At 40.8% G+C, this 126,726-nt stretch overlaps 1 protein-coding gene across 3 annotated transcripts; it reads right to left on the bottom strand.

Moving 5' to 3' along the window:
* Window positions 1-6,517: 6,517 nt before the first annotated feature.
* SMAD5 (SMAD family member 5) lies at window positions 6,518-67,826 on the bottom strand. 3 transcript variants are annotated; one of them, XM_003404508.4, is made up of 7 exons: window positions 67,697-67,826; window positions 32,492-33,063; window positions 24,279-24,530; window positions 22,327-22,446; window positions 17,627-17,848; window positions 15,119-15,375; window positions 6,527-13,476 (listed from the first exon to the last, which is right to left on the bottom strand). In XM_003404508.4, the coding sequence occupies exons 2-7, from the start codon at window positions 32,892-32,894 to the stop codon at window positions 13,333-13,335; spliced, it is 1,398 nt and encodes a 465-aa protein (XP_003404556.1). In that variant the 5' UTR covers window positions 32,895-33,063; window positions 67,697-67,826; the 3' UTR covers window positions 6,527-13,332. The 3 variants fall into 3 exon arrangements, with proteins under 3 accessions (XP_064132590.1, XP_064132588.1, XP_003404556.1); XM_064276520.1 differs by lacking the exons at window positions 32,492-33,063; window positions 67,697-67,826 and adding an exon at window positions 28,785-32,449 and having other exon boundaries at window positions 6,518-13,476; XM_064276518.1 differs by lacking the exon at window positions 22,327-22,446 and having other exon boundaries at window positions 6,525-13,476.
* Between the last annotated feature and the right edge of the window lie 58,900 nt (window positions 67,827-126,726).

Raw genomic sequence — 126,726 nt, 5'->3', positions numbered from 1 at the left:
GTAGAAGGCACATGTAAACGGTTGTATTCATCTATCACATCTTCCGATGGCCTGATCTGAAGGCAGGTCGCAGAGCGGTCAGAAGCAGAAGCTCTGAAGTCCTGGCTCCACTCCTCCCAAGTTGTGTGACCCAGCTCAAATTAATCTATCTGAGCCTATTTCCTCATCTGTAAAATGGGAATTAGATCACCTAGTGTACAGGGTTGAATGTTAGACAATATGACCAATGTAACATGCTCATTTCTGAATTACCCGATAGCCTCAGCTTCCTCATGTGTAAAATGGAGACACAACAAGCACACTAATGTTAGCTACTACAAGCAGTCCCTGCATAATGAATGAGTTCCGTTCCTAAAACTGTCTTTAAGTTGAATTTGTACATAAGTTGGAACAGATTGTTTGTATCTAATATCAGTCAAATGTTTGCCTTAGTATACATAGTATATATAGTGTACCTTTTTATGCATAAAACACATTAAAGAAACACTTCCAGATACATTAGTCAAATGTTTTTCTTAGTAGTGTACCTTTTTATGCATAAATTGAAGAAACACTTCTAAAACATCTTTAACATAATACAGTAACAGTCATAATGTTTTGATGTGCATCCCAAAGTAGCCCTTGCTCGCTACTATGAACCACTGTACGCACCTCAAATTTTTAATATAATAGACTTTATGGTGTTGGTTCGTAACTACAGGCTGTACGTAAATCGAATCTTCGTAATCTGGGGACTGCCTGTATACCTGAGCTATAGGCTTGAGGCACCATCTGTGGGTCTCTAATAAGAGCCATGGCTGATAGAAGAAGGTGCTCCACAAATAGGATGTGCTCTCACTAGGGCCCACTGTATTCTGTGACCACAAGCAAATCCAAGGGCTGGTCCCTGCAGAGAAGAACACAAGTGGATGACTAGCAGAGAGGTCACGTGAAGTCTCTGAGCCAGAGCCAGCTACAGCCAAATTGATCCAGGAGGCTCTTCAGGGACCTTTAGTAAAATACTAGGCCAAGGCATCAAGGGGTTAAAGCCAAAAAGTGCTGAGACAGAGACAACTTAGCATCTCTCCGATGTCTCAACAGGGGTGCGGTAGCCTCAGCCACTTAGGCCAAAGGCTTGGCCACTTCAAATGAACACCTATTTCTGAAACAAACTCTGGGCAATTGGGTCTGCAGAGCTGGAATCTAGAAACCAGGTACAGTTAAGAGTAAACACACCAGCATTCAGCTGTCTGTCAGCACTGTGACCCTGAACGATTTTGTTCCCTTTTCGTTTTCTTGTTAGGTGCCATCGAGTTGGTTCCATCTTATAGCGAACCTATGTACAACAGAAAGGAACACTGCCTGCCCTGTATCATCCTCACAATCGTTGCTGTGTTTGAGGCCATTGTTGCAGCCACTGTATCAATCCATCTTGTTGAGGGTCTTCCCCTTTTTCGCTGACCCTTTAATTTACCAAGCATGGTGTCCTTTTCCAGGGACTGGTCCCTCCTAATAACATGTCCAAAGTACATGAGACAGTCTCGCCATCCTCGCTTCTAAGGAGCATTCTGGCTGTGCTCCTTCCAAGGCAGATTTGTCACTTGTTCTTCTGGCAGTCCACGGTATTTTCAATATTCTTAGCTAACACCATAATTCAAAAGCATCAATTCTTTGGTTATCCTTCTTCATTGTCCAGCTTTCGCATGTGTATGAGGCAACTGAAAACACCATGGCTTAGGTCAGGTGTGCCTTAGTCCTAAAAGTGACATCTTTGCTTTTTACCACTTTAAAGAGGTCTTTCGCAGATTTTCGCAGTGCAACACGTCTTTTGATTTCTTGACTGCTACTTCCGTGGGTATTGATTGTGGATCCAAGTAAAATGAAATTCTTGACAACTCCAATCTTTCTCCATGTATCATGATGTTGCTTATTGGTCTACTTGTGAGGATTTTTGTTCTCTTTACACTTAGATGTAATCCACACTGAAGATTGTGGTCTTTGATCAGTAAGTGCTTCAAGTCCTCCTCACTTTCAGCAAGCAAGGTTGTATCATCTGCATATCACAGATTGTTAATGAGTCTTCCTTCAATCCTGAAGCCCCGTTCTTCTTTACATAGTCCAGTTTCTGGGATTATTTGCTCAGCGTGCGGATTGAGTGAGTATGATGAAAGGATACAACCTTGATGCACACCTTTGCTGATTTTAAACAACACAGTATCCCCTTATTCTGTTTGAATGATTGCCTCTTGATCACAAGTATTCCGGAATTCCCATTCTTCGCAATGTTAACCTGAGCAGTGTTGGGTTGCTTCCCCTTTTAGATCCAACCCCAAATTCTCCTCTTAACAGCGGGGATGTGGCTGAGTTCATGTCTACCTTTTAATATCCAAGGTAAATGAATATTGGATGGCCATGAGGGAAGTCGGTCTGTACACACATGCCCTCCTGCCCTTTGCTAATCCATCCATCCCATGATGCCTTGCAACCATCTTTGAAAGGCTGGGCATTGGGTGCTAAAAACATCAAGAGTCCAGTAATAGATGTTTGGGATACTCTGCCATGACCAGCCAGTGGGAGCTAGAAAGAGGATTGAGGAAAAGACATTTTTGATTAGGGTGTTAAGTTGGGCAGGTGGTTGCAGATGCTAGGAACCAGGGAAAAGCAGCATAGTGTAGTGACCAAGAGCCCGAGTCCTGGAGCCAGGAGACTATCCACTGTATGCCTTGATCATGTTTCTGAATTTCTGATAGCCTCAGCTTCCTCATCTGTAAAATGGAAATAATAAGAGTACCTGCCTAATAGGACTTTCAACAGTGAAGATACTGTAGGTAAACATATGCTAAACCCTTTACCTACAGTATCTCTGCAACCACCTGCCCAGGACTGAGAACAGAACTAGCCTTGGCCTACAAGGGCCAGCATGATGTGGTCCCCACCAACCTCTCCAGTTTATCTCCTCACACTCCTCTTCTATTGCATACTCCAGTCACAGTGGTCTTTCACTTCCTAAGGTCCCTCTGACTAAGCTGTTTGCCTCTCCTCTTTTGTCTGGCTGATGCCTTCTCATCCTTCAAGTCTCAATTTAAAGACAGAGCTAGAGATTAAGGCGAATTTGCTTGTGCTTTCTTCATCTGAACACTTCACCTTTGATTTTCCACTTTAAACTTGTATCAGATGGTGTCTTAGTTATCTAGTGCTGCTGTTAACAGTAATACCACAAGTGGATGACTTGAACAATTTGCTCACGGTTTAGAGGCTAGAAGTGTGAATTCAGGGTGTCAGCTCTAGGGGAAGTCTTTCTCTGTCAGCTCTGGAAGAAGGTCCTTGTCTCTTCTGAGCTTCTGCTCCTGGGCAAGCTTCATGTGACTTAGCACCTCTCTTCCCCCATCTCTGCTTGCTACCTTGCGCTTCATCTCTTTTACAGCTCAAGAGATTGATTCAAAATATACCCGACACTAATCCTGTTTCATTAGCAAAGACAACCCATTCCCAAATAGGATAACCACAGGCATAGAGGTTAGGATTTACAACATCTATTTTGGGGGACACAATTCAATCCATAACAGATGGAACACTGAGTGGACCTCTCCTTCTTGATCCTCCAAGTGGCCAGTTTTCTTGGAGTGGTAATCCACTAAACTGTTAGCAACTGGCATTTCCTGTCCTCATCTGTGTAACACCTCGGTTATTATTTTATCTCCTGCAGAGACTGAAGAACATGCAATTTAAGTTTGAGCTTTAGCTATTTTTGCTTGGATTATTCCTTTTCCTGCAGGGAAGCCCAGATCTCATACGCCTTCTGAATCGCCTAAATCACTACCTTCACATCCTTTCTCTCCTCTTGGGGGATTTTGATCAAAGATTACCTTCTCAGTGAGAACTCCCCTGGCTGCTCGATTGAACATTGCACCCCCTCCACTTCCCCTAACATCCCCAGATGTTTCAAATCTTCGTTTCTTGCTGTTTCTCCTGAGCACTTGCCATTAAACACACTATATATTTTACTTACCTTGTTTTATATCTCCATCAACCAGAATGAAGATTCCTGAGGGGAAGACTTGTTTTGTTCACTGTTTACCCTCAGCCTGACATCTAGTAGACTTCAAATATTAGTTGAACAAATGAATTAACAAATTTAACAAAATAGCGCTCAGGGCCTGAAAAAAAATACAGATATTCAGAAAAACAGGAGCAGGCCATTTTTTAAAGTCCCTTTCATTCTTCTTTCCTGCTCCTTCTCTACCCTCCAAAACTGATCAGATAAATCTAACCATGTAGAGACTGAATACACTGAACTATACTTCCACGAGGACAGGAACTATGGCTCCCCTGCTACAGCTCTACTGCCTCGCATAATGCTTGATGAGCAGCAAGCACTGAGTTAAGGGTTTAGGAGAGTGACTCAATGAGGCAGTAAAAGGTAGGTTACAATTTAAGCTGTTACAACAAAGAATATCCTCCAGCCCCAAAAGTTTCCTTTTTCCATAATCCTCCGTAAGTACCATAGCTGTCATCCTCATCCTTTGGCTTCCATGTCCAGGTCAAGGTGAATGCTCTAGATCCTGCCATCATATCTGCATTCTAGCCAACAGGAAGGGGAAAGGAACAAGGAGAGCATTCCTCTTTGGAGCACAACTCGGAAGTGGCACGTATCACATCTGTTTGTACCCTATTGATCATAACTTAGTCACATGACCGTATCTAGCTGAAAAGGAAGCCAGAGAACACGGTATCCAGCTGGGCATAGGTGTTCTACAAGAAGGGAAGAATGGCTATTGGCAAATCTCCAGCCGTTTATTAAACACACAATAAAAGAACATCTTTTCATATGAAGACCAAATCTGCAGCCTTAATATTTACACATTATTAGTTTGGGTTTGCGTTTCTCATCTTCACCATGACTGCCATCATTAACTTGGCCTGAACAATTCTAAGTTAACAAAAACCACATTTCACAGAATTTCATGTTAAAGAAGAGAGAATCAGGGATTGTTTACTATTAATTAAGCTTCTGAACTATGTTGGCCAAACTACGAGGTGGGCAAAATCTGTCTTAGCTCTCCAAACCCCCATGTTTTTTTCTTCCTGAGTTTCTTCTCCTACCTCACTGACACACACTCTTCATCTCATCTTTTATCCTTAAATACAAATGTCGGTTATGTTCTGCTCTCAAAATTATTGTTTTTAGTGCCCCACCTGAGCACAATGAAAGGTCTGTGCCCCCAGCAGTTGAGGCAGGGTCTTTTGGGGTCCAGGCCAGGGCTATAAAATCAAGCTACGGGGTTCTTAACATCCCTACCTCTGAAATAAAAAGCACACCATATCAAGTTATTTTCTCTTGTCAAATAGATCAAGGAAACTGTGCCCCTGGTACTTTCCCTGGGAAAATATTAAATGTCAACAGGCTAAAGCTCCAACTTGACTATTAATTTTGTAGGTTCTCTAAGCAACAATTCCAGGAACATAACTTTGTTGCAAAGGTTGAAAATCTCAAAAAGAAAAAACAGACGTGAGTGTTCTAATTTCTCAGTTGTTTCTCTTCAGAGACATGCAAGAAAGATCTAATAGCTTAAGTGCTGAGCTAGAATCCATCCAACTAAGAATTACATTATTTAAAAGTCTTTTATTAAAAACAAAAATCACACTTAGCTGCAGTATCTCAATTATTCAACAAATATTTGAGTGCTTACAATATATTAAGAACTGCTTTAGGAGTACCTCTACTCATGAAGCTCACATTCCCATAAAAGAGTCAATAAACACAGTAAAGAAGTAAAATATGTAGAATGTTGGATCATGATAAATGCTATGGAGTAAATGTTCTTTTCTTTCTCCTTAATTTCCATGATCTTATTCTCCTTTCTTAAAAGTCTTGCCAGGTTAACCCCAACTGGATTTTTCTAGTCTCTTCAGGAACTTCAAATATCCTTAATAACCTTAAAATATCCAGATAGCTAGGTTTGATGTTACATTTTGTAAAGGTCTGTTTAACAAAATAAGAGTGAAGAAAGGACAATACCCTCTTGGGTATAAAGAATTCAAGAAACACTTTGGAACCAAACCTATTTCACTGAGAACCCGTTCCAAAGAAGAAGCTGTAACTCCATCCATAATCAGCTAATTTTTTCGTTTGTCAAAGAAAGGAAAGGACTGATATAGTGTGACTACCAGGTTAGAAAGGTACACACATAAACATTTACTGGTTAGCTACCGGGTTTTGGTTTTTAGTTTATACTGTTCCATACTGTTAAAATTCTCAGCATTTACCTCAGATAAAACATATTATTCAAAATGAAATATGAGTGACATTTTTATAGGCTGGGGAAGGCGGCAGGAGATTAGGATGAAACATAAAGAACCTTTCAAAATTCACCTCCCCCCCCCAAACATCAAAAGCCTCCTCAGGAAACTTCTTTCGTTAGAAGTACACATATACCCACTTAATACAATATGGATAATAAGTCTTTACCCCCAGGCCTAACCCCCCTTCCCACCTCCCATCCAACATGCTTTAATAAGGTGGAGATGTTTAAGCAATCTGCCAACAAATCCTTAAATTTTCTCCATAGCCCCACTCTCCTTTTTTGGGTCGGGGGAAGTGATTTAAAAGGAAAGAACACAATTTCTTTTTTATAAGTCAGTTTATTAAGGACGGCCTTACAACAAATTCAACAAAAACACACAGTAATATTTAAAATGTTAAATGGGAAAGAAAAAAACATTTTTTAATGCTTCCTTTCAACTATATATATATATGTTACCAGTTGCCTCTGAGTTGGTTCTGACTCAGGGCGACCCCATGTGCTGCAGAATAGAACTGTGCCCCAAAGACTTTTAAAAGCTGTGACCTTTTGGAAGCAGATTGCCAGCACTTTCTTCCAAGGTGGCTCTGGGTGGGCTCAAACCGCCCTCTCAGTTAGTAGTTGAGCGCTTAACCATTTGCACTACTCAGGGACTCCATGTATATACTACAGAGCCCTAAGTACTTTGTTGAAAGTACTGCCTCAGCCTGCCGACAGCCTTCTTATATCTGTAAAATATAAAGTGCAGCAAAGCTGCTATAATATGGAATAGCATTAGCCACTGAGTATTCTGTCTGAAAGTAAACTGAAGCAGATATCACGACTGATCCCCTCACCACCTAAACTATTTCAGCTATAGCAATTTGAAAACTATCGGAAGTCGGAGAAAAGCGAAAAACTCTCACTCCTCACTGAAATCCTTTGCTAGGACACATATGTGTTCTTAAAGATACGCTTCTAAAACAGCCAGTAAAACTGCTACAAAATACCTTACTAAATGCCTGACTTCAAATAAAAAGGCATCTGAAGGAACTTATTTGCAGAATTGGATCCTTTTGAGGAAGTCTTTTCCTAAAGAGAATAAGAGCTTTCATATTTATTCTTTTAGAATATTTCCTTTGAGTTTTTCTACTTATTCTAGCTGGGGCACATGAATTTTCACCACCCCTTCCTAATTAGATAAGACTGTATTTCTTGTATATACAACACAGAGGGTGGTGAAAGTATGCACCATGGTGGGGATGATACAGCCAGTATGTGATTTAAGATTTAAACAAACAAAAAGACACGAGAAAATAAGAAAAACAAGACTAATTCGAAAAATTAAGATAAACGTTGATCTACCAACGTCAAGCAGTATCAGGAATAATTCTGAGTCAAAGAACTAGAAGAAATTTAACAGATAACAACAAAAAATGTATGTTTTCTGTACCGCACACGATTCTTCACACTTTATTTGCATTATTTAATCTTCCCCCAACTCCTATGAAGTAGACTTTTACAGATGACAAAACTGAGGTGCTGAATGGTTAAGCGACTCCGAAGTCTAGCACTCAAGTACAGATAGCCAGCTCTCCTATTCTGCCTCCCAATCATCCAATCAAATCCTCTCAGTTATAGCTACTGAGATTCAGAGAAGGGAAACAGCTGGTTAAAATTAAAAAAAAAAAAAAAAAAAAAAACCCAGCCTCTAGGCCCAAATCACTTTTTAAAACAAAACCACACCAACTTCCTTGCAAGCAGAATGAAAAAAGACTGATCACTCTGAGCAAAACTTATTATGAGTGGAAAGCCATGGCACGTTCTTTTTCTGTCACCCGTGCACAAACAGGTAACACAGCAGGTCGCAGCAACTGACAATAGGGTTAAACTCCACTCAGTGGAACACGTGAAGTAAAAAAAAAAAAAAAAAGACATGTTAAGCAGGTTTTGAGGTTTATTAAAATAAAGTATTAGCAAACAATATGCAAAAACAAAGTGTTTTAAGAGTTATGGCTTTGAAAAGCACAATATGGTAAAACCTAATATATTTTTATAGGTATCGAAAAGGTATCGGAATTGAAGCATGTTGTTAGAATTTCATTTTCTACAACATAAACAGAAGCAGAACAAGTACAAATACGAAGCAGACCCACAGTGCAGCCAGTGGTTTGGTCTTGACCATCTGCATACGAAAAACCTTTTTAGGAGAACTTGGGCACACACATACAAACATTCAGTATTCATGATTACAAATCATATCCAATTTTAGTAAGTGAATCTCAAAATGCAACTTAAACCAACCATGTTAAAAAGAAAATCACTTGCCCAACGATTATCTTCAAGAGTTCCTACAGTTAAAAGTCATTTAATCAGAGACTTTATGAATAAATCAAAGTAGTATCATCTCCAATGGTATTAGAAAGAAAAATCTGACTCTGAAAGACCATTTTCCTTTGCAATGAACTTGGCCTCACTGGAGTTCTGTCAGTTAATACCAGCTAGTGTTAAGATTAAGATGGCACCATGCTCAAACAAATCCTTAAAGAACAATGGTTTATAATTATTTTAAGAATTTTAAATGCTGAATTATTTGAATAAGAACCACACAAACCTTTTTTCACTCTGTCATGAATGATACACGAATTCTCTTCTAGGACTGGATATTTTCAACAAAACAATTCACCACGAGTTTTACATCAATTGTTACCAGTGAATATTAAAAATGTACTCTACTAAAATTAGAGGAAAAAAAAAACTGATGTGTGAAATCCCTTGTACTAGTTTTGGTAAAACATCCAATTTCAGGGTGTCATGTTAATGGTAAGTTATATTTTAGGAGATAACTCTCTGTAATGAACAATCCAGTATGATAAAGGCTTGCTAAATACTATCACTTCCTGTAAGAAGGACCTGCTACACTGCAATCCGGCAAACTCCAAAGAACTGTCCAAAGTTTCTGTCCAGGTGGTAGAATTCTTTGTTTATGCAGAAGAAATGCCTTGATTATAACTTTCCATACATGCATTCTTTTTGAGAAGCAAAACTCCCAAGAATCCCACCTGTACCAGTGAGGAAAATGCTGCTGCTCTGGAGGAAGGAGGCATCAAACCTAAGATTATTCCCCCCAAACTGCCTTAGTTAATATCTGAGATTACCTATAAACCACCACACTCAGGAAAACTCCCTCCCGGAAAAATCACCAAACACTTTTAAAAATCACCAGGCTATCTACTATCATAAGAACAAAATCCTTATTTAGCTGATAAGTATGAAGAGAAACACTCCTATCTGAGAAATTAAGCGAGGCTTTAACAGGGCAAAGAAGGGCTCTGACCCTCGAAAGAGTAGGTCCAGAACAGAAGTCATCACTGGAGGTTGAATACAATAATCAAAAGGTTCTTCCTTCCTAAGGAAGTACAAAAGAGATGTACTATGTATTTCAAATGAAAAAGGGATACTGATTCAAAGTCCTATTAAGCAAAATATTAAAAAAAGTATAAAGAAACAGCCCTAAACGAACATGTTCTCCACTGCAGAAGTACAGCACTTTCATAGGCACTATTGAATTTTAGGGTTCTCTGCTATTGACAGGGTTTATTTATTAATAGGCACTATCGAATTTTAGTATTCTCTGCTATTGACAGGGTTTATTTGCTTATTTATTTCCTGTAAACCTTCTCTTCCAACAGAACACTATTACAAGAGAACAGTTTCCTGGAGGCACCCTCAGGCAATACATAGGGTTTTACAGTAAAACCTGCAAAAGCCAGAACCTGTGTAAGGTGAAACCTGTCAGACAAAGAAAATCCAAATATTTTCCACCAACAGAAAGCAACAGAAAAGTGATCAGACTGTACCTTGTCAAAGGTGGAAAACTTGCGTGACCCAGGAAAACAAGGCAGTCCCATCAAGTCTGGGCTCTCACAGGTTTCACTATAATGTGAGTCCCAGTTCTTATCTTGACAATAGACTTCAGAGTCGAATACTTATTATTTTACATCCTAAAAGGATGTGTTACTCTCAAATGCTAGGAAAAGTATAAAATAGCTACATCCTTTTTCTGTACTATTAAGTGTGGCTTATAGAATGCCTATCCTAGTTATTTACTCTGGATTTCACTTCAAAAACCTGGCCAATTCTATTATAGTTTTCTTATATAACAATGAAATGGAAAAAAATTATTTATGTTCTGATGCATGTATGTGGCATTTCTGATTGATGTCTTTCTTATATCTTCTCTAAGAGAAAAGGTGTTTTTAGCTTCAGTAGATCAGTAACATACCTTCTACTTTATATTCCAGAACTTTGGCCAGACAATACAAACTAGACCATAACAGTATTACTATGTAGAGATTTTAGTCAAATCTACCTTTCAATCTTGCTTTTTTCCAATCAACATCTTTTCTGTTGCTTTAATTCATTACTGAAATACATTATGATTCTATTTCCCTTTTTCTGTTTACCAAATGGGCTACAATTTTATTATTCTCAAATTCTGTCTTTCCAGTTGGTACATATTAATATGTTGGACATGCTATACAATGTGATTATTTTAGCGATGCCAATGTTTTCATAAATTTGACTAACAACCATTCTGGAGATTAAATAAAAACTTAAAACTTTTCTGAAATGGCTTTAGAGGCGCTTTCTTTTCACTGGGCGGCATTTTACTTAGCTTTTTATCCCACTGACACTTTTTATTTCCCATCCATGGATATATGGGGATCCTAAGGGATTACAAAAGCAACTGGATTGAAAGAAGTTTTTATTCAAAATCCAGGGGTGTGGAGTTGACAACTTTTTTGGGAACTGCAACAGGCTTATACTTTTCCACGAAACATTTAATAGTAATAGCTTCAATACTCATTCATGAGACACAATTCCTTAGAGAAAACAAAAGGCCAATCACAGAAAATCCTGCTTACTCTAAAGACAGTGACCTGAATATTGACTCCAAATAGAAACGATTTTTAATTAACTCAATTGGAAACATCAATAAAGGCAATTCAACTGTTTCCACCAGTTGAAGCCCACTGAAGTTGATTACATGTATCTGCCATTCAATTTGGGTGACTTTTTCTAAATACCTGTTCCAAAGAGTTTGCCATGAAGCCTGGTGAGTAAAACAATGAAAACAGCTGTTCTATCACTAAGCAAACAATCTTCTTTCATGTGGCCAACACAACTCTGAAAGGCTGAGAATGCAGCGTCATGTTAACAGTTATGTTTACGGCTCAGTGACTGGGAGAAATTATTCCTTTTCCCCAGCAAAGGACTGTGAACTGAAACACATATGGCACTTTATCAAAAAGAATTAACCATCCATTGGCTGCACTTTGTAAAAGCAATAAATAATATCACAGAAAACAAAAGGCATCGCGTTCTCCTTTCCTCAAAAATGCACTTTTCTTCTCATAAAAAGGCAAAGTATACAGTCAAACCAAACCAAACAGAAGACTGACAGGGCTCCATATACTTTCAAAAGGCACCAAAAAATAAAGCTTCTTCTGATAAGGAAATCAGTTCATTTTCTCGAAATAATGTCTTCGTGCTCATGCCTTAACTACGTACCCATCTGACTGCTCCTCAGAAAAAGTGGTTAAGAGTCCTTTATCCAAAGCCTTTAAGCACAACTGATGAAATCGGCATTTCAGAGCTGTCATGTCTTTCAGGATTGTGTTCTGGGAGACTAGCATCCACGCTGGTACTAAAAAACTGAGGAAGACAGTGTGCATGGTAACTGAGAACTGCCTGCATTCTTTGATACATGAATGTTTTAAAATCAGCTAGGCCAACAACCACCGCTGATTCACTCAAGTATCACACCAGTAGCCTCATCCTTGAGGCCCAAGTGAACAGCCTCTGAGAGCCTCGCATGGCTACAGTGCATGAGTCCTTCCAAGGGAGACTGATGACAGTAAGAGCAATGGGATTAAGCACGTTTCTCAACATTAATAACATCCATAAAATTGTGAGGAATTAAAAAGGCACCTTAAATTGGAGCTAGAGAATAACAGTCTTATAATCTAGATTGAAAATAAAACTAAAGCTAGACTAAAGCTAACTTCCTACAACTGTAATCTATAAATTGCAGTGTTTGTTAATACAAAAGGGGTACCAAGGACGTAAGGACAAGCATCTAAGTCTAAGTCACTTGAGTGTGTTTCACCAAAGGTTATGCTAAAAACTGTAACCCATAAAAGTGCAAAATAAGAGCCTAATGCATATCAAAATTAGAGTTCCTGCAACATTGGCCAAAAGCAGCAAACATAGCTGAACAAGGCCGTGCATGCGCTGTCACTAGCTAGAAAGTAGTATTTATGACAGAATTTGCGTAAATGACATATACTAGCGATCAGTTTTTTGTAATAATTTTTTTAAAAAAAGGAAATGTTTTATAAAAGATATACTGAGTGAAGTCACATTACACTGACAAACATTTAGATGTATTAAATGTTAATTTCATGATGTCATTTAGAAAAGTTTCATTTTGCTTTTTCTGAACACTACTTACTAGAGTAGTGCAGTGTTCCTTCAAATAAAATATTTAATAGTTTCCTTTAAGCCCCTACCATATGCTTTGCAAAACAATGAACTATACTTTTCTAAAGTCGGTGGGACAAAAAACTAATAAAATTACAGTTTCTGGAGGATCAAGAGTAGGAGGGAAGACTTACTTTTCACTGCATACCTTTTTATACTATTATAATTTTTCATCATGTGATGGATTACCTTTTCAAAAACAAAACAAAGCAAAACAAAAAAAAAAACCCTGATGGGACAATAAGGCAAAAAAGCATATTCCAGTTTAAGATCAATGCCAAACGTCTGAACTGGGGCATAATACTTACTCTGCATCTTTTACAACACTTTTGAAAGTTAATCACACGAATATGAATACAAACAAATGTAGATTCATCACAAAATACAAATGTATTGGTCACAATTATGTAGGAAAAAAATATGTTGTAATATCTGTTTTCCATGTAAGGTCACAGTATCTGTACTGAACGTTTCTCTAAAATTAAAGAAGTCCACTAATAATACAATTGAAAAGAATACTTCTGCACTATGAAACAGAAGATATGGGGTTCAGAGGGGAGCCCATCTGAGTGAGGACTTTATCCAGCCACTGAAGAGGCCCATGAAGATGAATTTCAATCCAACACGGGGTGCTGGTAACATCCTGTCGGTGATATTCTGCTCCCCAGCCCTAGGAAAATGAACAAATATCACAGCAAATCCATCTTCAAACTGCCAACCAGTATAAATCAGTTTTACCATAACAACAAAAAACGAGTTTAATAGTAGAGGTACACAGAATGTACTTAAAGGAGACACTATCACGAAACCAATCTCAGCATTCACCTTGGAATTAAAAACACACAACACCTGTGTTATTGAAAGATATGTGTGTGTTTGTTTTTTAATAACATTTAATTCCTTTAATAGAAACTACTGGGGCCAGATAAAATAAAAAATCCAAGCCCACTGCCGTCGAGTCAATTCCAGCTCATAGCAACCCTACAGGACAGAAGAGAAATGCTCTATAGGGTTTCCTGCCAATCTTTTGGTCAGCAGTTGAACACTTAATCACTGTACCACCAGGGCTCCATGTTTCAGTATTCTTTTTGATAAATAAAATCCACAAATAGCCTCATTTAAGTTCAGGCCAAATTTTGTCCCAAAAAAGTTTTTGGTTTTTATGTTTTTCATTTTTTATTTTTGTAGCAGCAGATAAGGCATTATAGATTTGATCAATGCATGCATGTGTAATTTAATGCGGCAATCACATATCAATTACCCTTGAAGATGGAAAATTGCTGGGATGAACTGAACTGAAAAACAATTTAGCCTAAAAATCCAGACAAAGATTAAAACAGAATATTTTCATTTTTATTTGCCTGGACTTATCAAATTCTCTACTACTTATGGTAATCATAGTCCAGGAAAATCGGAAGGTTAAAGGGAAATAGAGATTAATATAAATACCCAACAGTCATGTTTTTATATAAGGGAGGGGGATGCCTTCATGGCTACTGATAACTGATGCACACAACAGACCTAGAGCAAAGGAGCAAGAAAATAATGAACTATAGGACTGAATGTCAAAAAAATAAAGCATTTGACAGTTGTTCTTCTTTGGTTAAGTCCTTAAGGACCACGTGGGAATAGTATTTAAAAAAAAAAACTGTTGCCATTGAGTCAATTCCAACTCATAGCAACCTTACAGGGCAGAATACAACTGTCCCATAGGGTTTCTAAGGAGCGGCTGGTGATTTCGAACTGCTGACCTCTTGGTTAGCAGCTGAGCTTTTAACCACTGTGCCACCAGGGCTCAGGTTGCTTAAACATATCACTAAACTTCTTTCCCAACTTTGTTCATGAATTGTCATCTTTGGAATGCCAATAAAACCAAACCAAGAAAGTAAATGATAAATTTGAAAACGTCTTTGAACTTTGCAAATCCTTAATAACACAGCTTAGATACAAGTAATTTCAGTTCTCAAAATAATTCTGTAAGTTACTCTAATGGAATCTAATAACAATTGAAAATGTTGAGGCTAAGGAACTCAAAAAGCAATTCTAATATTAAATCCTTTCCAGTCTTTAACTGGAAATTCTTCAGCCCCATTCAGTAACAAATCAATATCAATATCACACATTTTATAATACTTGGATTATATCTCAGAACTATCATGTGGTTACTGTAAGAATTTCATTTAAAAATCTATTACATCAGGTCAAAAATAACTATCACACCTTTCATTTAGCAAAGAATCTTTTTTAGTATAACACGCAAAAATACTTATTTACATTGGCTCAAGTTAAGTTAGAGGTCACAATCCACTCACCTTGACAAAACTCATTCGAATGGTGCACATTTTGGTGAGCTCATACACTGCCTCAAACCCATGGTTGACAGACTGAGCCAGAAGCTGAGCAAATTCCTGATTGTTAAAAATTTTGAGGCTGCAGCTGCTGGGAATCTTACAGACAGTAGTAGGATGAAAGCCATGATGAAAGTTGCAGTTCCTACTCTGTACAAATATGCTGCTGTCACTGAGGCACTCCGCATATACCTCCCCGCCAACATAGTACAGATGAACACCTTAAAAAGGCAGGCATAATGAGATTCAGCTTAACAAAGCGTCACAGTGAAATCAAAGAGGTTGTATGAGGAGCAACCAAGAATACCCACTAATGCACAGAAACTCCCAAGTCTTTAGATAGAAGCTACCACTAGATGGCCTTCTGGGCCAGCTATAATCAAAAGATTAATGTCTGCACAAATGTAAAATGGTCCTCAAATAACTAAGAGACTCTTCAAGTTGGCAGCATATTAGGTTATCAGTTCTTAAGAGTTTTTTTTTTTTCCTTTTCTAACAATCATCTGTCATCCCTATGAAAGAAAGCAGCATCAAAAAAAAAAAAAATTAAAAGCATCTTATCATAAGTCCTTTCAGAGGAACGTCTGATGCCATCGACTACCATAAATAAAAAGTTTTACTCTTTTTACTAATGGAGAGGAGAACAGCATTAAAAAAATCCTAAGTAACATATACAGTTTCAGGTCCCAGAAATAGTCTTTAAATGGCAGATTTATTTTACTTTCCTTAAAAAAAATTTTTTTTTGGTATTTAAATGTATATATAATTTTGGTGTATATATCTATACACACATATAATGTGAATATAGTCTCATATTAAAAACTCAAAATACATAGCTAAAGCAGAAGTCATCTAGTATTTTCCCCACCATATGCCCCCACCTCAAATTCCTTTTTCTTCCTTAGAGTTAGCAATTATTATCAGTTTGGTGTATATCCTTTTAAACTTTTTAACATGCATTTAATTATGTATACGTGTTCCTACAGAACATTTTCATATGGTTACATATGTGGGGGAGGCTGTGTGTGTGTGTGTGCATTTAACATAACTGGTATCATACTCTATTAATCAGAAACACCCAACATCCTCTTTTAACTTAACAACACATCCTTGAGATTTTACTATATCCCAATATAGACCTACCACTATGTGTGTGTGTGTGTATGTGTGTGTATATATATATGTGTGTGTGTGTGTTGTATATAATTCTAGAATGAATATACCATAGTTTAACTGTCTCTCAACAGATACTCACTATTACAGACGGTGCTACAAGGAACAGCCTTGTACATACACACCTCTGTACACACTTGAGTCACAGACTTGCATCAGGCTGTGACATTAAAAACTGTTTTATTTCTGAGCAAATAAAAATTACTCATGGAGGAAAAGATTCTAGAACTGGATACTTGAAAAACAGAGAAAACTGATTCTAGAATTTCAGAATTCACCAAACAGCTCTCTCATTCCACTATAGTAGAGAAAAATCAATGCACAAATGTGAGGCATTTCACCTAAAAAAAAAAAAAATCACACCATGCTGGCAATAAAGTAAAAAGAGAATGAAACCTTTGTTTTCAACTGATTTTTGGCCAGAACATTTTCCTGTATCTCTTCTAGAAGAAATCTCATTACAATTACAGCTACTTACCTCCTGTTCCTAATCTAGACTAAGACTCTCGAATCAAAGAAGCGAAATGCAGCGAGTGATAAAAATGAAACTTCCTGAGACAGTCAAGACACTCATTCTAGGATTGCTTTCTTTCCTGATCACTCAATTTGTGAGACTTTTACATTTCATTGCAATGTGAAAAGTTCTTTGGTGGTTGTGGCAACTAACCTGTGGCATGAAGTGTAAATAACATTTTCTTACCTGAATTTAAAAGGGAGGAGGGGTGGCAGTAAAGCCACTGGAGACTTACTATCATTCAAACTAGATTTCCTACCTGTAACTCTGCTCCGCCAACATTATGGAAATTTTCAGGAGCCATTCCAACCCAAAATACTCCATAAATACTATAATTTGAAACTTCTAACCCTTCCTCAGCATTTTTTCATTCCACAAATAATGTCTTTGTTGTTGCTGTATGCTGTTGATTCACTTCTGGCTCATAGCAACCCTATGGATATTTGTTGTGTATTTACTATACGCGAGGCACTGTTTTAGCTGCTGAGGATATAGTTGTAAACAAGGCAAATTCCTGCTTATACTCCAGTCAGGGAGACACTCAAAAAATAAAGAAAGTAATATGATTTCAGATCCTATCCTAAGTATTATGAAGAAAAACAAAGCAGGATAAGGAAAAGGGGAGTGATTACTTGGTTACTACCATCCTTCAACATCCACAACTCGAGGGCAGAAACCATGCCTTAAGAGTCTTTGGAAGCTTCCAGTACCTTACAGATGCATGGTACATAGCAAGCACCACAAATGACTGAATTCAAATCAATGAAGGGAAGTGACAGGATTACCTTTTCCAATATGTCGCCTAGTGTTTTCAATTGTTGAATTACGATTAACATTTGACAACAACCCCAAGCAGAATCTACTTTTGTTATTTGAAGGATCTGTGAATCCATCTACTAACACACTAGTAGAAGATGCATGAAAGGCTTCCCCAACACGGTTGTTTAACTCATAGTACACAATTGAACACCAATGTTTGGGCTCTTCGTAGGCAACAGGCTGAACATCTGTGAACAAACCAAACGGAGAAAAAGTTTAATGAATGATTATCAGACGATCTAGATAAAACAAGAAACGTTTTTTATTACTTCACTAAGTCTCATTGTCCCTCCTGGCTTTGGGTCTGTATCCAAAAAAAAACAAACACGAGAAACAGCCTTGAATATGAAAATTTAAAAATTACAGAAACACTAGGATAGGCAATATCACATTTTAAATTTTCTAGCAGAATCTAATCCAGGTTAAAGTTTGAGATGGCAAACCTTTGTTTTCGCAACCTGCAAGATTTAACTATACTAGTATCAATAAAATTATTCTGAACAGAAATTTGAAGTAAAAAACTAAGTGAGCAAAATCTTTGGATAAAAAGTGGTACACGTTTAAATGTTAAGTGTCAGAACTGCCTATGGAACAAGGTGTAAGCATAATATAAAATATCAGTCAAACTCTTGCTAGTGTAAAAGTCAACAATTCATAATGGACACAAAGGGTAAGAGGGGAACATAGAAGGTCTTCGTCCTGTGCTGGTAAGGTCTTTTCCCAGAGCTGAAATCAGTCAGAAAGAGTCATGGATTCTTAATTTCTTTCAAGAAAGACAAGGATTAAAAATGTCAGACAAAAATTTAAAAGTGATCCCACGGGCTATGTAGGCAGTACAAGAGAGCTAAATAACTTTCAAAACTCAATTCTGACCATTCAACTGCAAAGAATTCAGATGAGGAGGAAAAGAGGAAAATAAACTAATGGGGACTCATAGAGACACAGATACCCTAAGAGTTCAGATTTTAAGAAGCTTATATAAAAGATGGGACAAGGAGGAGTCCATAACCAAAGACAAAATACAAATGAGTAGCAGGGAAGTTTTAAGAATAGTGTCGGGAAGGTTAGAGCCACGAATGAATGACAGCTGCAGATTTTTCACAGACGTCCTTTAACAATAAGAGAGAGTGATTGATTAAAGGCATCCAGATCTGAAAGAAGAAGTAAAACTTTTTATTCATATACTACATGATCCCGTATGTAGAAAACCCAAAGGAATCCACTTAGACACACACACACAAAAAAACTACTACAGAACTGATAAATGAGTTCAGCAATGTCCCAGGTTATAAGATCAACTTATAAGTCAGTTGTATTTCTCTATACTAACAAAGAACCCAAAAAAAAATTAAAAACAATTCCATCAAAACCACAATGAGCTATCACCTCACTCCCATCAGAATAGCAATGATTAAAATAAAAATGAAAAGCGAAAAACTGGAACTCTCATTCATTACTGGTGGGAATGTGTAATGCGGCCATTATGGAAAACAGTTTAGCAGTTTTTCAAAAAGTTGAACATAGATCTACCATATGACACAGCAATCCTAATCCTAGATATATACCCAAAAGTGAAGACAGAAACACAAACAGAAACCCGCACACCAATATTCATTGCAGCACTTTTCACAACAGCCAAGAAAGATGGAAACAACTGAAATGTGTATCAACAGACGAATGAATAAACAGCTGTGAAGATAAATGAAGGTGTGAACCTTGAAAACATTATGCTGAGAAGTAACTCAGTCATAAAAGGACAAATACTGTATGACCTCACTTACATGAAATAAGCAAATATATAGAAACCAAAGATTATTCATGATTACTAGGGGTGGGAAGGAGGGGAAAAGGGGAATTTTTGTTTGGGGAGCACAAAGTTTATGTTAATGGTGGTAGAATATTTTAGAAAGGGATAATGATAATGGTGGCACAACATAAAAAATAAATTTTCATTGAATTGTAAATGTGGTAGTTGTATTGGCAAATGTTTTGGTGTATGTATTTTACTACAAAAAACAAAAACAAACAATTCCATTTACTTAGGAATAAATTTAACAAAAGAAGTCTAAGAGTTGTACGCTGAAAACAGAAGATCTAAATAAATGCAGACATTCCATGTCCGTGCACTGGAAGACTCAACATTGTTAAGACAGAAAATCTCCTCAAAATGATATAGAAATTCAGTGTGATCTCTATCAAAATCCAAGCAGGGCTTTTGTTCTGTTTTTTGCAGACACTGACAAGCTGATGCTAAAATTATACAAAAATGCAAAGGACAAAGACCAGTCAAACAATTTTGAAAAAGAAAACCAAAGGATGACTAACACTTGCTATTTTCAAAACTTCCCATAAAGCTTTGTTAATCAACACTATGAGATAATGGTATAAGAACAGACATACAGATTAATGGAACAAAACGGATGGTCCTAAAATAAACCCTTACATTTACAGTCAACTGTATTCTAACAAAGATGCCAAGGCAATTCAATAAAGAAATTATATTCTTTTCACAAAATGGAGCTGGAAACAACTGGATATACACATGCAAAAATATTAATTTAGACCCTTATCACATACCACATACAAAAACTAACTCAAAATGAACCATAAACCAAAACCTAAGAGCTTAAGCTACAGAACTTCTAGAAAATAACATAGGAGAAAATTTTTACGACCTTTGGATAGACAAAGATTTCTTAGATGCAACACCAGAAGATCCAAAAGAAAAAAAAAGAAAAAGATAAACTGGACTTCATCAAAATTAAAAACTTTTGTGCTTCAAAGGTAACAATAAAGAAAATGAAAAGACAAGCCACAGAATTAAAGATAGGATTTACAAATCATGTATACAACAAAGGACTTGTATCAGGAATATAAAGGTCCCTAGGTGGCGCAAGGAGCACTGGTGGCACAGTGGTTAAGAGCTAGGCTGCTAATCAAAAGGTCAACGTGGGAATTCACCAGGTGCTCCCTGGAAACCCTACGGGGCGGTTCTACCCCGTCCTATAGGGTCTCCGTGAGTTGGAATCGACTCAACAGCATCGGGCTTGGTTTTTCTGGTTTTGGGGTGGCACAAGTGGTTAAGCGCTTGGCTGCTAACTGGAAGGTCAGCAGTTTGAACCAGGACTTTGAGCCAGTTAGAAATGGTTCAGTCATGGCTGATGGAAACAAGAGCAGCAGAGGCGTTGCATAGTCAACATTCTAGCATTCTGCGCACTGTGACTTGAACAGGAAACAGGTAGCAGTGCCCCACTCAAAGATGCCGCTTTAAATGTGCGCGCCGTGGTGCCGCTGGTCGCTATCTTTGAGCAGGGCACGGCTGCTGCTTCCTACTCAGGTCAAAATCCTATGTGCAAGAGATGGTTGCTATGCAATGCATACGCTGCCCTTGTTTCCACTGGCCATGAACCAACCGTTTCAAACCCGTTAGAACTCCTGGTTTGAATCCACCAGCGGCTTCAAGGGAGAAAAAAAAGTGGCAATCTGCTCCTGTAAAGATCATAGCCTATGGCACAGTTCTGCTCCGTCCTATATTGTCGCTATGAGTCGCAATCAACTCAACAGCACACAACAACAATGAATCTAAAGGCTGAAAGTTCAAATCCACCCAGCAGCTCTGTAGAAGAAAGGCCTAGTGATCTGCTTCCATAGAAATTACAGACGAGAAAATTCTACGGAGGAGTTCTACCCTCGTAACACATGGAGTTGCCATGATTGACATCAACTTATTGGCGATGGATTTGGTTTGGGTTTATCCAGAATACATAAAGAACTCTTACTACTACTAAGAAGACAAACAACCCAGTTGTCACTGAATTGCACATGTAAAAATTGTTGAATTGGTGTATATTCTGCTGTGTATATTCTCAAAGAGAAAAATATATATATTTTTTAAAACAGACAAAGATTTAAATAGACATTTCACCAAAGAAGATACATGAACAGCTAATAAGCACATAAAAAGATGCTCGACATCATTATTCATTAGAGAAATGTAAATTAAAACCACAACCGACTAGCACTCTATACCCACTAGAATGGCTATAATCAAAAAGACAGACAACAAGTGTTAAAAGGATGTGGAGAACCTGGAAACGTCATACACTGCTGGTGAGAATGGAAAATGCTGCAGTCACTGGAAAACACTTGGCAGTTTTTCTTAAACATAAATTTACCACATGACTCTGCAATTCTATTCCTATGTCTCTACTAGAGAGAAATAAAACTGTACTTCCACACAAAGACTTGTACACAAGTGCTCATAACAACCAAAAACTGGAAAATTCATATTCCCATCAACTGGTGAAAGGATAAACAAAATGTGGTACATCTCTACAATGGGATACTATTCAGAAACAAAAAGGAACAAACTACTGACACATGCTACAACATCCATGAACCCTGAAAACATTATCTTAAGTGAAAGATGCCGTCTGCCAAAGACTAGACAATGTATGATTCTATTTATATGGAGTGTTCAGAAAAGGCAAATCTACAATGTGGTGATGGTGTAAAGCTTTATACACTTACTAAAAATCACTGAACTGTACACTTAAAATGAGAATTTTATGGTATATAAATTATCAGTAAAGCCATTTTTTCAAAGTGGCCAAGAAGTTTAAGAAAACAAAGACAGCAAAATAAATATGGTCAGTACTTCCCTTACCTCTGCTGGATATACTGGGCATAATCTGAGGGATCATATTACTGCCTGTATCCATAGGCTGAGAATTATCCTGACCCATCTGATCATCGGGTGGCATATAGGCGGGAGGAGGGGTATCAGCTAAGAGGGGAAAATGAGACAAGTGCCAAAGTAATAGTTAAAATTTTCATTTTGCTCAAAGTTATTACTCCAAAAGCATTAGGAAATCTGTAAGATTATGAGTAGAGTTCATTACTGAACATTACAGACACGAAAATGTAGGATGCCATCCTGGTACGAGGGAAAAGAGGAAAGCTAGCACATCTAATATCTACTGAAAAAGTCTACTAACAAGCCAATATTTATTTCCAGATGCCCGGTAACCCAGGGTACTAGAATCAGTGTTGAAAGTAGAATTCAAGATTAAGAATTTTGCCTTTATTTGTTTAGAATCATATGCTTGGAGAAACTGCTGCTACTGCAAATCAATTTGAAGGACACAGAGAAGTCTCATTTGGATACATATCTACAGACACTTTTAAATAATCAAGATCATCACACATTGTATACTGTTATTTAAAACTGGAAAGAAAACCACGCCCCTTCATGCCTGCCATCAACACTGGCTGCACTTGTCTAATTCTTTCACAACCTCCAAAAATGGCTGCTGTGTACTTATTAAGGTAGTTCTCTTAGGGAACAGCATGTCAGCCAGAAAATCTTTTGAGTTCGAACACTCATTGAAAATCTTTGCAAAAGCTACAACTATATTTCTTTGCCTCAGTAACTATAGCATACTGAACATAATTTGTCTTTCACCCCAAGGTTTACAGGATGTATTTTGAGACAGGGTCATAATCTGCACTGAATCTTGCTAGGACAAACTATGGAAATCTGTTTTTGAACAAATTCCCGACAGCAAGTTAAACAGGTGCTAGTTAATCCCCCTTAAAAATAAAAAAATAAAAATTAACATCAATCAATATTCTGCTGCAGTAGAGAAACCACAAAGAATACATTTACATACGGCTGTGCCCAACAGGGAAACCCTGGTGGCACAGTGCTTAAGAGCTATGGCTGACAGTTAGCAGGGATTCAAATATTTCTTGACAGACTGCATAATGTATCTCCACACGACACACCAATATAAAATTTAGAAACTTTATATAATCTACTCATTATTAATATTCTATCCTCTAGAAAAATCAGTTCATTACCTAATTAAAAGATATTTGAGGATCATTTTAAACTTCTGAAGTCTAAAATGACTTGAAAAGCAACATAATAAAGTTGAAAGAGCACAGACTTTAGAGTTAGACAAACGTGGGTCTGAACCCTACTTAGCTGTGTGACTTTAGGCAAGGTACTTTATACTCTCGGGGTTAATACCATCTATTTTTCCATCTGTAAAACAGGAATAATTATCTATCTCACATGGCTGTTCTGTATATTAGATTTAGTTTAATAATAGCTTTCATCACAGTATAGTTATAAAACAGACACTCAATAAACGGCATTTAGTATTATCATTATCGTTGTTAGCTGTCGTTGGGTCAATTCTGACTCATGGCGACCTCAGGTGTGCAGAGCAGAACTGTGCCACATGGTTTGCAAGGCTATGACACTCTGGAAGCAGACTGCCGGGCCTATCTTCCAAGGTGCCTCTGAGTGGATTCAAACCATTGACGATTCTCGGTTAGTAGTTGTGAGCTTAACTATTTGTGACACTTAGTATTTTAAAAATATAAAAATATTTAAATGAAATATGGCTAGTGCCATTTTTTAAATACATACACTAGTCAAATGGTATTTGGCAAAATAAAATCCAAACACTTCTGGAAATCAGACAATTAACTAAAGAATACAGAAGTATCTAGCTCTCGGCATATCACAGCTCACCCAGAGGGCCTGCAATGAGAACAACTGCTAACTCTCAGCAATGATTTTTTTGTACCAATAAAATAAATTCTTACCTGGAAGCTGAAATGGACTTCCTGGTCCAGAACTTGCAGGAGAATTGGGATATGTGCTGCTAGCGGGGGAAGGGGGATAAGGGCTGTTTGGTGACAAGGGAAAAGGAGTGTTGTTGGGCTGGTGGAAAGAATCTGGAAACGTGGCATTTTGTGGCATGTGCGGTTCATTGTGGCTCAGGTTCCTAAACTGAACCAGAAGGCTATGTTGTGGATTGAATTCATTATGACGAGGCACTAATACTGGAGGTAAGACTGAAAGACAAAAATTAAAAAGTCAGCTGTAAGGAATGACTAAAGCAAATATCCTATACACATTAACACGGTGGTGGAGGGGAGGGGGCTAGGAAGGATTCAGGTAAGACTGTTAATCTATTGAACAATTTACTTTTAAAACAGGGGCTGCTTTGTAGAACCTTGAATCTATATTTACATGATAACTAAATCAAGAACTCTCTGAGCTATTCACAATAGCGAAAAGGTAGAACTCCAGAGTTCGTCAAGAGATGAATGAATAAACAAAACGTGGTACATACATACAAAGCAACATCAGTCAGCCACAAAGAGGAACGGAGTTCTGATACATGCTATGACATGGCTGACTCTTAGAAACATTATGCTGAGTGAAATAAGTATGCTGCAAAAAACAAGAGTGCTAGGCATGGGAAAAGGAGTAAGAGGGAGACTGGGGCTACTGAAGAAGAAAGAACAAAGGAGGATAGTCAGTTGCCCTAGGCACTGAACAAGGACGTTAAGACTAGAGAGTGAAGTTGAGCTCAGTTATGTGGATGCCCTGAAAGCCTCCACATTTCCAATTTTGAACACTTTCATCTTTTTTAGTTTGAGACATTTCACATTTTATGTTCTTCCATGAGGTTTTTCCAACCGAAAATATTAGTATCACCTAGGTAGAAGCCTTTCATTCAAAGTAGGTTTTCTAAACATGACCATAATGAAAATATATACAACAAAGCCTATATAAAGAGTTATGTTTTTAAAAGCATAAACTTTAATCTTATTCAGACTTTCACCGTCTCTAAAGACCCAAGTGATCAATCCCACTCAAGTATCTAATTACCCTTCCCTATAAGACTGAAACAACCGATTCTTTAAGCTCTTGCTGTATCAATTCATCTAAGACTTTTCTATATTTGTTGATGTAATCTGACTTCCAAAAATCCCACTTTGACTCTGTTATCATTCAGCAGCAACAAAATCGGTTTGTTTTTAAGTTAACTAGGTCATAGCATGCAAAAGCTGAACAACAAATAAGGAAGATCAAAGAAGAATTGATTCCTTTAAATTATGGTGCTGGTGAAGAATATTGAATATACCATGGGCTGCCACAGGAACAAACAAATCTGTCTTGAAAGAAGTACAGCCAGAATGCTCCTTAGAAGCATGGCGAAACTTTGTCTCACATGACTTGGACATGTTACGGGCGGGGAGGGGAGGCAATCTCTGGAGAAGGATTTCATGCTTGGAAAAGTAAGGTCAGCAAAAGACCCTGAACAAGACGAACTGACAGTGGCTGCAACAATGGGCTCCAACACAGCAACGAGTGTGAGGGTGGCACAGGACCAGGCAACGTTTCCTTTTGTTATACACAGGGTCACTGTGAGTCAGATGGTTGCTACTTAAGTCTCCTACAAATCTGAAGTCCTTGGACTTCCCATTCCTTCTCTCCTGTTGGATCCCGTTTCCTGGGCTTCATCCTCTATTAGCTTCCTAAGAAAGAGAAGGATGATAAATTTTCCATGTCTTTGCATGTGTGAAAATGCCTGGTCTGTCTTCCCTCAGAATTTTGAGGTCACGACTTCATTTTCTTCTAGAAGTCAGGACTGCTGTTGAGAAATTCAGTATTCTGATCCTTAGTTCTTTATATGCATGTTCTTTTGTCTAAGAAAACTTTTACAATCTTCTTCTTATCCCGGATATACTAAAATTTCATATGTGGGTCATTGTCTATCCTTGTCCTGGTTACTCGGTTACTGCCCCTTTCAATCTTCAGTTCTGGGAGTTGTTCAAGTGGTGTTTCTTTGATAATTTTCTCTCTGCCATTTTTTTCCTTATGCTATATTTCCAGAATTTATTATTCTATTAGAATTGAGATTTAATTTGAAACTTAATTCAGGGCCAGTTAATGTTTTTTTACCTAAGCACTTTTCATGCATTAACTCATCTAATCCTGCTAACAACCCTATAATGTAGGTACTATTATACCCACTCTTCACTTATCGACATACTTAGGTTACAAAGACCAGGTCATTATACAAAAATCAGCATTATCAAAAAGTGGAGGGTAACCATATCAGGTCACAAAAGGGAGAATGACTGCATCATTACATAACTGCTAAATCACATCATTATATAACTGCCAAACTACATCATTACATAACTGCCAATTCACATCTTTACCTAACTGTCAAACCACTGAGAATCATGGCTCAGCCAAGCTGACACATAACCTTAACCATCACAGCCAGCGATACTCTCGCCTGGCACCTCAGTGTTCGTTACTACTAGATGTCACTAATATGCAAAATAGTTGGACAGCAGATTTCTTACTATTGTTGTAAATGCAAAATGTTGGATAACGAGATAGTCAATAAGTCAGTGCAGGTGTTTTCTCATTTTACATACAAGGAAACTAAGTCACAGAAAGCTTAAGTAGCTTGCCTGAGGTCAGTGGGGTAGTAAGTTGTAAAACCAGTACTCAAACCCAGAAAGTCTGGCTCCAGATTCCGTAGAGTTAACCACTAAGACGATATTGTCTACCAAACATCAAACCACGTGCATTGGCCCTCTAATTTTCTTATCTTCCTTATCGCTTCCCATCTTTTTATCTTTTTATAATACTTGCTGACTCTACCATACAAGCTGTATGATCTTGGGTGAGTTTACTTCCCTTCTAAGCCTTAGTTTCCTTAACTATAAAATGAAAATACCCTCACAGGATTGTGAAGTGTGACCATCATTTTCTAACCTATGAGGAAATAACTTAATAGGGCTAGAAAAGTGCCTAGTCCATAAGTGCTCAATAAATGATAGGTGCTATTACTGTTACTACTACCACTACCACCACTACTACTACTTCTGTCCCTTCCCTTGGGATATTTGGACTCAGGACCAAACATAATTTCTTTCAAACAGCTCAACTAGTTAGAAGTGAAATCTGGGAGCTCTGGAGATAATAGTAGAAAAAAAAAAAAAACATTCTTAAGAAAACAAACAAAAAGAGAAGCGGGGGGCAGGCAGTGACAGCAGACTAATAAGCAAGACAGAATTCTGATGGTGTCCTTCAAGTCTCTGACCCAGCTATATCCATGCCCTTCCCCTCTCAGTTTGAGTACATAACCCTTCCTTAGATTTTTTGAAGTACCCAATGCCCTTCTAATACATCTCCTTTTTCACTTAAACTAGTTCAAATTGGGATTCTGTCACTTGTAACTCCCAAGGTCTTAATACATACTGCAACGTTTCCAAAATAACCCGACCAACCTTTTCAGCCTCATTTAACACTCCCCCCAGTTGCCAGGCAAAGTATCCTATGCTCTAAACACGTCAGACTCCTGACCATTCACAAACAGATGATATAATTTAGGGCTAGTGTTATACCTTGTTTTTTGTTGTGTCTAGAAGGTCCTCCCACACTGCCACCTCATCCTTTACATATTGAAATCAGTCATTTTTTCAAGGACCTAATTAAATAACACCTCTACCATGTTGTCTTCCATGATCCTCACCATGATTTTGCTCCCTCAAGTACGTACCTCTATTATAGTACAGCTCACCTTACATTTTACTTTCTAATTGTTAAAGAGATCCTTGATAGCAGGAGCCCAATTTTACTTCTCATTTTATCCCCCTTCCCAATAACTTCCCAAATCCTGTAGTTCTTTTACACATCAGGTGCCCAATAAATGTTCCACATAAATAAACTGCCTAATATTTTAATTAGTAAAATATGGCTTGCAAAAACACAGAATTTAGAACAAAAAAACCACAGACCTGGGCTATAATCTAGATTCTGCTATCATAAGCTATGTGATCCTGAGCAAATCTCTTCCCATTTCTGAGTCTCGGATTCCTCATCTGTGATATGACAATTGCTGCCTGCCTATTTATCTCATAGGGCTGGGTAAGGATCAAATGAGATAATAAACATGGAAGTGCTTTCCAAACTTTGAAACACTGAAAATGTCCTACTTGGTCTCATTGTTCTTTCATTCACTCATTGTTCTTTCAGTTACTATTATGTAGCAGAGCCCTTGCATTTGAAGAATTTGAGGGAGGGAATAAGAGCTATCAGTCTGAATAGCTGAAAACAAAATGAGAGAATATAACCACCTGCCCAATGTAAAGGAGTGAGGGAAGTAAAGAAAACAAGAGCTGGGCCGGGGGGCGGGGGAAGGGGTGGGGGGAATACAAGTGCTAGAATGATAAGAAAGAAAGAAGGACCAATAAGGGCCAGCAAAGTCAGAGAAATAGTTATTTTATAGAACTTACCAGATCATGAAGTTGTGTAGAAATTCAGTACTGGATAAGAATAAATTCCAGACCCAAGGAAGAATGTAAATAAATTAAGGAAGGAAAAACTATCATGTGGCAACAGGGGCTCATGCCTGATTAGGTAAGAGGTTTATTCTAGTATTGAACAAAATTAGTGTTTCTCAGTCATTTTCTCATTAACACCCTCTCTAAAGAGCCTATTTAGATATTTTTTCCTCATTTCCGCACCCATGAAATTTTAATACGACAGTTATACCGTATCTGTTTATGTACTATATGTATATCTGTGCTTTATACATAAAATAAGGTTTTTACCCCTCAAGAACCAATTTTCATTCCCCTGGGGACAATATCATCCCCACTGAGAATGCATGAACTAAACAGATTAGAGGATGGTGGCAGATCATACAGATGCTGATCAGCCAAAGGATTACGGACTACCTGTCTTCTCTGCTATCAAGCATACTGTGCACACTTCTATCACAGCACTCACACCTCATTCAGAATCGTCCATTTGCTTGTCTGCCTCTCCACAGCCAACCAGGAGATCTTCAAGGTGACTCTGTATCTCCAAAGCTTGGCCTACTACAGGGTATTTACTGTCTGTTGGATGAATGGGAAACAACTAAGTCTGTAAACATTAATAAAAGCAAGCTTTCAGAAGACTCATGTGGCAGTTTTAGATACTAGGTAAACTACACGCAAAGAATCCAGTTTCTGGTCTGAGACTTCCAGTTTCCAGTCCAACATGTAAAGAGTTTGGAAATCGTCACTCCTATTGTCACAAGAGAAAAACTGAACTGAAAAATCAACAATTATTCTTAGATCCATTGGAGAACTGAGGTCACAGGGCAAACTGCTGCCCCCAAAACTAGACGGCACACAGGCAAATACAGAGAATCACAAAATATTCAAAGCTATGGCACAATTAAGGAGCCCTGGTGGCACAGTGGTTAAAAGCTTGGCTGCTAACCAAAAGGTCAGCAGTTTGAATCCACCAGCCGCTCCTTGGAAACCCTGTGGGGCAGTTCTACTCTGTTCTGTAGGGTCGCTATGAGTCAGAATTGACTCATGGCAATGGGCTTGGTTTTTTTAATTTTTTTGGTTTGGTGGTGTAGTTAAATGCTCAGCTGCTAACCGAAAAGTCAGCAGTTTGAACCCACCAGCCGCTCCGCAGGAAAAAGATGTGGCAGTCTGCTTCAGTAAAGACTGCAGCCTTGGAAACTACGGGGCAGGTCTACACTGTCCTATAGGGTGGCTATGAGTCAGAGTCGACTTGATGGCAACAGGTTTCTTTTTTAGGGGATGGAACAATTACAAAAGGTGTAACATATGCATAACAGGAATATCAGAAGGAGAAGAAAGAGAGAAAGAACAGAAGAAATATTTGAAGTAACAATGGCTGAGAGTTTTCCAAAATTAGTAACAGACACCAACCTACAGGTGCTGGAAAAAATCCAGTTATGAGCTTGTAGCAACACTTTATCTTAAAGCAATAATAATCCATTTAAGGAATAATTTATGATGGTGGTAGTGGAAGTACAACATATAGTCATGTCATTAGTCTCAAAATAAAACTACCAAGGTCCTGATAACCAACTAGATGTAGGAAATAAAGGACAGAAAATCACTAAAAAATACATTTCTTTCAGGAAATTTTGGGTCTGATTTCCAGAGTCATTTAAAAGTATCAGAGCTATTCCCCAGTCTTTTCTGTAGAATGAGTCATAGCTGAGGAAAAGAAATTAGAAAAAATACGACATTTCTACCGAGTGATTACCAGCTATACCTTGGCTCTAGGGAAAATGCTATATTCTTAAGACTTTCTTTCCAGCATGTATCAAGCTTGGCAGTTTTTCAGACTACTTCTCTATTAAATTCTCACATGTTCCTTTCCTCACCAGTGCCTTTAGGATAAAACTCTCCTTGGACTCAATAAGAAACTGACAGTTACCTCAGATACCAACTGGTCATTTTTAAACTCTTAAACTGAACTTTCCCTGAGAGTCCAACCATCATCATTGCTACTGTTTTTGGTAATATTCACATTCAACATTATTTTCACAGTCCCCTAGTGGCAGAGTAGTTAAGAGCTGAGGCTGCTAACCAAAAGGTCAGCAGTTCAAATCTGCCAGCAGCTCCTTGGAAACCCTATGAGGCAGTTCTATTCTGTCCAATAGAGTCTCTATGAGTCAGAATCAACTCAACAGCAACAGGTTTGGTTTGGTTCATTTTTGGCCTTATCTCCAACTGAACCCCAATGTTCCAAATAGACTCTAAGATGGTCTCCATGATGCCACCTCCTGGTGTTCATGCCCTTGAATGATCCCCGCCCCCTTAAGTGTGGACACATAATCCCCTCACCCTTGAGGGTAAGACCGGTAACTTGCTTCTAACCAATACAATAAAGGTGACAAGATGTACATGATTACATTCCATAAGACTATAACATCCTTATTATGAGGAGACTCTCTTACTGGCTTTGAAGAAGCAAACTACTTTGAATGAATGCAAGCTACCTCTGAAGAGGGCCATGTGGCAAACAATTGAAGGCAGCCTCCAACCAACAACCAGCAAAAGATTTCAATGGCCCGCAAGGAACTGAATTCTGCCAACAATGACATGAGCTTGAAACAAGATCCTTCCCCAGTCAAGCCTCAGATGAGAGTCCAGCCCTGACCAGCACTTTGATTACAGCCTTGCAAAAGGCCCAGGTAAGCCTGCCTAGACTCCTGACCCACAGAAACTATGAGATAATAAACGTGTGTTGTATTAAGCTGCTAAGTTTGTGGTAATCTGTTATGCAGCAATACATAACTAATACACCCAGCTAGTATCTCAGCTTATACAATTCGTTCATTACATAAACGTGTATATATATGTATGTATGTGTATACACACATACACACACACTCTCTCTCTGAAATCCCAGGTAATACTATTCCAGGCACTGGGTATGCAGTGGTGAACAAAACAGAGGCAGTCCCTGTTCATGTAAGACAATAAACAAAATATATACATAGTATAAGAGTTAAGTTATGATTAGGGTATTTGAAAAGATCCTGGGGGAGAAAGTACTCTGCGTGGTAGAAACAGCAAAAAGAAAAGCCTGGACGCAGGAGCATGGAAAGTTCAAGAAACAGAGGAAGCCAGAGGACAGATCATGGAGGGGCCTTGTGGGAATCTGTTCTAAGTGTCACAGAAAACCTTTAAAGTGTTTTGAGTAAGGACTGACATGATTTGATATATGTATTTTAAAGATCGTTCTAGTGGCTGTGTACAAACCAAACGGGGGTGGGGTAAGAAGAGAGGCCAGGAGATCAATTAGGAGACTACTTAAGGTGAAAGATGATGCTACAGAGAGTGGTGATAATTGTAGGAACAAAGTTCTTGACAAAAAGGAGTGGGACTGAGTGTATACACAGACCTTAAGCCTTACTTAAAACACATACAGGTCATCCACAGAGACAGCATAGTGTATGTATGGGTACTTAGAATGAACAATGAATTGGAATAAGCCATGTGGGTGTTATATCACTTCCACATAAAAAGCTAAATTCAAAATCTAGTATTCCTTCTAGAATTAAAATCTTTAAGAAGAAAACACAAGGTTAATACGACCTTTAATTACTAAATCCAGTTAAATGCAAGTCAGAAAGAAAGAAGATTTATTTTTTTCCCCTTCTGAGGGGAGCAAAACCTACCTGGACTCTCCACTCTCTTATAGTGGTATGGATTGATACAGACTTCTTTTTGCTTAGATCCAAAAGGAAATTCACAAATATCCAATGGTTTTAGCTCATGATGACTCTGCAAATCAGGCCAGCGCCAAACACGACAATATATAACATGGGGCAGGCCTTTTCTGTGAGAAACCTGCAGGCGTCCATCTAAAGACCTAGGAATAGTGACACATTTGCTTGGCTGTCCTGGACTACTCAAGGCTTTCTCCAGTTCCTCCATGGCACCCTTTTTCTTTTTTAACTTTTTCACCAAAGCGTCGACTGCCTTTTCTGCCCATTTTTCCTCCTCGTCACCTTGTTTCCAGCCCAACAATCGCTTTACTGCTGGACTAGTAAAAGAAAACAAGCTGGCCATTGACGTCATTTGATATAAATCTTCAGAGACCTTCCTGCAACTCAAAGTCAGTGGGTATTGAAAGAAAAGATCATATACAGCTCCTAAGCAGATGTTCCTAAGCAGACATTCCCGTTAAAAAGGAAGGAGTAACATTTATCTTCATAAGTGCCATCCACTTCTTTCACTGGTTCAAGTCCTGAAAGAGAAAGGGGAAAAAAAGGATAAGATCCCCAATTTAAACCAATCCAAGTTACATACCTTTAAATCAATATAATTGAAAAGTGTTATTTTTTAATAAGAACAGCATTACAAAGTAGAACGAAAAAACACAAATACTCAAGAAATTTTTTCTATTATAAGTTTCCAAATGAAAGTTCTGTGACTGCTAACTTCCCTCTTCGTAACTTTAACAAATAATTCACTGTCAATGCCAAATGATAACCAAAAGCAAAAACAGGTTGCTCCACCTCCTATGTATCATCCAAAAAACAGCCTCTAGACTTTATTTCCGTGGTCAGGCCACTAAGCCCTAAAACGGCCTTCTAGACTTGATTCTCAAGTCCTTTTTCTTCACTGAAATTCACATGACCCTTAAAGCCAGTCTTGAATGTGATATGTTCTGATGTGAACAGAAACCTTAAGAAAAAAATCTAGTTCTTCCTTAAGGTCATTACTCTTAAAAATGTTTTGCAAACTTATAAGGTTTGAGCAAAAAACATAACATTCAAGTCACATTATTAGATGCAAATTGTATTAAGGGTTTTTGTACGATAAAATGCTCCAAACCCTCAAACAAATCGTAATACATATAAATCCCAGAAAAATGGGAAGTATCTAATTTAAAAACTAAGAATACCAAATAGATTTAAAAAGAATAAAATCATAGTTTAATCCAAAAAAGGATGACTTATAATTTTATAATCTCTATTGGTTTCTGTGATATTTTAAACATGCTTTTTTATACTAAATGTGTTGGAAATTGAGGTTACTGCCTGCATCGCACATATTAATTTACATTAAATAAATTTACTTCCTTCATATGCAGTGTTACAATTATTTGGAACATAATATTCATTTACTAACGGAAAAACAAACACAGACCAAAGTGCCAAAATGAACCTGCTCTAGGCACTCTGCGCTGTGAAGGAGCTCTGGTGATGGTAAGTGGAAGTGATATGCAGTGGCGCTGCAGTGATAAGCGTGGATACTAGACAGTCAACTATAGACAATGGGCAGCTAGCGAAACGGCAGGAGTAATGTCTGGAAAAAGGGTGTCAGTAGCAAAGATGTTTCTTTTCTCGTGCCTAAAATTGACAAATAATACTGCAGCTCTGCCTCTGACAAATTCTAGCATCAAGACCATTCTAGATTAGGGTGTATCTTCCCAGAAAAGAACAGACATGCTCAGTTAAAACTCAGGTAAACATAAAGTAAAATAAAACTGAGTTAAATTCAACAAATAATTCTGATTGCATGTTATGTGCCATGTACTCTGAATGGTTATGAGGCTTAAAAAAAAAAACTCATTGCCAAATAGGTTTCATCTCAGAGTCAACCGATACATCCATTCAACCATATACTTACTGAGAGTCTACTAAGTGCCAGGCATTGTTCTGGGTGCTGATCAAATAGTCATGGCTATGGAGACTGCTATGTTGGCACCATGGGGCATGGGATGGGGTACAGGGAAGTGAATGTATGTATATTTCTTGTGTGTGAAGAGGCCTTGTGCCTTACCTTCCCCAACCCCATGGAGGATTTTTGCCAAGCAAATAAAACTGGCTGTATTAAACTAGAAAGATATAACTAGAGAATAAAGGCAGATTATTTACTAACAAGTCATAGAAAATTAAGTGTTATGTGACAAACAAAATGGAAGAAGGGCTGATCTCAGTTGTAGCTTCATAAAGGAGGTGGGATAAAATCTATCTGGGGCAGAAAGAAAAGGGGTATTTTGGTTGTCTGATACAAGAAGGGAAATTCCAAAGGCAAAAGGACACATACAGAAAACTATGGGGGTCCTGGCTGACTGAGATCTTATTCAGGAATACTGGAATAAAAGAGAGGCTAAAATGTGTGTGTGTGTGTGTGTGTGTGTGTGTGTGTGTGAAGAATGTGTGCATGCAATGGAGAAATATGTTTGGAGGGAGGGTAGGGGGCGGGGGAGAAACATGAAGGCCAGAATTCAGAATACGGACTTCATTCTAAATGTAGCAATGAGTACAGAAACAATTTAACTGTAACCAACGGGGCTTAAATATAAGAATTCTATGCAGCCATTAAAAAGAGTAAGTGGATGCTGTATCTCTGTGCATGGTGCTTGACCTCTGTTTCCTCATCTGTAAAATGGGAATACTGGGTTGTCATATATAAATGTTTATATATATCAAATATATTACTAGAATACATAGAAAAGTATACAGTAAAGAGTATACTGTTGTTGTTGTTAGGTGCCATCAAGTTGGTTCCGACTCATAGCAACGCAATGTACAGTAGAATGAAACACTGCCTGGTCCTGTACCATTATCATAATCATTGTTAGACTTGAGCCCACTGTTGCAGCCACTGTATCGATCCATGTCATTAAGGGTCTTCCTCTTTTTCACTGACTCTTTACTTTACCAAGCATGATATCCTTCTCCAGGAACTGGTCCCTCCTGGTGAGACAAACTCTTGTCATACTCGCTTCTAAGCAGCATTCTGACTGTACTTCTTTCAAGACAGATTTGTTCATTGTTTCAGCAGTCCATGGTATATTCAGTATTCTTTGCCAAACAGCACAACTCAAATTCTTCTTTGGTTAGGCAGTGGGGCCAAGATGGTGGAGTAGTCAGGCCTTTCCAATGATACCTCTTACAACAAAGGCCCAAAAAACAAACGAAGCTATAATATATAACACAACCTAGGAGCTCTGAACATCAAAGGCAAAGTTAGGAAATCAGACTGAGCGACAGGGGGAAGGAGAGATGGTTCAGAAGCGGCAAGGAGTTTCCGGACCTGACTCAGCGGGAACCAGCACCCTCAGGCACGATCCCCTGGCACGACCCCAGTGAGGCTGCCGGTAGCGTTTGGGATGCAGTTTCCCCGGCGATAGACAGTGAGCCGCACAGTCTAATCACGCCTCCAGAATCAGAGAAGAACAGCTCTCGACCAAAGGTAAGTACTTGCTTCTAATTTACTACACTCCCAGTCCCCAAGCTGGCTTTAGTGGCTGGGTCTGAGATAGGTCCTGCTGCACACCTGAGCCATTCTCCCGGCCTTGGAGAAGGAATAAATTAACAATTGGGGAAAAAGATAATCTGCCAGCTCCTAAAGCTGGGAACTCACGGTAGAAGTGGTTCCGGTCCAGGCACAAACAGTCCATGGACTTTGCCTTTCACCCCTGCGTGTACCTGTGTGGGCCCATACTGCAACAGTGTATGTGCCTGATAGTTGACTTCAACTGTTTCAGCTGTGCGGTGGAGTGATGGGGCGGGGGGGGGGGGGGGGGAGGGGGTTGACATTTGACACCCTCTGCCTATTAAACAGGGTCCTCACCTACTCACATCAGGCGCCTGAGGACTGGTGGCTCCACCCATGCCACCTAGCAACTTGCGACAAGGGTCCAAGGATAAGTGCTGCATCCCAGTCCTTACAACCAAAAGCACTGGGTGCCCACGGTCCGGCTACAGAACCCACCCACCTGTGTGCTCTAGGGAACTGGGATGCGCGTTCCTCATACTCAGGGGTCAGTTGTCAGCCTGTCTTGCTCAGAGCATGACGCCCTGCTGCAATCAGATACCTACGCCTATACCAGTCACCCGCGCCCCTCTAAGACTGTACAACAGAGACTGCACCACACACTTGGTGACCGACTGATTACCTGGACACCTGAGTTGAATCCATACAACAAAAGTGAATTGACTCCTAGGCTCATATACCTGGTAACAGCTCTAGCCATCTGTTGACAGGACGTTAGAGCTTCAGAGGCACAAATAATCAAGCTAGCTCACTCAAGCAGCCTATTTGGGCATATCAAAACAAAACAAAGCAAGAAGCTAGAATACAGTAAGCAAACATAAAATAAATTAATACCATAACATAGATGGCTCGGAGACAACAGTCAGTATCAAATTCTTCTTTGGTCTTCCTTATTCACTATTCACCTTTCATATGTATATGAGGAAACTGAAAATATCATCACTTGGGTCAGGCGCACCTCAGTACTCAAAGTGACATCTTTGCTTTTCAACACCCAAAAGAGGTCTTTTGCAGCAGATCTGCCCAATGCAATGGGACATCTGATTTCCTGACTGCTGCTTCCATGAGCATTGATTGTGGACTGAAGTAAAATGAAAACCTGTAAAACTTCAATCTTCTCTCCGTTTATCATGATGCTGCTTACTGGTCCAGCTGTGAGGATTTTTGTTTTCTTTATGTTGAAGTGTAATCCATACTGAAGGCTGTAGTGTTTGATCTTCATCAGTAAGTGTTTCAAGTCCTCTTTACTTTCAGCAAGCAAGGTTGTGTCATCTACATAATGCAGGTTGTGAATGAATCTCCCTCCAATCCTGATGCCCCATTCTTCTTCATATAGTCTAGCTTCTTGGATTATTTGCTCAGCATACAGAGTACACAGAAAATGCTTAATAAATATTAACATTAATCTATTATTGCTGTCAACATTATTAACTACTAGCCATTTTATGTAGCAACATGAAAAAGGAAAAGGTTATTTCCATATATAAATATAGAGAACAAGGACTAGATGGCTACATAGTAAATTATTAATTGCAGTTACCCTACCTCTGGGGAGCTGGGGCAGTTGAGGAGGGTTCTGCATGCTTTGTTCTATATACTTCTGTATTGTTCCAATCTTTTGATAAAGGGAATGTATTAACACATTTCTCGCATGATGTGAAAATAAAAATAGTAGATAATCTCAAAACAAATAATGCTGAGTAGAATGAAGTTGAGAGCTGACATAAAATGCAGGCAAAACTTATCTATGCTGTTAGAAATCAGGATGGTGGTTATCCTCTGAAGGGAGGGGTGGCGGTAATAACTAGAAGGGAGGTTGAGTACATTTCTGCTGTCCAGGTAATGTTCTGCTTCTCGACAGGAGTGAAGGTTACATAAGAGAGTTCAGTTTATAAAAATTCGCCTGGCCAGATACTTATAGTGTATGTACTTTTCTGTATAGTTTTCAAACTTTTCTTATTGTATAAAAAGTGTATGTGGTCAGTTCTCCTTCTACTCTTCTCCCTAACATCAGCTCCCCTACTTACGGGTAATCCCTGTGATATTTGTCTCTTATCTCCTTCCAGAGAAATTTTACACATATACAAGCAAATACCGAAAAGGTCAACATTTTACCTTTTTTTTTTTAACATAAAAAGAAAAGCAGCAAGGTAGAGAAAACTGTATAAACAATGTATCTTCAAGATCTTTCCATATCAATACAGAAAGATCTACCACATTCTTTTCTACACTATACAGAATTCTATATAGAATTCTATTCTGTAAATCATGTCATTCCACTGCTCAAAATCATCTGGTAGCTTTCCATCACACTCAAAATCCAAACTTCTTTATATCTCACAAAACCTGTTTTACGTGCCCTTTGCATCCCCTCCAAACTCATTTCTTCCCACTATCCCTCTAGCTAACATGGCACTTCATCACATTTAACTTCCTTCCACTTCTCAATGACTCCAAGGTCATCTCTACCTCAAATCCTTTGCCCCTGAAATTCTCCTTCCAGATTTTAACACAGCCCACTCTCTCAAATTAATTCAGTTGCTCAAAATGTCACCTCCTTAATCTCTCTTACTAAAATATCACCTCCTGATCACTTTATCTAAAATAGTATACATCTCATTCCCACGCCATTCCCTACCCCCCGACTCTATTCAATCTTCTTTCACAGCATTTATACTTACCTGACATTATATTATCGTTTTTATTTACTATACGCCTTCTCTACTGAAATGTCAAATTCCGTTAAAGCAAGGAGACTGTCTTCCCTGTCTACCACCAATTATCCCTTGGACTTAGTGTCTATTTATTAAATAAATAAATGAGTGAGTGAATGAATGAACCAGAAAAGCAATTTCCAAATATGCACAAACTTTTATAAGGGCATCTATACAAAATTTACAATAAAAAAAGTTATTGAGGGCTATGAACAGATACAGTAACAGCATTAACATATGTATGGAAATAATACATGCTAATCTCATGATCCAACTGTCTGTCAGTTTGTCTTATTGTGGTGGCTTGTGTGTTGCTGTGATGCTGGAAGCTATGCCACCAGTATTTCAAATACCAGCAAGGTTACCCATGGTGGACAGGTTCAGTGGAGCTTCCAGACTAAGACAGATGAGGCAGAAAGGCCTTGTGATCTAATTCTAAAAGTTAGCCAATAAAAACCTACGGATCACAACAGAAAACTGTCCAACTTGCTTGCTTTGGACATGTCATCAGGAGGGCTCAATTGCTAGAGAACGACATCATGTTTGGTGAGGTACAAGGCCAATGAGGGCATGGGAGATCCTCGGTGAGAGAGACAGATTAGCACAATAACCACAGGACAGACTCGAACTTGCTGGTAATTTTAAGGATGACACAGGGCTGACTGGGCATGTTCTGTTGTACCTAAAGTCACCATGAGTTGGGGCTGACTAAACCGCTGATAACAATCTCAGGATACTGAATACTGGTTACTCTGATGAGGAAAGAAAGAAAGGATGAGAAAAGGAAATCAAGAAAACAATACCATTTATAATAGCCCCCAAAATAGCCCCATACCTAGATATGAACCTAACCAGGAACACAAAAGACTTACACAATGAGAATTATAAAAAATTACTATAGGAGATTAAAAGAGACCTATATAAATGGAAGGACATTCCATGATCATTGACATGAAGACTTAATATAGTAAAAATGTCAGTACTAACCAAAGTGATCTACAGATACAACACAATCCCGACACAAATCCCACCAACTTTTTTCAGCAGTTCAAATCCACCAGCCACTCCTTGGAAACCCCAAAGGGCAGTCTATTCTGTCCTATAGAATCGCTATGAGTTAGAATCGACTTGATGCCAACAGTTTTGGTTTGGTTTGGCAATACAGTAAGGCTGAATGGACCCCATGGTGGTAGGGGCCAAGTGACGGGACTCAATTGACAAAGACGAGGTGGACGTGGTTACCGCAATGGACCCACCCACTGCCGTCGAGTAGATTCCGACTCATAGCGACCCTATAGGACAGAGCAGAACTGCCCGATAAAGTTTCCAAGGAGCACCCAGGGGACTCGAACTGCCGACCTGTTGATTAGCAGCCGCAGCATTTAACCACTACGCCACCACAATGGGCACCAGAGTCAAAATAGTAATCAAAATAGTCTGACTTATATGGACTTAATTGTGTTGGCTATTTAGTCATGGTGTTCCTAGGAAATCTACTAAATACTTACTTGATCTATACTAGCGGAAGAATTCTAGGTCAAGTGAATGGCAGTCTAACTGCAGGATAGAGAATCTCAGCCCGTCAATCAATTCCCATACTAAAGCCAGTTTACAGACCCACAACCCCTCGAATGAAGGGGAGGCTCCGTCCCCTTGAGGAAGGACCCCACTACACTGGCAAAAATTTATACTGTAAATCTTTCTTCCAGCCTCCCCTAAGGGGCTCTACAGCCATTTATGAGTGACTGTTCATTATGAAAAATGAAATAATCAATTATTTGGGGGGATTACTGGATACAGGCTATGAACTGACACTAATTCCAGGAGACCCAAAATGTCACTGTGGCCCATCAATCTGAGTGGGAGCGTGTGGATGCCAGGTTACTAATGGAGTCTTAGCTCATGTTTGGTTTACAGTGGGTCCAATGGGTTCCTGAACCCATCCTGTAGTGATTTCCCAAATTCCAGAATTCATAATTGGAATAGATATGCTCAGCAACTGGAAGAACCCCCACACTGAATCCCTGACAAATGGATTATATAGGAAAAGTCAAGTGGAAGCCATTAATACCGTCCCTACCTAGGAAATAGTAAACCAAAGGCAACATTATATTCCTGGAGGGAATTCCTAAAAGAGATCACTGCCACCATCAAGGACTTGAAGGATGCAGCGGTGGTGATTCCCATTCAAGTCGCCTATCTGGCCTGTGCAAAAAATAGATGGATCCTGGAAAATGACAGTGGATTATCAAAAACTTAGCCAAGTGGTGACTCCAATTGCAGCTGCTGTTTTCAGATGTAGTTTCATTGCTTGAGCAAATTAATAGATCAGCTGGTACCTGGTATAGAGCCCTGGTGGCACAGTGCTTAAGCACTGTAGCTGTTAACCAAAGGGCAGCAGTTCAAATCCACCAGTTGCTCCTTGGAAACCCTATGGAGCAGTTCTACTCTGTGCTATAGGGCTGCTATGCGTTGGAATCAACTTGACGGCAAAGGGTATGTTTTGGTCGGGTACCTGGTATACAGTTATTGATCTAGCTAATGCCTTTTTCCCCATACCTGTTTTGAAGAACCACCAGAAGCAGTTTGCCTTCAGTCAGCGAAGTCAGTAATAACCTTCACTGTCCTGCCTCAGTGGTATACAAACTTCCCAGCCCTATGTCATAATTTAGTCTGCAGGGACCTTAATCACTTTCCCCTTCCACGAGACACCACACTGGTCCATTACATTGATGACATTATTATGCTGACTGGACCTAATAAGGAAAAAGTGTCAATGACTCTGGACTTATTGGTAAAATATTTGCATCCTAGAGGGTGGGAAATTAATTTGACAAAAATTCAGGCACCTTCCACCTCAGTGGAATTTCTAGGGGTCCAGTGGTGTGGGGAATGCCAAGATAGTCCTTCTAAAGTGAAGTATAAGTTATTGCATCTGGCCCCTCCCACAACTAAAAAGAAGGCACAACACCTGGTGGGCCTCTATGGATTTTGGAGGCAACATATCCCTTATCCCTCATTTCAGTGTACTACTCAGACCTATCTATCAAGTGACTTGAAAAGCTGCTAGTTTTCAGTGGGGCCCAGAACAAGAGAAAGCTCTGCAACAAGTTCAGGCTGTTATGCAAGCAGCTCTGCCACTTGGGCCATATAATCGGCTGATACAATGGTGCTTGAAGTGTCCATGGCAGATAGAGATGCTGTCTGGAGTCTTTGGCAGGCCCCTATTGATGAATCATGGCACGAATTCTTAGGATTCTGGAGCAAAGCCCTGCCATTCTCTGCAAATAACTACTCTCCTGTTGAGAAACAGCTTTTGGCTTGTAACTAGGCCTTCGTAAAGACTGAGCGCTTAACCATGGGACATCGAGTCACCACATGGCCTCAGCTGCCTATCATGAACTGGGTGCTGTCTGAACCAAAGAGTCATAAAGTTGGACGTGCACAGCAGCACTCCATCATTAAATGGAAGTGTTGTACAGGAGATCTAGCCAGAGCAGGTCCTGAAGGCACAAGTAAGTTGCATGAGAAGTGGCCCAAAAGTCCATGGTCTTCACTCCTGTCACATTATCTACCCTCTCCCAGTCCACACCCACGGCCTCAAGGGGAAACTCCATACAATCAGTTCACTGAGAAAGAGAAAACTCTTGCCTGGTTTACAGACCGTTCTGCACAGTATGCAGGCACCACTCAAAAGTCGGCAGCGCCGCAGCCCCTTTCTGGGAACTCTCTGAAGGACAGTGGTAAAGGGAGATCTTCCCAACAGGCAAGACTCTGAACAATGCACCTGGATGTTCACTTTGCTTGGAAGGAGAAATGGCAAATGTGTGATTATATACTGATTCATGAGCTGTGGCCAATGGTATGGGTAGATGGTCAGGGACTTGAAGAAACATAATTGGAAAACTGGTGACAAGGAGGTATGGAGAAGAGCTCAACAAAGGGTGACCTCAGCAGACAAGGATTTTAACAATCAAGTGGACAGGATAACATGTTCTGTGGAAACCAGTCAGCCTCTTCCCATAGCCACTCCCATCATTGCCCAAAAGGCTTATGAACAAAGTGGCCATGGTGGCATAGATGGAGGTCATGTATAGGCTCAGCAATATGGACTTCCACTCACCAAGGCCAACTTGGCTACAGTCACTGCTGAGTGCTCAATCTGCCAGTAGCAGAAACCTACACTTAGTCCCTGATACAGCACCATTCCTCGAGGTGATCATCCAGCAACCCAGTGACAGGTTGATTACACTGGACCGCTTCCATCAGGAAAGGGCAGTGTTTTGTCCTTACTGGAACAGACACTTACTCTAAATACGGATTTGCCTTCCCTGCACACAATGCTTCTGCCAAAACTACCAACCATGGATTTACAGAATGCCTTATCCACCATCATGGTATCCCGCACAGTATCGCCTTGCATCAAGGGACACACTTCACAGCAAATTAGGTGTGGCAAAGGGCCCATGCTCATAGAATTCACCGGTCTTATCATGCTCCCCATCATCCGGAAACAGCTGGTCTGACAGTCACAATTTATGTTGTTGAAAAAAAGTTATTTGCAGTGAAGAAGCTGCTGGTGTTGCAAAATTCTGTCAAATAATCTCCAGTGTCACTTCTATCACCAATGCCATATTTTCCAAATACTGATCCTTCTTTGTTTTCAACTTTTGCATCCCAGTCACCAACAGTTATCAATGCAACTCGATTGCATGTTTGATCAATTTCAGACTGCAGAAGTTGGTAAAAATCTCCAATTTCTTCATCTTTGGCACTAGTGGTTGATGCGTAAATTTGATTAATAGTAGTATTAATTGATCTTCCTTGTAGGCATATGGATACTATCCTATCACTGACAGCATCGCTTTTTCAGGATAGATCTTGAAATGTTCTTTTTGATGATGTAGGCAACAGCATCCTCTTCAATCTGTCATTCCTGGCATAGAAGACCATATGACTGTCCAATTTAAAATGGCCAATACCAGTCCACTTCAGCTCACTAATGCCTAGAATATCAATCTTTATGTGTTTCATTTCATTTTTGATGACTTCCAGTTTTCCTAGATTCATACGATTATTAATGAAGGTTTGCAGCTGTTTCTTCTCATTTTGAGTCATGCCACATCAGCAAATGAATGTTCTGAAAGCTCTACTCCATCCACATCATTAAGGTCGACTCTACTTTGAGGGGCAGCTCTTCTTCAGTCGGACTTTGAGTGCCTTCCAACTTGAGGGGCTATTTTGGGGCACTATACCAGACAATGTTCTGCTGCTATTTATAACATTTTCACTGGCCACTTTCTTGAGAAGTAGACGGCCAGTTCCTTCTTTCTAGTCTGTCTTAGACTAGAAGCTCCGCTGAAACCTATCCATCATGGGTAACCCTACTGGTAACTGAAACACCGGTGGCATACTTCTGGTATCACAGCAACACGCAAGCCACCACAGCACAACAAACTGACAGATGAGCAGTAGAAGAGAAGAATAAATATACGGAGACCAATGTTCACTGTTACCAGGGAGGGGTGGGGTGGTGGGGGAAAATCACTCTAGGTCATAGATACTTGCTATTTTTAGTGATGGGAACAGCAGCACCAAATGTGGGTATAGTGAGCACAGCTTTACCAAAGTAAATGTTGTTGCTGAGAAGTGCACAAGAGAAAAGGATGCCTGTACTAAAGAATTTGACATATATCATTTGGCAGTAACTCTAAAAAAGACCAAAAAGAGTGTATGGTCACATATGCATGTATATTGGCAAAAAGGTATACAAGTAGGTACAGGTGTATATACATATGTATGCAAAGACAGAAGTATCTGTATGTGTAAATACAGATATGTGTGTGTAGGCACACATATCCATAGAAGACAACTACAGGTACTCCTCAGACATAACCAAACACCTTGCAAGATTTTTGTAGGTTTGAAGGCTTAGGGCCTTAGTCTCATGGGACAACTTAGTCAACTGGTTAATACAGTTCACAAAATTCATGTTCTGCATCCTAGTGAACTGAGTAGCATCTGGGATATTAAAGGCTTGTAAGCAGTCATCTAAGATACAACTACTGATCTCTATTCATAAGGAGCAAAAAAGTAGGAAGGAAACCAAAGTTTCAGAGAAGAAACAAGTCTACAAGGCTAACAGCTTACATGAGCCACAGCCTCAGCTACCCTGAGATCGGAAGAACTGGATGGTGCCTAGCTACTGCTACTGACCGTTCTGACGGGGGTCACAATAGGTGGTTCCAAACAGAATGGGAGAGAAATGAAGAGCAAAACTCGAATTCTTTAAAAAAAAAAAAAAAAGGCCAAGAATAACTGGACTGGTTGAGACCAGAGAACTCCCTGAGACTGCAGCCCTGAGATACTCTTTAAATGCTGAACTGAAACTATCCCCAGAGATCACCTTTTAGAGAAACAACAGAGTCGCACCCAAAACAAAGGCTACTATCCATAAGTATGACACTCTACTAAAAGACTATCTATATGGGACCAAAAAGTCAACATTTACTCTAAAACACAGATGAAAAGATATGGGGGCAGGGAAACTAGAGTACTGGAAGTGGAACAACCAGAACACAAAGAGAATGCTGACACATTAAGAAAAATATAACCAATGTCACCGAACAATCTGTACAGAAATTATCAAATGGGAGGAACTGAATTTACCATGTAAACTTTCACCACAACCACAATAAAATACTACTAACTAAAAAAAGGATGAAAACGGGATAGAAAAAGCTTTAACTATGTTTCCTTTAAAATTAAATTTCAAGCAAATATTGCAAATCATCTGTGATGGTACATAGATATGTTATTTTCTCTACTTTTTTGTGTGCTTAAATATTTCATAACAAAATATTCACTATTTTTAGTTTTTAAAGAATAGAATAGAATAGAAATAGAAGATCAGATTCTGCCATTTACTAAGTATATGATCTTGACCAGGTATTACTCTTCCTAAGCCTATTAACATTTCTGTAAAATAGGAACCATGGTTCCCAAGTCACTAAAATGTTGAAGTAATAAAACAAAACAATGTATACATATGTTTTACAAACTGCATAGTGCAGTTCAAACATGAGTTCCTATCATTAGTATTTAGACAGAAGAAGAGTCAAGACTTAAGAGGCTGACTGGCCCAATATAACTTTACCCACCACTGTACCTCTATATGCGGCCCTGGTGGCACAGTGGTTAAGAGCTCAGCTGCTAACCAAAAGGTGAGCAGTTTGAATCTACCAGTCGCTCCCTGGAAACCCTATGGGGCAGTTCTACTCTGTCCTATAGGGTCACTGTGAGTCAGAATTAACTCAACTGCAAAGGGTTTGGTGTTCTGGTTTGTACCTCTACACACACCTTCCAGCCCAAATCTCTCCATCTCTGCCCACCTATGGAGACAAAGATTTGGCAGTCTGCTCCCATAAAGATTTAGAGCCTTGGAAACCCTATGGGGCAGTTCTACCCTGTCCTATAGGGTTGCTATGAGCCAGAATTGACAATGGATCGGAATAGCAATGGGTTTGGTTTATACTGTAAACCCAGGTGACTCAGATAATTTCATTAAGAGAATCAAGGATATTCTTGGAAGGTAGCTTTGTCAGTAGAAATGATGGTAAGCTCCATCGGAGAAAGGTTATGACTAGAGATATAGGCTTAGCAAAGTAAAGATGAAAAATATTTATTATCATACATTAGCAAGCAGCCATCTAAGATGCATCAACTGGTCTCAACCCACCTGGAACAAAGGAGAATGAAGAACACCAAAGACACAAGGTAATTATGAGCCCAAGAGGCAGAAAGGGCCACACAGAGCAGAAACTACATTAGCCTGAGACCAGAAGAACTAGATGGTGCCCGGCTACAACCAATGACTGTCCTGACAGGGAATGCAACAGAGAACCCCTGAGGGAGCAGGAGAGCAGTGCAATGTAGACTCCAAATTCTTGTTAAAAAAAAAAAACAGACTTAATGGTCTGACCGAGACTAGAAAGACCACGGAGGTCATGGTCCCCAGGCCTTCTGTTAGCCCAAGACAGGAACCATTCCCAAAGCCAACTCTTCAGACAGGGATTGGACTGGACTATGGGACAGACGATGATACTGGTGAAGAATGAGCTTTTTGGATCAAGTAGACACATGAGACTATGGGGGTCAGAAGCTGGCCAAATGGGCATGAAAAGAGAGAGTGGAGGGAAGGAGTGTGCTGTCTCATTAACAGGAAAGCAATTAGAAGTATACAACAAGGTGTTAATAAATTTTTGTATGAGAGTCTGACTTGATTTGTAAACTTTCACTTAAAGCACAATAAAAATTTAAAACATATATAACAATTAAAAATGGTATCAAGGATTAAAAAAATTTTTTATTATTTTGCACAAAGAGCTGAAACAATAAGAACAGGTTCTTAACAGAGTAAAAGAGCAGCAAGTAAATACTCGAACCTTTACTGTTAAGAAAGAGGCACAAAAGATTAAACATAAGAGACAGTTTAAAGAGAATGAGAACAAAAAAGGCCAGCAACTTTGGTAAATGGAGATGTCATTAAACTTCAAGAGTTGGCTTCAGAAAGAACAATGGGTGTCAGATTCCAAAAACTTTAAGGCTAGGTACTAGTAATCTTAAAACTAGCACTGGGAGAGAAGTAGAGACAAATCCTGCACTCAAGACTTTAAATATAGAATGATTAAAATTTTTAAGCACATTTGATGGAATTCTTTCTAAAAATGTCTTATGTACTTTACAAACTGCATAAATGGCATGTGCAAGTTATCCAAGTATTCATTAGCTAAGTCTCCACTTAAGTTATAAAAGTAAGCAAAATTCTTCATAAAAATTCACTGCTGAATAGGCAAAAGACCTCAACAGGAACTTCACAAAAGAGGGTGTCAAAATGGCCATCAGATGGGAAAACAGGGTCAACATCATTAGTGGCCAATGCAAATCATGCAAAATAACACCACAATGAGATACCACTCCATTACCTAGCAGAATGGCTAAAATTTTTAAGAGGACAAAGTATTAATGAGAATACAGACAACTGGAATTTTCATATATGGCTGATACCAAAAACCAAACCCACTGCCGTAGATCAGATTCCAACTCTTAGCGACCCAACAGGACAGAGCAGAACTGGCCCACAGGGTTTCCATGGAGTGACTGGTGGATTTGGACTCCCAACCTTTTCACTGCGTAGCTCACTGCAGCGCTTAACCACTGAGCCACCAGGCCTCCACATTGCTGATGGGAATATAAATTAGCACAATTACTTTGGAAAATTGCTTGATAATTATCTACTAAGCTAAACACAGATCCCTATGGCACAGCACCCTATTCCTGGTTATATATCCAACAGAAATGAGTGCTGTGTCCAAGAGACATGTGTTCACTGCAACTTCATTAGTAATAACTCCAAATAACCATCAACATTAGAGTGGGTAAACAAATCATGATAAAACACTCATACAATGGAATATTTCATAGTAAATGAAAACGAACAAAATTACTAACATACGCAATTTGGATGACTCTCACAAACATAAAATTGAGAGGAAAACAAGTCAGATACAAAAGATTACACATTATATAACTGCACATACATGGCATTCAAAAACAGGCAAAAATATCTGAAAAGGTCTAATCTCTAAAATCTATAGGAAAATCCAACACCTCTACAATGAAAAGACAAATAATTGAATTAAAAATGGGCAAAGGATATGTACAGACATTTCACCAAAGAAGACATTCAGACAGCTAACAGACACATGAGGAGATGGTCTCGATCACTAGCCATTATAGAAATGTAAATCAAAACCACAGAGAGACACCATCTCATCCCAACATTACTGGCACAAATCAAAAAAACTGAAAACAAATGTTGGAGAGGCTGCGGGGAGCTTGGAACTCTTACACACTGCTGGTGGAAATGCAAAATGGTACAACCATTTTGGAAAACCATACGGCGCTTCCTTAAAAAGCTAGAAACGGAAGTACCATACAATCCAGCAATCCCAATCCTAGGAATATATCCTAGAGAAATAAGAGCTGTCACATAAGTAGACGTATGTACATCCTGTTCAATGCAGCGTTATTTACAATAGCAAAATGACGGAAACAACCAAAGAGCCCCTCACCAGATGAACTGATAAACTATTGTACATACACACAATCGAATACTGCCCAACTATAAAGAACATGATAAATCTGTGAAACATCTTACAACATGGATGAATCTAATCTGGAGGGCATTATGCAGAGTGAAATAAGTCAATCACAAAAGGACAAATACTATATGAGACCACTATTATAAAAACACATGGAAATGTTTCCACACAGGAAGAAACAATCTTTGATGGTTAAAAGGGAAGGGAGAGGTGAGGATGGAAAACCACTAACTAGATAGAACTAGATGGTAGGTAAGTGGTAACTTTGGTGAAGGGAAAAACAGTATACAACAATGGGGAAGACAGCATAACTTGACACACATAAACTTCCTGAGGGACCCAGCTACTGGGCTGAGGGCTGGGAACCCTGGTCTCGGGGGGGGCATCCAGCTCAATTTGCCTAACGGTCTATAAAGAAAATGTTCTACATCCGACTGTGGTTGAGATGCATCTGGAGTCTTAAAAAGCCTGCAAGCAGCCATCTAAGATACATCTACTGGCCCCAACCCTGCTGGAGCAAAGGAGAATGAAGACAACCAAAGACACAGGGAAAGATTAGTCCAAAGAACTAATGGACCACAACTACCACAACCTCCACGAGATTGAGCTCAGAACTAGATGGTGCCTGATCACCATCACCAACTGCTCTGGGAGGGATCACAACAGAGGGTCCCAGACAGAGTGGGAGAAAAATGTAGAACAAAATTCAAATTCACACACACAAACCCACAAAAACAACCAGGTTTGCTGGTCTGACAGAGACTGGAGAAACCCTGAGAGTATGGCCCCCAGACACCCTATTAACTCAGTACTGAAGTTGCTCCTGAGGTTCACCCTTCAGCCAAAGATTAGACAGGTCTATAGGGCCAAAAATAATACATGCGAGGAACGTGCTTCGTAGTTCAATCATGTATACAAGACTAATGGGCACACCAGCCCAAAAACAAAGATGAGACGTCAAGAAGGGACTGGAAAACTGCAGAATTTCATCAAGTTTATAAAAACAATAGCAATGTAGGATCTGGGATTTGATTTTATACTACTCACAAGCTAATAAATTAATCTGTTACTGTCTGGTGGATGCACCTGGCAGAGGGCATTGGGTCAGAAACAATGGACTCTTTATTACTCACAGCACAGCGAAAAACATAAACATCAGCATATCTGTGGTTCCCTTTGCCCCCAAAACCCACAGGGCTGTCACAGTATGGCCCAGATAGATGGTACTCTTACAGTGAGTTTCCATCACTGAGGAACACTTGAGTTTGGGGAATCTACCACTTTAATAGCAATAAGTTAGCAAACTTACTCTGTATGTGGAACAGGGGGAGGGGAAGGGGTGGTAGAGAAGATGTTACCTGATCTCTCAAGGTTATGTATGGGATGCATAAACAACCATTAGAAATGACCTAGGTAAAAGAACAGCCAGGACCTCGGAGTCTTGACACAGTCAGCAAGACATGTAGGAGCACAAGAGCTCCAAAAGGGGCCGTCTTTCCCAACAAACATAATACTGAAAACTGAAGATAGAAACTGAAATAGAATATAACACAATTAGATTATCAAACGAGAATAATCTGATAATCAAAGATTAACAGAGGTCCTTGGGAAAAACTGATACATACTTTTATCAATATTTTTGCAAAAAAAAAAAAAAAGCACCTCTTAATGTTAGTATAACACAATTGTTAAACATGAAGAATGTAATGTGTAGGACAAAGAACTTGGTTTGGCCTTGTCTCTGGTTTCTTAAAAATAACCAGTGGAATTTGCCAAGGGTACCTGAGATGCCTTTATGGGCAACTGTAGTGGGAGCCTCAAAGACCACACTTAGGATTAACTTCAGGAAGGGAGGCAGGGCATGATGCAATTAATCATACATGTTCATTCATTAATTCGAACAATCATACATATGCAATGAGGAGGCCCTGGTCCTTGAGCCAATAAAGGCCTTGAAAGCAGAAATTCTTTGGAGCTTCCAGATTAATGATGCATGTGAGAAGACCATGTGTCTCTAGGGACCTGGCTTCTCTAAGAACTGGAACCTCCAGTGGAGACCCCTCCTGACCTCACCTGAGCATCAATTCAAGCATATATCCTTTTCATGTTTGTACCCTTTCTCTGCTGAATTAGAGATGGCTCTTTTCTAGGAGTTGATGAGTCACTGCAACAAACTATCAGATCTAAGGGAGCACGGGGGCCTGCTGGTCATGAGTGGAAGAGTCACGTGAACTCCCCAACTTGCAGCTGACACCCACTGACCCAGCCCCCAGTGAGGGAAAGGACTATATGGTGCAGTTGGTGTCTGGAATGACCAGGGAAAGAAAGCTGCAATTTCCCCAGACTAGTCTGATACCATAAATTGGTGTCAATAAAAGTGGGATCCAATGCAAAGACTCCCAACTCAGGAAAGCATGAGGTTTTGAAGAAGAAAAGACATACGGGTAAGGGATTCTGGATGGTTACTTTGGTCAATGTTATCTACGAATAAATGTAAGCTGCTTTCTATAAATAATAAATGGTTTTCATTTGCCAATACTTAGTAAGTGTCCCAGGTGTGTGGCTTGATCAGATAAAACCAACATAGTACCCATGGAAGGGTTGATGTCACTGGGTAGAATCTTCACCCCCGGAGTCTACAGCTGCTTGGAATTTTGAGATAACCCCCGTGTGTAATATATTATGCTATTAAACTCTTTGGCAAGAAAAATTAAGCCTTTTCTATTCACACTTCATTCTTTGCTTATTATAAAAATTAAAGCACAGATAAAATTACAGCCTAAACGTTTTCCCAAAATCTCAGTTTTACAACTTTAAGATGAAGTTGTAATCAGACCTTTTTATGACACCATTTAGCATGAAATGTTGGCCTGCATTTTAAGTGAAGGGAGGATGGCAAGACTTTGTCTTACATACTTTGGACATGTTATCAGGAGGGACCAGTCCCTAGAGAAGGACATCATGCTTGGTAAAGTAGGCGGTCAGCAAAAAAAGAAGACCCTCAACAAGATGGACTGACACAGTGGCTGCAATAATGGGCTCAAACATAGCAAAAATTCTGAGGACAGCAAAGGACCCTACAATGTTTCGTTCTGTTGCACACAGGGGTCGCTATGAGTTGGAACCAACTCCAAGGCACCCAATGACAGCATTTTAAATGGGCTTTTTCCTGGACCAATTATCATTAGTTCATGAAAACTTAAATATAGCATGAGCATTTCTTGAGGACTCAGTTATGATGAACCTCTCTGTGTGCTGTGCTGGAAACCTTCTAAAGAAAGCATGGAACATGGCCTGCATTGTTACTTTTGAAGAAAAAAAAACAGCATGAATGGCCTTGGAAAATTACATTAGGTAGATTTTTGGACACTTGACTTTCTGATAAAAATAGAGCTATTTCAAGGATTTCAACAACTTTTCTACAAAATCAATGGCTAACACAATGGAGTAATATGGTTCCTTTGATAATGATAACAACAATAATAAAACCACTAACATTTATTGAACACTATGTCGAGCGCTGTTAAGAACCTCACATTTGTTGTTGTTAGGTGCCATTAAGTAGATTTCAACTCAGAACAACCATATGAAGTAAATTCCTAATTGCCTCAATTTACAGATGATAAAACAGGTGGTGGCAAAGTAAATGTAACTTGCTTAGTTACAGATAAGAAGAAACAGTCAGGAGCCAAACTCTAGCAGCGCAGCTCCAGAACTCACACTTCTAATCACTGTAAGTCACTGCCTCCTAGAGCCAAGAAATTTCCTTCTCTTAAAGAGCTTCTCTATTGTTCCCCGTTTCCCTTTGATTTATCTAAACCATTCTAATTGTTATATATTACATAGCTTAAAAGAACAAGGATAAGCCAGTTCAATGTGCTTAATTTTGAGTTGATCTTTTATACCACTTAACACAACTTTCTTATCAACTTTAACCCACTCTTCTCTCATTCAGCTAAAATCAGTCAGTAGAAATGAAAGGACTATCTATATGTTTACTACTCTTGTATAAAAACTTATGTTTATTATGGCTGCTTAAAACAAAGCCTTTCATTAGGACATTTTTGACACACCACTAGAACATAATTATCTCATAAATTAGGAGAGTTACTGTACTACTCTGTGTAAAAAATTTTTTTCTAATTATAAAATATGCTTACCTACAATCAGTCGCTCCATCCGAATGGGATAAATATTAACATCTGGTATGCTTATTTTTTGTGTGTGTTTTATGTGAGTGTGTGTGTGTAGTCTCCCAACCCTTGCCCATGATTGAGGGTGTATCATGATACTACTTTACTTCGTATTCTGCATTTTTCATTTAACACCATAAGCACTGGACATACACACACAAACGAATTCAATGCTTTAAATGAACCAACTGCGGTGCAATGAATTACTTAATACAGCCCTTCCTGCCTTAAGTCTTTGTGTCTCCCACACAATGACTGGGTGGGACTATGCAAATAAGGTCCCTGTGGCCCACAAAGAGGATTGGACAGCTTGCTAATAATACATATAAGGTGTACGGAACACCATGGGCATGGGACCATGCAAATAATGTATACGGAACAGTAACAAGGGGATTGGTCAGTTTTGCCATCCCGCTAGGCTTAGAAGAGAGCTAATCCTGGAGCAGAGGGGGGCGTCACTACCACCAACAAAGAAAAGCCAGGAGCAGAGTGCATCCTTTGGACCCGGGGTCCCTGTGCTGCACAAGACGGGGCAGAGAACCAGCTATCACCAGAACAAGCAGACTGGCAGGAGATGATGTGGTGGGCTTCTCTGCACACAGAGCAAAAAAGCTGAATACCTGCAGGCAGGAGGCTTACTTGGCAGACTGAGGAGCCTCTGGGTACTTATCAGTGAAGCTAAAGAGCTCTGTAGCGCTTGCCTGAGCAGGGCAGAGGCTGGGCCGGCCCAAGAGGCCTGAGGGCCAACAGACCAAGGGCCAGGGAGAGGCTTGCTTGTGGGCACGGCCAAGAAGCTGACCAAGAACTGTATTCTCAGGCGTTCCTTATCCTGAATTGTAACTGATTACTTCCCTAAAAAAATTTTTTTTTAAAGTCAAGGCCATGGAGTCAATTCCAACTCAAAGAGACCCCATAAGACAGAGGAGAACTGCTCCAGAGGGTTTCCAAGGAGCGGCTGGTGGATTCAAACTGCCAACCTTTTGGTTAGCAGCTGAACTGTTAATCACTACACCACCAGGGCTCAATAAACCCCATAATTGTGTTATCTGTGAGTTTTGTGTGGCTATTGCAATGAATTAACGAACCCGGCAGAGAAGTTAAATGCCATGGAAGGGACAGCTGGTGTCAGGATTGGTTTAAAAAAAAAAAAGGTTGGAGAGAGGAGGTATACCTGACATCTGCTTCACAGGAATCAGCTTTGGGCTCATGCTAATAGTGATTCTCTCTTACCCCTTCTGAAGTTAGAGGAGATGAGCCACCTCCACCATGCCATTTTTGCACCAACCATATTCACTTATCCATTTCTTTACTATTTTAACATTTAGGTTTCTAAACTAATTAAATCTCTAACAAAAATGAAACCTTTATAGTAAGATTAAAGCTTCTCTGTAGGACCCAAACGATGGACCAATTTTCTCCTATAATCTTTTCTGTGGACTACATCATATTCAGAAATAACATCTTAGTCCACAAGTTGAAATAAAAATATTAGAGTGCTTGGGATACAACAATAGATTTGTTTTACTATCCTCACATAAGTCTTTGGTATGGAAAAGTCTTGTTATGTACACAAAAAATAAGATACTTTCTCTGATTTACATGTATCAGGATATGTTGTATGAGCCATCTTCAGTGGTAGGATTCTTGCCTCCACATGGGAGGATCCAGGTTCAAATTCCAGCCAATGTACTCATGTGCAGCCACCACCCATCTGTCAGTGTAAGCTTTCGTGTTGCTATGATACTGGACAGGTCTCAGTAGCGCTTCCAGGCTAAGACAGAATAGGAAAAAAGGTCTGCTGATCTACTCCTGAAAAATAAGTCAATGAATACTCTATGGATCACAACAGTCCAATCTGCAACTGATCATAGGTATGGCACAGAACTAAGCAGCATTTTGTTTCATTGTGCATGGAGTCCTCTTGAGTTCAGAGACTGACTTGACAGCAGCTAATAACAACAATATAAAACATAAGTGAATCTTTAACACTTTTGAAAGTATGATTAGGTTTTCCAGTGGCCAAAATATTTAATTTTATCAGTATCTTACTGAAAAGTTAGTTCATGCCTCTTTTGCCTTCCACTAAGACAAGTTTAGAAACATTAAGAACACCATCTTTAATTCAATCAGTTGTTTACCTAACAGCCTACAGTATTCTTCTATAATATCACTAAATTTTTCCCAGTAACAGTGAAAATTCCTAATCCAACCCAGAACATTCCACCCTTTGAAACCCAAAAATTCTTGTCCTTCCCCCATGCAAAACACATTCGCCTCATCACATTGTACCAAAAGTCTTAAATCAACTCCAAGTCCAAAATCTCATCTTCTGAAGCATCTAAATCAAATATGGGTGAGACTTTAGGCATACTGCACCCGGGGGCAAAACACCTCTACATCTGTGAACCTGTGAAATCTAGAATAGAAGTTATCTGCTTTCAAAGTACGATGGTAGAATAGGCACAAGACAGACATTTCCATTATAAATGGAAGACACTGGAAGGAAAGAAGGGGTAAGCAGCACCAAGCATGTCCAAAATCCAGCAGAACAAATTACATTAGCTCACAAGGCTTGAAAATAATCCTCTGTTCTCCATGAGACCAACTGGGCGATGGCCCCACCATCCAGACTTTGGGTGTTGGCCACACCCTCTAGATTCTAGGTGGAGAACCCTCAGCCCTGAGCTTCAGCTCCACCTTCCAGGCCTACTGGGCTGGCAACTCTGCTCCCTTGGCTTTGGGCAACCTCATTCTCCTAGTCCATCTGAGTGGCAAGCCCAGCCCCCGGGTCCTGGCAGGCCCCATTCTACTGCCCCTTGGGCACAGCAGCCCTACGCCCTCAGCTTTGCACGGCAGCCTCATCCCTCTGGCACACCTGAATGGCAGCCCCATACTCCAGAACCAAGCTAGTGAAGGCCTCTTTGAAACCAAGGAGGCTGTCGCCCCACCCTTTGAAACCGAGAAGACCCTGCTTCCATGCTCCTTCCAATAGTTCTGCTTATCTCCGAGCTACTCCAGGGATGGTCCTTTACTTTTCTTGGAGGACAACATTTGTAGCTCTTCTGTCCTGTTTCCTGCCTTTAGAATTCTAAGAGAAAGACAATGTTCTTTTCCTATCAGTCCAAGCTGATGGGTTTTCTACTGTTTCCCATTCCCAAACGGGATTACAATCACAGGCATAGAGGTTAGGATTTACAACATATATTTTGGGGGAACATAAGTCAATCCTAACAATATTAACATATGTATTGTAAAATAAAAGGACCAGATTTGAAGGCTAATGAACTTGAATTCAAATTCTGGATCTAAATCTCCATTTTTCCTATTTTTGTATAATAAATACTATGGTCCTAAAAGGCTCTGAGAATTAAATAAGATAAAAGCTTAACTCAGCAATCCCACTCCTTGGAATATGTCCTAGAGAAATAAGAGCCTTTACATGAACAGATGTATGCACACCCATGTTCACTGCAGCACTGTTTACAATAGCAAAAAGATGGCAGCAACCAAGGTGCCCATCATTGGATGAATGGGTAAATTATGGTATATTCACACAGTGGAATACTATGCATTGATAAAGAACAATGATGAATCCGTGAAACATTTCATAACATGGAGGAATCTGGAAGGCATTATGCTGAGTGAAATTAGTCAGTTGGAAAAGGACAAATATTGTATGAGACCACTACTGTAAGAACTCCAAAAACAGTTTAAACAGAGTAGAAAATATTCTTTGCTGGTAACAAGAGCAGGGAGCGAGAGGGGTTTTCACTAATTAGACAGCAGATAAGAACTATTTTAGGTGAAGGGAAAGACAACACACAATACAGGAGAGAGATCAGCACAATTAGACTAAACCAACAGCAAAGAAGTTTCCTGAATAAACTGAACGCTTCGAAGGCCAGCATAGCAGGGGCACGGGTTTGGGGACCACGGTTTCAGGAGACATGTAAGTCAATTGGCATAATAAAATCTATTTAGAAAACATTCTGCATCCCACTTTGGAGAGTGGCGTCTGGGGTCTTAAACACTAGCAAGCAGCCATCTAAGATGCATCAATTAGTCTCAACATACCTGGAACAAATGAGAATGAAGAACACCAAGGACAGAAGGTAATTAAGAGCCCAAGAGACAGAAGGGGCCACATAAACCAAAGACTACATCAGCCTGAGACCAGAAGAACTAGATGGTGCCTGGCTATAACCGATGACTGCCCTGACAGAACACAACAGAGAACCCCCGAGGGAGCAAGAGAGCAGTGGGATGCAGACCCCAAATTCTCGTAAAAAGACCATTAAGACTAGAAAGACCCCAGAGGTCATGGACCCCAGACCTTCTGTTAGCCCAAGACAGAAGCCATTCCCAAAGCCAACTCTTCAGACAGGGACTGGACTGGGCTGTGGGATGGAAAATGATACTGGTGAGGAGTGAGCTTCTTGGATCAAGTGGACACATAAGACTATGTGAGCAGCTCCTGTCTGGAGAGGAGATGAGAGGGTGGAGGGGGTCAGGAACTGGCTGAGTTGACACGAAAATAGGGAGTGGAGGGAAGGAGTGTGCTGTCTCACTGGAGGGAGAGCAGCTGGGAGTGTATATGCTTTTGTATGAGAGATGGACTTGGTTTATAAACTTTCACTTAAAGCTCAATTTAAAAAAAAAAAAATTACTAGAAAAAAAAGCCTAAATCAGTGCCTGGCATAGTGAACTGTAGTTATTACCATTGTAATAAGCATGAAAAATTTTCACATCAGGCTGAGAGTTTTGAATATATAGCTGGCCTACTATACTACAGGGTCGGTATGAGAATCAACTCAACAGCACACAACTATATTTCAACAAAATTTACAAAGCCATCAATCGTTACAGGCACCCTTATTTTATGGACCCTGAAAGAGGAAAAGGCTGCAAATTAAACTATGATACAATGCTTTTATCACTTAAAATTTTCTTCACAATATAGTCCTCTCTAACATCAATACAGTTGGTCTGAGGAGTGTTTCAATACTGCTCCAGGATTTTCTTTAAACTCTGACACTCATCCTATAAGACTTGACACTGGGTGCTTGCTTTTGCAAACAAGAACCAAGAAGAGATTTTTAAACAGCAATTATTCAACACTGGAAGTTACAATAAGGCACACATCACATGTCCAAAGTGACAATAATGTAACAACAAAGGCCAAGTTATGTATGTGTAAAGACAGCTATATCAAAACCACCACCTGGCTAAAAGCAATACTAAGACACCATTGATTGTAAGATGTATCCCAATTTTAGAGCTGTCAAGAAGTTTTTTTTTAAATGAACATCTTAAATGGCAGCTTTTTTTTCTCCTCTCCCAAAGTCTTTTCTGATGTTTCCCATCACTTCTCACCAATATCTATTGCTCCCCCTCTTTTGTTCTCATTACTTTGTCTCTTCTTTTTCTATTCCTAATAGCTTTTCCCACATTACTTAGTGTTGATTTGGGGAAAGCCTGGCTACTGCATAATGATATATAAATTAACTATTAAGAATGAACTTTCCTTCTGTCTCCAAAAGGACTCAGTTAGCACAGAATGTGTAATCTGCATCTTTGGTACTTTCAGGTGGTGAGTTCAAGGGCTTGCTTATCTCTGAGTTCCCTTCTGAGCTGAAGGGAAGATGCATTTGACAGCCCAGATAGATGCCTCTGCCATCCCAAAGCTATCCTGAAGCATCACTGGGAAAACACTGAAGAAACAAACACATCCATATATTGCCAATTAAAACAATAAAGAGACCCTAACCTAATGTGGTTACAAGAATAACAATATCAATGTTAGAACTGCTTTGGAAAAGAAGTAATTGGTTTGGCTGGGACACAGTAAGCTTAAGGTGAAATGCTGACAGAAACACCTACCGGGCAAAGATATAGGACTGAAGCTTTGATGAAGCTTGAAACATAAACCTTAAAAGAATCAGCACAGTGATAACACATACTTCAAGGCAACACTGTTTAAAAACTGAAAATTTAGAAATACTCTGAAAGTCCATCAGTAGGGGAATTAGTTAAATAAGCTATGGTATATCCATGCCATAAATAATCTGGGGCAGCTACAAAGGACATAGAAAAATCTATACTAAGTAAAATTTCTTAAAACAAGTAATTAAAAAAAAGTAAGTTACAGAACAACACATAAACCTAATCCTATCAATGCCAAGAGCTGTATCTAAAAATATTCTTCCAAAATATTAACTGTGGGTATCAATAGATAGTAGATGGGAATTTTTATTTTTGTGTTATTAGAATTCTCTTTAAGAAGCAAATACAACTCAAATAACTCTATTCTAAACAAAACTATGTAAGTCTACAAAGCACTTGGTTGCCAACCCAAAGACTGGCAGTTTGAACCCACCAGCTACTCTAAGGGAGAAAGATGTGGCAGTCGGCTTCTGTAATTTGGAAACCCTACCGGGCAGTTTTACTCTGTCTATAGAATTTCTCTAAGTCGGAATCGACTTGACAGCAACAGAATTGGTTTTCATTTTTTTTTTTGAAAGGGCTTATGGGGTCATGAGGTCTTAGAACCAGAAGCTCTCAGTCCCTTACAGATACAACGTAAGAGGAAACAGGACTTTCATCCCACTCCCACCTCCCATAGCTCTGAAGAAAAGGCAAGTCTAGTTTTAAAGGTATTACTGGTCATTTATAGAATTCTTCAGGTTTCTAGTTTATAATTATTTTCTCAAAAGGCATTTATGAAATACAGCACTTGGAGCAATTTGAAAACTTGCAAACATGTTGATTTCAAGGTTACTAGCCTGACAATAACAGCATGTTATTTTTTTTAAAAGGTGATATATTTAGTTCTTAAGAAAACTAAAAAATCCGTAGGATTTGAGGAACTTAAATTGTAAAATTTCCTTTGCAGTAAATCAACGTAAAAAGCTATTTCAAAAGTCATTATTTATAAAGGTTAGAGCCTCATTCCAACAGCATAATCAGGGATAAGAGACAAATTCTGTTTTCTTTTTTACTCTTACTGATGCCATACTAAGCCAACTTTTAGAAAAATAAGTGTCATAACAAGTCTTGTTATAATAATGCTAGTGAGCTAACCGATAACTTGAAGACAAAAAAAAACTAAACTGAACAATGCCCAAGGCATCTTTCTGGCTTAAAAACCATAGATCTAAATTAAAAACCATAGATCTAACTTAAAAACCATAGATCACCCCCAAATCTAAATAATTCCATTAGCAAACACACAGGACAATCTGTTAGGTGAGTCAGTCAATTCTCATCAACATTACAGTATGACTGAATATAATTAAATTTGAGGAATCAAACACTTTCAAACATAAATCTATTTGAGAGGACCATAAACGGAACAAAAAAGAATTATCCCAATATGACTGAAAAATGGGGAAAAGCAAAAACATGATGACTACTTAAGAAGGAATTAATTGTACTAGTGACAGACAAAAAGTGGACGGCTTAGCAAGTATGCAAAAGAAGCTAGCTCAGACATACTTCCCTCCCCACACACAAACACATGCATGCAAAAGCTACATGTAAGTGAATAAAAGCCTTAAGTATAAGGCGTAGGTAACACCATATTACCACAAATTTTGGGAGTACCTACCATAAGATCCAAATAGGAATGTAACGACCTATGATCCACAGTCCAGTTGACATGAAAGCACAAGAACAAGGAAAACCACGTTATCACTAAGTCAAATGAGGCAGGGGAGAGTGGCAGGGGAAAATCAGCTAATTTGAATGTGAAGCAGAGAAAAAGGTACCTCCACACTGTCAAGGCCAAAAGGGAAGGACTGTGAATGTAAAGCTACTAAGGAGTCAGGCTGCTAGTAGCAATCCTATGTGTAGTGTAGAGTCCTGTCTAAGCAGAAAGACATGTTCAAAGAAGCATTTGAAGGAAAAAATAAAAATGGCAGTGGCACGTGACCAAGAAAAAGACTAGGGGAGCACAGCACATGGTAGATGGAAAACAAGGTAGTAATCCAATTATGCAACCACCCGTCTGTCATTCTGTCATACTGTGGGGCTTGCTTGTTGCTATGATGCTGGAAGTCATCCCACCAGTATTTTAAATACCAGCAAGGTCACCATGGTTAAGGCTTCGAACTGGTTTCACCCCAGATATACTAAGTCAGAATCTACAGTTTAACAAGATCCCCAGGTGATTCTTATGCATAATAAATTTTGAGAATCACTGCTCAACTAGTGGAGTCCTGGTGGTGCAGTGGTTAACAGCTCAGCTGCTAACCAAAAGGTCAGCAGTTCGAATCCACCAGCCGCTCCATGGAAACCCTATGCGGCAGCTCTACTCTGTCCTATAGGGTCACTATGAGTTGGAATCGACTTGATAGCAATGGATTTGGTTTTGGTTTGGCTCTTCTGGTGGTTCTCAGAATTGGTCCTTAACCAGCATCATTAGCATAATCGTCATCCAGAACTTGTTAGAAACACAAATTCTCAGTCAGGGTTCAAATCAGATTTCAGTAAAAGGGGGAGAAAGAAGGGTTCAATCAATCATGTTAAGATTAGCCAATGGTTGATCTTCTATTCTTCTCCTTCACCTCCTCTTTATAAGCTTCATAATAACTAGCCTTCTTCAAGCCATTTGCTGTTTTTTTGGAATCAGAATGGTCTCCCCATGTGTATATAGAATAACTGCTCAGAATAAACCTTATGTTTCAATTTCTCCGAGTTTTAATTATCTTTAACAAAGTGTAACTTTTTTGGAGTTGGTGGTGTAAAGCTTTAAAATTCTCTTACCCTTGTGATCTAGAATCAATGGTAGCCACCAACTTTCAGCAGGAATTGACCACCTACCACCACTGTCAAACCAACCATAGATTCAAGTATAAAATTACTACTACAAAACACGTACGGCTCATCCATGATTGCAGGCAAAGAACAGAGATAGAAACCGAAAGCACGATTACCCAACAAGCTCTCCTAGACTCAGAAATCCCATGCTTTTTGGGAACACTTTCAAGGAAGAGGGGTTACAACTACATGGGCATCAAAATCATTTTCCTAGAAATACTCAAACCACCACACTTCCCAACTGTGGCTCACAATTTCCAAAGACAACAAAAGTTCTCAAAGTGGATTTCAAAGCCCTTCAGAAGCTGAACTCATGATCCCTGACACTTCTCACAGCATAATCTTGTCTATTCCCTTTTTGTGCCCACACAAGTCTCTACTTTTTTATCTCCCACATCCAGACTTTTGTTTCCCACTTTTTAATCATGCTTTAAACCTCACCTGCTCCTCTAAGTCCTCTAATTAAGCAGAGCCTCATCTAGATGTACCACTCACCCCCACAGAGCCTGCAAGATTCTCTACATTGCTACCAGATGTGTTTGAAGATGCTTGTACAGGCTTGTAAGCACAGGAATAGACACAGAGCTGATCAACCTTATAGTGCTTTCCTTTATATCAAATCATCACTGTACAACATATCTCTGGGACACAAACAGCTAGCCTGGGTACACAACATATATTTCAATATTGTATGAAGATTTTCTGCAGATACCTCATGTGTACCCCAGAGTCCAAGTCCCCTACTTAGAAGAAAAGGGAGTAAACATGGCTCAGGGTAACTTTTCTGCTTTAGTCACCATTCATCTAATTTGCAGTTTCAACTCCAAAGAGTGGGAAATGGTCAGGAAGATGTAAATAAGGGGCAAGAAAACAAAAGCTGGCTTTGAAATATTTCTGCAGTACCCCCTCTTCCCGGGAACACACAAACCAGAATAACTAGATCTCTCTTATTATACAGCCTACCAGAATGGATACAAGACAGATCCTAACACATCATGAAAACAAAACTGAACAAAACAAAACTTGCCTTGAAAGCACCAGCCACATTCTGAGATCATAGTTAAATTTGAAAAGTGTAAGCCTCCTCCCAAGTCTCCAGTTGCTATGCTCAAAAAAAAAGGTAGGAAGGGTCCACTAGGTTTTTTCCTTATTATTTTCAGTAATAACAAAACAACATATATAAAAACCGTAAGCAATAACCCAATTAATATCTTGCCACCACAAAAGATCAAACCATTTTCAAATTTCGAGTATCGGTTTGTAAATTACATATATGTGTATGTATGTGTGTGTATATATATATATATATAAAAAACAGGCTGAGACTCATGTACTAAAGGATTCAAGAGCAAAACCAGTTTACAAAATGTACTGTAATATACAGCTTCCAAAAATTAATTACAAATAGTATTGGACACACAAAACTACCTAGTAAAAGAACTTTCTTCCAAAACATTACCTCAACCAAGTTAGAATACAGTAAAAGCAAAAAGAAAAGTCACTGAAGCCACCTCTCTCCTAGAATAGTTGCCCAAGACAAAAAATATCAAAATTAAATAAAGAGCCCAGACTGGCTCATTATTTATGAAAAACTTAATAATCTTAAAATTACTTCATCTTTTCAAAGTCGTGAAACAATAAAAACTGTTAGAATACAAAGGTGACCTAGTACACTGGGAAATTAGCTGGTTGTAACAGTAATCTTTAGTTTTTAACAATTCTCCAAAAAAGTTTTAAATCTTTACCTTCCATTTAGTAAATACACCTCTCAGTTCGAAAGTTCTAGTTAGAGCTAAAGGGTGTGCGACAGTAGAAATGAACTGGATAATCCAGCATTGAAAATTCCAATTACTATTATTCTATTTCAGAAACAGAAAAACAAGGTGTGAAGACATGCACCAGTTCCTGGGGTCATTCATCATCTTCTTGCATGGAAAAGCACCCTATCTGCACACACCAGCCTCTCTGGGTCCTATTCTTTCGAATCCACCAAGGTGCTCCTTGGAAACTCTAAGGGACAGTTCTACTCTGTCCTATAGGGTCACTATGAGTCCGCATAGACTCGACGGCACTGGGTTTGGGTTTTTTTGTTTGTTTGTTTTGTTTTTATTCTTCCCTTCTACAGAATATCCAGAGTACTGGAGATAAGAATCACTCCTCAAGCTGCTAATGTCCTTTATAAATGGGATTCTTCCACATGCCTTTGACTTTATGAGTAGACTGGAAACCCCTAGGAGTACATTTGAGAAAAAAAAAAAATTCTGCCGCCTTCTTTGTGCTTAGTACAAAGCACAAAAAGACAAGGGAACACAGACCCTCAAGAAGTAAAGGGACCATGGAAGACTGATAAACAAGGGGAATAAAGACAGCTATGTCCTAAAATGCACCTGAGTCAGCTCTGAAATTTACCCCAAATGTGTGGCTCATTGCCTAAACCAACACATACATCTGTTAATGATAAACACTGATATGTCATAAACAAAAAAATTTTCTTAATTCAAAGAATCTACAAACTACTGGTAACATTAGAATTTACATAAAACATAATCAAAGAATATGTGTGAAATTATTTTTAATGGCAATTCGATTTAAGTTACTACAAAAGGAATAACTGGTATCGTACCGTCTAGTCTTCAAAACACCAAGAAGTTAGCATCTTTGATTTGACCAAGTTACAAATCTGTTCTCGGTAGAGACAGACAACACATTGCCTCTGCTGAATCAAAAGGACAAAAAAGATCATCACTGCAAATCACATTTGCACTCATGATGAAAACAGGAAACACGCCATGCGTGTGCGTGTGTGTATGTCCACTGCCGTCAAGTCAATTCCAACTCATAGCAACCCTATAGGACAGAGTAGAACTGCCCCGTAGGGTTTCCAAGGCCATACTCTTTAAGGAAGCTGACTACCACATCTTTCTCCTGCAGAGTGGCTGGTGGGTTTGAACTGCCAACCTTCTGGTTAGCAGCTGAGCTCTAAATCACTGCACCATCAGGGCTCCTTAATCAAAGAATATGTGTGAAATATTTTTTAATGACATTTCAATTCAAGTCACTATTTATTTCACTGTCTAGTCTTCAAAACACCAAGAAGCTAGTATCTTGATTTTACCAAGTTACAAATCTGTTTTCCGTAGACAGAGAAACACATTGTCTCTGTTTAAAGCAAAGGACAAAAAAGATCATCACTGCAAATCATAATGTTTGGGTTCATGATGAAAACAGGAAACAGACAGGCTGCCCAGGTATAATTATGGTTGTAGTCTAATGTGCATTCAGGTTCAGCCAAGAATTAAAACCCAGGGAAGAGGGTAGGCAGAATTTACTTGCCTCTTACCTTGCTACAGAATTCAACTTTTAATAATACTCCCAGCAACATGTTACATAACCAGCAGTAAACAACAATCTGATTCAAGCCTCATTAGTAACAACATTCTGCCACTGTCTCCCACTGAAATTAATAGCTGACTTTGCCAGAGGGGGAAAAACGCAACACATCTCAATCCACCCATTTCCAGGGCGCCTACCACAGGGAGCCAGACAAGCAGACACCACTACCAGATCTGCACAGAATCTACAAAAATTTTTTTTTTTTCCAGTTTGCTGCTCTCTTCCTCCTTTTAACAAGACCATATCATATGGATGCATTCAGGCCCTAAGAAGAAAGTTGAGAAGGTTCATTTAACTTTTACTGCCTATTTCAGCTATATCCGAAAAGAACGGAAGCATAAAATGAACAGGTATTTGTAATACAGACATACAGGTAAAGCTTACGCAATAAGAACAGCAGCTGGGTGAAAAGGAAAGGCGCGCTGACTGAGGGAGCAGGGAGCAGCGATGTAGAGGAAAGGAAAGGAGACTAAGACAACATCTTGTAAACAATCAAACAAAAATTAATTTTTAATAATCTAAACAAAGTATCTACAATATGCATGAGGGTTAAATTTTGTTAAATTGTCTCTTCTGACTTGTATTTTTATGAGCTCAGGGTTCCCCTTAGGGGGAAAAAAAATACCTGAGATGAAGCTAAAGAATATAAAAGTAATTTGTTACAGCTCCTCAAATAACTCCTTACTTGCTGAATTTGGAACACACTAATTTCACAATGATATTCGGATCAATAAATGTGAAACGGTCATGTTGAGCCTAGGTATTGTTTTCCCCACAACAGACACTGCCACAGTGCCATCTAAGCAGAAATTTTAAACTATTTGGAATGCTACTATTGGGACTAAGGTTTTCAACCTCTCTGATTTCAAATTAAAATTAAAAATTAAATTCACTCTTGGCAATTCAGGTACTCTAGCTTAAAGAAATTCAGGTACTCTAATTAAAAAAAAAACAGTTAACACCCTCTCCTCTCAACTCTGGTGAGGCTAAAGCACAACCTCCACCTACCCAGTCTTTGTTGCTAGATAAGAATACTTTTAGTAGTGCCAGGCAACAGGCATGATGTGACAAATCCAAGCAGACTTCAAAACTTTTTCCAAAGAAAGATAAGGTAAACAAGATATACTTAGCACCACACCCATTTAAACGCACAAGTAGCCAGGAATGCTCCCCGCGCCCCCCCCCCCCCCCCGCCCCCGACCTCCAGCTGGTCAGGAAACAACGTCTCTACAATCAAGATAGAGATCTGGCCCAGGGTGTTCAGGCGTTCCTCACCTCCAGGCTGGCCTACAGCACCATTCTCCAATGCTATCAAAACCAGAATTGGAACATTTTGTTAGGAACCGGGCAAACATCCAAATACCCCGACTATCCTCGCCCCAGCTCTTTTTGCAACCCAAATCTGCTCTAGCTACTGAGCATGCTCTGATTTAAGACAGGCGCCACATGGGAGGTTTCAAAGCTTAGGCTCCAAACTCACTGTAACAACAGCAGCTGAAAGGGAAGAGGGGGAAAAAGTGGGGGGAGGGAGGAGCCGTGGATATGAATCTGAGTACTGATATTGAAGTGAAGGACCCGGGTAAGGGTTGAAAATGGTGAAGGAAAAAACACATTGCTTTAGCATTCTTGCAGCAATGAAGAAGTTTACACCAAGTAGAAGAAATCTTTGCAACAGTGAAAACTGAAATGGCAAGTGGCAGAAACCAGGTCTAACTACCAGCTGAGTGCAGTAGCAGGTCACAACTGCCCAGAGTTTAATTCCCACCGATAAACGTGGATCCTTATCTTTGAAACACAAAGCGACCGCAGCACAGATTCATCAAGCCATTGGACAGCTCTGCTGTGTTGCAGACCAAGCCGCTTGGCCGAGCACGTCAATCCTATCAGGGATGTGTACTGAGGGTGGTGCTTAGATGCGGTAGGAGAACAAACCGCTCTACCGGACAGACGCGGGGCCGAGGGCACCCCCCGAGGGCGCCCCGAGCGCTTCCCTCCACGGTCCGGCGGTAACTGCGGGACTGGGACTAGGGCCAATCTCGGCCCCACCTCAGGACATCCTCGGCCGCAGGCGAGGCCCCCACAGTCGGTCGGGCCGCGCCATCCCCACCCGCCGAGACCCCGGCAGGCCGAGACTCGGCCTACCCCCCTCCCCCGCCCCTCAGGCCCCAGGTCGTTTCCGCTCCGCCCGCGGCCGAACGCCCCCGCCTCCGCCCGAGTCCGGCTGCTAGGGCCTGAAGGCGAGCCGCACCCGGGCAAAGCCTGCAGGTCCTAGTCCCACACGCCCACCATGAGACCCCTCAATCACTCACGGGTCGGCTGCGCGCACTCGCCCGGTGCCGTGGCTGCGCTTCCCCTCAGTGCAACTTTATTAGCAGCTCGGCGGCGGGACACGCGCACGGCGCCCGCTCGCCCAGGACCCGGATGAGGGAGGGAGGTAGGGAGACTGGGAGGACGCCCGCTGGGGTCGGCGCATGCGCGCAAGGCACGGAGTGACCGCTGCCGGACGGAGGGAACGTCCGCCTTCCTAGGCGGCTGAAGGAAGCCTCGGGTCTTGGCTTACTGCCTGCGTCCGGGCTTCCGATCAGCCACAGGCTTCTCGCGGCAGTTGCCTGGCCTTGGAATGAAAGTCGGCTAGCTCCCACCCCTACAATAGCCACCAGTAGCCTCCACTTACCAAATTAACCCAAACTATAACAATTGTCCTTGATACGGACAATTAAAGATGCTCTCCTTTTTTTTTTTTTTTTTCCTCCGTAGTACTTGAAGTGTAAAGACATCTTCGAATATGGCTTTACAATTTTTATAGATTTGTAACATGAGCGAAGTGAGTCCTCTTTCTGGGTAAAAGTACGTTTAAACGAGCTCCGGAATATCTTCCTACCCCTCCCACGTGGAAATCTTGGAGCCGATACTATCCCCACGCCCTTGGCGGGTGTTTGGAAATGAAGGGAGTTCCCGGAGCAAGGCTGTCCCTGCACTGGGGGCCCACTTCCAGTAGTTCAACACAACCCCTCCACCTCCTGGGGGAAGGGCGACCCGGTAGGGCCTGAGCCCCTGGACAGGTGTGGCCTGAGGAGCAGAGAGGCCGTTCGTTGGCTAAATCTGGTCACCCATGGGCTAATAACCTTCCACTGCATCTCCCGGGTCAAGAGCCTGACTTTTTTCTAGAAACTGGAGGTCCTTCTCAGAGCTTTTTCCCTCCAAATTCCCAAAACTGTCCCAGCCAAGTCTGCATTTCCCAGGAGATGACAGTGATACCACCTACCCACTGCCATTGAGTCCATCCCGACTCATAGCAACCCTATAGTTCTATGTTCCATGTTTCTCTGTGAAAGAAAGATGTGCTGTCAGCTTCCGTAAAGATTACAGCCTTGGAACCCTACGGGCCAGTTCTATTCTGTCATACAGGGCGGCTGTGAGTCGAAATCCACTCCATGGCACGCAACAAAATAATTTGTTTTTATTTTAAAAGTTCAGTACTAGTTTTCTGACATTCCACTACAGGTTTCCTTTTTAAATCAATTTAGGTAAACAAAAAAAATTTTTTTCGAAGTCATTTTTGAATATTTTCTTTCTCACTATCCATCGAGAAATTCTATTAGCTCTGCCATCAGAGTATATCGCAAATCTGATTATCTCTCACCACTCCATTTGCAGCCTCTGTACCTTTAGCCGGAATCAACTCTCACCTGACATACAAATGGAGCAGAAGCTATTTTGCTCCAGGATCCTGCCGCTGATTCCATGAGGAAGGGGGCTCAGTGAAAGGCGCAGAAGTCTCTGCATTATGGGGGTGGCCATCTCAAATGCCTGATAAGGGAGTGAAGTGGGCCAGGGTGGGGGACCAGATGATACCTGCTCCAATCAAGGGGGCCAGCTGCTTCTCCACTCCAGCCAGCTGTCACTATGGGAAATGTGGGAATAACGGCACATCTTCTCATTTTTCCAGAAGAGCTGGAAATCTGGATTTTTATGCAAAAATCTGTTTTATATGTTTAACAACTCTTTCTTTCCTTTTTTCTCTCTTTTTTTGGAAGCCAACCCTGTGCAAGCCAAACAAAACAAACCCACAGTCCTTATTTAGCCTGCTGGCCATCAGTTTGCAATCTCAGGTCTACATCTTAAACTTCTTTACTACGTCATAAACCTTATGTAAGTGAAGTCCGTGTTCTTTAACTCTTTGTCACACTCACTGATTATTTGTTGTTAATTCAGATGTTTCCAGCCGTTGGAAGGCACATATTTCTGGAGCCTGCGTGGGTTTACAACTCCCAGAAGTGCCTATAACTCTGCTTTGGAGGATGCCTTTTTTCAGAACTGATGTTTGCAGAATGTTTTGTTGAACATTATAGAATATAACAATTTGGTTTAAATATTTTGTACACTAGAGCCACTCCTCTCTTCAAACAGCCAGTAAAATCCTTCCCCAAATAAACTGTTGACTGTCTTAGTCACTGCAAATACGAGGAATAATTTGCAATTATAGAATTCCTTTTAATAATCATATTTAGAATCTTAAAGCCAATAATTTTTCTTCCTGAACTTTGTGTGTAGATAATGATCAAATCCTGGTGGCGTAGTTGTAAGTGCTACATCTGCTAACCAAAAGGTAAAAGGTAGGCAGTTCAAATCCACCAGGCGCTCCTTGGAAACTCTATGGAGCAGTTCTACTCTGTCCTATAGGGTAGCTATGAGTCGGAATAGACTAGAACTAGACGGCAGTGGGTTGGGTTAATGAATACATCAGCCAGGGACTCCAACCTCTCCTAGTTGCTAGTGGGCTCAGCATAGGCCTTAATGCGGAAGAGATGATAACATTGTGGGGGAAACAAAGACTTTAGCAGCCTTGCAAAGGACTGAGAAATTGCCCAGACTGCAAAGGGTATAGAAAATCAGAGGGATCACTAAATATCTTTATAGTAGAAATGATTATCATACAGCAAACAAATAGGCCTGCCAAAGCCATAGGAATGGAGTAAGGAAGTCCCTATTTTTGGCAATCAAATTGGATCTAAGTACAGAATGACCTGAACAGATAGATACAGTCAGCAGGGCATCAAAACAGTCAAACTGATTTCTCAGGTTAGTGTTCTCATGACCAAAATCAAATAAAAGCAGCTTCATTTTACTTTACTTGTACATAAATCTATTTCTGGATAATTAAGACCAGTGGCTCTTAACCATTGTGCCCCCCAGGGAACAACTGACAATGTCTGAATACGTTCTTGGTTGTCATAACTGGAAAGGCAGTGCTACTGGCATCTAGAGGGTAGAGGACGGGGATGCTGCTAAACATCCTACAATGCACAGGACAGCCCCCACAGCAAAGAATTATCTAGCCCAAAATGTCAATAGTGCTGAGGGTAAAAAACCCTGTTTAAAGCCCAAAATAGTTTTTCTTTAATCTGGTTGATGTTCTCCCCCACCCCCATACTTGTTTAAATTTAATATAGAGAATCAGCCTAAATGTTTAGCCCGTGACCTACTTCCTCCTTGAGTTTTCCAGATCCCAGAAGGAGGCAATTTTCAGGGAAGTTAGGACCATGTATGGAATGTGGAAAATGAGAATAATTAGCTAAGTCTTTTCCCATTTTTTGAGTTCTTGGGTGGTGCAAACAGTAACCATTTGGCTACTAATTGAAAGGTTGGCGATTCGAACTCACCTAGAGATGCCTCAGAAGAAAGGCCTAGCGATTTTCTTCTGAAAAGTCACAACCTTGAAAACCCTATGGAGTGTGGTTCTGCTCTCCACACATGGGGTCGCTGTGAGTTGGAATCAATGACAACTGGTTTGGTTTTGTTTGTTTTCCGTATTTTTTAAGTTTGATTTTTAAATGTAGGATAATTAAGGCAAATTGTTTTTTATTTGAATATCCTTAATAAATATCTCAATTTTACACTTCTCTGTAGCTCTTAACATTCTCCCTAAGTAACTAGTGTGTACCCAGTAGAATTGGAAGAATGTGAGGATGTCTGGAGAAGTCACCCAGCCTATGGTATCAGTAAATGATATCACAGAGACCCATAAAGAGTCCTGGTAACTGCCTCAAAGATTTTTTACCTCCTCAGATGGTCATGGCAATTGGACATCAGAGGAAAAATGCCTAAAGGTATGTGACTCCTCCAGACATTGTCCTCGGAAATAATAACGCCGCCTTTCCAAGTTCTGAGAATTCTGTGTATATTTTTCAATTGGCAGACTGCCCCCCCATACTTAATATTGGAAACAGTACAGCAACAAGAGCTAAACTAGGACGAGTTCCGAGAAGAGTGAGGTTCTGAAGAAATGATGTACAAAGACACAGCCCCCAATCCAGAGAGAAAAAAATCATATTACCATTTCAAAACAACCTTCATGTCAGTCTTTCACAGAGTAAGTCGAGGCTCTGTGCCAATCAGAGAATACACTTAAGTGATTTTACCCAATATCTGAAAGGATTTTTTTTTTCCCAGTAAAACTTGAGTGTTCTGATGGGAAATGCTTCCTTAATAGTACACAGACAGTTTATTTTCACAACTTAGAAATAGAGGATCTTAATGTGTTGAAAAAAGAAAAGAAAAAGAATGACAGCTGCTTCCACTTGAAGCACAGGATTTTGGAGGCCACAGACTCTGTGAGGATTCAGGGATGGATAGCAGAGTATCCGTGAGCCCCCTGGAATTAATATGCTCGTTTTTGTATATGTACTGATGAGGAAACTCTCTGCAGAAAGAGTCCCCAGCTTTCATCAGATTCTCAAAAGGTTCCCTGACCTCCAAATGCTTGCAGATGCTTAAAGCAGTGGTTACTTTATACCTGGTGTAAATTTAATGTGTCCATTTTAAGTTTTCTTTTCTTAGGAGCCCCGGTGGTGCAGTGGTTAAAACACTCGTCTGCTAGCCAAAAGGTCAGCCTTTTGAACCTGCCAGCTGCTCCACAGGAGAAGGATGTGGCAGTCTGCTTCCGTAAAGATTTACATCCTTGGGAACACTTTGGGGCAGTTCTATTCTGTACCATAGGATCACTGTAAGTCGGAATTGACTAGACGGCAATGGGTGTTTTTTGTTTCTTTCTTTCTTTTTGGTTTGGTTTCTTTTCTTCTCCTTTTCAGAGCAATGTAAGTATGAGGCTCGTCCCTAGGGAAGTTGCCTGATGCAGAGTGTAGGAACTTGGCTTCTCGGTCTCCAGCCATCTGCTACATTAAAGAAGGCCTCCTATGGCTGGAATCCAAAACACAAAATTAAAAGGGTTGCTTGCACCCAGAATCATAAAACAAAGAGGCTTTCTAAAGCAGGGCTTGGAGTGAACACTCGTTTCTCCCTGACCTAAACAGCATCTGTTCCTCCTAACGGCAAACACACCCCAAGTTAACTCAACTGACCTCCACAGTTCTACATTCTCAATTTTCATCTTCAGAGACATAGTCTCAGATGAGCCAAACCACATGTGCACCCTACCACAAATCCTGAATAGCAGGTGAAAATTTGAAAGTGTTGCGGAATTGGAGCGAGGGGAATGAGACAAAAATCTGACTCACTCTAGAATGCCCTTTAACTGCGTGAAAACTTAGTTACAAAAACTCTAAACCACACTCAATACAAGGAAGGTCAGCCTAACTGGACTGGACTAAAAGCAAAGAGGTTTCCAGGATAAAATGAAAGCTTCAAAGGTCCGCGGAGCAGGGGCTGGGGTCTGGGGAACATGGTTTGAGGGGACTTCTAAGTCAACGGGCAAAATAATTCTATTATGAAAACATTCTGCATCCCACTTTGAATTGTGGCGCCTAGGGTCCTAAAAGCCAACAAGCGGCCATCTAAGATACATCAATTGGTCTCAACCCACCTGGAGCAAAGGCAAAGGAAGAACACCAAGGTCACACGACAACTAAGAACCCAAGAGACAGAAAGGGCCACATGAACCAGAGACCTACATTATCGGGAGACCAGAAGAACTAGTTGGTGCCCGGCCACAATCGATGTCTGCCCTCACGGGGAGCACAACAGACAACTCCTGAGGGAGCAGGAGACAATGGGATACAGACCCCAAATTCTCATAAAAAGACCATACCTAATGGTATGACTGCGACTAGAGGAATCCCAGAGACAATGCTCCCCAGAACTTCTGATGGCACAGGACAGGAACCATCCCTGAAGACAACTCATCAGGCATGAAAAGGACTGGTCAGCGGCGGGGAGAGAGATGCTGATGAAGAGTGAACTAATTAAATCAGGTGGACACTGGAGAGTGTGTTGGCAACTCTTGACTGGAGGGAGGATGGGAAGATAGAGAGAGAGGGAAGATGGCAAAATTGGCACGAAACGAGAGACTGAAAGGGCTGACTCAATAGGGGGAGAGCAAGTGGGAAAAGGGAGTAAGATGTATGTAAACCTACATGTGACAAACTGATAGGAATGGTAAATGTTCACTTGAAGCTTAATAAAAATTAATTAAAAAAAAAAAAAAACTCTAAACCAGACTTTCTGGGTTTGAACAGACCTGTGTGAACTTGAGCAAATTCTTAGCCAATCTGTGCCTCAGTCTTCTCATCTGTAAAATGGGTATAGCGGTATGTTTTAGTTTCTTAATGCTACTGTAACATTGCTAAAGCCACAGGTGGGTGGCTTTAACAGACATTTATTTTCTCACAGTTTAGGAGGCTAAAAGTCCATATTCAGGGTGCCGGCTCTAAGGGCAGGGTTATCTCTATCTGCTGTTTGGGAAAATCTTTGTCTCACGTTCTCTAGCATTCTTCTCTGTGTTCCTTGGAGATCTCCACGTGGCATCTATTTTTCCCCCATTTGTACTCACTTGCTTCTGTGCCTAATCTGCTGTTTTCGTAGTTAGATTTTAGACACACCCACCCTTGTGGTGTAGTGGCGCAGTGGTTAAGAGTTCGGCTGCTAACCAACAGGTCGGCAGTTCAAATCCACCAGGCTCTCTTTGGAAACCCTATGGGGCAGCTCAACTCTGTCCTATAGGGTCATATGAGTCAGAATCAACTGGACAGTAATGGGTATGGCTTGGTTTTGGTCTACACTGATGTAGCCTCATTAGCATAACAAAGAAAACTCTATTCCCAAACTGATTACATCAACAGGTATCTATAAAAAAAAAACAAAACCTGTTGCTGTTGAGTCAGTTCTGACTCATAGTGACCCTACAGGTATAGGGGTTAGCATTCACAACACATATTTTGGGGTGACACCATTCCATCCATAACACAGTAGTATTGCTATGAGGATTAAATGAATAGAGACTAGCAAGGCACTTAGAACAGTGCCTGGCACATAGTAAGTGCTGTAGGAGTGTTTGTTTTAAAAACATGTGTTTTCTCCTGATACACCAGCAACTTGTAAAATATACTTAGCGAATTCATTTATTTACTCAAAACAGGTTTTCATTTTATGGAACCATGGACCCTCTTCTCTTCTTACACTAACAGGTGATCTCATTCACTCCCAAGCCTCTGGTATGGTCTGCTGCAGACAATTCCCGAATTTGTTTCCAAGTTGGGCTTTGTTAATGAGCAACAATGACGACAACAACAACAACAAAAAGCCAATTACCGCATAACCAATTTCAATTCATGGGAACCCCATGTGTCTCAGAGCAGAACTGTGTTCCATAGGATTTTCGATGGCTGTAATCTTTTGGAAGTAAATTTCCAGGGCTTTCTTCTAAGGCGCCTTTGGGTGGATTCAAACCACCAGTCTGTCCATTAGTAGACAAGTGTCTAACCAGTTGTGCCACCGGGGTATTCCTTGCTAATGCACATCTGACCCTTAAATTGAAATACCCTCTTAACATCTTTACTGGACTGCAGCCATTATTGTTTTTGTTTGCCTCCCATACTTTCCAACCCCCTTTATTCTCCCTTCTTTGTGGTACCATTCCCTTCTGATGTTAACCACAATATTCAGACAGCCCACCCCAGAGATGGGCACATGACCCAGGAGGGTTCATCACAGCCCCAGCCATCTAGGCCACTGTGATTGGTTTATATACAGATGGGTGTATGACCCAAGGAAAATAATATGAATCATCTGTTGGACAGATATATGCATGTTGAGAGAGAAAAGTCCTTCTTGTTGTCATTGCTAAATTGAGGAGGGCAACTTAGACTGCCAGTGGCCATCTTGCCCTCAAGTGGAGGGAGTTTGCTGGAAATGAAGCCAAAAGAGAGAAGCAGAGCCCTGACAAAATCTTTTGAGCTCCTGGATCCAGCTCTGTCTAAAGCTCTAAAGATCCTCCTTACACCTCCCAATTACATTAGCCAGTATATTCTGCTCTTGTTTAAACTACTTAAACTTCTACCACTTTGCAATATCTTTTCTTGGAAGTCTCACTGTCTTTATCAGGTCAAAATTTGAACTCCTGATCTTTGTCACTTCTACTCCAACCTGTTTCTGCTCCAGTCTTCCCCATATCAGTAAATGACAGCTCCATCTACATAGTTGCTCAGACATATTTGGTGGTCAGCTGTGGTAGACTGGATCAGTTTCTAATTCTTTACCCCTTCCCTGCTGTAAAACTATACATCTATAGCCTTTGCCATGGGACTTTGCAGTACCTTCCACTATAGAAGGTGGGACATACTTCCTTTCTCCTTTGAGGTTGAGTTTAGCCATGTCGACTTTGACATTCCACTACAGAAGGTGGGGTATACTTCCCTGTTCCTTTGAGGTTAAGTTTAGCCATGTCAACTTTGGCCAATAGATATGACATGAACATAGTCTTTAAATGCCCTTGATAGCTTAGCTTGGTCTTCTGTGGTTTGCCATCCACCATTAGAAGAATAGACCCCAGGTAGCCATTGGTTTAAGGAGGATAAAGATACACATAGAGCAGAGCCGATCCCAACCCACAGCCTGCAGCCTGAAGTACAGCTACCCAAGCTGATACAAAGACCCATGAGTGAGAAAAATTAATGTTTGTTGATATGCATCACTGAGATTATGATGGTGTTCTTGCACAGTAATAGCAAACATTCTTCATTTACCCCTACCTCTCACCCTCATTTGTTTATTCATTTATTAATTACCTCATTCAACAATCTGACAATGGAAAATCTATGATGTATCAAGCATGCTTGGCACACCAGAGATAAGCTATTAAATAAAACAGACAAAACTTGCAGCTCTAATAAACAGGCAGTTATATATATACATATATGAAATCAAGTAAAATATAGATGTCACACTGTAATAAGTACCTTGTAGAAGTTCTACAGGATTGCTAAGAGCTGGAATTGACCCAAGGGCACACAACAACAACAGAAAAACAAAACCAAGAATGGGGATAGTGGAAATGAGGAGTGATGGATACTGTTTTAACAGACTGCTGTTGTTGCTAATTGCTGTCAAGTTGATTCCAACTCATGGTGACCCCATGTGGACCCCATGAGAGTTACCCTTCTATTTCCAATCCAGCATCAAGTCTTATCAATTCTACCTTCAAACCATATCTCAAAACTATCCACTTCTCTCCATTTCTGCTAACTACAGATATTATCATTTCTCACCTGGACTGTCTTGGGCTTCAGTTTAGCCTCACTCCAAACCTTTTACCACTTGATAGCTATTACATGTTGAAAATGTAAATAAGATTATGGTCACTCTTGCCTTAAAGCTTTTCAAGGTCTTCTCATCACACTTAGGATAAAATTCAAACTTCTCACCATGCCCTCTAAGGCCCTGCCTGAGTGATATGGTCCCTGTCATCACCAACATCATTGCATATGCCTTGCTCACACTGGGTTTCTTGCTGCCCCTTGAATATCGCAAGCTTTTCTCCAACTTAAGGTCTTTGTACATGTGATTCTCTCTGCTTGTTCTCTCTCTAGTTAACTCCTGATATGTTTTGCCTACCACTCTGCTCCTGTCTCACTCCTCATCAGTCTCCAGTCTCAGCTTAAATGTCATTTTCTTTCAAAGATCTCCCTTGACCACTCCCACTCCACCTCTCTCTCTACCCCATCTAGCTTGGGTCCCTTCATTATACTCTTATAAGCATCCAGTTCTTTCCCTGTTGGGACTTTCTTCTCACATGTCACAACTTGACAAAGTCTATAGTCCCCACTGGAATTAAGCTCTTCTTCACAGCTGAATCCTTGACACTTAGAACAGGGCCTAGAGTGTTGTAGACTCTCAAAAAAGAGTCACTGAATTCTCTGCTTTGATTTTGGTTTCATGCTTTTCTACTAGTTAAATTCATTTTAAGGAGCTCTGGTGGTGCAATAGTTAAGTGATCGGCTACTAACCGGTCAACGTTTTGAACACACCCAGCAACTCTGTAGGAGAAAAAGACTTGGCGATCTGTTTCTGTAAAGATTACAACCTAGAAAACCCTATGGGGCAGTTCTATTCTGTCACACTGGGTTGATAGGAGTCAAAATCAGCTTGACGATAAACAACACCAACAACTTCATTTTGTTTTCCTTTTTTTTTTTCAAATCTCTTAATGAGATTTTAGCATGTAATATGGTGTCATTCTCCTCACCTCCCAAGCAGAAACTCAATCCTTAGATTTCAGATTGACTCATTTACTCATTCATTCAACCTACAAATATTTATGAAGTACCTATAGTATGCCAGGTACTGTGTCAGGCACTGGGAACACAAAGGTAACTTTCCCCTGCCCTTGTGAAACTCACAGTCTAGTGGGGGTGTTTGATTTTCTTTCGTCATCGAGATCTTTGAATGCTTAATGGAAGCGGCAGAAATTAGGAAACTAAAATCTGTCATTTAAAAGTTGTAAGCTTAAGTATCCTCAGTGGTAGAAACTCTTCTCACCTATGAGGAGTCCCTTCCTTTGCTTTGTAAAAAGTTTCCAAATGTAATGGAATGTTCAATCACAAAAATGTAGACAAAGACCCTTTTCTTCTCTTTTAATTGTGGTATATATATATTGGACACAACATCTGCTATTTCAACATTTTTATATGTACAATCCAACATCATTAATTGCATTTATCCTGTTGTTCAACCATTGCCACTGTTTCCAGATTTTTTCATCACCCTCAACAGAAGCTCAGTGTCCCCTAAGCAATGAGTCCCCTACACCCATCCCTCCCTTCCTACCCCTGGTAACCACTAAGTAGCTTTGGTCTGTATGCATTTGCCTATTTTAAGTATTTCATAAGAAGCCCTGGTGGTGCAGTGGGTAAGCACTTGGCTGCTAACCAAAAGGTGGGTACTTTGAACCCACCAGCCACTCCGCAGGAGAAAGATGTGGCAGTCTGCTTCCATAAAGATTTATAACTTTGGAATCCCTATGGGGCAGCACTACTCTGCCCTATAGGGTGACTGTGAGTCAGAATCGACTTGATGACAATGGCTTAGTTATTTCGTGCAAGTGGAATCATATGATATTTATCCTTTTGTGACTGACTTATAGTACTCAGCATAATGTTTTCAATATTTTACTACATAATGTTATAGTATGTGCCAACACTGTATTTCTCTTTATGGCTGAGTAATATTCTATTGCGTGTATATACCACACTTTGGTTATCCATTCATCCGTTGAGGGACATTTCCACCTTTTGGCTACTGGGTCATGTGGGAATTCTATGTTTAACTTTTTGATGAACCATCAAATTGTTTTCTACAGTAGTTTTGTCATTTTAGATTCTCACCAGCTATAGATGAGGATTCCAGTTTCTCCACAACCTCACCAACATCTGTTGTTTTCTATTTTTGTTTTTTAGTCATAGTCATCTTGGTGGGTATCAAGTGGTATCTCATTGTGGTTGTGATTTGCATTTCCCTAATGACTAACGCCACCACTCATCTGTCAGTTTGTCTATCGCGTGGTGGCTTGCATGTTGCTGTGATGCTGGAGCTATGCCATCAGTCAAATACCAGCAGGGTCATCCATGGTGGACAGGGTTCAGCAGAGCTTCTAGACTGAGACAGACTAGGAAGAAGGGCCTGACAATCTGCTTCTAAAAAAACTGCTCAGTGAAAATAGCAGTGGAATATTGTCTGATACGATGCTGGAAGATGAGCCCGTCAGGTTGGAAGGCACTCAAAATACATCTAGGGAAAAGATGCTTCCTCAAAGTAGACCCAACCTTAACGACACAGATGGAGTACAGCTTTCGGGACCTTCATTTGCTGACATGGTACGACTTAAAATGAGAAGAAATAGCTACAAACCTCCATTAATAATCAGAATGTGGAATGTACAAAGCATGAATCTAGGAAAATTGGAAGTTGTCCAAAATGAAATGGAACTCTTGGAGACTGATATCCTAGGTATTAGTGAGCTGAAACTGACTGGTATTGACCATTTTGAACAGCACAATCACATGGTCTGGGAATGACAAATCGAAGAGGGACAGTGTCACATTCATTGTCATGAAGAACATTTCAAGATCTATCCTGAAGTACAATGCTGTCAGTGATAGGATAATATCCATATGCCTACAAGGAAGACCAGTTAATATGACTATTATTCAAATTTACACACCAACCACTAATGCCAAAGAAGAAGAAATTGAAGAATTTTATCAACTTCTGCAGTCTGAAATTGATCAAACATGCAATCAAGATGTGTTGATAGTTACGGATGATTAGAAAGTGAAAGTTGGAATCAAAGAAGAAGGACGGGTAGTTGGAAAATACGGCCTTGGTGATAGAAATGACACTGGAGATCACATGATAGAATTTTAAAACACCAAGAGAGCCAATGTATGACCTTGAGTATATCTCACTTGAATTTAGAGAATGGATTTAAGGCATTGAACATTAATAACTGAAGACCAGAGAAGTTGTGGGATGATACCAAGGACATCATACATGAAGAAAGCGTAAGTTCATAAAAAAGATAGGAGAGAGGGAAAAGACCAAAACTGGATGTGAGAAGGCACTTTGAAACTTGCTCTTGAATATAGAACCACTAAAACAAATGTTTTTAAAAAAAAAATAAATGGAAGAAATGATGAAGTATTACAATGAAATTTGCAAAGACCTGAAGTTAGAAAAACAAAAGGGAAGAAAGAACATGCTCGGCATTTCTCAAGCTGAAATAACTGAAGAAAAATTCAAGCGTGGAGTTGCAATGCTGAAGGACTCTAGTGTTGAACAATGCAGGAAGCATGAGAAGAAGATGCGAGGAATATACAGGGTCACTGTACCAAAAAGAATCGGTTTACCTTCAAAATTTCAGTACGTAGGATATGATCAAGAACCAATGGTACTGAAGAAAGAAGCTCAAGCTGAACTGCAGACACTGGCGAAAAACAAGACTCCAGGAATTGGTGGAATATCAACTGAGATGTTTCAACAAACCAATTCAATGCTGAAGCACTCACTCTTCCATGCCAAGGAATTTGGAAAAGAGCTACCTGGCCAACCAACTGGAAGAGATCCATATAATGCTCATTGCAAAGAAAGGTGATCCAGCAGAATGTGAATGTTATTGAACAATATCACTAATATTACATGCAAATAAAATTTTGCTGAAGATAATTGAAAAATGGTTGCAGCAAAACTTTCACTTAAAGCATAATAAAAATTATTAAAAAAAATGGTTGCAGCAAAACTTTCACTTAAAGCATAATAAAAATTATTAAAAAAAAAAAAATGGTTGCAGCAGTACATTAACAGGGAACTGCCAGAAATTCAAGCTGGATTCAGAAGAGGTCATGAGATGAGGGATATCATTGCTGATGTCAGATGGAGCCTGGGTGAAAGCACAGAATACCAGAAAGATGTTTTCCTGTGTTTTATTGACTATGCTAAGGCATTTGACTGTGTGGATCATAACAAACTATGGATAACATTTTGAAGAGTAGGGATTCCAGAACACTTAATGGTGTTCGTGAGGAACCTGTACATAGATCAAGAGGCAGTTGTTCAAACAGAACAAGGGGATACTGCACTGTTTAAAGTCAGGAAGGGTGTGCGTCAGGGTTGTATCCTTTCACCATACTTATTCAATCTGTATGCTTGAACAGTCAGAGAAGCTGGACTGTATGAAGAAGAATGGGACTTCAGGACTGAAGGCTCATTAACAACCTACAATATACAGCTGACACAACCTTGCTTGCTGAAAGTAAAGAGGACTTGAAGCACTTACTAATGAAAATCAAAGACTATAGCCTTCAGTATGGACTGCATCTCAATGTAAAGAAACAAAAATCCTGACAACTGGACCAATAAGCAACATCACGATAAATGGAGAAAAATATTGAAGTTGTTAAGGATTTTACTTTACTTGGATCCACAATCAATGCCCATGGAAGCAGCAGTCAGGAAATCAAAAGATGTGTTGCACTGAGTAAATCTGCTGCAAAAGGCCTCTTTAAAGTGTTGAAAAACAAAGATGTCACTTTGATGACTAAGGTGCACCTGACCCAAGACCTGGTATTTCCGATCTCCTCATATGTGTATGAAAGCTCGACAATGAATAAGAAGACCAAAGAATTGATGCCTTTGAATTATGTTGGCAAAAAATATTGAATATACCACGGACTGCTAGGAGAACGAACATATCTGTCTTGGAAGAAGTGCAGCCAGAACACTCGTTAGCAGTGAGGATAGCGAGACTTCGTTTCACGTACTTTGGACATTTTATGAAGAGGGACCAGTCCCTGGAGGAGGACTTCATGCTTGGTAAAGAAGAGGTCATGGAAAAAGAGACAGACCTTCAGCGAGATGGATTGACACAGTGGCTGCAGCAATGGGCTCAAACACAGCCACAATTGTGAGGACAGTGCAGGACTGGGCCGTGTTCTGTTCTGTTGCATGTAAGGCTGCCATGAGCCAGAATTGACTTGATGGCACCTAACAACAATAGCAACAACAAATCACTAATGCTGCTGAGCATCTTTTTATGTACTTGTTGGCTATTTGTATTTCTTCTTTGGTGGCATATCTAGTCAAGGCTTTTGCCCATTTTTTTATTGGGTTGTTTGTAGTTTTGAAAAACAAAGAACCTTTTCTGAAATTGAGCTTTTAGCACTAAAGAGTTAAACTATATGCCATGATAATTTAAAGGGTTGTTTCAGGCAGAGTTGCATCCCTATGGACAGTATGTCCTGAACTGTCTTACTGCTAAGTATGGGTTTTTGAAAATAGACTTATTGTTTTAATAAAAATGATGCATGTGTATTGGAAAAATTCCAGTTATATAGAAAAGAGCCCAAAAAGAGTAAAAATGACTTGAAATCCATGACTTGAAATCCCATGAATTATAGATAATCATGGTTAATAAGTTGATGTAGCATCTTGTCAGAAATCTCTCTACGTGCGTATGCTTATAATAATAGCCGATGTTGATTACAGCTAATTTATTTTACGGTAAGGATAGAGCATGGTGCTTTATATGTGTTATTAAATGCCACAGTAACCTTACAGTGTACTTACTGTTACTGACATTATCATCCTCCTTTTTATAAATGAAGAAACTAAGGCAGAGTTATTAAGAAACTAGCTGTTGTGAAGGTACATATTTCTATAGTCTGTGTGGGTTTACAACTCCCAGAAGTACCTATAACCCTGCTTTGGAGAATGTCTTTTTTAAGAATTGGTGTTTGCAAAATGGTTTGCTGATTATTGTAGGATATAACAGAATTTGGTTGAAATATTTTATACCTAGACCCATTCCTCACTTCCTGCAGAAAGTAAAACCTGCATTCTCTGCCTTCTACCACCCAGTCCCTTCCAACCTCTCCCACCATCACCCTATACTGCCTGCCTTTCCCCTGACATTAAACTGGACTCTTTGCCATTCCCATTGCATACCTTTGCTTTCCCAGTAACCTCTATAGATCATGTGCCTTCCTGCAGCTGGTCCTCTCTTTCCTTCCCAGGCCGATTTAGAGTCCTCCTCCTCTTTCATGAGGCCTGTCTGGTCCGCAAGGATCTTTTCTTGATGCTTGGCATTCTGGGAGGTGCCTAAGAAGGAAAGGAGATATGCAACATAGAGATAATGAGAGGTGAGGGGTTCCACAGCCATTTTACAGATAAGGAAATGGAGGCTCAGATGGTCAATGGTGGAAGTAGAATTCAAATCCAGGTTAATCTGACTCCCAAACTCCTGTCTTACCCTCTACAGGATGTTGTCTGCTCTCTTGACACACTCTCATTGAGACCTAGAAACAATCTAAACTTTTGCAACTCAACAAAATGGTTCTTGTGAATCCTACAATGAATGCCAGCGAATGGCAATACTCTGTGAATTGAGCTGGGATAACAATAGATTACTAAGTAAAAAGCAAATAAATGTGTCAACGTGCATGGTTGCAATTTCTAGCCAGAATTGGTGTCATTTGGTGATGGTGAAGTCACACAGAGCAAGTAGGCCATAAAACTTCATATTTATTCTAACAGCCAGGTAAGAGCCCTGAGCAAGCTAAAAAGGCCCAGAGTGAATGGCGTTACTGTTCCAACATGTTTATCTTGAAGTGTAGTGAAACCTATTAACTCTATTTGTATAATGACTAATGCCTCTGTGGATGTATCATTTATAGTATGGTGGCTTTACTAATGTGCCACATTAAAGGTGATTTGAACTGATGAATCAAATCAGTTAAGCTCCTCTAAGTCAACTGTGGCTACCCAAGTCGTGCCTTGAAATGTTTCCATTGCAGAGAGGAGCCATACTAAGCAGTCCAGGGGTGTTGATCTCATCTGTGTTGCTTCCATAAACTTGTTTTTGTAAGAGCACTATCACACTGTATACTGAAAACCAGAGTTCAAATATTTTAAAAACAAGGTAAGAAGTCAACAAAGTCTCCTGCCCTGAATGTGTCATGGATGAAATAGTAGGAGCCCCCTGCCAAGTCATTCTGGCAGAAATGAGAATTTGTGTGATGTCTAAGCTCCAATGTGGTCCTGGCTATGATGTCTCTGAGGTCAGAGCAAAAGCCATCTGGGGATTGCTTCTGGTTTCCAGGACCATAGAAAAGGCCTTAATTTCTCATATAAACTAAAATATTTATTTTACTTGCTTATAATTGATTGCTGGATGAGTTCCTATTATATGGCAGTCACTATATTGGTAAGGAAATTATCCCATGTATTCCTTATTTATTCATGAAAAATAAGGATATTCAGAAATAAGGATATCAGTGGAAAAGAACACCCACCTCTCTCCTTGAACTTCCCTCCCTGTCTTTTTCTTTAGTCAGATCTCTATTCTGATCTATGACTTCGTGATGGAAACCTCTTTCCAGATTCATTTATTCACTCAGCAAACATTTATTGGGAGCTTGCTATGCGCCAGGCCCTAGGTTATACATTGGGAATGCACTAGAGAGCAAAAACAGGCAGGGCCCTGTACACATGCAACGCAATCAAGTCAGGGAGATGGATTTGATGGCTCTATCTCATTGCGCTGGCCTCCTAAGAGATCCCATCCAGCCTGCCTAACTTACATGATTTCAAGACATCTCCTTTATTAAAAATTAAATAAAACTTTGTATTAAAAAAAATTTTTTTTTGGTGAAAGTCCACTCAGCCAAAGATCCACCATTTTAACAATTTCTGCATGTACAACTCAACAACACTGATCACACCCCTCAAGCCATGCCCCGCTCTTGCCATCCTCTTCCAAATCATTCCAATGCCACCATCTTAAACTACTGCCCCCCAAGTTTCCCATTCAACCCTCCGAGTTGCTGCTGTCAATCTGATCTCACACAGATAATTCTTTAAAAGAGTAAAATGCTCAAAGCAGATGTACTTTCCTAAATAGGCTAATTTTTACTTCAAAGAAGACTTCAGGGATAGTTTTGGTTTAAGGTTTAAAGTTTAAAGATGATCTCAGGGTAATAGTTTCAGAGATTCATCTAGCCTCAATGGCTCCAGAAAGTCCAGACTCCATTGAGGATTTGAAACCCTGTTCCACATTTCCCCCCTTTTGTTCAGAATTCTTCTATAAGCTTTTGATCAAAATATTCAGTAATGGTAGCAGGACACCATCCAGCTTCCTGGTCTCATGGCAAACTTCCTTTATTCTTTTGAGCGACATTGGTTGAGTTGAACTTTTTTAAATTGCAATTTGTTTTCCTCACTCTACTCATCTCATCACATACTTGGAATTCATTTTTGGGGTCTATAACCTGTCTTGGAAAACCTGGTGGCCTAGTGGTTAAGTGCTACAGCTGCTAACCAAAAGGTCAGCAGTTTGAATCCACCAGGCGCTGCTTGGAAACTCTATGGGGCAGTTCTACTCTGTCCTATAGGGTCATTGTGAGTCGGAATTGACTGGACAGCAATGGGTTTGGTTTTTTGTTTTTTAATAACCCATCATGAAAATAGCTATGCTCATGCCTTGCTCACTTTTGTTGTTTTTGAATCATCAATATAACCACAAGCAAACTGGAATAACTATAGCACCTAGACACCCAAGCACCCACACCTCATTGACTACTGAAGAATTTAGCACCTTGGGTGTTGGTGATTAACACTGACTCACGAATAGGCCATGTCTTAATCTAGCTGTGATATTTCACCTTAAGGACCCCAAAAGTTCTGCGACTACTAGGATATGATGAACAATTTCATCAACAGGCAAATGTCCTACAGCTAAATGAATATATCAGGAAAACAGGTGCTAGACACAGGCTAGTGTGCTGAATGGTTTCTAGCCACTACCTCTAAAGATTCTTAATAGCTCCAAGGAGGAAACAGATACATCTTTTTTTTTTCTCTATGATACACAAAGACGACGAAAACAGAGAGAAACCTGTTCCTCATCCTCACATTTGGATTGTTCTGACTTGTAAAAATTGAAAGGAAGGGTGTGCATGAGTTACCAGTGGAAAAGGAGGCATATTGCAAAGATATTTGGGGATACGCGGTAGCAAGGAATGTGGTTTCTTCAGCCGTAAAGTCACTTTGGACTCAGGGTTGTCAAAGCTGGGTTGCCCAGCAGACTTCCAGAACAATAACTCAGGGGCTGGTTGGGAATGCAGCCAAAGCTAGTGCAACTCTTCTTTTTTTCACTTTTCCAGAGCTCCTGGTAGTTAAACTTCCCAAGAGAAACATCCAAGCATGCCAAGCACGCCACCACCCAAAGTGGAGCACCCTTATTAGGTAGAATTTCATGCCAAGTATTGGCTTCTTTCATGTTGAATCAATTTGCCATTAGGCATGGGCATCAGTCATCATCTAGGCAATAGTGGCCATGGCTACAGGGCTGCTTTCACTCAAACCACATGGCACAAGCTGAAACCACTTATCCAAGAATGAAGTGACTCAGGTCACTTTCCTTACAAGGTGGCTGTGGGATGGTCAGACACGCTTGGCTTCCTGGACTCCACTGCTTCCAGCCTGGCACAGACAGTGAAGGCCAGGGAATCTGCTTGGTATGGGTAACTTTCCCCATGCAAAGGAATCCACTGAGTCATTTACCCATCTGTCATGGACTGAATTATGTCCCCCTCAAAAACATGTGTATCAACTTGGTTAGGCCATGATTCCCAGTATTCTGTGGTTGTCCTCTATTTTGTGATCGTAATTTTATGTTAAAGAAGATTAGGGTGGTATTGTAACATCACCCTTACCCAGGTCTCATCTCTGGGGTATGGCCTGCACCACCTTTTAACTCTCAAGAGATAAAAGGAAAGGGAAGAAAGCAGAGAGTTGGGGACATCATACCACTAAGAAAGCATCGCCAGGAGCAGAGCCAGTCCTTTGGACCCGGGGTCCTGCGCCTGAGAAGCTCCTGACCATGGGATGATTGAGGACAAGGACCTTCTCCCAGGGCTGACAGAGACAGAAAGCCTTCCCTTGGAGCTGATGCCTTAAATTTGGACTTTTAGCCTACTTTACCGTGAGGAAATAAATTTCTTTTTGTTAAAGCCATCCACTTGTGGTACTTCTGTTATGGCAGGACTAGATGACTAAGATACCATCCAAACACTCATCGTGCTTTTACTGATAGCCTACCACATGGCAGGCTTTGTGGCAGATGCCAGATACAATGATCTGCTAAAACAGACCTAGTCCCTTCCACACGAATTGTGTAATTTGGTAGGAGTGATAGGTATTAGTCAAATAACCACACTATAAAAAAAACATGGCCAATGAGAGCATACAGCCAGAGACAGGGTGGGCTGCTCTGACAAAGAGGTGCTTGAGATGGATCTAAAGGGATAAGCAGGAGTTGGTTAAGTGGGGGCAAAGTCTGGGTTGGTATGAGGGTGGGGGAAGCCTTCTAGGCAGAGGGAACAGAGTATGCAAAGACCCCTGTGATGGACAGGACAAGGGGCATGGTGGTGACAATGAAAAACTGAAGGAAAACCAATGTGTTTGGGACAGAGAAAGCAAAGGGAATGGTTCAGGAAAGGTGGGCAGGGGTGGGACAGTCACGGGCTTTGTAGACCAGGCTAGTGTTTTGACGTTATCATGACGTGCACATCACACGTCAGAGCTGTTCACCCCACACTTCTGGGCCTCAAGCAAGGTGCCCCCATGGTGAGAATGAAGGCTGGAGGTGTCAGAGAAGAGATGGCAGTACAGAGAAGACAGAGATAGGAAGATAGGGATTGTAATCTACTAATGTCAGTCCTTGTCTACATCCACAAGGAGGGAGAAGGATCAACATCAGCACAAAGCTAATTCCTACAAGATGAGTGTTAGACATATACCTCCACTTTCCAATGTTTTCACCATTTCTGATACCAGCCATTCCCTCCATGGCACTCTCTACTTCTCTGCTAGGTTTGATAATTCTTTGCAATGGTCACACAGAACTCACAGACCATACTAACAACTACGTGGCTTATTAGGAAAGTAACAGGCTACTACTTGAGATCAGGATCAACTTGGAAGTAACACGATACAACTCAAGAAACAGGATACGGTTCGTCAATCAGTCCAGCTTCCAACCAAGGCAACCCTCAGCTTCTTCTTGGCTGTGCCCACCACCAGGCCTTCTCTAGGCCTCTGCCTTTTTGGGACAAGTGTTACTGCTCTTTAGCTCCACTGAAAGGCACCTGGAGGCATCCTGCTCTGCCAGCAAGCCTCCAGCCCGAAGGTGCTCAGCTCTCTTGCTCAATGGGCTGGCAAGCCAACCGTAGCTGTCTGCTAATCCCATGGTTCTTGTCACACAAACTGTTTGTTGCTGTTTCTCTGCTGCTGGGCTCTGCTGTGTTTGCCACTGCTTCTTGCCATCGTCAGCGTCACAGCTCTCTTTCTTTCTCCTGTATTTAGGAGTTTCTCAGCACAGGGACCCCTGTTCCAAAGGACAAACTCGGCGCCAGGCTCTTCTTGATGATAGTGAGGTCCCTCTCAATCTCTGTACGATTAACCCTTATGTAAGTCTAAAACAAACAAACAAAAAACCCATTGCTGTTGCTATCTAGTTGATTCCATCTCATAGCTATCCTACAGGATTTTTCAATGTCAATTTCAAGGCATGGCCCTTCTACCAGAACCACGAACTGACCAATGCCCTCAGTAGAATAAAGTCACTCCATTTGCATAGTCCCTGGCAACTCACACAAGGTTACTTAGTCTTATTGGGTGGTTTTACACACCCTATTTGCATAGTATACTAATCAGTCCTTTGCAAGATCGTGGCCCAGCCAATCATTTTAACAGAATTATAAACCCAAGCCAGAAAGGCCGTATGTAAGAGAAACCTATTGCACTGCAGGGATACTAAAGGACAAGCTCTTCTTTAGCGCTAAGGAGCACCATCACTATCTTCCCTGGACATCTGTCCAAGGCCAGCCCAGAAACACTCTGCCACCACACGCCCATCTCAGCCAGTACTGCCCGGGGCTTACACAGCTTTCCTGCAGTGTGATGGTACAACAACTGTAGGGACCAGGGTGCCATTGCACTTGAGTACTGTTGGTGGGAAAGTCAAGGGTGAAATGGAATGCCAGAGGGACTGGGAAGGCCCCACAGAAGGACTGAAACCCACACGCTACTTTCACTCTTCCAAGAGATATTAAATGTCAGTCCCTCAGGTGACCCTACCATGATCTCTGGATGACAATACATCCTGCAGCACCTGTGGTAAGATTCATGGCACCTGGAATTATTTATGTAGTTGGGTAGAGATGTGTCTGTCCATTCTCTGCTGTATCCACAGGGCCATGGTGTCTGGCACATAATGGCGTACAGCAGGTCCACTGTAGATGTTTACTAATTGAATTATATTGCAAAAATATATACTGGCAGTTTTGTTTTTTCTTCTTACATTGAGGGAAAAAATCTAGAAGGAACACCCCAAATTAACAGGGAAAAAATCCCATTTCTTATCCTCCAAGTAGGAGTAGGGCCAGTTCATTATAAATATGTAAAATGGATAGAGACATGGAACTAAACCAGGGACCCTGCAGACTTTGCTTTAATTTACTTATAAGACACTGACTTTTGTTTTGTTTTGTTTTGTTTTTATTGCAGAGAATGTGTTTACTTTGTCGGAATCAGTGCCCCAGCAAAGGTTGGAACCCAGACAAATTTTTAGTGTGGAGGCAGATCTCTAGGCCCTTCTGTATGCATGTGTGTGTGTGTGTTCTCTCCTTTCTAGTGACCTAGGAAGGCTCTGGACCTGAATGGCTGGTCAAGAGGCAACAGATTTGGTCCAAGTCCATAGGGTGAATTATGCAGACTCTTTCTGAAAGCACTGGAAATAGCCCTTTGCTCACCTCTGGAGCTGGGGGAAAATTTTTGCTGTGAAGCCCAATCTTAAATGCCAGTAGAGAGAAAGGGCACCTATTTAATGAAGCTGCCCCCTGCCCACCCCCCCCCGCCCCAAAAGAAAGAAGAGAGAGAGAGAGAAATGTGCTCATTCACCTTCCCTTTCCCTGAGCCAGGATCTAGGGACTTAGTTTCCCTTGCTTCTCTGGCGCAGGGAAGGGACATTCAGGCACCCTGCCCTGCCCATTAGCTTCCAGCTTACCTGGGAGCCCAGGGCTCTCCTCCTGGCCCTTTGCAGGGTGGACCCTGCTCCTGTAGCAGAATTTTGTATGTTTTTGCACATGTGCATTTTTCTGGTGATAGGACCCTTCACCCTTTCAAAGGGCCTGTGATACCCAAGTAGCTAAGAACTTCTTTACCTTAAGCAAATTCTCTACATTATATTTTATTGTCCAGAATGCTAGCTGACCATGGCCTCACTTCTGTTGAATCATCTCAGTACCCCACAAGTAACATGGCTTTTTGAGAGCTGGCACACAGTGGCCTGCTAAACCCCTGAATGGAGGTGGCAGACTGGGCAACTTCCTGGGGGGTTTAGAGGCTGGCTCCCCCTGGGAGAATATTTGTTCCCTTTGTAGAATAATTCACAGCTAGGCACTTTCTATCTCTAGGCCAAGCCTCCTGCGTTGTTTGGCTTTTCAAGTCAAACAGCTCTAAGATTCTAGTACCAAGAGAGCATCTTCATATGAACAGGCACTTCACCAAAGAAGATATTCAGGCGACTAACACATATATGAGGAAATGCTCACAATCGTTAGCCATTAGAGAAATGCAAATCAAAACTACAATGTGATACCATCTCACCCCAACAAGGCTAGCATTAATCCAAAAACACAAAATAATAAACGTTGGAGAGGTTGTGGAGAGATTGGAACACTTACACGCTGCTGGAGGGAATGTAAAATGGTATGACCACTTTGGAAATCAATTTGGTGCTTCCTTAAAAAGCTAGAAATAGAACTACCATACAATCCAGCAATCCTACTCCTTGGAATATATCCTAGAGAAATAAGAGTCATCACACGAATAGATATATGCATACCCATGTTCACTGCAGCACTGTTCACAATAGCAAAAAGATGGAAACAACCTAGGTGCCCATCAACAGATGAATGGATAAACATATTAAGGTATATTCACACAATGGAATACTATGAAGTGATAAAGAACAATGACGAGTCCGTGAAACATCTCACAACTTGGATGAATCTGGAAGGCATTATGCTGAGTGAAATTAATCAGTTGCAAAAGGACAAATATTGTATGAGATCCTGTTATAAGAACTCAAAAAAAGGTTTAAACACAGAAGAAAACATTCTTTGATGGTTACAAGGGTGGGGAGGGAGAGAGAGCGGTGTTCACTAACTAGATAAAACCAAAACCAAACCCACTGCCGTCGAGTCAATTCCGACTTGTAGCGACCCTACAGGACAGAGTAGAACTGTCCCATAGAGTTTCCAAGGAGCACCTGGCAGATTTGAACTGCCAAGCTTTTGGTTAGCAGCCATAGCACTTAACCACTATGCCACCAGGGTTTCTACTAACTAGATAGTAGACAAGAATTATCTTAGGTGAAGGGAAGGACAACACATGATATAGGGGAAGTCAGCACAACTGGACTAAACCAAAAGCTAAGAAGTTTCCTGTACAACCAAACACTTCAAGGGACAGAGTAGCGGGGCTGGAGCCTGGAGAACATGGTTTTGGGGAACATCTAGATCAATTGGCATAACAAAGTTTATTAAGAAAATATTCTGCATCCCACTTTGGTGAGTGGTGTCTGGGGTCTTAAAAGCTTGGAACTGGCCATCTAAGATGCATCAATCGGTCCCAATCCACCTGGAGCAAAGGAGAATGAAGAACACCAAAGACACAAGGAAAAATATTAGCCCAAGAGACAAAAGGGCCACATAAACCGGAGACTTCATCAGCCTGAGGCCAGAACTAGATGGTGCCTGGCTACCACCAATGACCACCCTGACAGGGAACACAAAAGAGAGTCCCTGATGAAGCAGGAGAAAAGTGGGGTGCAGAACTCAAATTCACGTAAAAAGACCAGGCTTAACGGTCTGACTGAGACTAGAGGAACCCCACAGCAGAAGACATGGACCCTGAACTCTCTGTTAACCCAGAACTAAAACCCTACCCGAAGCCAACCCTTCAGACAAAGATTAGAGTGGACTATGAAACATAAAATAATACTCGTGAAGAGTACACTTCTTAGTTCAAGTAGATAAAAAATACACTAGACTAAATGGGCAGCCCCTGTCCAGAGCCAGGATGAGAAGGCAGAAAGGGATAGGAGCTGGTTCAATGGACACAGGAAACCTGGGATGGAAAGGAGGAGTGCGCTGTCACATTGTAGGGATTGCAACTAGGGTCACATAACAATATGTGTATAAATTTTTGTGTGAGAAACTAACTTGAGCTGTAAACTTTCACCTAAAACACAATTAAAAAAAAAAAAGAAAGGAAGAAAGCATGTTCAGATACTCACAGAACCTTTCCTTGACCCTGGCGCACTTTAGATCTTGGCCTGACAAGAAGATTGGCTACCAAGGAGGACTTAAGACTCAGAGAGAAAAGGGGGAGGGCCTGGAGTGGGCAATCTGTAGCTCCTCTTCCAGGCCCCAGGGGTCTTCACAAAGTCCTTTCCACTATCATCCCTATTTACTCTTAGCTGCCAACCTTCAGGAGCTGGGTCAGAGGGGACTTTGAGTTTGATCCAGGAGAAAGGGAAAAAAAAGTGCTGAGGTGAAGCATCAGGCCAGGAAGGAGAACTGTGTGAGGTGGCTGAGGACTTGGGATTCCTGAGGTGAGTGTGAGGAAGAATCAGTTTGCACATCTTGCAAAGAGGAAGCTAGAAGTTGGTATTCAGAAAGTGGTGTTCAGAATTAACAAGGGGGAAAAGAGTGGGGATCTGTAAGGGTGAGAGACAGGATTGGGAGGGTGTTATGGATTGAACTATGTGTCCCATAACATGGGTTGTAAATCCTAACCTCTGTGCCTATGGTTATAACCCCATTTCAGAATGGGTTGTTATGTTAATGAGGTAGGATTAATGTAGGATGTATTTTGAGTCAATCTCTTTGGAGATATAAAAGAGATTAAATAAGAAAGCTAGCAAGCAGAGATGGGAGAAAAGAGATGCCAAGCTACATGAAGATCACCCAGGAGCAGAAGCTCAGAAGAGACAAGACCCTTCCTCCAGAGCTGACAGGCAGAGAAAGCCTTCCCCTAGAGCCAGCACCCTGAATTCAGAATTCTAGCCTCTTTAACTGTGAGAGAATAAATTTCTGTTTGTTAAAGCCATCTGCTTGTGGTATTTCTGTTACAGCAGCACTAGATAATTAAAACAGAGGGCTCACAGGCTGGGTTACCTGGCAGAGAGAAATCTCCAGGCTTCCAGTCAGAAGCTCTTTGGGAAGAAGGAAGTCTGAGCCTGTGGCAGTGGCCCGGTTTTCCTGAGGAAGGAAGAAGACCCAGGAGCCTGGACAGGATCAAGTGTGTGGTATTGACCCAGACAGTCTGGCATTTTAGATTCCTGTCTAGTAAAAATGACAAAGATTAACTAGACAATCAAGTGTGTATTTTATCATGCTCGTTTCAGATCTGCTTCATTTTAATTTCCAGTTGGTTCTGAATTATCAGGACTTGGGTCACTTTAGCTATCAGTTTTTTTCCCGGCAAAGTATTGGATAATCAGTAAAGAAAGGGACCCTGCCCTGTGAGGAATCCTTTAGTGTCCAAAAGTTCACCCTCCATCAAGGAAATGGCTCACACGGTTGTAGACGCTAGAAACTCTGAAGTCTGTGGGTCAAGCTGGAGGTTTCTCCTGACTCATGTAGTTGCATGTAGTTGCAGGGACTGGCAAATCCAAGATCAGACTCTGGAGTTTGATGAATCCCAAGACTGGCAGGCAAGCTGCTAGCTCGAGTCCCAAGAACCAGAGGCCAGATGAACAGAAGCCACCTGCAGGATGCAGAGTGAGCAAAAGCCCTAGAGCCTTGCCAAAAAGTCCAACTATATTGTACACAGGCCACGCCCCCAAGGTAACTCCCTTTCAATTGACTGGCTACTCATAGCAGAGTCCATCATGGAGGTAATCACATTACATCAAATCTCATCATGGAAGTCATTACATCATTTTATGATTGCCAAACTACATCATAATTGCCAAACCACGAAGAATCATGGCCGAGCCAAGTTAACACACAACCTGAACAATCACAGCTAGGCTATAATTCTTGCTGGTTTGGCAGACACTGTGTATCACCTTCCATCTTGTGATCTGATATGAGCAGCCAATCAGTTGGAAGAGGAGTTTCCTTGGAGGTGTGGCCTGAATCCATGATATAAATGAACGTTCTGGCAAAGCTTGCTCTCGTTCTGATTCTGCAATCTTCTCGGTGTCTGTCCCCGGTCTCTGAGACATAAGCCAGCAGGGGCCTCCAGCCTGTTGCCTGACCTACACATTTTGGGTTGGTCCTCCCCTACAACCACATGAGCCAGCAGAAGTCTTCAGCCAGCTGTCTGACCCACAGATTTGGGACTTGCCAGCCCCCACAATTGTATTAGCCATTTCCTCACAATTCCATGAGCCATTTGCTTGAAGTAAATCTCTCTGTATGTATCTATATATGTATCACTGGTTTTGCTCCTCTAGAGAACTCAGAATAAGACACTCTGCAACTCCCTCACCTTTGTCAACTTCACTACTCATCTTTCAGATATCAGTATCGCTTCCTTAAGAAAGCCTTTCCTGACCTGTCAGTCTAGAGTGATTCCTTCGTGCTAGGTTCTCACAGAACTTTTTACTTTTTTTAGAGCACATATCTCCTCTTGCTATTATATATTCAGTATGGTGATTGTAAGGAGCCCTGGTGGTACAGCGGTTAAGCACCTGGCTGCTAATCAAAAGTTCTGTGGTTCGTACCCACCAGCTGCCCCGGGGAAGAAAGATATGGCAGTCTGCTTCTGTAAAGATTATGGCTTTGGAAACCCAGTGGGGCAGTTCTACTCTGTCCTGTAAGGTCGCTACGGGTCAGAATCTACTTGATGGCAATGGATTTGGTTTTTTGGTTTACGGTGATTGTTTGATTGAAGGTTGTCTCCCTCACTAGACATGAGGTCAGATATGTTTGTTGATGTTCACCAGTGTATTCCTGGAATCTATCACTGGCCTTAGTCCACAGTAGGTACTCAAGAAATATATATTGAATATATTAATGAATGAGGGCATCTGACAACTATTTATCTATTCATGCATTTACCTGACAAAAATCTTGACTATCTACTATGTGACAGGCACTGGGCTAGGGCCTCTATATTCTGTTATGAACAGAACAGACAAGGTCTGTGTCTTCAAGGAGTTTACAATCTAGTGAGGAAAAGATATAGGCCTTCTTCAAAGAAGTAACATTTAAGATGATACCCAAAGAGTAGGGGTTAGCCAGGCCAAGAAAGAAAGGAAAAACATTCCAGGAAAACCCACTACCTTCGAGTGGATTCTGACTCATAGCAACCCTATAGGACAGAGTAGAACTGCCCCTTAGAGTTTCCAAAGAGCGCCTGGTGGATTCAAACAGCTGACCTCTTGGTTAGCAGCCATGGCACTTAACCACTACCCCACCAGGGTTTCCTTCCAGGAACCCCTATCACCACAGGACTCTAGAGCTTTATAGGTGTGCTTGACTCGATGGCACTGGATGGGTGGTTTTCATTGGAGGGCAGTGAGGAAAGGGAAAAAGAACTTAGATTCTAGTCCTGGTTCTAGTTCATGGTGGCGGAGACTGAGAAGACCTTTAAAAGTCCTCTGGCCTCAATGAGCTATGATTATGGGCAAAATCCCTGGCTGATAGAAGACAGCAAGATCGCAAGGACTATGCTCCCAAGCAGTGCCACCCCAACCCCTGCTAAGCCATACTATGTTGTTGTTGTTAGGTGCCGTGGAGTTGGTTCTTACTCATAGCGACCCTATGTACAACAGAACAAAATGCTGCCCGGGCCTGCACCACCCTCACAATTGTTGTGCTTGAGCCCATTGTTGCAGCCACTGTGTCAATCCATGTCATTGAGGGTCTTCCTCTTTTTCGCTGACCCTCTACCAAGCATGATATCCTTCTCCAGGTACTGGCCTCTCCTGATAGCATGTCTGTTATGGATTAAATTGTTTCTCCCCCAAAATGTGTGTAACTTGGTTAGGCCATGATTCCCAGCATTATGTGATTTTTTACCATTTTGTCATCTGATATGATTTTCCTATGTGTTGTAAATCCTATATCTATGATGTTAATGAGGTAGGATTAAAGGCAGTTACGTTAATGAGGCAGGACTCAATGTACAAGATTAGTCTTTTGAGTCTCCAAAGTCTTTTGAGATAGAAAGGAGATAATCAAGCAGAGACGTGGGGACCTCATACCACCAAGAAAGGAGCACTGGAAGCATAGATCGTCCTTTGGAACCGGGGTCCCTGCTCTAAGAAGCTCCTAGACCAAGGGAAGATTGATGACAAGGACCTTCCCCTAGAGCCAACAGAAAGAGAAATCCTTCCCCTGCAGCTGGCACCCTGGATTCGGACTTCTAGCCTCCTAGGTTGTGAGAGAATAAATTTCTCTTTGTTAAAGCCATCCACTTGTGGTATTTGTTATATCAACACTAGATAACTAAGACAATGTATTGAAAGTATGTAAGATGAAGTCTCGAAGTCCTTGCTTCTAAGGAGCATTCTGGCTGTACTTCTTCCAAGACAGATTTGTTTGTTCTTCTGGCAGTCTATGGTGTATTCAATATTCTTTGCCAGTACCATAATTCAAAGGCATCAATTCTCCTTCCGTCTTCCTTATTCGTTTTCCAGCTTTGGCATGCGTGTGAGGTGACTGAAAACACTACAGATCGGGTCAAGCACACCTTAGTTCTCAAAGTGACATCTTTTCAACACTTAAAAGAGGTCTTTTGCAACAGATTTGCCCAACGCAATGCATCTTTTGATTTCTTGACTGCTGCTTCCATGGCTGTTGATTGTAGATCCAAGTCAACCGAAATCCTTGACAACTTCAATCTTTTCTCCGTTTATCATGATGTTGCTTATTGGTCCAGTTGTGAGGATTTTTGTTTTCTTTATGCTGAGGTATAATCCACACTGAAGGCTATGGTCTTTGATCTTCCTCAGTTAAGTGCTTCAAGTCTTCTTCACTTTCAGCAAGCAAGGTTGTGTCATCTGCATATTATAGATTGTTAATGAATCTTCCTCCCGTCCTGATAAAGCGTTTATCTTCATATAGTCCAACGTCTCAGATCATTTGCTCAGCATACAGACTGAATAGATACGGTGAAAGGATTCAACCCTGATGCATACCTTTCCTGACTTTAAACCACGAAGTATCCCGTTGTTCTATTCGAACTACTGCCTCTTGGTCTATGTACAGGTCCCTCATGAGCACAAGTGTTTTAGAATCTCCATTCTTTGCAGTGTTATCCATACTATACCAGGGGGATTTCCCTACCTGTTTGGTTCACAAAAGCAGCTGCTGCTGGCTCCTGGGCTGTAAGTTAAATATTACAATCTCTTTGGCCCCTGGCCCCTGAAAGAACATTCTCCTTTGGCTGGGGCTCCAGTGAAGCTCTGAGCAGTGCAGCCTTCACTCAAATGGTCTGGTCCACGCAGGAGTTCTGAACACATGAACGCATTTCTTCCCCTCAATCTGCCTCCTATCAGTGGATGACAATCTTATCCACCACCTGGCCAGGCAGCCTTCACTGCTTGACAACTTGCTGATGAGCCCAGACGCTTTCTCCAAACTGTTTTCATAGGGTTATAATTTGAGTTGCCACCTAAGCTCTAAGCCAGGGAAAAACAGCTTGAGGGAAAGCAGCAGCTTAGGATAAATGGGAATCCAGAGACTTCTGTCTTGTGGCTGTGAGATGGGCAGATGAAATACTAATTTTAACAATACAAACTCATGCAAATTTTGAGAGTGCTTACTCTGTGCCAGAGGAACCCTGGTGGCACAATGTTTAAGTGCTTGGCTGCTAAGTGAAAGGTTGGCAGTTTGAACCCACCCAGAAGCTCTGCAGAAGAAAGACCTGGTGATATGCTTCCGTAAAGATTACAGCCAAGAAAATTCTATGGGGAAGCTCTACTCTGTCACGTGCGGTTGCTATGAGTCAGAATCAATTCAATGGCACCCAACAAGAACAACTACTCTGTGTCTAGGTGGTACAAACTGTTAACATGGTTGGCTGCTACCTGAAAGATTGGCAGTTCGAGTCCATCCAGAGGTGCCATAGAAGAAAAGCCTGGCTGGTGATCCACTTCCAAAAAATCAGCCAATGAAAACCTTATGGAGCTCTCCCGGTTACATCTTCGCTGGACTGGCACTGCCCCTGGAGGGCCTGACTGGCCCGGCGCAGAACCGGGCGCCAGCAAGGTGGCCGCGGTCGCTGTAACTGCTAGAGTAAGAAATTATCGAGGGCGGAGCCAAGATGGCGGACTAGGCAGACGCTACCTCGGATCCCTCTTACAACAAAGACACGGAAAAACAAGTGAATCGATCACATACATAACAATCTACGAACCCTGAACAACAAACACAGATTTAGAGACGGAGAACGAACTAATACGGGGAAGCAGCGATTGTTTCCAGAGCCTGGAGCCAGCGTACCAGTCAGGTACGGCACAAGCACAGAGAGCTGCTCCACCCCCCTGAACTAACCCCGGGAGGGGGACCAGCCGGTTCCACGGGCGGCGTGTGACGCAGCCGGTAGGAGAAGTCCCCGGGAGGCAGTGACTGGTCTTGGAGCAGAAAAAGCAGCGTCCGAGCCGGGGAACCATCCCGCAGGGATTTGGACTGGACGCAGTGGATTTTCTGGAAAAACTAGTTTCCCAGTGATGGCTCGGAGACAACAATCCATATCAAACCACTTACAGAAGCAGACCATGACAGCTTCTCCAACCCCCCAAATAAAAGAATCAAAATCTTTCCCAAATGAAGATACAATCTTGGAATTATCAGATACAGAATATAAAAAACTAATTTACAGAATGCTTAATGATATCACAAATGAAATTAGGATAACTGCAGAAAAAGCCAAGGAACACACTGATAAAACTGTTGAAGAACTCAAAAAGATTATTCAAGAACATAGTGGAAAAATTAATAAGTTGCAAGAATCCATAGAGAGACAACATGTAGAAATCCAAAAGATTAACAATAAAATAACAGAATTAGACAACGCATTAGGAAGTCAGAGGAGCAGACTCGAGCAATTAGAATGCAGACTGGGACATCTGGAGGACCAGGGAATCAATACCAACATAGCTGAAAAAAAATCAGATAAAAGAATTAAAAAAAATGAAGAAACCCTAAGAATTATGTGGGACTCTATCAAGAAGGATAACCTGCGGGTGATTGGAGTCCCAGAACAGGGAGGGGGGACAGAAAACACAGAGAAAATAGTTAAAGAACTCCTGACAGAAAACTTCCCTGACATCATGAAAGACGAAAGGATATCTATCCAAGATGCTCATCGAACCCCATTTAAGATTGATCCAAAAAGAAAAACACCAAGACATATTATCATCAAACTCACCAAAACCAAAGATAAACAGAAAATTTTAAAAGCAGCCAGGGAGAAAAGAAAGGTTTCCTTCAAGGGAGAATCAATAAGAATATGTTCTGACTACTCAGCAGAAACCATGCAGGCAAGAAGGGAATGGGACCACATATACAGAACACTGAAGGAGAAAAACTGCCAGCCAAGGATCATAATATCCAGCAAAACTCTCTCTGAAATATGAAGGCGAAATTAAGATATTTACAGACAAACACAAGTTTAGAGAATTTGCAAAAACCAAACCAAAGCTACAAGAAATACTAAAGGATATTGTTTGGTCAGAGAACCAATAATATCATATATCAGCACAACACAAGGTCACAAAACAGAACGTCCTGATATAACTCAAATAGGGAAATCACAAAAACAAATTAAGATTAATTAAAAAAAAAATACACATAACAGGGAATCATGGAAGTCAATAGGTAAAAGATCACAATAATCAAAAAGAGGGACTAAATACAGGAGGCATTGAACTGCCATATGGAGAGTGATACAAGGCGATATAGAACAATACAAGTTAGGTTTTTACTTAGAAAAATAGGGGTAAATAATAAGGTAACCACAAAAAGGTATAACAACTCTATAACTCAAGAAAAAAACCAAGAAAAACGTAACGACTCAACTAACATAAAGTCAAGCACTATGAAAATGAGGATCTCACAATTTACTAAGAAAAATGCCTCAGCACAAAAAAGTATGTGGAAAAATGAAATTGTCAACAACACACATAAAAAGGCATCAAAATGACAGCACTAAAAACTTATTTATCTATAATTACCCTGAATGTAAATGGACTAAATGCACCAATAAAGAGACAGAGAGTCACAGACTGGATAAAGAAACACGATCCATCTATATGCTGCCTACAAGAGACACACCTTAGACTTAGAGACACAAACAAACTAAAACTCAAAGGATGGAAAAAAGTATATCAAGCAAACAATAAGCAAAAAAGAAGAGGAGTAGCAATATTAATTTCTGACAAAATAGACTTTAGACTTAAATCCACCACAAAGGATAAAGAAGGACACTATATAATGATAAAAGGGACAATTGATCAGGAAGACATAACCATATTAAATATTTACGCACACAATGACAGGGCTGCAAGATACATAAATCAAATTTTAACAGAATTGAAAAGCGAGATAGATACCTCCACAATTATAGTAAGAGACTTCAACACACCACTTTCGGAGAAGGACAGGACATCCAGTAAGAAGCTCAACAGAGACACGGAAGATCTAATTACAACAATCAACCAACTTGACCTCATTGACTTATACAGAACTCTCCACCCAACTGCTGCAAAGTATACTTTTTTTTCTAGCGCACATGGAACATTCTCTAGAATAGACCACATATTAGGTCATAAAACAAACCTTTGCAGAGTCCAAAACATCGAAATATTACAAAGCATCTTCTCAGACCACAAGGCAATAAAACTAGAGATCAATAACAGAAAAACGAGGGAAAAGAAATCAAATACTTGGAAAATGAACAACACCCTTCTGAAAAAAGACTGGGTTATAGAAGACATTAAGGAGGGAATAAGGAAATTCATAGAAAGCAATGAGAATGAAAATACTTCCTATCAAAACCTCTGGGACACAGCAAAAGCAGTGCTCAGAGGTCAATTTATATAGATAACTGCACACATACAAAAAGAAGAAAGAGCCAAAAGCAGAGAACTGTCCCTACAACTTGAACAAATAGAAAGTGAGCAACAAAAGAATCCATCAGGCACCAGAAGAAAACAAATAATAAAAATTAGAGCTGAACTAAATGAATTAGAGAACAGAAAAACAATTGAAAGAATTAACAAAGCCAAAAGCTGGTTCTTTGAAAAAATTAACAAAATCGATACACCATTGGCTAGACTGACTAAAGAAAAACAGGAAAGGAAACAAATAACCCGAATAAGAAATGAGAAGGACCACATCACAACAGAACCAAATGAAATTAAAAGAATCATTTCAGATTATTATGAAAAATTGTACTCTAACAAATTTGAAAACCTAGAAGAAATGGATGAATTCCCGGAAAAACACTACCTACCTAAACTAACACATTCAGAAGTAGAACAACTAAATAGACCCATAACAAAAAAAGAGATTGAAACGGTAATCAAAAAACTCCCAACAAAAAAAAGCCCTGGCCCGGACGGCTTCACTGCAGAGTTCTACCAAACTTTCAGAGAAGAGTTAACACCACTACTACTAAAGGTATTCCAAAGCATAGAAAATGACGGAATACTACCCAACTCATTCTATGAAGCCACCATCTCCCTGATACCAAAACCAGGTAAAGACATTACAAAAAAAGAAAATTATAGACCTATATCCCTCATGAACATTGATGCAAAAATCCTCAACAAAATTCTAGCCAATAGAATCCAACAACACATCAAAAAAATAATTCACCCTGATCAAGTGGGATTTATACCAGGTATGCAAGGCTGGTTTAATATCAGAAAAACCATTAATGTAATCCATCACATAAATAAAATAAAAGACAAAAACCACATGATCTTATCAATTGATGCAGAAAAGGCATTTGACAAAGTCCAACACCCATTTAGGATAAAAACTCTTACCAAAATAGGAATTGAAGGAAAATTCCTCAACATAATAAAAGGCATCTATGCAAAGCCAACAGCCAATATCACTCTAAATGGAGAGAACCTGAAAGCATTTCCCTTGAGAATTGGAACCAGACAAGGATGCCCTTTATCACCGCTCTTATTCAACATCGTGTTGGAAGTCTTAGCCAGGGCAATTAGGCTAGACAAAGAAATAAAAGGTATCCGGATTGGCAAGGAAGAAGTAAAGTTATCACTATTTGCAGATGACATGATTATATACACAGAAAACCCTAAGGAATCCTCCAGAAAACTACTGAAACTAATAGAAGAGTTTGGCAGAGTCTCAGGTTATAAAATAAACATACAAAAATCACTCGGATTCCTCTACATCAACAAAAAGAACACCGAAGAGGAAATAACCAAATCAATACCATTCACAGTAGCCCCCAAGAAGATAAGATCCTTAGGAATAAATCTTACCAAGGATGTAAAAGACCAGACAAAGAAAACTACAAAGCTCTACTACAAGAAATTCAAAAGGACATACTTAAGTGGAAAAACTTACCCTGCTCATGGATAGGAAGACTTAACATAGTAAAAATGTCTATTCTACCAAAAGCCATCTATACATTTAACGCACTTCCGATCCAAATTCCAGTGTCATATTTTAAGGGGATAGAAAAACAAATCACCAATTTCATATGGAAGGGAAAGAAGCCCCAGATAAGCAAAGCACTACTGAAAAAGAAGAAGAAAGTGGGAGGCCTCACCTTACCTGACTTCAGAACCTATTATACAGCCACAGTAGTCAAAACAGCCTGGTATTGGTACAACAACAGACACATAGACCAATGGAACAGAATTGAGAACCCAGACATAGATCCATCCACGTATGGGCAGCTGATATTTGACAAAGGACCAGTGTCAATTAACTGGGGAAAAGATAGCCTTTTTAACAAATGGTGCTGGCATAACTGGATATCCCTTTGCAGAAAAATGAAACAGGACCCATACCTCACACCATGCACAAAAACTAACTCCAAGTGGATCAAAGACCTAAACATAAAGACTAAAACGATAAAGATCATGGAAGAAAAAATTGGGACAACCCTAGGAGCCCTAATACAAGGTATAAACAGAATACAAAACATTACCAAAAATGATGAAGAGAAACCAGATAACTGGGAGCTCCTAAAAATCAAACACCTATGCTCATCTAAAGACTTCTCCAAAAGAGTAAAAAGACCACCTACAGACTGGGAAAGAATTTTCAGCTATGACATCTCCGACCAGCACCTGATCTCTAAAATCTACATGATTCTGTCAAAACTCAACCACAAAAAGACAAACAACCCAATCAAGAAGTGGGCAAAGGATATGAACACACATTTCACTAAAGAAGATATTCAGGCAGCCAACAGATACATGAGAAAATGCTCTCGATCATTAGCCATTAGAGAAATGCAAATTAAAACTACGATGAGATTCCATCTCACACCAGCAAGGCTGGCATTAATCCAAAAAACACAAAATAATAAATGTTGGAGAGGCTGCGGAGAGATTGGAACTCTCATACACTGCTGGTGGGAATGTAAAATGGTACAACCACTTTGGAAATCTATCTGGCGTTATCTTAAACAGTTAGAAATAGAACTACCATACAACCCAGAAATCCCACTCCTAGGAATATACCCTAGAGATACAAGAGCCTTCATACAAACAGATACATGCACACCCATGTTTATTGCAGCTCTGTTTACAATAGCAAAAAGTTGGAAGCAACCAAGGTGTCCATCAACGGATGAATGGGTAAATAAATTGTGGTATATTCACACAATGGAATACTACGCATCGATAAAGAACAGTGACGAATCTCTGAAACATTTCATAACATGGAGAAACCTGGAAGGCATTATGCTGAGCGAAATGAGTCAGAGGCAAAAGGACAAATATTGTATAAGACCACTATTATAAGATCTTGAGAAATAGTAAACCTGAGAAGAACACATACTTTTGTGGTTACGAGGCGGGGAGGGAGGGAGGGTGGGAGAGGGTTTTTTATTGATTAATCAGTAGATAAGAACTGCTTTAGGTGAAGGGAAAGACAACACTCAATACATGGAAGGTCAGCTCAATTGGACTGGACCAAAAGCAAAGAAGTTTCTGGGATAAAATGAATGCTTCAAAGGTCAGCGGAGCAAGTGCGGGGGTCTGGGGAACATGGTTTGCTGGGACTTCTAAGTCAATTGGCAAAATAATTCTATTATGAAATCATTCTGCATCCCACTTTGAAATGTGGCGTCTGGGGTCTTAAATGCTAACAAGCGGCCATCTAAGATGCATCAATTGGTCTCAACCCACCTGGAGCAAAGGAAAATGAAGAACACCAAGGCCACACGACAACTAAGAGCCCAAGAGACAGAAAGGGCCACATGAAACAGAGACCTACATCATCCTGAGACCACAAGAACTAGTTGGTGCCCGGCCACAATCGATGACTGCCCTGACAGGGAGCACAGTAGAGGACCCCTGAGGGAGCAGGAGATCAGTGGGATACAGACCCCAAATTCTCATAAAAAGACCAAACTTAATGGTCTGACTGAGACTGGAGGAATCCCGGCGGCCATGCTCCCCAGACCTTCAGTTGACACAGGACAGGAACCATCCCCGAAGACAACTCATCAGAAATGAAAGGGACTGGTCAGCGGGTGGGAGAGAGACGCTGATGAAGAGTGAGCTAATTATATCAGGTGGACACTTGAGATTGTGTTGGCAACTCTTGTCTGGAGGGGGGATGGGAGGATAGAGAGAGAGGGAAGCCGGCAAAATTGTCAAGAAAGGAGAGACTGAAAGGGCTGACTCAAGAGGGGGAGAGCAAGTGGGAGTAGGGAGTGAGATGTATGTAAACTTATATGTGACAGACTGATTGGATTTGTAAACGTTCACTTGAAGCTTAATAAAAGTTATTAAAAAAAAAAAAACCTTATGGAGCACATTCTTCTCTGACACACGCGGGGTCGCCACGAGTGGGAACTGACTTGACAGCAACTGGTTTTTAGTCTGTGCCGGGCCCTGAGCTATCCACTGTACCATGCAGCATCTCACTTAATCTTCATAGCCAGCTTCTGAGTGAAAAACTGAGGGTGAGAGCAGTGTGAAGCCATGTGCCCAAGGTCACACTCTTAGTGACAGAGCCAACTCTGTCTGAGTCCAAAGCCAAGGACTTGGTTAAACTCCCTATGCTGCTGTCTCCTGAAGACTGCCCAAGTCTGAATTTTTCTTAAATAATTAATTTTATTGTTGAGAGTATTTGTAGCAGAACATACACCAATTCAACAGTTTCTACATGTACACTTCAGTGACATTGATTACATTCTTCGAGTTGTGCAACCATCCTCACCCTCCTTTTCTGAGTTCTGTGCCATTAGCATAAACTCACTACCCTCTAAGTTTCCTATCTAATTTCTCAAGTTGCTGTTGTCAGTTCAGATCTAAATTTTTTTAAAGCATAGTTCATCAGTAAGATTGAGTAGTTGTCTCTGAACTTCAGACAGATTTGAGTAACTCTGAAGATCACAGAGCATTCAAGTTCCCAGATGGTGGGACGGTCAACTCAGATTTCTAAAAAAGGCAGAGAATTTTGAGAGTCCAAGCAGACAGCCTGAGAGGCAAGTTTCCGCTGCTCTGCAGCAGGATGTGAGAGGGGTGAAGAAGGCGAGGAGCTTCGATTTCCTTCTTTTCTTCTTCCTTTTTCTCCTCTGCTCAAAAAATACCCTCCACTGAGCATCCTGTGCCCAAGCGCTGCTCGGTGCTCGGGGTATAGCCATCAAGGAGCAGATGTGGTCCTTGTTCTCATGAAGCTCTCATTCTAACACAATGTGAGAAGGAAGCTGCACTCCCAACTTGATCTTAGTCACCCTCCAATAAGCCTGGCCAATGGTCATCAGCTCTCTGCTTACATACATCCTGTGTAAGGGAGCTCACTGGTGCAGGAAATGGCTCATTCCTTTCTTCACACAGTGTTTTAGAAAGATAATTCCTCACAGTGAGTAAAAAATTTTCCCTCTTGCCTGTAACTCACACTCACTATTAACAGGGACACGTGTGCTCTGGAAATACACAGAATGGGTCTCATGTCTTTTTCCATGGTGTCTTCATCTGGGTTCTCTAAAGGAGCAAAACCAGTGACCTGTATATAAATACATATAGACAGGAATTACTTCAAGGAAATGGCTTCTGCAACTGTGGGGACTGGCAAGTCCCAAATTCATGGGTCAGGCAGCAGGCTGAAGACCTCTGCTGGTTCACATGTTTGCAGGGGCTGATGAACCCCAAGTCTGCAGGTTAGGTGGCAGGCTAGAGGCCTCTGCTGGCTCACAGGATCGCAGGGGCTGGCGAATGCAAAATCCGCAGGTCAGATGGCAGTCCATCCAGAGGCTTCCACAAGCTTACTTCTGTCCCAAGAACCGGAGGTTAGGTGAAGAGAAGAATGCAGGGTCGAGAGAGTGAGCTCAGCTACAAAATGGAAGGTAATTGTATTATGCCAAACCACTGAGAATCATAGCCTAGCCAAGTTAACACATTAACCATTACACGTGGGGTGACCTTTTAAATATTCAAGAGTGGTTCACATGACTCCCCTAAATCTTCTCAGAAAGCCTTAGGTGAGAGTTCTGGTCCTTTCCTCAGAGGCAGCATTAAAATAGCTGAGGATCTCAGAAGAGGCAGGAGTAAGAGGATGAAAGACTTCCTGACCCCTACCACCCTTTCAATAAGTTCAGTTGATTTTACTGAATTAAGGGAGGTACATATTCTGTTCCTCAAACTCAGCAAGCTATAGTTCTGGAGTATTGGTGATGCCTTGCTGGGTAAGAGGACTCTGTCTGGCCCCCTTAGCGGTGAGAACCAGCAGAACCTGAGGAACTATGAACAGAGCCTGCCCCAGCCATCTTGTTCCCAGAACTAAAGGTCTCTCAGCATGTGGTCAGATTTTCCTTGTCCAGCTCACCCTTAACCAAAAGTTTAAAAATTAGAGGGTCATAAGGGGAACACAAAGGATTTTCTGCTGCCACTGGGAAGAAGGGGAAAAGGGAAGGCCTGCCGGGCAGAGTTCCCAGCTTGGTTGATGGATTAGGGCCCTAAGAATCCCCTCCTTCCCTGCTGGCACAGACCCAAATCTGCTCCCAAGAGGGATGGGGGTGGGCACACTCTGACCACAGCCTCTCTGCACCCCAGCTCCATGGGAAGAAAAAGAGGGGGGTTACTCCTGCATCCAGTTGACTCTTCAGAGCGCAGAGTTCTCTCACCAATGAGCAACTCAGAACGCCTAGGTAGTATAATAGACCTTTGATCGGCTAGTGCCCCAGGTCCCAGGCAAAGCTTGGCCACTGCCTACCAAAAAAAAAAGATCCCACAAAAGAGCTTAAATAACCACCCTTTTGAATCCTTAAAACTCTGTCCTCAAACCCAGCTGTATCCCCCTGAAGGGAGGATGCAATGCTATATAACCTCAGCCCTTCAAATTTATTTACCCTCAAGTTTGTGTATGTGTGTTTCCTTAATCATCCTTACTCATTTTTTTCATTCAAAATTAATATATCCTCATCATGAAGAATTCAAACATAGAAATAAATAACGTAGGAAGTTCAAGCCTCCTGTATTCGCACATTCCTCCCCCACCAAGATAACAACTATTAATAGTTCTATGTATATTCATCCAGACTTTGTTGCTAAGCACACACTAACAAAAAAGAATACCATTACATTTAATAATTCACAGCCTATTTTTTTCCATGTAATACACATTTGGAACCTTTTCATGTCATTGTAATCTATATAAACAGCTCCTATAAAATGGATTTTGCATTCTCTCATTTTTTTGCTACAACACACATGGTGAAATGAGCATCCCGGGACATTTGGCATTTGGATGCCACTTAGGTGGTTTCTGATTCTTCTCTTTACTAGCGGGCTTGTCCCTGTACCTCTGTGCCTTTGTGTGCATGTTTCTGTGGGACACATTTCTTGAAGTGGAACTGCTCTATTAAAGGGTAAGTGCATTGTTAGTTTTGACAAATACTGCCAAATTGTGCTCCAAAAAGTTGTGCCAATTTTCACTCCTCCTGGCAGTGTGTGAATCACTCAGTTGTGCTTTAGTGTTGCCTCTGGCTTTTACTGAAGGACGTGCTGAGACACAGCCACATGGACTCTGTTCTGCACTTGCTGTGGGATTTATGCTCAGCACAGTATGGTCGACATCACTCAGCACCTGCCACAACATCCCACTTGAGGCTGTGTATGAATAATGAGATGATCTAAGGAAACTTCAGCTTTCTGAGAAGCTCTGAGAGACAGATAGAGGCAGGAGAGAGGTGGGCAGGTAGGTTGCTGGGGAGACACCCTGTATGAAGCATCCTTTCATTTAGTCAAGGAGAGCGTTTCATTTTTCTTAGTGAATGTTCCACGTCCCCCCTCCAACACACACACATGCACACACAATCACATTTCCCACAGGTTTCATTGCCCAGGACTCCATCAGTTGTCCAGGTAAATGGTCCCAGGCTTATTAAAGACTCAATTAAACCTCTCTTGGCTCATGGATGGACGTGCCTGCAATGAGCTCGTTGTTCAGCGTGATTGCTATGTCCTGGGAAGAAATGGCCTCTAGATAGGTTAGATCTCAGCTACGTTGTGAATCACTTTGTCTTCAAAATGCTGCACTGCTGTCTACTCAGCCTGTCCCCTCTGTATGCAATGCAGGACAGCTATGCACAGCTGAGTTTTTGATCTGTGGCCCGAAAATGATTAGAAAGAGAAGCAAAGTACAAGCCCAAGTTGGGGGTCTCACCATAAGCTTGGATTATTCACTGCAAATAATAACCCATCACAAATAATAGTTAACATTTATTCAGCTCTTACCACACACCAAGCACCATACCAAATACTTCGTATATACAAATTTTATTTTCTTTTCAGTCTTATAAGGTATGAATTATTAGTATTTCCATTTTATAGTGGAGGAAACTGAGGCCCAGCAACTTGCCCATGGTCACACAGCTAGCGACTGGAGAAGTGATGAGTCTAACCAGGCAGTCTGATCCCAGAGTTCACTCCATTGAGCATTCCTATTTGTACACTACATCTCTTATTTTACACCACATCCCAAATACATCATCTCATTTGATCCTCAAACAGAACAATACTAGGAGTCTGAGAGGAAAGGTGCCAATGTACTCATTTAACAGGTGAAGCCTGGAGGAGTGGTGGAGCTGGAATGAAAAGCAGATCCCTTGACTTTGGGGCTTTTTCCATGGCACCCCAGTTGAGCATCTGTTTTGGATATCTGTCTGTAGGTCTGAGCTATTTCCTCATAGCACAGGTTTTTCTTGGGGCTCGAAGCACTGGGGCAGTTGGACACCTAGGTGGCTCCCAGCCAGCTGACAGGATCTGTGGACAAGCTGGGTATCTGTCCGTGGCCTGGGCAAGCATTTTCAGAAGCCACTGACATCCTGGTTGGCTAGAAAGCCCGACTCTCATCCACCGCCTGGCTCTGGCCTGCTGCCCCAGCAATTGAGCTGCCTGCCCGTGGTTTATGAGTGTCAGCTGCTTTTTCTCATTGCCACTTTCAATTAACTCATTGTTCTGAGCCCAACGCTAACAGACCCTCCCCCCTCGGGACTCATTTATGTTAAGGTTGGGGCCCAGGTTTTCCTCTTTTCCTGGTTTTTTTAAGAAGGAAAAAAATCCAGGTTTTCTGAAGTGAAAACTTAGAAACATCAGGCATAGAATCCCTGGTTGTTGGCCTGGGACAGACGGGACATATGTTTCTCACAGTGACCCTGCCAGCGTGAGGTGCTTTTCTCACCACCTAGACAAACTGAACACATCCTTCAAGGCTCAGACCCGTCTTTCTTCGAGGAGGCAGTCAATGCTGCAGGACAAAGATGCAAGCGAGGGGACAAAGTGCTGTGGGGCTTGCCAAATGAAAGAGGCACCCTCCTTTTCTCCTGGGACCTGTCGCCTAAGAGACACATTTGTAGTTTCCCATTACAGAAGGAAGAGACTGGGAAGAGAACTAAAGTTTATTAAACATCCCCTACATGCTAACCCTCATATCACATAATCCCCGGGGCAACTAAATGAGATAAGAGCTATTATCCCCATTTTACAGGTGAGAAACTGAGGCACAGAAAGGGGAAGTGGATTACGCTATAGGCAATGAAGGGCCAAAGTCACATTTGTAAGAATGGTGGAACGGGGATTCAAACTGTAAAGACAGACTTAACTGGAGAAAGCCAGGGGTGGGGACACAGGACTTTGTGCAGTTGATGATAATTCCTTAAAATCCCGTTATAAAGCCTCCTGTGATGACTCACCTGTTTTTCTTTTTTTGGAGACTATACATAGCAGCACATATACCAACTCCACAGTTTCTACATTTACAATTCAGTGATACAGATGACATTCTTCAGGTTGGACCCACCTGCTTCTCATGCATTTCTTTGGGAAACAATTGCCCTTTATTACCTGTACAGTAATCCAAAAGTGCTGACTTAGAAGCCAGGGTCCTTCCTGGGTATGTTTTCTCTTACGTTAAAAAAAAAAAGTCTTCAGCTTTCCCCCCTCTTGGTGGTTATTGGATAGCCCCCTCTGCTGCTCCTGCTATTCCTAGCCAGGAGCTGTAGATCAGAGTGACCCCCTAAGAGGGAGGCCTGGCCTGCTGTCCCAGGGCAGAAGGACAGGAGGCAGAGTAGGCAGGCCACACCCAGACCTGTGACTGCTATCCTTCTCTTCCAGAAACTTCTCGGGGGAGGTATAAGCAGAGCCAGAAGTGTGAGCCCAAGAACCAGGACTCCCAACTCTGCCATTATCCAAGGGACCTGGGGTAGGTTCTTCCTACCCGGGGCCTAAGTTTCTCCACCTGAAAAGTGAAGGGACTAAATGAGCCGCTTTCTAAGGTCCCTCCCAGTTCCCAAATCCCCTGATTTGTGTCAAAGAAGAGCTGGTCTCTCATTATTCCTGAAGCTGGGACAGCTGCCTTACCTATCATTTTTTTCTCACCCAAGTACTTTGATGGTAATGGAATTTGTGTTAATTTTCCATCCCATGTTATTTTAAGTCGTGAATTTATCTAATTATCTTCCGTTTTTGATCCCCGTCAAGGCCACCCATTCTTCACTGGATGGGAGTTTTGCTATAGACCAAATGAATCTAAGAGCTGAGCCTTCCCCACCTCCCCATCCCACCCCCTCCAACATCCACCAACAAGAGACTTACTGAATAAAAAAAAAAAAAAAATAGGACATAGAAATACTAGGCAAGTTTGTAGCAGTTTGCAAGCTACCTTTTATTTCTCCTCTGGAGGGTGTCCGTGTGGATAACCTAAAGGAGATGGAGCGTGAAGAAGCTGAAAGATCTGTTGAAGAGGAAAGGCCGGAAGTTTACAGGGAAAATGGCTAATCCTTGCCAGTGGGGTGAAAAAGTCGGACATCTGGTTGCTCATTGTGTTTTTCCTGCTGAAATTCAGGGCAAAAGGTCTCCTCCAAGTTTGGGTCTGGGAGGGAAGAGAAGAAAGGGAGCGGGAGGGTAGATATGAGACAGGAATCCTGCATCCGGGGGAGGAGGAAGAGGCAGGCGGAGACAACGGTTCCTATACTTTAAGCTCAAATCTTCCAAGAGTGGGATAGAGATTTGGCAAAATATTCAAAGCAATCCAGCCTGGGGAGTGAGCAGTGTCTGAGAGGCCCTTACAGGTTTGCACTTGGCTCTACTTCATGTTTTCTGGAGGAGTGGCAAGGCTGTGATCCAAAGTCCTGCCAGATAACAGAAGCTGAGAGTCAACCTGGAATTCTTCATTAACAGTGCAAATTAGTGAGAAGGAAAACAAACAGATACCCGGATGCTTTGTGTGTACCCCTACTACAATAACCTCTTTATTTTCAACAGCACTTTGTGCTTTGTACTTTTACAAACGACAGTGTCCTACATCTGATTCCTACCCTGTTAAGGCATGGGATGGGCAAGACTGGGATAGTAACCCCTATTTTCAAAGAACAAACAGACTCAGAAAAGGGAAATAATTGGACCTACATCTAAGAGCCTCATTAGGCCTTGATTAGGCCTCTGGGCCCAGACCTGTCCCCACTAATATCTCATGTCTCCATAGCCATGAAGAGGACTGAGCTCTATATGTGGGACCCTGTAGTTTTCTGTCCAAAATGCTACTTCTGGGCTGCATAGAATAGAACCAATTCTTTGAAACTAAGATTCCCAAAGCATTTGGGAGTGGTTGCTGGTCCAATGAATATTTGTGTCACAACCAACTAACCCAACTTTAAATTCAGTTTTTCTTAAAATGAACTTCAATTAATAGTTCTTATTTTGTATTAAAGGAGTCTTGGTGGTGCAATGGTTAAGCACTCAGCTACTAACAGGAAGGTTGGCAGTTTAAACCTGACCAGCGGCTTTGCTGGAGAAAAGACTTGGCAATCTGCTGCCCTAAAGATTACACCTAGAAAACCCTTTGAGGCAGATCTAGTCTGTCACGTTACGTCCCTATGAGTCAAAGATCAACCCGATGCTGCCTAATAACAACAGCCACAACATTTTATGGTAGAGGTCCACTAGTGGCTCGGTGGTAGAATTCTTGGCCCCTGGGTTTGATTCCTGGCCGGTGAATGCACCCCACGCCCAGCCACTACCCATCTTCGGTGACGGCTTCTGCGTTGCTATGATGCTCAACAGGTTTCAGCGGAGCTTCCCAACTAAGACGGACTAGGAAGAAAGGCCTGATGATCTACTTTCTAAAATCAGCCAATGAAAACCCTGTGGATCACAGCGGTCCGATCTGCAGCCAATCACAGGGATGATGCAGAGCTGGGCAGCATTTTGTTCTGTCGTGCATGGGTGGTCATGAGTCCTGGGCCGACCCCGCAGTGCCTAACAACATTTTATGTTAACAATTTTTGCACCAGTACTAGGCAATTATTTCAACTTTTCTATAAACCCGTTGCTGTTGAGTGGATTCCAACTCATAGCGACCCTATAGGACAGAGTAGAACTGCCCATTTTCATAATACAGTATCAGGAAAAAAAAGGTTTTATTTTATGTTTAAAGCTTCAAATAAAAGTGATGAGTTGGCCTTTTTTCCTTTCCTCCTTCCATTCATCATTCCACAAATGTTTACCGAGCACTGTGCCTGGTGCTGGAGTTACAGCAGTGACCCAAACAAGCAGGAACTTTAACTACATGATAGGGATGAATGACAATAAGTCACACGCTGCATGATGTCTATTTTGGCAATGTCCAACAGCATATACGTCTGTGCTTCCACAGGTTATAACAGAGTCCAGAAATCCTTGTTATAACCTAACAATAAGGAGAATGCGATGTAGCAGATGTAAGCGGACGTGACGAATGCAACAGCTCCCAGCATGTGTGTGTCTCATGTCTCTCGTATATAGAACGATTGTGCTGCTAGAGGTATATAACCTATGTTGTTGTTATGTGCTGCCGAATGGATTCCCACTCATAGCGACCCTATAATACGTACACATATAATACATAAATAACCTACTTAAAAATAAAATGTTTACCATACAACAGTGTATGCTTCGATTTGTAGGCAGCAGCATCCAATCTTGTGTATCGTGCATCTCTTGAGTGTTGTAGTGTTATCTCTCTGTTTAATTTTCTCTCGAAAATATTTCCGTGAAGTGCATCGTAGCTCCCAAATGCTGGAAAACCAGTGCTAGTGTTAGCAGCAGAAGAGGCATAGGAGAAGTATCGATTTGAAAGTGAAACAAAATATTATTAAGCAACGCGAACGTGGAAAATCAGTGAATGCTATTGCCTGTGAATTAGGCATATTCACACAACGTCCAAATCACATAACGTCCTATTTCACAGAACATATGATGGACGCTAAGTGATGCATGACTGTACACAAAAAAACATGTTTGAGAATGTAATGATGTCTTCCTAAGTGCCTAGAAGAAGAAAAAGTGTGCTGAAGTGAAGAAGAATTAATAGAAGGACATACTTTGGCGGGGGGGGGGTAGAGATAGGGAGGAAGCAAGGAGGTGAGGAACGAGAGCAAAGTGAGCAAGGCCTTGAAACAGGGAAGAGTATGACGTGTCCTGGGAACTCAAGAAGAAAACCAGTGTGGCCTTCGACCCTGGGAAGAAGAGACTGGTTCTCCGGCGGGGGGGACCTTACCAAGAAGTGCACTCAGCAACACGGTTTGGAGTATTTTTTCACTGTGAACCTCAGTTTTCTCCTCTGTAAAACAGGAAGAATTCTACCAGACTCACTGGGACTTTGTGAGAATGATCAGGTTCCAGAGTGGCAAAATGAAAATTCTAAACTAGAATATGCAAACGTGACTTAATCATTAAGATATCTGGTTTACTTCATTGTAATTTCTTCCTGGTCCTTCCTCAGTGATGGTCGAAACACTCCGCTTTGGGTTTCTTCCACCACCGAAGATTAAATGACCTGTAAACAAATACTGAGAGGCTGCACCTTAAAAGGATGCTGCAGAACTTTGGCCCTGTGTACCACTTCTCCCTCTGATATATTACCCTGCAAGTGGTCCAGTACTAATGGTTCAAATGATTTACAAGGCTGGCCTTTGTGTATAGGAAAAAACATTTTTTTGTTCTGTTTTCTCATATTACTCCCTGACTCCATATTTGGGAGATATTCGGTAAACTTAGAAGACAAATTGAGATAAGATACAGGCCAAAGTGTTTTATCAACTGTAAAGCAGTGTTTCACAACCTTATCCCATCCAGGTGCCTCTTTCTCCTTTGATGTACCACTCCTCCTTAAAGAATCACAGTTATCTTGGGGTGGTTGGCATTACAAATGTATGAATACTTTTTTATTTTCTATGAATTAAATTATATTTTATGTCATGTTTTATAATTAACAAAAGCCTTCGAGGATGCTTATTTGAAGTCCCAACAACCCTGGGAGATAAGCAGCCTATTTTGTCATATCACCCTTTTTGATTGTCTTCAGAGCACTTATCAGTAGTACTGTCAGATACTAACCCTTGAGTGTATTTTGTTATCACCGCTTTTCTGACTTGAGGCGAGCTGTCTGTCGTACTCACTGCTATGTACACAACACCTAGCAGTACGCCCGGTTCATAGGAAGCGATCCGTAACTGGGAGTCTGGGGGCATTGGTGCTTCGGTGGTAGAATTTTCACCTGCCATGCAAGGGACCTGGAGTCAATTCCAGGCCAATGCACCTCCTGTGCAGCCACCACTGGTCTGTCAGTGGAGGCTTGTATGTTGCTATGATGCTCAACAGGTTTCAGCAGAGCTTCCAGACTAAGACAGACCTGGAGGGAAGCCTTGGTGATCTGCTTCCAAAAATTCAGTTAATGACAACCTTATGGCTCATAATGGTCTGACCTCCAACCAATCACGTGGATGGCACAGCACTGGGCAGTGTTTTGTTTTATTGTGCCTGGGGTTGCCGTAAGTAAGAGGCCAATTCCATGGCAGCTAGCAATAGCAACAACTATGAGTTTAACGAAATAATTAATGAATCTCATTTTAAAAATGGGGCAACTGAGGCTTAGCAAGGTTAAGTGAATTTTCCAGGTTCATACAGGTATTAAGTGGGAGGAGCAGGACTAAAAACCAGATCTTTAGATTTCTCATCTAGGACTCTTTCTAGGATGTTGTTGTTAGGTGCCATTGAGTCAATTCTGACTCATAGTGATCCAATGTCACAGAGTAGAACTGCCCCACAGGGTTTACTAGGCTGAAATCTTTATGGGAGCAAATCACCAGGTCTTTTCTCTCACAGAGATGCTTGTGGGTTTGAACCGTCAACCTTTTGGTTAGCAGCTGAGCATTAAACATTGCGTCACCAGGCCTCCTTTCTAAGATACCACCCCTCTTTCTCATAAGCTCAGAAATATTTGAAATATCTGTAATGGCTATCCTGATAGCCTACTCTTAAAATCAGCTTGATCTTTTGTTTTCCAAACAGAGGAGATTTGAAACTGTAGCTGAGGTGGAAAGGGGCAGGAGGCAGGCCGTGGGCTGGCATTACGGTAGAGGCAGAAAGACTGAGAAGTGGGCCCTGAGTTTGTAGAGATTGGCTGGCTGGGGCCATGGAGCTTAAAGGCAAACTGCTTCCAGCCCCGTCCTAGCTCTAGATGAGGGCATCCCTGCATCAGAGCACTGACGGAACGTTCAGGAAAATCCAAAGTCAGGAAGGGCATGCCACAAACTGTTAAGAGTGGATACCTGGAGAATAGGAGGGCACTGGGTGGACTTTCAATTTCTGCTTTATATACTCCTGCATTGTTTATGCTTACACAATGAGGTATATTAAGCATAACAAAAGCTCTGCAAAAGTAAAAGCGTTCACTATATTTAATATGTCCTATAAAAAAAAGAAAAAAAATTTTTTTTAATTTAATAAGCCTGGAAAATATGCACTTTAGCTTAGAATATTTCCGTTAAAAACAATTAAGGTATAAAGAAAATCATTAAGATGGAAAAAAAAAGATCCATTTTGCTGGCAGGTTGAGTGGCCTCTCTCAAATAATTATGCTTAACACGTATTGGAAACATAACACTCCAGGCTCTAGGCTAAGCACTTTTTTTATTTATCTCATGTAACTCTCGAGACAGCCCTGTGAAGCAGTTCCTTTTATTACTCCATTTTTATGGGAGAGTTGGGCTCAAAAGGTTAAGAAACTTGCCCATAAGCACATAGGAAAGTAATAGAGTTGGGACTCCAATGCAACCTTTCTAACACTAGAGCCCAGGTTGTTAAACAACTGCACTGGGCTGCTTTGTGTTTCCTGTGAAGCCTGTATTAAGGGGCTTGTGGCCGGTTAGAGGTTCACAGAACCATTTCCATTCTACAACCAGCACAACCTCCCCAGCTCTCTCTCTGCTCCCTGTCAGTCGTGGGTGTTCATTAGAAAACCCTCTCCCTCTTCCGGCTGCCCACTTGCTCCTCCTGCCCAACTGGAAGCCCCCAGCACCAGCTCACCCCATCCTGGAGACCCACACCTATCTCCTCGTAAACAAAGGGAGATAACCCAGTTTTCACTTGATTTAACTTTTTTTTTTAGTCCTAATACACCCTGTTTCCTCAAAAAACATCGCTTCTCTCATTATCTATATGGCATCTACAAAGCAGCATATAAAGATGGCAAGGTATTTCCCTTTGGGGGTCCAGGAAAGGATTCGGACACTTGAATTATGAATTCCTTGGTGGCCCCAGCTTGGCTTTTGTATCTTTCTGGTGGGACATGGTATCTCAAAATATGGAGGTAATTGTGATGATGAAAAGTTTTGCCGCCTGAAACAAACAAAAGAAATGAATGTAAATTTTCAGTATTCTCTAATTAAACTACTTGCTTTATATCCTGGAGATGTAACCTTGGTCTTCTAATGTTGCCTCAGAAGAAAGTGTTATGGCGCTGCCTGAGGCTCAGAGTGGCAGATCCAGCCCCTTGCTGGGGGGACGGCTTGCTTCTGAATGATCAATCTAGGCGGAAAAAGTTACTAGGCGGAAAAAGATACCTGTAGCTCTTACATCAGGAGCATTAGCCCCTGGCCAGTGGAGGCAGTCACCAGCCAGATGACCTCGGGCAGTGTACTGAACCCCTCTAAGCTTTGGTCTCGTATAAAATAAGCACAATTAAAGGCTACATAAAATACCATAAGGTTATTGGAAGGATTAAGTGAGATAAAACATATAAAGACACTTAAATATTGCTTAGTGCAAAGTAAGTTTTCAATATAACTTTAGTTATTATTAAGCCACATTGGGGTGCCAGATACTGAACAAATAAACCACACAAATAGTAATGATATGATTGAGATAAGTATAAAATGCAATGGAAAATTGTATTAGGAAGATCTAACCTAGCCTGGGTGGTCAGAGAGAACTCCCTGGGGGAAATGAAGAAACAACTCTATCAGAATCCCCTTCAAGACTTAAGTGTTCTAACTTTTATTAAAAAAAAAAAAAACTTTTTAAATTTGAAAAGCAACAATTATTATCTCGGTACTATCTTATATTTGCATGTCTTCAATTACTAATGAGGTTAAATACGTTTTCAAATGTTTATTGGCCTTTTAAATCTTTATTTTTGTATTTACGACTTTTGCCCAAGTTTCTTATTGAGACTGTTAATATTTTTCTTACTTATTTTTAAAAACACTTAATATATTAGGTACATTAATCTTCTGTCACATTTACCATAGACTTTTCCCCTAATTTATAATTTACCTCAATTTTGGCATGCTTTTTAAACTTAAAACATGTATATTTCCAAGTATATTAATGTGTTTACCTATCTATTCACACACACACACATATACATACATACATATATTTGATGTTGTTGTCTATTTATTTAGGGAGTTCCTGCCTGGCCTGACTTACCTACGTTTTTTATGGTTTTATTTTGATTCACACACGCATAATTTTCAAAAAAAAAACCACTACAATGTTTTATTCAGTTATGCTTTATTGATTCCACACCTCACTTACTTCGATTCTTACTTAAGATAGCCTGTACTTCTTGGAATTAGTTTTTGCTATTTATCCTCCAAGTAGATCATTTCCTTTCTTTATTGCATTTTCCATTTCCTCTGCCTTTTGTAAAGACTGCTAAAGTTTATCCTCCCTGTCAATGATTTCATTTTCTGGGCATTAATTCTACTTCTTACTGCCTCCAATTCAGATGGTTTTAATCTTACCATTAATATGTGAGTTTCCTTAACCTTATGTCCTTTTTCATCTCTTCTCCCGTTCTCTCATGGCTTCTTATTTCTTTTTCATAGAAGCTACGTTTTTTGAAGGTGCCAAACATTTTCTAAAAATTTTTCCTGGGTTTTAGTTTCATTGTTATATTCTTTCTCTGAATTTTCAAACTGTCATTTCTGTCCCTGTATTCTTCAGGAGGAAGTCTCTGGGTGGTGCAAATGGTTAACATGCTTGACTACTAACCAAAAGGCTGGCAGTTTAAGTCCACCCAGAGGCACCTTGGAGAAAGGCCTGGAGATCTACTTCCACAAAATCAGCCACTGAAAACCCTATGGAGCACAGTTCTGCTCTGACACACATGGAGTTATCATGAGTCAGAACTGACTTGAAGGCAACTGGTTATTCTTCATTAAGGCTTTAATTGTCGCTTCTCCACTTCGCTCTACACAAAGAGAGCTACTGGCCAGGTGAGTGAGTGGATTTCCCGGCCCTACTTTTCATGAATTCACCAGTAGAACAGGTTGCTATAATAGCTTATGACCCAGTTCCTAATGTCCAGCAGGACTAATTGTCGTGGTTTTCAACAGAACTTTTTTTCAGAAAAAAAAATCTTACATGGAACCCCAACATTGTTGTTAGGTGCAGTCGAGTCCATTCTGACTCACAGTGACCCTACGTACGATAGTGCAAAATACTGCCTGGTCCTGAGCCATCCTCACAACTGTTGCTATCTTTGAGGTCATTATTGCAGCCACTGTGTCAATCCATTTTGTCGAGGATCTTCCTTTTTTTCGGTGATCTTATGCTTTACCAAGAATGATGTCCTTCTCCAGGGACTGGTTCCTCCTGATAACATGTCCAAAGTATGTGAGACAAAGTCTTGCCATCCTTGCTTCTAATGAGCGTTCTGGCTGTACTTCCTCCAAGACAGATTTGTCACTTGTTGTCACAGATTGAATTGTGTCCCCCCAAAATATCTGTCAACTTAGCTAGATTGTGATTCCCTTTTATGATTGTATGATTGTCTACCATTTTATCTCTGATGTGATTTCCCCATGTGTTGTAAATCCTATCACTATGATGTAATAAGATGGCTTAGCAGCGGTTATATCGGAGGTCTACAAGATTAGATAGTGTCTTAAGCCAATCTCTTTTGAGATATAAAAGAAAGAAGTGATCAGAGAGACAGGGGAACCTCATGCCACCAAGAAAGCAGTGCAGGGAGCAGAGCATGTCCTTTGGACCTGAGGTTCCTGTGCTGAGATGCTCCCAGACTAAGGGAAGACTGATAACAAGGACCTTCCTCCAGAGCCAACAGAGAGAGAAAGCCTTCTCCCGGAGCTGACACCCTGAATTTGGACTTCTAGCCTATTGGACTGTGAGAGAATAAATTTCTCTCACAGTCTCTTGTGGTATTTCTGTTATAACAGAACTACATAACTAAGACACTTGTTCTTCTGTCAGTCCAGGATATAGCTAATATTCTTTGTCAACACCATCATTCAAAGCCATTAAATCTTCTTCGATCTTCCTCATTCATTGTCCAGCTTTCACATGCATATGGGGTCATTGAAAATACCATGACTTGGGTCAGGCACACCTTAGTCCTCAAAGTGACATCTTTGCTTCTTAACATTTTAAAGAGATCTTTTGCAGTAGATTTGCCCAATGCAATAAGATTTCTTGCCTGCTGCTTCCACGGGCATTGATTGTGGACCCAAGTGAAATGAAATTCTTAACAACCTCAATCTTTTCTCCATTTATCATGATGCTGCTTATTGGTCCAGTTGTGAGGATTTTTGTTTTCTTTTTGTTGAGGTGTAATTCAGAACAAAGGCTGTGGTCTTTGATTTTCATCAGTTCTGTTTGAACGACTGCCTTTTGGTCTATGTACAGGTTCCTCATGAGCATAATTGAGTGTTCTGGAATTCCCATTCTTCGCAATGTTATCCATAGTCTATTATGATCCACACAGTCAAATACTTTTGCATAGTCAATAAAACACAGGTAAACATTTTGCTGGTATTCTCTTCTTTCAGCCAGGATCCATCTGACATCAGCAATGATATCCCACATTTCAAGTCCCCTTCTGAATCTGGTTTGAATTTCTAGCAGTTCCCTGATGATGCACTGCTGCGACTGTTTTTGAATTACCTTCAGCATAATTTTACTTGTGTGTGATATTTATGATATCGTTCAATAATTTATGCATCCTGTTGGATCACATTTCTTTATATAGGCACAAATACAGATCTCTTCCAGTTGGTGGGCCAGGTAGCCGTCCTCCAATATCTTGGCATAGATAATTGAGCACCTCCAGCACTGCATCCATTTGTTGAAACATCTTGCTCTTCCATCATTTCCTGGAGTTGTGTTTTTTGCCAAAGCCTTCAGTGCAGCTTGGACTCCTTTCAATACTATCCGTTCTTGATTATATGCTATCTACTGAAATGGTTGAACTTTGACCAATTCTTTTTGGTATAGTGACTCTGTGTATTCCTTCAATCTTCTTTTGATGCTCCCTGTGTCATTTAGTATTTTGCTTATAGAATCCTTCATTATTGCATCTCGAGGCTTGAATTTTTTCTTCGGTTCTTTCAGCTTGAGAAATGCTGAGCATGTTCTTCCCTTTAGGTTTTCTAACTCCAGGTGTTTACGCATTTCATCATAAAACTTTCCTTTGTCTTCTTGAGCTGCTCTTTGAAATATTCTGTTCAGCTCTTTTACTTTATTGTTTCTTCCATTCGCTTTAGCTACCCTACATTCAAGAGCAAATTTCAGAGTCTCTTCTGACATCCATTTTGGACTTTCCTTTCTTTCCTCTCTGTTTAATGACCTTTTGTTTTCTTCATATATGATGTCCTCGATGTCATCCTACAACTTAATCTGGTCTTCGGTCACTAGTGTTCAATGTGCCAAATTTATTCTTGAGATGGTCTCTAAATTCAGGTGGGGTTTACTGAAGTTTGTACTTCAGCTCTCATGGACTTGTTTTAATTTTCTTCAGCATCAACTTGAACTTGCATATGAGTAACTAATGGTCTGTTCTGCAGTTGGTCCCTGGCTTTGTTTTCACTGATGACGTGGTGCTTCTCTATCGTCTCTTTCCACAGATGTAGCCAATCTGATACCTGTGTATTCGATCTGATAAGGTCTACATGTATAGTTGCTGTTTATGCTGAGAGTGGGAGGAGGCTGCCTGGGCAGCATCTTTCCTGCTCTAGACTTGGCCAGTCTGGCTCCTGCCCACCCGGGACTCAGACGCAGGTGTGAAGGTCCCCCTTCTTTCTAGGTTGCTACAGCCTCGGCCTTGCTTTAGGATATTTTGTTCTGTTTCAGGGCCCAACAAAGTCAGCATTTAGCTAATGAGCACCATATTACTGAGAATGTAAAAGACCTCATTGTTTTTCCCCTCTTTATGAAGGAACATGGCTTCCTGAGGTAAATTAATTTGCGGAAGGAGTCAGAATAACCAATCGCTTTACAATGAAAAACTCATTCGCTGGTCATGCCCAGGGTGGGGCACAGGGGAAAATACTACACGTTATATTTTTCTTCAAATTAAGTCTTTTATGAAAGAAATGTTTTAAAAAGCTTTTGTTGTGGTATTCAAGTTATGAACTCTAAATGGTTCTAAGAAACCTTCCTGCATTCTTCCTGTCTTCTTTGACTATCTTTGGAAGAGATACTCTTGTTAGGGCTTTGGAAAAAAAAAACAGTTACATCAGAATGGCTGACAATGGCTCTGTGCCCCAGTGGGGGCGTGACAGCTCAAAGGAGGTGATGGAAGCTTCTGGCAGTGAAGAAGCAAGGAAGGAGCAAGCCTTCCAGAGAACAGAAGGTCACTAAAGAGGGAGGCCTATTAGAAAAACCATGTTTGTGTATATGAGAAATTTTTTATGAACTAGAACTTTTTAATATTATAAATATAATTCATTCTCAGAGTAAAAATTCAAACAGTACATAAGGGGATAAGGTGATCCAGGTTTTATAACAGCCAGAAAACTGTATATCTAGGCACATAAATACACACATAATGCTTATCTTCAAATTCCACCAACTGTCAGTTTATCATATCGGGGTGGCTTGTATGTTGCTATGATGCTGGAATGTATGCCAATGGTATTTCAAATACCAGCATCATAGCAACACATGAGCCACCACAGTGTCACTCATGATGGATAGGTTTCAGTGGAGCCTCCAGACTAAGACAGATTAGGGAGAAAAGCCTGGCAATCTGATTTTGAAAACTAGCCAGTAAAAACTCTACATGTCACAACAGAATATTGCCCATGTAGTGCTGGAAGATGATCCTAGGTTGGAAGGCTCTCAAAATACACAGTGGCCACAACAATGGACTTGAGCATACCAACGACTGGAAGATGGAACAAGACCAAGCAGCATTTGTTCTTTTGTTCTTAAGTAGGAACTGACACTATGGGAGCTAACAACAACTAGGTTTAACTAGGTTCTTTTTTTTTTATGAAAAGAAGTTTCTATAAGGATTCAAACTATTAACTCCAAACAATTTTCAAAAGCTACCCTGAATTCTGCTGTCTCATTTTCTTTGAATGAATACATTTGGAAGACAAGCTATTTTTCAAATAAACAAAATTGAAGTAAAAAACTAAACGAACAAAAAAACTAAGCCTGTTGTCTTCGGATCAATTCTGAGTAGAGCTGCCCTGTAGGGTTTCCAAGGCTGTAATATTTACGGAAGTAGACTGCCATATCTTTCTCTCTAGGAGCAGCTGATAGGTTCAAACTACTGAACTGAAGTAATAGAACAGATAAAATTAAAGCAAAAAAACAAAACAAATAAACAGAAAAAAACCTGGAAAATGAAAGCTGGGCACATAGTAGGCACTCAGTAAATATTGAAATATCTCTTTATGAAAAAAAGACTATAACACTCTTTCGTAATTTGATTTTTTTTTTCTTAACTGTATACCTTTGGCATCTTTCCATATCAGTACCTGGAAACCCATAGTATTATTGTTAACAGCTGCACAGTGTTATGTTGTAGGGATGCGAGGTAATTCATTCATTTTTTTTTATTATTGGTGGAAATTTAAATCTTTCCTGTTTGTCTTCTAACACAACGAAAGGTGATGAACACCTTTTTGTGTTATCTTTGCACATGAGTGTGAGTCCTTCTGTAAGACAAACAACTAGGAAAGAAAAGACTGGGCCGAAGGTATATACATTTTGGGTGAAATTTCAAGATATAGCACTAACACTTCTTCAACAGCTCTAAATGGGAAGTGGGGCAAAGGCTCAGGAACTCCTCAGCTTTGTCCTTTCAGTCCAAGCACTGTTGGCCCAATTCTCAACTAAGACCAACTGTCTTAGTTCAGGTAACCCCAAGAGTAGACCCTAAGACAAGCATTCAAGTGCAAGTAGTTTATTTGGGAGATACCTCAGGAACTACAAGTAGGGAGAGGAGAAGTGAGACAGGAATGGGAAGGAAGGCAATAAGGATGTGTTATCAACCCGTTTCCCACTGTGGGTCACTGGGGCCCAGTCCTGCTGGGAAACTGTGGGAAACACACCCCAGATTTACGTCAGCCACAGGACATGGGATCTGGGGTCTTTAGGCATTAGATCCATAGCCTGTTATTGGTTGAAAACTGAGCCAAAAGGTTAATTAAATCTTCCTAAAACCAGTGATGATAATGTCACTGGGGATAGTGATAGTAGTGTGAGTGTTAAGAAAGATGGAGAGGAGAAAAAGCTTGTGAATGAGGTTTCCATAGAGGAGTGTCAATAAAAGCTTCTCTTGGGACATCACTGATGGGAGGAATACAGGTTTAAGTTTCTTTGTAAAAATTAAAGGTTATTACTATTGGAATTACCTTCTCCTACCCAAGGACTACTAAAAAACATAAAAACAAAGCCAATAAATGCCACATATGTTTATGTATATGTAAGTGTGTCTATATGATTGACAAGATATGCAGCAAAATATTAACTTTCCATGGTAGGATTATGGGTAACTTACTTTCTTCTTTTTGAAAATAATGCAACAATAAAATTCTATATATAGAGATAGAACAAATTTTACACCCTTTAGATATTAAACCAAAAACCAAACCTATTACCGTCGAGTCGATTCTGACTCAGCAACCCTATAGGACAGAGTAGAACTGCCCCACAGGGTTTCCAAGGAGCACCTGGTGGATTCCAACTGCTAGCAGCCATAGCACTTAACCACGGTGCCAGCAGGGTTTCCGCCTTAGATATTAGAAGGTCTGTCTTTGTCTGCCTGTGCCCCTTGGGGAATGGGCCCTCTTGCATTCCGTACTCCTGCTGTCTGATGTCTGTGGCTTGGGTGGGACTGATGCCGGGCGATCAGACTGCTCTATCTTCCTGCCTTTAGGCTTAAGGATGGGTGTTTGATCTGTCTTAGTTTCTTTCTTCCTTTTTTTTTCAATTTTAATTTGGTAAAATACATATAACAAAATTTTTCATTTTGACCATGTTTAAGTGCACAATTCAGTGACGTTAATTACAATCACGATGTTGTGCAACCATCACCGCTATTTCCAGTATGTACCCCTTTGGCAATAACTCCTTATTTCCCCCTCCCCCAACCCCTGTAATCACTAATCTACTTCTGTCTCTACGCATTCGCCTGTTCCAGATATTTCATATAAGTGGAATCATGCAGTATTTGTCCTTTTGTGTCTGGCTTATTTTACTTAGCAGGTTGTTTTCAAAGTTCATCCATGTGGTAGCTTGTATCAGAATTTCATTTCTCTTTATGGCTGAATAATATTTTATTGCATGGGTGGCTTTAAAGAACAGAACTTATTTTCTCTCAATTTAGGAGGCTAGAAGTCTAAATCATGGTACTGGCTCTGGGGGACACTCCTTGTGTCAACTTCTAACCCCAGGTTTCCTAGGTTCCTTGTTGGTCCTCACATGTGCTTCTGTCTTCCCCAGCTTGAGCCCGCCTGTCTTTGTCCCTAATCTGTTCTTTCTATATCAACAGAAGTGATTAGGTTTAAGACACACTGTACACTGATATGGCCTACCCTAGTCCCAAATAGGATTACATCCACAGGTACAGGGGTTAGGATTTCAACACCTGTTTTGGGGGGAACCCAATTCAGTCCATAACATGATCCATGTGGAAACACTCAGAATTCAGAAAGCAGTCTAGCTCATTTTCTGAAGTAGCATGAAGTCATCTTTGCCTATCCTAGGTGGGGATTCTTATGTATACAAGTGTACGTGCCCATTAATTGCTCCTGGCTCACAAGCATATCACAGACAAGCTTAAGGCCTTGAAAATCCCCTTTCTTAATTGTGGGTCTGGCCTCTATGTCTGGATCAACTTGAAAAAAGTACCTGGACCTGGGTACATTTGAGGAAGAGCTAGTCCTTCATCGCCGCTTCCTGGGTAACAAGGTGATATTGTGCTGAGGCAAGTCCTACAAGTGTAAGGAGCTGGACTGGTTCCGCCTTGTCTTTGCAGAGAAGCCCTGCCAGCTGAAGCTGGCCATGCAACCATTCTCTGAAGCGCTACAAGAACAGAAGGAGTTGATAACAGGGCTTATGGAGGATGCACAGGAGTAGGCTGTTGGTCTCCCAGTCAGATATAAGAATCGCCTGAGGATCTTTTTAAAATGTAGATTCTGATTCAGTATATCTGGGGTGGAAATGCAAATTCTCAGCAGAGGGTCACACCAGAATGAACAAGTTCGAAGCCCTGGTTTGAACCTCTATGCC

The sequence above is a fragment of the Loxodonta africana genome, chromosome 2, assembly GCF_030014295.1.
Source record: "Loxodonta africana isolate mLoxAfr1 chromosome 2, mLoxAfr1.hap2, whole genome shotgun sequence".
In the NCBI taxonomy this organism is placed as follows: Eukaryota; Metazoa; Chordata; class Mammalia; order Proboscidea; family Elephantidae; genus Loxodonta; species Loxodonta africana.
This window is presented reverse-complemented; position numbering and strand designations above follow the sequence as displayed.

What these genes read in the sequence shown, in the direction of transcription:
- SMAD5 (XM_003404508.4), bottom strand. Translation starts at nt 32,894, where the DNA reads ATGACGTCAATGGCCAGCTTGTTTTCTTTTACTAGTCCAGCAGTAAAG. An exon ending in AAGTCCATTTCAGCTTCCAG is followed by an intron (nt 22,447 to 24,278) that starts GTAAGAATTTAT and finishes TTCCCCTCTTAG; the next exon opens with CTGATACCCCTCCTCCCGCC. An exon ending in TAGGCGACATATTGGAAAAG is followed by an intron (nt 15,376 to 17,626) that starts GTAATCCTGTCA and finishes TGCCTTTTTAAG; the next exon opens with GTGTTCATCTGTACTATGTT.